The sequence below is a fragment of the Hyla sarda genome, chromosome 2, assembly GCF_029499605.1.
Source record: "Hyla sarda isolate aHylSar1 chromosome 2, aHylSar1.hap1, whole genome shotgun sequence".
NCBI classification, from domain to species: Eukaryota; Metazoa; Chordata; class Amphibia; order Anura; family Hylidae; genus Hyla; species Hyla sarda.
This window is the reverse complement of record NC_079190.1, coordinates 432,555,259-432,677,154: the sequence shown is the minus strand read 5'-3', so window position 1 is coordinate 432,677,154 and position 121,896 is coordinate 432,555,259. Positions and strand designations below refer to the sequence as shown.

The 121,896-nt window shown below is 43.8% G+C and overlaps 1 protein-coding gene and 1 long non-coding RNA gene across 2 annotated transcripts; one reads left to right on the top strand and one right to left on the bottom strand.

Moving 5' to 3' along the window:
• Positions 1-4,412: 4,412 nt before the first annotated feature.
• On the bottom strand, positions 4,413-57,446 carry SLC46A1 (solute carrier family 46 member 1). The gene is made up of 5 exons (XM_056559113.1): positions 57,106-57,446; positions 23,551-24,403; positions 20,073-20,156; positions 15,063-15,219; positions 4,413-7,814 (listed from the first exon to the last, which is right to left on the bottom strand). Exons 1-5 carry the CDS (start codon positions 57,352-57,354, stop codon positions 7,757-7,759), a joined length of 1,401 nt encoding a protein of 466 aa, XP_056415088.1. The 5' UTR covers positions 57,355-57,446; the 3' UTR covers positions 4,413-7,756.
• LOC130356933 (uncharacterized) lies at positions 57,200-88,950 on the top strand. The gene is made up of 3 exons (XR_008889038.1): positions 57,200-57,335; positions 84,264-84,298; positions 88,605-88,950. It is a non-coding gene; the product is annotated as an uncharacterized LOC130356933 (long non-coding RNA).
• Positions 88,951-121,896: the final 32,946 nt, after the last annotated feature.

Genomic DNA, 121,896 nt, shown 5'->3' with positions numbered 1-121,896 from the left:
CCTCTGGACAGGTTTTGATAAATCTCCCCTAATGGTTCCTTCCTTGCGTTCATCACTCAATCAGCAGCAATTTTCATGCAGGACAATGCCCCCTGTCACACAGCAAAACGGGTAAAGCAGTTCACTGAAACTGAAAATATTGAAACAATGAAATGGTCGCCAAGAGTCCTGATCTAAACCCAATAGAAAACCTCTGGAAAATTCTTGGTGACAAAGTTATGGCCAAGAAACTCACAACAGTCACAGAACTGTGGAAGAAGAGTGGAGCAAAATCCCACCAGAGCAGAGTGAGAGACTAGTGATGTCCTGTGGGGGGCGCAGATGTGCTGAAGTCATTCAAAGCAAAGGCCTGTACACTTCCTACTGATTGGTGACTGTTGGAACCTTCAGAACATTTACTTTACTGTACTACAGTCACTGCTGTTCTCTGATCATCATTTTTTTTTTTTTTTTAAATAAAGGTTTAATGTTGATATACTTTGGTTATTTTGTAAAACACTGTGCTAATGGCATAGTGTACCCCTTATTAAAAAAATCCTTCAAATGTTGATCAATGTAGATTACATTATTTCAGAAAAAATCATGTGTTCATAAATTGTTCTCTAATTTTGGTCTCCAGTGTGTGTGTGTGTATATATATATATATATATATATATATATTTTACACATATATATATATATATATATATATATATATATATATATATATATATATATATATATATATATATATATATATACATATACACACATATATACATACACACACACCGTATTTTTTGCCGTATAAGACGCACTTTTTCTTCCCCAAAACTGGGGGGGAAAAGATGGTGCGTCTTATACGGTGAATACACGCCTATCGCGGCGGTCCCTGCAGCCATCAACGGCCGGGACCCGCGGCTGATATAGGACATCACCGATCGCAGTGATGCCCTGTATTAACCCTTCAGACTTGGCGATCAAAGCTGACTGCCGTGTCTGAAGGGCAAGTGACACTAACCCGGCTGTTCGGTCGAGCTGTTCGGGACCGCCGCGATTTCACCACGGCGGTTCCGAACAGCCCGACTGAATAGCCGTGTTAGTGCTTACAGGACACCGGGGGGACCTTACCTGCCTCCTCGGTGTCTTCTCCGTTCAGGGATCCCCTGTATGGCCAGCGCTCTCCTTCCTCGTCATCACGCCGTCGCGTACGTAACGACGTGATGGCGGCGACGGAGAGCGAGGATACCCGGCCGGCAGCAGAGACGTTCCGGAGCGACGGGGACACGGCGACAGCGATGGAGCGACATCCAGGGCAGCGGTGACGGGTCCGGAGCGACGGGGACACGTGAGTATTACCTCCTATGCAGTGGTCTTCAATCTGCGGACCTCCAGATGTTGCAAAACTAAAACTCCCAGCATGCCAGGACAGCCAACGGCTGTCCGGGCATGCTGGGAGTTATAGTTTTGCAACATCTGGAGGTCCGCAGGTTGAAGACCACTATTGGGTTCAAAATCTTTATTTTTTTAGATTTTGCACCTATAAATTGGGTGCGTCTTATACGCCAGTGCGTCCTATAGGGCGAAAAATACGGTAATATATATACACACACATACACACACACAGCCATTAAAGGGGTACTCCAGGGAAGAGAACAGGATAGGGGATAAGTGTCTGATCACGGGGAACCCCTGCAATCTTTATGGGAGGCCCCATTCTGTTTAGCCATCCTCAGCCTGCTCTATCACCCACCTTTCTAGACTTAGGCAAGTGACGGCCCGCTCAGCCAATCATCGGCTAAGACGGGACAATGCTGCAGCCAGTCATTTGAGTCATAAATGAATCAAATAGTCCTTTTGTATGGATTTATTATTTATTTACATTTTAAACTAATGGATACACATTAATTATTGTATTATTTGCACCATGACAAAATCATTAAAAAAACTTCTCTTACAGGGACTACTTAGAGACAGTGCACATCTATAGACATCTTTATCTATACAGTTTACCTCTCTTCATAGGATCATTTTTGGCTCATTTATTACCTCATACCCGTAAGTCAGAGGGAGCGGCCAGCCGGGGAGTGAAGAGCATTTCTGTTCACTTCAAGGAGTTATAACTAGAAATTGTAGCAGGTCTCATGACTGAAACCCAGTGCGATCTAAAACTTCTGACATGTCTGGACAGCATGTAAAAAAAAAAATTCTAAATCACAACAACACTTTAAGGCAGTGTTTGCCAACCAGGGTGCCTCCAGATGTTGAAAAACTACAACTCCCAGCATGCCTGGACAGCCTTTGGCTGTCCAGGCATGCTGGGAGTTGTAGTTTTGCCACACCTGGAGGCACCCTAGTTGGGAAAAACTTCTTTAAGGGTAGGGTCACACATAATGGATCTGCAGCGTATCTCAAGCTGTGGATCCGCCGGTGACCTGACCCATTTTGTTCCTCCAGCTGTTGCCACCCACCCCTTCCCCTGGCCTGCTTGCAGCAGCAATCCGCCACTACGAGCAGCCACAAAGGGGGCCTGTGAGTCGCTGAGCCCACTCTGACATCCGGGATGTCAGAGTGGACTTGGCTACTCGGAGGCCCCCTGTGTGGCTGCTCGTAGTGGCAGAAGACGCGGGGGAAAGGGGGGATGGCAACAGCTGGAGGCACAAAATGGGTTAGGTCACTGGCGGATCCGCAGCATGAAATACGCTGCGGCTCAGTTATGTTTGACCCAACCCTAAAAGGGAATCTGTCAGCTCAGATTCATGTTTACAGCTCAAGTGTCAAAAAAGGCTGTGCTGAGTTACATCATGCATGCGTCCTCCCTCCCTGCCTTGAATGGAGTACAGATCTCTGCACAACATCAGTCAAGGCAGGGAGGGGTGGGGGAAGAGGACACATGCATGCAGTAACTCAGCACATCCTTTTCATACAAGCTGTAAGCATGATCTAGAGCAGGGGTCTCAAACTGTTGGCCCTCCAGATGTTGCAAAACTTCAACTTCCAGCATTCCCGACAGCCATTAGTTGCAGCAAATGCCTGTCTGGGCATGTCCAGGCATGCTGGGAGTTGAGGTTTTGCAACATCTGGAGGGCCGCCAGTTTGAGACCCCTGACCTGGAGCTAACAGAATCCCTTAGGGTGCCTTCTGGCTGGATTAAATAATAGTGTAACACAGAGCTTTCCAAACTGTGTGCTGCACCATATTAGTGTATCACTTGCGGTGGGTAGATGTGTCACACAAAAATTAGCAATGACAACTTGCATGTATTTGTATGGCTTTCCCTTTGGTTGTATTCATGTATGCACACTGTGGCCAAGGGATCATAGCCTTACACACACTGCATATGCGCAGGGTAAGTTTCCACTTTTTTTTTCTGGCAGTTTTTGGATATCGGCCACTGCAGTTTTTGAGCCAAAGCCAGAAATGTATTCAAAAGGAATAGGACATATAAAGGAAGGACTTACACTTCTCCTCCCTTATGGATCCACTTCTGACTTTGGCTCAAAAACTGCAGTGGCAGATATCCAAAAACTGCCAGAAAAAAAACCAAGTGGAAACTTAGCCTAACTGGGTTCAAACAGTGGAAGTGTTTCAATCACAGCAGGCGGTAGTATGTCGTAAGATGTCCTTACACAAGCTCCAAGGACTGAATTACTGTGTCGCAAAATGATGCATTTCTAAAAAGTGTGTCACCACCATGAAAATATCACAAAGCTCTATTGTAACAATACAACACATTATGGAAGAAAACAAAACAAAGGAGAGACAACTGAATAAAAATAAAGTGTATTGGGGAGAAAAAGACAGAGGACAAATACTTAACATAGTATCATTCAATATTATACAAAAAGAAGCAGTTTTAGTGCAAGTATCACATGTTGATGTTTGCTTGTATTGTACACACAGAAATAGGCGTTCACATTTGCTAAAATCTGTGGTGGAAAAACAGACATCTGTGAAAGAGGAAATGGTTAACTCTATAGAAGAATGTTCACTAATAAAAAGATGATCAGGCAAGTTAGTAAAAAATCAACGGTGTGCAAATGTCTTTTAAACTGGACACCTGAAATATGAAAAACTACAAATATTAATTGGTACAAATGTATCCTTCTAGTGAGCGGACTATTTTACTTATTATGGGTAGGGTCACGTGTCTTATTTTGCTGCTGCGTATTTTCCTACCCATTGAAGTCACCCTACCCTAAAGAGGTTACCTGACTTTTCAAAATGAATGACCGATCCTTAGACCCCTGGCACCCCCAGTGATTAACTGTTTGAAGCCGGTAACCTTTAAAACTGAGTTTTTTTTATGGCACCATTTTTTTTCCCCATTAACTTAAAGGAAAATTTGAAAAAAAAGTTGTTTTTGTATTTCAAGTTTATACAGTTTATACTGCGGTATAGATGACATAAAAGTATTCTTTGGGTCAGTATGATTATGGCAATACAGTATATTACAGTATAGAATATTTGTCATGCATTTCATTTCAAACAAAAAAAAAAATACTACATTGCAGGGATGCCTATGAGTGGCAGAGAGAACCATCCCACCTCTGAAACCCCTTAGATGCCGCATTTGCTACTGACCTCAGCATAAACATCAGAGCATAGGATAACAAGGCCCCTTTAGTGACTGCTGTAAAAGGTCCTTAAAGGTGTACTCCGTCCCTAGATATCTTATCCCTTATCCAAAGGCTAGGGGACAAGATGTCTGATCGCAGGAGTCCCACCGCAGGGGCCAGAGGATCGTGACGTCACACCCTGCCCCCTTAATGCAAGTCTATGGGAGGGGGTATGACATGCACAAGATGACTGGGATGCTGCAGTAGAGATCGCGGGGGTTCCTTTGGATAGGGGATAAGATGTCTAGGGGTGGAGTACCCTTTAAGGCTATGGTCACATTTCGTAATGTCCGAACAGAAAATCCCTGTGTGGACATCCCGTAGAATAATTATGCTGGTGCTAGGACCGAACAGGAATGCCCCATCTCATAGACTGCTATGCATTCCGTGCGGTGTCCGCAGAAATGATGAACAGGTTGATTCGTGGGCACGGAAAACTAAATTTACGCCATGTGCACAGAGCAGCAGAATCTCGTAGAATTCAAGGGGACTCTGCTGCAGCAGAACTTTCATGCTGACATTCCAAGCAGAATTACGCACGGAAATTCCGAGGTATAAACATAGCCTAAGGGGTTACAGACTCCTCCTCCATTACAGTCACATTGCCCATTCTTCAGGTGGGCACTGTAAGAAAAGGTGTCATTGTCACTGGGGTGGATCAGAACACTGAATCAGGCGAGGTGGGTACAGTATAGTTTGCCATTTGACACACAACAGCCTGGGCTTTTATTTATTAAAATAAAAAAAATCTGAATACCCCTTCAAGGTGTTGCCCAGTCTAATGGACCCCCAAGTGTTTAACAAGTACAAGTCATATCTATCACGTCATATAGTCTGTGCATATTTATCATTTAATGGAATGAGTTATTACATACAATGGATGGAATAAATCCATATTAAGGCTGTGTTCAGATCTCTTCTCTGTAGGGCACCAATGAAAAAGACAAAAAAAAAAAAATGTATATCGTACAATACATTTTTTGTCTAACAGAATACAGTTTTAGGGTGTATTCACACATATAGGAGCCTGCGTTTATTTGATGGGCAGGTTTTTATGCTGCAGAGTTCAATGTAAACTAAATGACTGAACACATCTGCAGCTTCAATAATCCTGTTCATTGAATATGTACAGGATACTATAAGTGTGAATACCCCCTTTTGGAATAGTCTTATGTACACTAAATATATTTATCTTTTGTATACTCATACTATTATGTATACTAGCCCAACTGAGGCCAGTAAGATTATCGTTTAGACTCCACCTGTTTAATGGAACCCTTTATACACAATAAGTGTGTACTTCGGGGAGCTCCTTCCACCATACATGCAAAGTGGAGATCAAAATATGATCTGAACACAGACTTAAAGGGGTACTCCGCTGCTCAGCATTTGGAACAAACTATTCCGAATGCTGGAGCCGGCGCTGGGAGCTCGTGACGTCATAGCCCCGCCTCCTCATGACATCATGCCCCATCTCCTTCAATGCAAGTCTATGGGAGGGGGGTGTGACGGTTGTCAAGCCCCCTCCCATAGACTTGCATTGAGGCGCAACTCTCACTAACAACATTTTGCTGCTTAATAGGTGGCTTTATGTGCTCACAAATCCCTTTTGTCTGAAGTGAGTACCAGTCAGAGAGGAGTGGCAGGGTCAACAATGCCCCACGACGCACCACCTCTCTTCAGCAACATCAGCATTTGGCCCGCTATGTGACTGACAGAGTGAGAAAGCTCTCTACCTCTATCGCTGTGCACATGCGCTGAGTTGGGAGAAATCGGCATTAGACATTTTGGGTGCGCTGTAGTAGAGGATGGACCTCACTTGCGTGGAGGCCCTGTGTGTCAATCACACAGCTGACCAAGCGCTAACATTGCCAGGGAGATGTGGTGCAGCCCTGGGGCCATGCGGACCCCTGGCCATCCCTCCCCGACTGTTACTGACTGCAGACAAAAGTAATTTTTAAACAATTAAAGCCACTAACTAAGCAGGCAAAGGTATAGCGGTATTACACAGTAACACAGCTTGGACACACCTTGCTTATTTATCGGGGGCATTTGTTTAACCTTATCTAAATCTATTCACTAATGCATTCACATCTTACTGTAGAAATGTGTCACCTTAATACACTGTGAGAGGAAGTGGCTGTTTCACACTGTATGACAGTATCTTGGCAGTATTAATAATAAGTAGCCATGCGGGGTAATAGATGTGTATAAAAGCAGACTGTATTAGCTTGCACAGTAGGCAATTTCAAAGTCAGCTATGTCTAATCTCTGCATTATTTTACAGAATCTGGCATCAGAGATAACATTAACTTAGAACAAACACGTAGAAATATAGGTATTAAAATTCAAAATCAAAAAGTGATTACTTTCAAAATACAGTAAAGCATGGTTTGTCATTTGGTACAGTGCTTTATGTTATTAGAATATTAATATGAGATGTGTCATAACACTGCAGATATACCTAGAGCGTTACCTTAATTTAAAGACTTACGATTCACAAGCAATGCGCTTCAATGACAAATTTAGCTCGGCTACATCTGTACGTTCACATATATGGAAGTCAATTCAATCTATAGAGTCACGTACGTAAAGTGTCTTAGCAGCAGTAGATTCATGCACATGGCTTGTCTGTAGATACTTAGGCAACAATACAAACACAGCTGTGCACTTCAGTACTATGAGGTGGGTTTGTGACAAATGGATGGGGGAGCTCAGTACAAAAGTCCTTCACTAAGCACAGTGAAGCCACTAAGTTAAGTTTTATCTACAACGCCCTGCATCTGCCAAGTGTCAGGCTGTTCCTGACAGATCTAGGACTACACAGGTTATTGCAGGACTGAACTACACCCAATTTCAAATACCAATTTGGGATTATGGACTGGTACTTTTACCTGATGTCTCACATTGACCATCTGGCCCACAGATGGTTAAATCTTTACACACAATAAATACAGAGTCAGCATCCTACATGTCAGCATAGACTGAACATGAGGTAAAGATTAATAGAAAGTGTTTAATGTGTAAGGTCTTCAGGCTCTGGTCCCTGGGGAGGATAAAGCCATCACTAGCGACATGTGGCCTCATACACTCCATAACCCAACTCCTTCACAGTGGATTCTTCATCTTCACTTCTGTAATATACTGCACTAAGGCAGTCAGGAAATTTCGGCAAACTGGCTGTACAGTGGTTTCTGGCCACAAATTTCAATTAACCTATAAAAAAAAAAAAGAAAAAAGTAAATAAGGGTTAATGACAATCCTGGTGAAGGGAGACTGAGTATATGTACCTTGTGCTGGAAAAAAAAAAAAAAAATGTAGGAGCCAGCTATGGCAATGTGGAAGGAAACGATAAGAAACCAGTAGCAGACAATCCAGGGCAGTGTTTTCCAACCAGGGTGCCTCCAGCTGGTGCAAAACTACAACTCCCAGCATGCCCGGACAGCCTTTGGCTGTCCGGGCATGCTGGGAGTTGTAGTTTTGCAACAGCTGGAGGCACCCTGGTGTGAAAACACTGATCCAGGGACATTTGCCTATATTACACGTGAAGCTATTACAGTGGGGCAAAAAAGTACTAATTGTGCAAGTTCTCCCACTTAAAATGATGAGAGAGGCCTGTAATTTTCATCATAGGTATACCTCAACTAGGAGAGAAAAAATCCATAAAATGACATGTCTGTTTTTTAAAGAATTAAAGATTTATTTGCAAATTATGGTGGAAAAGAAGTATTTGGTCATCTACAAACAAGAAAGATTTCTGGCTCTCACAGACCTGTAACAACTTCTTTAAGAGTCTCCTCTGTCCTCCTTCCATCAGCAAGGGCATTGAAGATGAAACATGGCTGGGTCTTTCAGCATGGCAATGATCTCAAACACACCGCCTGGGCAATGAAGGAGTGGCTTCATAAGAAGCATTTCAAGGTCCTGGAGTGGCCTAGCCAGTCTCCAGATCTCAACTCCATAGAAAACCTTTGGAGGGAGTTTAAAGTCCGTGTTGCCCAGCGACAGACCCAAACCATCACTGCTCTAGAAGAGATCTGAATGGAGGAATGGGCCAAAATACCAGCAACAGTGTGTGAAAAACTTGGAGACTTACAGAAAACATTTGACCTCTGTCATTGCCAACAAAGGGTATATAACAAAGTATTGAGATGAACTTTTGTTATTGACCAAATACTTATTTTCCACCATAATTTGCAAATAAATTCTTTAAAAATCAGACAATGTGATTTTATTTATCATTATGTCTCTCATAGTTGAGGTATACCTCAATACTTTTTTGCCCCACTGTACATACACATAAACTACTAAAGTATTTTAAGAATGTGGCTGTTTTTTCACTTCCTCCCCCACAGTCTATTATTACTGGAAGCAATAGTAGTCAATTAGGAAATGCCTGCTTCTCCCTGTTGATGGATAATATTAAAGTATGAAAGAAAACAAAACAAGTGCAATGGGTGAAACCTAACTAGGAAAGGGCACAGAGTAGGAGTAGAGAGAACCCACTCACTTAATAAGGTTGTGTGGATGCCAGGCACAACACTTATTAAAAGACTCCAGTGAAACACTACAGGCCCCCTTATTACAGTGATACACGAATGACCCTTGGCGTTGTCTGTGGTTCAGCAGCATTGAAGGGATATTCTGGCCAAATACATCTTATCCTCTATCCAAGGGATAGGGGATAAGATGCCTGATCAAGGATGGCCCGCCGCTGGGACCCCCCCCCTCCCAATCCCCAATCTCCTTGCATTCTATGCAGTGCTGCGTCTCCAGTCTCGGAAACCTCTCTGTTTCCGGGACCGGAGACGTGACATCATGTCCCCTCCCATAGACATAGATGGAGGGGGTGTGGCGTGACAAAGAGTTTTCCGAGACTGGAGACGCAGCCCTGTGTAGAATATGGGTGTTGCACGGAGATCGCGGGGGTCCCAGTGGCGGGCCCCCTGCAATCAGATATCTTATCCCCCATATGCTTTGGATAGGGGATGAGATGTATTTTGGCCGGAATACCCCTTTAAAGTGTAAGTCCAAAGCTGCTTTCCCGCCCATTCTGCAATGATCTGTGCAGGAAGACACAGCTGATGGTTGGCAGAAGAGCTGTATAGGCAACCTTACAATGGCCAGCAGATTGTGTGCACGTGTCCGGTTTAACAGAAGGGGGCTTGTGCACAGAACCTTGCTAGGAGTGGTATGATCACCTCCGCAACTGTACTGCTCAGCGTAAGCCATTTCTCTCCACACGATCTGTGAAGAACAGGTAGGAGAGCAACTATTGACTTACACTTTACGGAAGAGTTTACCAATGGTAGGTTTATGGTAAAACTGCCACTGCAATTTACTACAAAAAGCCAAAATGTTGGAATGTGAGTAGGGCAAAAAGAGTTGATAAGTATAGAACTAATTGCAACAAATTATATTATATAGATATATATATATATAATGCACTTTGGGTTTACACAAACCATACATAGTCCATAGAAGGTAGAAAACCATTCAAGTAAAATATATTACTACTTCTTATGTGTTTCACTTGGGAGTAAGATATCAAGCTCATCAGAGGAAAACAAAATGGAATCTAAATAGAGAGACTAGTACTCGTGAACAAGCGAAATACAGATATACAAGATATTCTATATGAAATCCACATAGGAGCGCATCAGAACAAACATGGATATTATATCTGATCAACAGAAAGCACCTGGTACTCAATGGGACAATGAATAATCACAATAACATGTAGTGATCCCACTTGAACTACATGTAGGAATAATCCAAGATATATCAAAAGACCGGTACAGATATCATACATATGGTAGATACAACAATGGTACAAAAAAAGTACAGAATGAAGATGCATACAAGATTATGCTGGGATGTTGTCTTTGGGCAGATCAACATCCCAGGCATACACCGAATAATCTCAATGCATACAGCTATGTGGCATATAGATATATTAATAACATTAAAAATATATAGGAACGGTCCAATCTTAGCAATGATATAGGTTAAAGCACAACTGTCACGAATTTGCAGCCCCATAAACTAATCCCAGGGTGACAAAGTTCTTTATAATAACTATTCAGGTATACTTTTATGCTTTGTTCAGGCTAAAAAATGCTTCATAAGCCGGTCCGCAACAGTCGGATAGGTGTGGATATGCCCCGTGGCCGCCACGCCTATCCACTGTATGTCACTGCTGGGACCGCTGTGTGATTGACACACAGGTCCTAGCGCATAAGCCCCTTCTTAGCCTTAACTGCGGTGGGGAACATGCAAATGTATAAAACCAGTGCCCGTTCAGCTTACAGTGCCAACACAGCGGGTTAGTTCTCCTAGCAAGCGCTCGCTAGAGGCAGAGCATTATGCCACGCACTGGTGCTGGGAGCGAGCGCTTGCTATGAAAACTAGGTGTCCGCAGCGCAGAATTATGGTATTGCAGCGTACTGGGGCCATGGGGAAGGAGCACTCGCAGGCCGCAGCGCTAGGAGAGTTTTCTTCACATCACCGGTGCTGCGCTGCAGACTAGGCTAGCTTTCATAGCAAGCGCTCGCTCCCAGCACCAGTGTGCGGCGTAATGCTCTGCCTCTTGCGAGCACTTGCTATGAGAACTAGCCCGCTGCGTCGGCAGTGTAAGCTGATAGGAGAACGGGCACTGGTTTTTCTCATACATTTGAATGTTATTTTTTAGCCTGATCAAAGCTGCTAGAAAGCTGCAAAAGGTATACATGAATAGTTATTATAAAGAACTTTGTCACCCTGGGATTAGTTTATGGGGCTACAAATTCATGACAGTTGTGCTTTAATAATGTCACTGCAAAATGTAACAACAATCAAGCCAGTCATACAGTCACACACAGTAATATGCAGAGCCTGTCAGGCTCGTGTGACAGGGTAAAGACAACTCTGTATAATCAAACAGTCCATCAGCTTCCACATACTGAATAACAATACAGATGCAGTGAGTGCCCTGAAGGAAGCAAGGATATAAAGTGATACTTAGCTGTGCCCGATAGGAACACCGTCAGGACCCCCCTCCCCATGATCACCGACTGCATGATAACAATCCAGCTTTATTGTTGTTACATATCATAGTGACATTATTAACATCTGTCATCCCTTAGATTGTGCCTATATCTAGGGAACATATCTTATATTTTCTATATGCCATATAACTGTATGCAATGAGATTATTTGGGGTGTGCCTGGGATGTAGACCTCCCCCAAGACTTAAATGGGCACTGTCATTAAAAACAGTTTTTTGCATATGAGACAGCAGGTAAAATAAATAAGATTTGTAATTTACTCCCTGTAAAAAAATTCTTTTAATGTCACTTTCATGGTAATTTTTATGTCACTTTGTGCTTTTGAGCTGACGGAATGTGGTCTGGACCCCCTTGTGGCCAGATTTATAAGGCCATGAAAGTGACATCGTTTTTTTTTTTTGTTTTTTTTTACAGGGAGTAAATTACAAATCTTATTTATTTTACCTGTTGTATCATATACAAAAAATAATTTTACAGGCAGTGGCCATTTAAGCATTATCCTGTATACATCTTCATTCTTGTACTTTTTGGTACCATTGTTGAATCTACCATATGTACGATATCTGTACCTGTGTATATCTTGGATTATTCCTACAAGTAGTTCAAGTGGGATCACTACATGTTATCGTGATCATTTACCTTCCCAAAGAAATACTGGTTGCTTTCTGGTCTTTCCTGACTAGATTACGTGTGGCATCCATGTTTGTTCTGATGCGCTCCTATGTGGATTTGAAAAAGAATATCTAGTATATCTGTATTGCTCTTGTTTACAAGTACTAGTCCCTATTTACATCCCAATAAAAAAAAATAAAAAGGGGGGGGGGGGGAATTGGTGCTCAAAGTTAACAGAAATAGGGACTCCGATAATAACAGTAAAATACTAATTTATAAAAATAAAATAAAAAATAATAGATAAAGTAAAATACATATAATAGCACACTCCTGATCAACTTCAGGTAGTGCTGCATATAATTTTAATAAGTACTCAATATAAAGCAATGACTCAATAAAACAATTATTTAAATAAAGTGGTCTGTGCAATAGTTTGTACAAGATCCGATAGACGTATAAACATATATACATCTCACAGACACTCCTTCAACCAGCTTCTGTTGGTATGGAAAGATTATATAGTCTGTTTATCAAGATAGCAACAGTAAGTCCGCACTTCTTTAACCCCTTAAGGACGCAGACCATTTTCACCTCTAGGATGAAGCCTTTTTTGCACATCTGACCACTGTCACTTTAAACATTAATGGAATGCTTTTACTTATCATTCTGATTACGAGACTGTTTTTTCGTGACATATTCTACTTTAACATAGTGGTAAATTTTTGTGGTATCTTGCATCCTTTCTTGGTGAAAAATCCCCAAATTTGATGAAAAAATTTAAAATTTTGCTTTTTTCTAACTTTGAAGCTCTCTGCTTGTAAGGAAAATGGATATTACGAATACATTTTTTTTGGTTCACATATACAATATGTCTTCTTTATGTTTGCATCATAAAATTGACGTTTTTTTTACTTTTGGAAGACACCAGAGGGCTTCAAAGTTCAGCAGCAATTTTCCAATTTTTCACAAAATTTTCAAACTCACTATTTTTCAGGGACCAGTTCAGGTTTGAAGTGGATTTGAAGGGTCTTCATATTAGAAATACCCCACAAATTACCCCATTATAAAAACTGCACCCCTCAAAGTATTCAAAATGACATTCAGTAAGTGTTTTAACCCTTTAGGTGTTTCACAGGAAAAGCAGCAAAGTGAAGGAGAAAATTCAAAATCTTAATTTTTTACACTCGCATGTTCTTGTAGACCCAATTTTTGAATTTTTACTAGGGGTAAAAGGAGAAAATGTATACTTATATTTGTAGCCCAATTTCTCTCGAGTAAGCACATACCTCATATGTCTATGTAAAGTGTTCGGCGGGCGCAGTAGAGGGATCAGAAGCAAAGGAGCGACAAGGGGATTTTGGAGAGTACGTTTTTCTGAAATGGTTTTGGGGGGCATGTCGCATTTAGGAAGCCCCTATGGTGCCAGAACAGCAAAAAAGTACTCTACTCTACTGGCCAGCGTTTGGAACTAAATGTTCCAAGAGCTGCTTTCGCGCTGCGGGGGTCGCCCATGCCCCTTGTGACCTCACGCCCAAGTTGAGGGGCGTGGCCGACCCCCGCAGCACGAAAACAGCGTTTGGAACATTTAGTTCCTAACGCTGGCCAGTGGAGTACCCCTTTAAGTATACAGGAGTCAGTGAGCCTTCCCCGTATATTCTATTTACATTCCATTTGTTTTTTCCCTGATGAGCTTGATATTTTCCTTCCAAGTGAAACACGTAGGAAATAGAGGGATCTAGTACTGTATGGTTGCCAACCTTATATGGACCATATGTGCATCATATATATTAGTTATGATTAGTTGCATACTTATCAAATCCCTTTTTGCCCTACTCACATTCCTACATTATGGCTTTCTGAAGTATATGCCACCATTGCATTTTTTAAAATTGTGTCTATCACCTCTTTTCTTATTTTCTCAATTTTTTCCCCAAACTGACTGTCAAGTAGAAATCCAGCCTAAGGATCACTGTTTTTTCAGGTTGAATAGCTGCTCCTTACTCTGCACATGGCTGATCAAATTGCACACCAAGTGTAGCAATTCCATTTACCACACAAACATTTATTAGGATAATACATTGAGACACTAATGATCTGTCAGGTCCAGGTTCAATATATACACTTTTGGAACTGAGGAAGAACAAACATTAAAGGGGTACCTTGCCCCTAAACATCTTATCCCCTATCCAAAGGATAGGGGATAAGATGTCTAATCGCAGGGGTCCCGCCGCTGGGGACCCCCGCGATCTCTCCTGCAGCACCCCCGTTTCTCAGCTGCACAGAGCTAGGATCGCTCTTTGGCTGATGGCGGGCGATGCAGGGGACGGAGTATAGTGATGTCACTGCTCCGACCCCTCCTGACATCACGCCCCGCCCCCTCAATGCAAGGCCACCAGGTCCCCTCCAGTAGACTTGCATTGATGGGGCGGAGCGTGACGTCACGATACTCCATCCCCTGCATCGCCCGTCATCAGCCACAGAGCTATCCTCGCTCTGTCCAGCTGAGAAATGGGAGTGCTGCAGAAGAGATTGCGGAGGTCCCCAGCGGCAGGATCCCAGCGATCAGACATCTTATCCCCTATCCTTTGGACAGGGGATAAGATGTCTAGGGGCAGAGTACCCCTTTAAGTATCACAATCATACAGTTAATTCTAAACACACTTCAATACATGGGAGTTATAGGGGATTAGAATAGGGATATTATAAACCTACTTATTTTCTTGCCTGCTGTGTCCTGAGGGCCAAAATTGGTTACACACATACATACATCCACACACAGTATATTAGTAAGAATCAGAAACATTACCCAATGATTCCTGCCGGGATCAGCAGCAAAACTCCTCCGAATAGGAAGGCGAACCCTTTCATGAAGTACAGTGTAGCTGGATACAAAGAATTAAAGATACTGGTGGCCAAGATGAATGAGACTCCTTCCACGCAAGCAACCACAGAAAATAATGCCCCTGAAGGTGAGAACATTGGAGACACCATTAGCATAGAAATTGCAATTTTGAAGATCATTTGAAAGATGCTCTGAAATGGTAATGTAATGACAGTAACAGTTTGTAACAGCCTGGAAATGATATCTAAGACAGACTTAAGGCAAAAAAAAACGAAAAAAAACTGTTATGTTACTCAGTACCTCATCCTGATCATGTACATGTCATTTTTATGTCTCTATCACCCATGTATTTTCCCTCTTGTCAAAGGGAGGGGGCGTGTCCCTCTTGCCTGCACTGTGATGACCCCTCCCCCACTCTGTTGACTCACTACTCTGGGGAGCCTGGCAGCCCTGCTCTGTAACCCTTTCTTCTCTGGATTTATGCTGTGTACACACACACACACACACACACACACAGATTATTGGAGATTGCCTGTATAACTTATATCTTCCTATGTCATTTATGTGTCATCCTTTAGGCAGTCCTGTAATGTAGTACAGTGTTTGGATAACTTTTTTACAGCTGTGTGCCTACAGCTTTTGAAAAACTACAACTTCCAGCATGCCCAGACATCCTTTGACTGTCCAGGCATGCTTGGAGTTGTAGTTTTGCAATAGCTGGAGGCACATGTTTGGTAAAACTGTGTTACAGCAGTGTTGCTGCAGGCTGTGTTCCTCCTGCAGCCTTGTCAATCAGCCATGACCATTGGACACACTCATGCTGCTGTGGGACTCATCAGTGTTTGAGATGTTTTTTGCAACTTTTTTGGTTGTATTTTCAGACATTTTAGGGTAACAGCAAAAGCTTAAAGTTAAACTGTCACCCTGATCACCCACACTAAATACACAGGGTTATAGTTTGGGTGACCAGGAGTGTAAAGAGGGGTCACTTACCAAATTCCATCCAGTGGCTCCTGTGATATTGCCCAACGAAAGACCCGTTAATTCGGTTACATGCACGCTGGAGGCGGGGCCCCGATGGCTGTCCGCCACTGCTTCTTCTTGCCTCCTGAAACAATCTTCCTCTTTTAGTATATTCAAATTCTGCACTGTGCTCTGAGGCGCAAGCACAGTTCGTTTACAAACAGCTCTCACATCCTAGTGACGTGAGAGCTCTTCTTGCCAGAGTGCCCTGCTACAGTGCCAGAATGCATGCGCTCCAGCCTCGGTGCACAGCGCTCATGGGACATGGGACTCAGGTCACTAGGATGTGAGAGCTGTTTGTAAACTAACTGTGCTTGCGCCTCAGAGCGCAGCGCAGAATTTGAATATGCTAAAAGAGGAAGATTGTTTCAGGAGGCAGAAAGAAACAGGGGGCAGACAGACATTGGGGCCCCGCCTCCTCAGCTCAGGTAACCGAATTGAGAACGGGTCTTTTGTTGGGCAATATCACAGGAGCCACTGGATGGAATTTGGTAAGTGACCCCTCTTTGCACTCCTGGTCACTTGCACTATAACCCTGTGCATTGGGTTTAGTGTGGGTGATCAGGATGACAGTTTTCCTTTATGCCACAAAAGATGGATCGATTTGGCCTTCACACAAAAAAAAAAAAAATAATAATATTTTGGCATGGAAAAAAAAACCAACAGAAGTTCCCTTAGGGTACGTTCCGTTCACACATACGCAGATTTGATGTACAGGATTTTCTGCTGCAGATTTTAATGTAAACTCAATGACTTAGCACGGCTTCCAATCTTCCAAAGTGTGTGGTAACTAAGATCCAATTTCCCATTTAATTATTTTCCTTCTGGAAACCGTTTGCCTTTGGGTCATTTCACATCACAAAAACTGTGTAAGAACATAGCCTGACACAAACACAGCTTTTTACAACAGTTGTGCATTTTACAAGTAAAGATTTTTTTTTCATGCATCAGGGTGTGAAAAGGACAATCGCAGGTAAATATGACAGTCACAGAAATTTCTGAGATAGATTTGCTGTGTGTATATATATATATACACCCTAGAGTGGTTTTCCTGCCGCTGAAATTTTGCTTGCGGACTCTCCGCTGCAGAATTCTGCAAGCAGAATTTCCACAGTTAAAAATCTGCAAGCCGATTATGTTGCTACCCATTGAAGTCAACAGGTTCTGCTTGTGGATTTTCTACTGTGAAGAGCCAAAGTGCCGCTCAGGAGATTGCAGGAGCTTCCAGGGGTCAGACATATATCCCCTATCCTGTGGACAGGGGCTAAGTGTTAAAGGGGTACTCCGGTGCTTACACATCTTATCCCCTATCCAAAAGGATAGGGGATAAGATGCCTGATCGCGGGAGTCCCGCAGCTGGGGACGCCCGGGATCATGCACGCGGCACCCCGTTTGTAATCAGTGCCCGGAGCGTGTTCGCTCCGGGTCTGATTACGGTCGACCGCAGGGTCGTCGGCGTGTGACGTCACGCCTCCGCCCCCGTGTGAAGTCATGCTCCGCCCCTCAATGCAAGCCTACGGGAGGGGGCGTGACAGATCAGAGCAGAAGACTCCAGGAAGACAGCGGAGGCAGGTGAGAGGACCTCCTGCTGCCGTGCAGGATGATCGTATCGCCGCGGCAACGATGCGGGCGATCCGATCATCCAATTATGTGACTGCGATGCTGCAGATGCCGTGATCGGTATTGATCACGGCATCTGTGGGGTTAATGGCGGACATCCGCGGGATCGCGGGTGTCCGCCATTACCGGCGGGTCCCTGGCTGCGATCAACAGCCGGGACCTGCCGTGCATGATCCGGGCATCGCTCCGATGCCCGCGGTTATGCTTAGGACGTAAATGTACGTCCTGGTGCATAAGTACCGCATCACCAGGACATACATTTACGTCCTTTGTCGTTAAGGGGTTAAAACGATGGAGTACACCTTTTAGTGAAGCTATGGTTAAACATTGTTTCCTCTACAATGATGACAGCTTATTTGGTTGCAGGTTCTGATTGTCGAGCTGTTTCTATTTAAAAAGGGGTTTTGGTCAGGTTGCATTTTTGGCATCCATTGCTCCATTCACCCAAAAAAACAGAGGTGTCAGCAGAGAGCACTGTGGTTAGACTGGAAAGAACTCCAAAAAGAAATACAACTTAATCTGGAGGATAAAGCAGCTAAGTACTAGAAGGATTAAGATTTTTAATAGAAGTTATTTACAAATCTGTTTAACTTTCTGGCACCAGTTGATTTAAAAATAAAAAAAATAAAAAAGTTTTCCACTGGAGTACCCTTTGCTGCATATTTTCTGCAGGTAATTTTACTTACCAATGACTTCAATGGGTAGGAAAATACTCAGCAGCAAATACGCAGCAAAATGCGGCACGTGTGACCCTACCCTTACAGTATTTTAAAACCACCTTCCTCTTAATTCCAGGGGATCTTACTGAGTGGTGCGAAGCTTCAGGTATGTTATAGCCTATGGCATTAGTCCCATACATAAGCCTAGTTTCAAAGATATCCTTTCCCCATATCACTTCCTGTTTCTGCTGCAGTTTGCTATGATGTAAATGGCTAGAAAAGAAAAGTGATAGCTGAGATTGCCAGGAATGAGAGACCTTTGTCCTCTGAGGAGTTACATATTACACCGTACAGATAAGTGGGGCCTTTTTCTAGTTAAACCAAAGAAAAATTCCCTAGAAGGGTCTCGCATAACGTGCCATAGAGGTATCAAGAATTGGTCAGTGAATCCCAATTTAATTGGAATTTACGGACATAGCGATGGGCTAATCCTCATTTAAAGGGGTTATCCAGGAAAAGACTTTTTTCATATATCAACTGGCTCCAGAAAGGTAAACAGATTTGTAAATGACCAAAAGTAGAATGAAGATGCACTCACCCCGTTATTTGCAAGCAGAGAGTTCATTTATTTTCTCGTGATGGAATACAGACAAGACCCTTGCAGCTCGTGTAGGTAGAGTGTGCATCTTCATTCTATTTTGGTATATTGTATGTGCTTTGTGCATTATTGGATAGCACCCCCCAGCACATATCAGCATGCACCGTGTTTAAGTCTGTTCACACTCAACTACCGACGAACTGTAACGTAATACCGCTGGTGCTCAGCAACACTATATCTGCTCTATACTTAGATTTGTAAATTACTTCTATTAAAAAATCTTAATCCTTTCAGTACTTATGAGCTGCTGAAGTTGAGTTGTTCTTTTCTGTCTAAGTGCTCTCTGATTACACCTGTCTCGGGAACTGTCCAGAGTAGAAGCAAATCCCCATAGCAAACCTCTTCTACTCTGTGATGTGTAATAAAAGAGTAAACGTCTGGCACCACCGATAACACAAAGGTACTGTGTGAATGGACGCGTAAACTGCCCAGGATCCGTTAATGCAGATAGGTGGAGCTCCGAGTGTATCAAGTCCAGGTAAGGCAATATGTACAAGAGAAAAGACTCGACAACTCACCATGGTGAGTCTTTCTCTTATACATATTGCCTCTTCTACTGTGCTTCTACTGCAGAGAGCACTGTTGCCAGACAGAAAAGAACAACTCAACTTCAGCAGCTGATACTTAATAGAAGGATTAAGATTTTTTTTTTTTATAGAAGTAATTTACAAATCTGTTTAACTTTCTGGCACCAGTTGAAATTAAAAAAATAAAATAAAATAAAAGTTTTTTCCTGGAATACCCTTTTAATTTCTAGAACAAAAGATTACCTCCCCCTATAGATAAACGGCGCTGGGTGGCCTGACTGCCATTATCTCTATGTCAGTGTTTTCCAAACAGTGTGCCTCTAGCTGTTGCAAAACTTCCACTCCCAGGATACTGAGAGTTGTAGTTTTGCAAAAGCTAGAGATACCCTGTTTGAAAACGCTGATCTATGTTTTGATATAACATATGCACCTTAATGCTGATCATTTTTTTTTAACAGGGGTTTTATACCATTAAATGAGTTCTTACCTTGCTCTCCCTCTTCCACCAGTTTAGACAGCTTGGATCTAATAACTGGAGTAGTTGCCATAGAGAAGAACCTTAAGCCGTACCCTACAAGACAAAGCATTGGAAACATAAAAAGAGGAGATCATTTTTGCTTTTTCTACATTTTATACTATTTATTAACACAATTGGTCCTTAAAGGAATACTGTGGTGCAGGAACACATATCAATAACAAAATCAATCAGTGTCTGATCTCTTGCAAAGCACCTTGGCTCTCCCCAGGAACGGAGCGTGTCAACCCCCACATGAAGCGGCTGCCAACACGTACCCTTAGTGTATCTCTAAGGGAGAGCTGAGTTATACTCGAACTCTGTATCTCAGGCCACCGCTTTGTGTAGGGGTCGACATGCTCTGTTCCTTGGTAGAGCCGGGGTGCTGTGCAAAAGAACGTGGGGGGTCCCAGTGGTCGGACCCCTGCGCAATCCGACACTTTGGGTAGGTTTTCCTGCAACACAGTACTCCTTAAAAGGGGGTCCCCCATGGGGGTTTGACCCATGAGACCCTGTTCGATTGTGATAACAGGGTGCTGGGTCTCTTTAAATGGTGCGACAGTGACGCATGCATAAAGCCGCTTCATTCACGGCCTACGGCATTGCAAAAAAAAAAGTCAAGCATTATACTTGACTATCTCCAGAAGCCCCCTTGAATAATGAATGGAAGGGCAGTGTGCACACATGACCACCGCTCCATAGTGACTCAGGAACCCCAATGGTAACCCCCTACCTATTATACTACAGTGGTACTCGACATAAAATGGCCCCGACATATGATCGTTTCAACATAAGATGGTCTCTCAGATGCTTCTGTGTGTTGTGGCCAACGCAAAAAATGGCTATCCGGCAGCGGTGACTGCTGCAGCTGCCGCCGGATAGCCGTTTAACGTGCCCCACTCAATGATACTTACATGTCCCTGCCGCTCCTCTGCCCTGCGCTGTAATCATGTCGCTGCTCGCACCTCCCCTGTCGTCCAATATGGGCGGCGTGAGCGGCGATGTAGTGACACGGCAGCAGAGGAGCAGCGAACTGAGGAGCCGGAGCAACCAACTGACGGGCTGGAGCTGCAGGAACATGTGAGTATCATTGAGAATCTTTCTGTATGTGCCTCCATGTATGTGTCTGTATGTGTTCCCTCAACATACGATGGTGCATCTGGAACCAATTACTATCGTATGTTGAGGGACCAGACCAGTGTGTGTGTGTGTGTGTGTGTGTGTGTGTGTGTGTGTGTGTGTGTGTATATATATGTATATATATATATATATATATATATATATATATATATTTATGTAAAGTGTAAAAGATGGGACAACCCTTTTAAGTAATATTTTTGGCAAATTGATATTTCAACTAGGGAAAGCCTAGAGCTTATGTATACATATTTATTGATTTCAATGGGAACAGCATAATATGTATGTACTTTGTGTGCCCTAGTTCACTCTATACACACTGCCCTATTAACTGTCTTTTCCATCTGCACTTGAAGAAGCGAGCCATTCATGTAAACAGGCTCGACAGGTTATGACGGAGCCTCATTTCCCACCAATCTACACAGTAAACAGCTCAGGGCTTCATGTTTGTGAGCAGCTTCATTGTAACACTATAGATACTGGAGCAGACACAGGAAGGAAAACGCCATTTTTGCATTCAGCAATTTTCACTACATCTGAAGTGCTTGTCAGCATATTATCGGGTCATGTCTCGACAGTCTATAAATGTACAACATAGATGAATACAGGCTACATGCACAACTAGACTGTTACAAAAGATTAAGCTGCCCTACTTAAAAAGGGCTTTACCTCCCCCACTGAGTTATGAATACTGCAGAGAGAATAAGAAATAGGAAACTGGAGGAGTTTGTATTGTTACACGGTCAATAGAGGGTTAAAAATAAATTAAAGAAAACAGAAAACTGGAGGTTTTCATTAACAGAAACCATTAAGATTGGGTCACCGTTACTTGTGGGGTGTCACAGTAGTGAGTGCTGGGGCTTATTCTATTTAAAATAATCACTAATAACCCCAAAAAATGGCTGAGGATGTCACATCACAATTTGTAGCAGAAGATAACGATTTATGAAGCTGAAATAAACGGCAATCATATCTGTGCCACAGAGGTATATATTGTGATGTCAACATGGCCTTACAGAATCACATTGGCATATCTGCAGACCATAGTAAACTATGCAACAATAACAAAAGATAATATATTATTTTAAAGAAAAAATGGTAAATAAAGATAAGCAAACTCACAAAATTCATGTTGGGCCTATTTGACCGAATCAGTAGGCGCAGTAGCAGGGACTCATGTCAAACGCAAAAGTCCCTGTTCCTGTAAACTGAGCGGCTATGCTTGCATCCCAGTTAACATTTGCTGGGCCGGTGAAGAGCGCTGATCCCACAAACGTAGAGTGTAAGCAGCTCTGCACCAGAACCAGCAAAGGTTATATGAGCAGCAAGACCTAGAGGGAATGTTTGCTACTAAGCGTGTATCAGCAGGGACTTTGACAGGAGTCTCTGCTCTTGTACATGATTTGCCCATAATTAATCCCAAATAATTCTGATCCAGACAAATATGAATTTTTTTCATCCAAAAGGGATATAAGTGTACAGCAAGAGCATAACTTTAGCATCTATTAATCCTTAGTTATTAAATCAAAGTTAGATTATAGCGTACATTGTTGGGAAACTTTGTAAGATAGAGTAAATGAGGGGATACAGAAGTGGGTGAGCAAAGTCATTATTTATGAAACCATATGTACTTTTCCAGAGATATATAATCTGAAGACGGGAAGTTATTTCCTCCCAAATTGACCCTAAACCAATATTTATAAAATTTGTGACAGCAAAAAAGACTTTATGTGCCAACATGCTAGATCCTGGGCCTGCAGAGCGTCTTACGCTCAGTATAGTTATGCTCGGTCCCTCCTTGCAGTAACACCTTATACAGACTTTACTTTCTTGAAAAACCTAAATCTAGAGTTGACAACGGGGCGGAATTATTCACAAAGTGTCAAAAGCAGAAGATGCACAACATTTATTAAAGTGGCGCTAAGATACGTTAAGTGAACCTCAGCATTTAAGCTACGTTCACTACGCCCCTCTAGTTGGTTAAATTCAGTTCCAGTATATTGCAACACAAAACTGACACATACTAATTTTCTTTTTTTTTTTTTTCAACATTACAAACTATATTTTTAGGTCTGGTGTATTTCAGGACTCTGCTTAGCCATGACTTTTTTAAGCATATGAAAATTGTTTTGTAAAGAGCAGAAATATTACATTTTTTTTTTTTTTGGCGTGTGTGTATATAGGGTTTTTAAATACATTATATATTATATAAAAATAGAGTATTTCTTTCAAATTTCCCCCCCCCCTTAGATTACAGGGGGAAAAAAGAAAGTCCTGGATTCTGATTTCGGTAAATTAAAAAATTGTACGTCACCTGTAAACATAACTTGAGTAGTTACAGCCAAGGAGAAGACCACCAGGCCCGAGATGTTTGACAAGAAACCCATCTCTGCCACCCAGCTCTCTGCTATGCACAGTTGGAAGAGTCGTAACCCTGCCAGGCTACTAAGGTATGTGAGATGTTCTGCTGCTGATCCATAACCAATCAGATCTGAATCCCAGCAGAGGGGAAAGCTGAGCTCATAGATCACCATCAAGTCCTTGACCCCCATGTGAACAGTCACCACCAGCAGGAGAGCCAAACAGTAGAGGAAAAGCTTGCTTCGACGGCCATTGTCTCCAGGCAAAGTAAAGAGGCGGAAAATTGTCTGATAATGTCTGACAGTAAACAGTTTGGACGGCTTTTTGTCCTTCACCGATTCCCTGACACAAAAATAAACATAAGCAGCTGTAAAAATGTTCACAGCGAAGGCTAGCCAAAAAGGGTTAATGTAGCCCTGCATCTTCCGCCAGTGTCCACCAATAATGCTGGCTATCATACCAGCAATTCCCAGGCAAGCTTCCAAGATGGCAACTCGGAATGTCCGTGATGGGCGATCCGTGATATCCGCTATGTAGGCAAAACAGCCAGCAAGGATCATGTTGAAATCCCCAGTGATGCCACCAATAATGCGTCCTAGCAATAAATAGCCAACGTGTAGTTCCTGGTACATGACCACAAGGTAGATGACAACTTGCAAGGCCAGTCCGATGAATGGAATGATGAGTACTGAGCGCCGGCCCACATGATCACTCCAGGGGCCGAGCAGCATCACCGAGAAGAGGCCAACAAGTAACCCGCTCAGGTTCAGGTAGAGACTCCAATGTGATGTAAGGGATTCCACTTCCTACAAACAGGACATATGTCAGGACACAATGTACCACAATTGGATAACAATGCATGAAATTGAAAGAAAATGCAAAAGTTTACAAAACTGCTAGAATATTGCTGACGTAGTTGCCCATTACCTGTAATCCTCGACCAAACCCTCCTTCGCACATTTTATGCAATATTTTCCCCTTGTAATAAACACTATGAATTTCACGCTTTTTTGTTGTTGATTTGAACACATGAGCGCCAATGACCCCCAAAAATGCCACCAAAATGCTTCAAAAGGAAAACACTCAGAAAATAAATAAAAACTGTCTAATTTTTGGACAGAGTAAACCTAGACTCGACCAGCGTTTCACAACCAGTGTGCCTTCAGATGCTGCAAAACAACAACTCCTAGGCATGCTGGGAGTTGTAGTTTTGCAACAGCTGAAGGCAGACTGGTTGGGAAACACTGGACTAGCCAGCCTAAGGCCATGTTCAGACAGCAGAAATTCTGTGTGCAATTCTGCAGAAAAATTCCACACAAACATTCGCTGCAGCAGAGCCCCATTTATTTCAATGGGATTCTGCTGCCCTGTTCACATGGCAGAATTTCCGTGCCAGAATCATGGATTCCGGCATCCACAGAAAGACTAGTCATGTCTATTCCGCAAGGAAATGCATTGCTGATTATGAGGCTGCGCCTTCATGCGCCAGCATGTTTTGCCCGCACTCCATTTCCAGTGGAATGTCCGTATGGACATTTCACCGCGTGAACATAGCCTAAGAATGTGCAAGACTTATCACAGCTGCTCAGACTGCTTGAAAATCTGTCTTTTTTAGACTGTTCAGTCTAACTTTGTACCAACTGCCTTACTTTTAGTCTATGTTCACGCGGCGGAATGTCCAAGCAGAATTCTGGGGAAATGTTCTGCTTGGAAATTCCCCTGCAGATTCCCATTGAATTCAATGGGATCCTACTGCACTATGCAGGTGCCAGAATTTCTACGGAGGGAACATCTGCTGCGGAAATCCTGATTCGGCATCCACAGAAACAATGAATATTGCTGTTTGTTTCTGCCAATTATGCTGGGAAATGCATTGCAGTCAATGAAGGTGGCACATTTCTGAGTGGTTCTAGCGCTTGGCAGAACATGAAATTTGTAGAATGTCTGTCCGTGCATTCCAGACAGACATTCCACAAATTTTCTGTAGTGTGAACATGGCCCTACAGAAAATGTGCACCAAAATGCGCTGCATTTAAACCACAACCTCTTTCCATTGAGATCACACCCATTTTCTACTCGCCCCTTCCTTGCCAAAGTGGCACTAAAAAGTGACTTAACATATTGAAATTAGTATTAAGTAATTTTATTTGGGTGCAAATTGCATCAGATTTTTGGCACAGTCAGCTTTGATTATTTCCACATTGTGTGTTCTGCATTTTTATACATCACTAAAGACTATCATGTTACATCTAACTGCAGAGTTTTTGGACAAGAATAAAAAAAATAACAGATTTCTACTGTATCCCGTGTCACCACCCAAAATATGTTGACTACATGTGTGTCACCATAGGTTTACTTTACAGATGATTTTACTACGTGCTAAAATAAATCTTCCCTCAGCATGACTATAAACAATCATACGGGGAGACTTATAAAGAAGAAGCTCTTACATCTATTATGGATGTTGTGCTATTATGTGATTCACAGCACACTTAGACTGACACACAAATTCATACTATATATATCTACACACATTAAATCAAATAAATAGGATTAGGGTATTTGGCTGCATATTTTCCACAGCAGATTCTGTTACCCAAAGTCAATGAGTAGCAAAATCAGCACCAGAAATTCAGCAGCTAAATACACGTGTGAATATACCCTTAAATGAGAGTATTAACAACCGGTAGAGAAAGATTAACGGTAGGGTAACACGTAGCACATCTGTAGCGTATATCACGCTGCAAATGCATCGACGCCTGTCACAAAAAAGTGTCTGCTCATAGAAGCGGATTTACCGCTGCAGATCTGCTACAAGCAAATAAACAGGGATACCCGGCTACAGCAGGGAGCTCGCTCTAGAGAATGGCATCAGCACATCCGCAGTGTGAAATATGCTGCGGATGTGCTATGTGTGACCCTGCCCTAAAGGGGTTTCTGGGCTTTTGCCAATTTGCCCTGATAAAGGAGTGGGAGGGTAAATTAAAAAAAAACCATCAACCTTCTGCTTTTTCCCCCGAACTCAGCCCCATTCCATCTGTTATTCTTGTGGAAGTGCCAAATCACGCACCATAGACTTACAACTACTGCAGTCAATAACTGGGGTATGCTCCAAGGAAAGTTTGTCAAAAGCCTGCTACTATAGTAGACAAGAATATTTTCTGTATAGTAAGCACATTACAACCTTCCCTCAGCATTTTCAGATATCAGTAACGGTGGCTCACAGGGTCACATGATGAAACACAAGCTTCTAGGACACAGGGCAGCGGCAGCTACATATAGAACTACAGAGGAGTGCATTTTAAATGATTTCCCAATCACCGGCCCTGACAAACATCCCAGCGATCAGCTGACAAATGAACAAGCTTCTCTGCTATTGATCCCATTTTTTTGAATCCCATCTTTTTAAATATTTTTTTCGGCATCACATCTCCCTGTCTAAACAGAGAAAGCTCTGGGGACAATGTATGAAAGGAGGGGTTTACAGGTACACAATGTTTGTTATATACCCCCATGATAATTGATAATGTCACAGATCGATGCTCTTTAAGGTCAGATCAGCTGCCAATGGAAAAGAACCCCAACATTTACTAATTTCAATCTGGCAACTCAAGGGGGGAGATCTATAAAAACCTGCCCAGAGGAAAAGTTGCTGAGTTGCCCATAGCAACCAATCAGATCGCTTCTTTTATTTTTCAGAAACAAAAGAAGCGATCTGATAGGTTGCTATGGGCAACTCAGCAACTTTCCCTCTGGACAGGTTTTGATAAATCTCCCCCCATGTACCCACCACAACTTTAGAGTCACCTAATTTGGGCAAAATAGTGTGCCATTTGCTCTACTGTAAATATACACAGTTCTGTTAAAAAAAAAAAAGGAAACAACTTTGTCTTTAGGCTTTGTTCACATCACGATTTGTGCTGGTTTCCCTATGTAAGTACAGAAAGGTCAGAATACTGTCCTAATGATATGTGAATATATTTGTGCTCAGATAGGTACAGGTCCATTCATTTCAAAAGGACTAAATAAGGTCAGCTAGACATTAATTTTGGCTTAGACTGAGAAGCATGATTTGCTAAACTTGTCATTCCGAGACAAAACGCAGATACGCTTAGAAAATAATCCGAACTCTGTCACTAGCTGACTATGCTCAGGCCATTAAAAAGAATGGAACCCATGATAATCAGAGCAGGTCAATCTGGGAGTTTCCTAATGTATCAGTGTCTTGGAGGCACAAATTGTAGCTTAAACCCTGCTTTATTTTCTATTTTTATGTATTTATCACTTTTCAGATCTGCAAACAAAAACATGATGTAAGACTAAATAGAAATATATAAAAAATACTGTTTGAAAACAATCATTTCATATACAGGATGATTCAAAAAGGATGGTGTAAAAATATAGCCTTGGTATTTATAACAGAAAGACCATAACACAAATGTGTTAAAGGGGTACTCCGTTGCTCAGCATTTGGAACAAACTCTTCCGAACGCTGGAGCCGGCGACGGGAGCTCATGATGTCATAGCCCCGCCATGATATCACACTCCGCCCCCTCAATGCAAGTCTATGGGAGCTCCCGGCGCCGGCTCCAGCGTTCAGAACAGTTTGTTCCAAACGCTGAGAAGCGGAGTACCCTTTTAACACTGATCGGACGGCAAGAAGGCAGGTAAGGCCCTCCCACGGTCCTCTCACCTCATCAGGACACCGCGGTAGTCCCAATCAGCTCCACTGAGTAGCTGGAATAAATGTTTTACTTACATTTTAGACCCAGCAATCAACTTTGATGGCAGCTTCTAAGGTGCCAATGCCAGGCACCACCCTGATTGGTGATGTCCAGCATTAGCCATGTGTCGGGGACCACCTTGCAATGACGCTCACTCAGCTCCTGCACACTTCATAGAAGGGGAGCAGACGCAGGGCACTGCTCATCAACTAATCGGTGAGCAATTAATCTATAACGGAAAACTTCAACGATTTTAATTTATCATCGATAATGTTAAATAATCATTGCAGTCCTAGTCTACAGTGGGGATCAAAAGTTTTGGCACCCCAGGTAAAAATTTGTATTCATGTGCATAAAGAAGCCAAGGAAAGATGGAAAAATCTCCAAAAGGCATCAAATTACAGATTAGACATTCTTATAATATGTCAACAAAAGTTAGATTTTATTTCCATCATTTACACTTTCAAAATAACAGAAAACAAAAAAAAAAATGGTGTCTGCAAAAGTTTGGGCACCCTGCAGAATGTATAGCATGCACTGCCCCCTTTGCAAAGCTGAGACCTGCCAGTGTCATGGATTGTTCTCACTCATCATCTGGGAAGACCAGGTGATGTCAATCTCAAAGGTTTTAAATGCCCAGACTCATCTGACCTTGCCCCAATAATCAGCACCATGGGTTCTTCTAAAGCAGTTGTCTAGAAATCTGAAATTGAAAATAGTTATCGCTCACAAAGCTGGAGAAGGCTATAAGAAGATAGCAAAACGTTTTCAGATGTCAATATCCTCTGTTCGGAATGTAATTAAGAAATGGCAGTCATCAGGAACAGTGGAAGTTAAAGCAAGATCTGGAAGACCAAGAAAAATCAGACAGAACAGTTCGCAGGATTGTGAGAAAAACAATTTAAAACCAACGCTTGACTGCACAATCCCTCCAAAAAGATTTGGCAGACACTGGAGTTGTGGTACTTTAAATAGATACTTGCACAAATATGGTCTTCATGGAAGAGAGTCATCAGAAGAAAGCCTCTTCTACGTCCTCACCACAAAAATCAGCGTTTGAACTTTGCAAATGAACATATAGACAAGCCTGATGCATTTTGGAAACAAGTTCTGTGGACCGATTAGGTTAAAATTGAACTTTTTGGCCGGAATGAGCAAAGGTACGTATGGAGAAGAAGGAGAACAGAATTTAATGAAAAGAACCTCAGTCCAACTGTTAAGCATGGAGGTGGATCAATAATTTTTTGGGGTTGCATTGCAGCCAGTGGCACAGGGAACATCTCACAAGTAGAAGGAAAAAAGGATTCAATAAAATTTCAACAAATTTTGGATGCAAACTTGATGCCATCTGTGAAAAAGCTGAAGTTAAAGAGAGGATGGCTTCTATAAATTGATAATGATCCTAAACACACCTCGAAATCCACGGGGGATTACATCAAGAGGCGTAAACTGAAGGTTTTGCCATGGCCTTCACAATCTCCTGACCTCAACATAGTTGAAAATCTATGGATAGACCTTAAGAGCAGTGCGTGACAGACAGCCCAGAAATCTCAAAGAACTGGAAGACTTTTGTAAGGAAGAATGGGCAAAGATACCTCAAACAAGAATTGAAAGACTCTTGACTGGCTACAAAAAGCGTTTAAAAGCTGTGATACTTGCCAAAGGGGGCAAACTTTTGCAGACGCCATTTTTTGTTTTCTGTTATTTTGAAAGTGTAAATGATGGAAATAAAATCTAACTTTTGTTGACATATTATAAGAATGTCTAATCTGTAATTTGATGCCTTTTGGAGATTTTTCCATCTTTCCTTGGCTTCTTTATGTTCATTAATAACATTTTTACCTGGGGTGCCCAAACTTTTGATCCCCACTGTAGTTATATCCAGATATTTGCCAGCATATCCTCGGATATGAACTCCACTGTTTCAGTAAACCTCATTGCACAGAACATATTTACTTTGGGAGAGATCCTTGTGTACTCGATGATAAGGGCTCATGCTTTTTCTGAGACCCAAATTCTAACATTGTGGTGACTGATCTTCTCACTAAGCTGAATGGCGGCTTCATTGCTAATCACAGGCCTGTCAGCGATTCAGTTCTCTTTCAATTGACACTAAGTCAATACAAAAGTCACATATTTGTTGTCTTGTTTCTTCTCCTGAATTAGATGTAATCTGTATGGCAATGCACACGTTTTTGTAAGGTACACCATACCATACCATGGTTGTGACATCTGTAGTTTCCTATTTCAGTCTGGTCAACTTTCCAGGACTAGGCTCATACACAGCTCAAATCCTTTTCACTTTCTCTTCTAAAGTATTTGGGACTTTTGTCATGACTAACACCTAGTGGTTTTGAACTGCTTCACCTGATATGAAATGCAGTTTCTATGTGGAGGGCATTTATCAAATACATTCCAAATATCGCTGTACTATCACAACAGACCATAATTCAGCAAATTCTAACACGTAAAACGTTTTGCTTCGAAGTCACCATCCTATGTCACACTGTGTAAGCACATTTTGGATACGACACTTGAAAATAAAAGCTGTGCTGTGATTGGTTCGTATGGGAAACGAAACCAGTTTTTCTTATTTTTGGTCACTAGCCAATTACTCCTGATGTTACTTCTGTACCATCCTTTTTGACTCATCCTATTTTAACGTAACAATACATGGGGTTGCAGTGTAGGCGAACTGGATTAAAATGAGGTATAACATACTAAGCTCCGCGGTTCAGTTATGGCGATAGACCCGCTATTAAACTCCATTGCTAATATTTGAGACTTGCCAGCAATAGAGGAAGAACCCGCATACTCAGCATCTACGCCTCGATCGCCTCAGCACCAATATGCTGCCCACTTTATGAATATTTATATGGACCTTTCACTCATGTGAGCGCTCTGTGGGAGAACATTTGGGAGCAAAGGTGATGGAAGCAGTGATGCTGGGTATGTAGGTCCTGCCCCTATCGCACAAAGTAGATGATTAACGTATTAGCATTGCTGGCTACTAACAAGTATCTCCAGAACCAGATCCAGGCAAGTCATACATCATTTTAATCCGGTTCACCTGCGCCAAAACCCTGTGTATTGGGTTTGAAACGGGTGAACCGGCTGTCAGTTTCCCTTTTAAAGGCTTATTCATATGGGTGGATTTAGTTGCCAACTCGAAGTGTGTTTCCCCGATGCGAGTTTAAATGGGGGACCGGCTCTGTGCGGCACAAAAAACGCTGCAGATCCCACAGAAAACAATAGGGTATGCGGTGGATTTTCCACAACGATAATTCTGCTGCGGACAGCCCTCGGAGAATTCCAATTCAAACTTGCAGTGGGAAGCACGATGTGAGTTCACAAACAAATCTGCTCATGTGAACATACAATAAATATATATATATTTTTTTTTTTTTTTTTAATAAAGAACTTTTCAATACTTCGAAGAGTTGACAAACTACCAAAACTATCTAAAAAGATCAGGAAAAAACTCAAAGATGTTCAAGGAAGTGCAGGCTTTACTTACCTTCTATAGCTTCTATAGAGTCAGCATTCATGACTCCACCACTACTTGGAGGCCAAGTAAAAATGGTTTGAGTGAACCTAGGAAACGACATTTACAGACAGAGAAAGACTCATTTCACAATTGCTGCAACACCTTGATCTGTCAGGACTTCATGGCTAATGGGAGGAATTCAAATGTAGCGGTGATTTGGATGTGTGAGGGACAAATTCATCTATTGTCAAATTATGCTGCCAGTTTAGACTAACTACTACCAGCCCAACAAAAACATCTGAGCTTGTGTGTAAAAATTTGCGACTCTTTGCAGTTGCACTTGATAAATCACTAACCACTACAAAAACATTTCTAAAGCAGTCCACAACGTGGTCACAATTTTGAAAAAACAAAAAACAAAAAAAAAAAACAGGGTAAACAGTTTGAATGAATTCCCCCCAATGTTCTTTAAACTGAGCCCAGTCCATGATGTAAAGCTTAAAGAAGTCCCATGCCTAGAAGTACAGAAAAAACAGGTAGGGGGTACAAAAAAAAAAAAAAAAAAAAAAAAAAAAAAAAAAAAAATAACAGGATAGGGGATAAGTTTTAGATTGCGGGGGGTACGACCATTGTAGCCCCCTGCGAAATCCTGTACGGAGACACTGCTCTTCCAAGGGGGGCACGTCATGACCCCCGCCCCCTCCATCTCTCTCTATGGGAGAGGCGTTTGGCTATCCTTAGCTCTCCCAAAGAGATATATGGAGGGGGTGTGGCGGCCTCCACTTCGGGCAGGGGTCATGACGCACCACTCTGGGAGAGAGCCGGGGCTCCATACAGGAGATCGCAGGGGGCCACACCGGTCGCAATTGAGTCATATGCAACAAGATTGATCAAAAGCACAAAACAAGCCCTCAAGGTTGTTCAGCGAAAATTTTATTATCCCCTATTCACAGGAGAGGGCATAAGTATGTGATCATGTTGGGTCTTGACCACTGGGGCCTGGCTCTCACAGAGATTGTGCACTGTATATGGCACATGCTACATTCATTTGTATGGGATTTCTAAAGATACCACAGTACAGTACACATTGGCCCTCATTTACTATTCTAAACCTGACTTGTTTTGTCGTTTTTTTTTGGCGCATCTTTGTCTGCGACATGTCGCAGACATCGTGCGCCATTCTGCGACATGATGCAACATTTTTTCCCGATGGACCCAATGTGGATTCTCCCAAACCCGAAAAAGGGGCGTAACCCGACATTTCTGAGCTCTCTCACGTATTTATAAAGGTTTTCAACCCGAATTTGTTGAATTGTTGTGGATTTTTTCCCGACAACTCAGAGGAGTTGGAAACCAAAACCAACAAAACCGGATGCGACATAATAATAAATACCAGGGGAAAAAAGCAGTCGGGTAAGAAAGCAAGATAGACTTACAACCCGATTTTCTAAGTAAATGAGGGCCAATGTCTTGAGCCAGGGCCCTATTTTGGAGATTGCGGGGGTCCCCAACAAGCAGATACTTATCGCTTATCCTGTGGATAGGTGATAAGATCATTTTTTGCTGGACAACCCCTTTAAGGCTGGTGTGACACAGTTTGTCGCTGAGTTTTTAAGCCAAAAGCCAGGAGTGGATGCAAAATTAATGGGAATATAAAAGGTTCTTTTGAATGCATATGCAAAGTTTTCTTAATCTAGATGTAATGAGCAAAACATTTTTAATTCTACTTGCCATCAGTATAATAAATGACTCATGCTGGGTTCTGGTGATAACTCCCCACTGAATTTATTATCCAGTTATAAAAGTCCAACGATCAAAATAGAAAAACGTAGGCGAGATATGGTTTAACTATTCTGTCGGGCTGCACAGTGCTTTATCAGCATTGGGCTCAGTGCTGGATAAGCCTGATCTAGCACACAATGCAACAAAAATATTTATGGGGTTATAACCAATGCTGTAAACAATCTACATTGCAAAAAAAAAAAAAAAAAATGTAATAATATTATTAATATATATATATACATACATACACACACACACACAAACTGTTTTTGTTAAATATTAAGGGTATGTTCACAATGAAGACACAGAAGCTCACAGAATTACAATCAGGAATTTGGCTGTCCAGGCATGCTGGGAACTGTAGTTTTGCAACAGATGGAGGCACCCTGTTTGGAAAATATTGCTGCTACTATAAATGCTGTGGATTTCGGTGGGCAGTTCCACCAGGTGTCTGTGTTCTTACCATCACATCGCCCCCTTCAAATACTAATAGAATAGTATTTAATTAGGGAACTGCTTGGCATGTTCTTACCTAATATTACATTTTAACCCCTTAACGACGCAGGACGTATATTTACGTCCTGCGCAGGCTCCCGCGATATGAAGCGGGATCGCGCCGCGATCCCGCATCATATCGCGTCGGTCCCGTCGCTCATCAACGGCCGGGACCCGCGGGTAAAACCACACATCGCCACAGGACTACTGGCTGGAAAGCCAACAGTCTACTGTATTGAACAGTTTGTGTGCTGATCTGCTGCTGAAGATAGGGCAGTGGGAGGATCCAGGAAGGGGCATTTATGATAAAACATGATTTCCCTAGTAGAATCCCATAGTCATGTTTAAAGTTTAAAGGGGTACTCCGCCCCTAGACATCTTATCCCCTATCCAAAGATGTCTAGGGGCGGAGTACCGCTTTAAGCTAACAATTGAGTTTACAAGTTTTTATAGCCTTAGCTGAATGGCAGCAGTTTTTCCAATGGTTTACAGCTTCCGTCTTGAACTATTGACCCTCCATTCCCTTCACTTATACAAGTGTCTCTAGTCCTGCAAAAAAAACATATTTACTTAATCCCTTATCAGTCAGAGACTAGGTTACCCATGGGTTCCCTGTAACAGAACACAACACTATGGAAAGTATAAGTATTGACGCTCCTAATTGTGCGTTGTGTGCCATATAGTAAAGCATGCTTCTTCACGGTCACTTAACGTGTTCGTTTTGCGGTTACGTGAGGCACTGCTTGCATTGGTCTTTATTCTTACAGTAGAGAAGTCATTAATTATAACTTTTTGTGAATTGGGACATTTAACCCTTTTTTTTTTATTCAAATCTAAATTTAGTAGGAGTCTGAGTCAGTGCATTGTTTGCCAACTCCGACTCCAGGTACCCAAAATTTTGTCCCACTCCTCGACTCCACAGCCCTGCATGGTCCTATAGCATGTTATACAATAAAAAAAATATATAACCATATGCATCTCACAACAATGCAGTCAGCAGCACTTAACCATGCAGACAGCAACATAAACCCTGAAAACAATCATCATACTTTGTGATTTATGACCCAACACGCGGCTCATATATTGTATCCTGCTGCCAATGTTATGTTCAGATCTACAGAGCCTATTCTATTACCATGGGCAGGCAGCACATTGGAGGAACGCAGCCCACCATGTGCTTTGGATGTGCTCAGTCATTCTATTGCATGCCATATAGTTGGTTTATTAAAATTGCCTTTACATGAAGAACATGACAGTCCTCTCCAAAGCAACCAGTGAGTTATCAGCTTTTATCCCTCTAAGACTATGTACACAATGGGAGCACATGTGTAATGGTGCTGTACACAAGTCATAGCATTAGTGCCATGTAAAGCTGGTAACTGGAGGCTATGCACTTGTACTGTAAGGTTTACTTTTTTGGATTGTGCCATTCCATACAGCCAAAAAACACAAAATGGCAAACATTTGGCCTAATATGGGACTATGGATACATTTACTATACAAGCCAGGAGCCTTTCCAATGCAGACAGGAAACACAGCATACACACTAATAATATTGTGTATAGTGCAAGGTTGGAGGTATACACGATTGGCGTCCTTATGACTTATACCTTTGATGAGGGCTTTAACCCCTTAAGGACCAAGCCCATTTTGGCCTTAAGGACTAGAGCGTTTTTTGCACATCTGACCACTGTCACTTTAAACATTAATAACTCTGGAATGCTTTTAGTTATTCTGATTCAGAGATTGTTTTTCCGTGACATATTCTACTTTAACATAGTAGTAATTTTTTGTGGTAACTTGCATCCTTTCTTGGAGAAAAATCCCAAAATTTTATGAAAAATATGAAAATTTTGCATTTTTCTAACTTTGAAGCTCTCTGCTTGTAAGGAAAATGTAAATTACAAAAAAAATTTTTTTTTGATTCACATATACAATATGTCTACTTTATGTTTGCATCATAAAATTGATGAGTTTTCACTTTTGGGAGACATCAGAGGGTTTCAAAATACAGCAGCAATTTTCCAATTTTTCACAAAATTTTCAAACTCGATATTTTTCAGGGACCAGTTCAGTTTTGAAGTGGATTTGAAGGGTCTTAATATTAGAAATACCCCACAAATGACCCCATTATAAAAACTACACCCCCAAAGTATTCAAAATTATTCATTCAGTCAGTGTTTTAATCCCTTAGGTGTTTCACAGGAATAGCAGCAAAGTGAATGAGAAAATTCTAAATCTTCATTTTTTACACTCACATGTTCTTGTAGACCCCATGTTTGAATTTTTGCAAGTGGTAAAAGGAGAAAATTTTTACTTGTATTTGTAGCCCAATTTCTCTCGAGTAAGCACATACCTCATATGTCTATGTAAAGTGTTCGGCGGGCGCAGTAGAGGGCTCAGAAGGGAAGGAGCGACAAGGGGATTTTGGAGAGAACATTTTTCTGAAATGGTTTTTGGGGGCATGTCACCTTTAGGAAGCCCCTAGGGTGTCAAAACTGCAAAAAATAAAAATAAAAAATAAAACACACACATGGCATACCATTTTGGAAACTAGACCCCTCAAGGAATGTAACATGGGATAAAGTGAGCCTTAATACCCCACAGGTGTTTCATGACTTTTGCAAATGTAAAAAAAATAAAAATAAAAAAATAAAAATATACAAAAAAAATTAATAAATAAATAAATAAATATTGAACTAAAATGCTTGATTTCCCAAAAATGTTACATTTTAAAAAGGGTAATAGCAGAAAATACCCCCCAAAATTTGAATCCCAATTTCTCCCGATTCAGAAAAAACCCATATGGGGGTGAAAAGTGCTGTGCTGGCGCACTACAGGTCTCGGAAGAGGAGTAGTCACATTTGGCTTTTTGGAAGCAAATTTTGCTCTGTGGGCATGCTGCATTTAGGAAGCCCCTATGGTACCAGGACAGCAAAAAAAAAAAAAAAAAAACACATGGGATACCATTTTGGAAACTAGACCCCTTGGGGAACGTAACAAGGGGTTAAGTGAACCTTAATACCTCACAGGTGTTTCACGACTTTCGCATATGTAAAAAAAAAAATTTTTTTTTTACCTAAAATGCTTATTTTCCCCAAAATTTTACATTTTTAGAAAGGGTAAAAGCAGAAAATACCCCCCAAAATTTGTAACACAATTTCTACCGAGTACGGCGATACCCCATATGTGACCCTAATCTGTTGCCTTGAAATACGACAGGGCCCCAAAGTGAGAGCGCCATGCCCATTTGAGGCCTAAATTAGGGACTTGCATAGGGGTGGACATAGGGGTATTGTACGTCAGTGATTCCCAAACAGGGTGCCTCCAGCTGTTGTAAAACTCCCAGCATGCCTGGACAGTCAGTGGCTGTCTGGTAATACTGGGAGTAGTTTTGCAACAGCTGGAGGCTCTGTTTTGGAAACAGTGGCGTACCAGACGTTTTTCATTTTTATTGGGGAGGGGGGCTGTGTAAGGGTGTGTGTATATGTAGTGTTTTTTACTTTTTATTTTATTTTACGTTAGTGTAGTGTAGTGTTTTTAGGGTACAGTCGCACGGGCGGGGGTTCACAGTAGTTTCTCGCTGGCAGTTTGAGCTGCGGCAGAAAATTTGCCGCAGCTCAAACTTGCAGCCGGATACTTACTGTAAACCTCCGCCCATGTGAGTGTACCCTGTACGTTCACATTGGGGGGGGGGGACATCCAGCTGTTGCAAAACTACAACTCCCAGCATGCGCAGACAGACTGCACATGCTGAGAGTTTTAGTTTTGCAACAGCTGTAGGCACACTGGTTATGTATCACTGAGTTGGTGACCTAACTCAGTGTTTCACAACCAGTGTCCCTCCAGCTGTTGCAAAACTACAACTCCCAGCATGTACGGTGCATGCTGGGAGTTGTAGTTTGCAATAGCTGGAGGCACACCGGTCGTGAAATACTGAGTTAAGTAAAAAAAAAAAAAATGAGTTTCACAACCAGTGTGCATTCAGCTATTGCAAAACTACAACTCTCAGCAGTCACCCACAGCCAACGGGCATGCTGGGAGTTGTAGTTATGCAACCAGCAGATGCCCCACTACAACTCCCAGCATGCACTTTAGCTGTTTGTGCAAGCTGGGAGTTGCAGTTATACAACAGGTGAAGGTACACTTTTCCATAGAAAAAAATGTGCCTCCAGCTGTTGCAAAACTATAAGTCCCAGCATGCCCATAAGGGAATGCTGGGAGTTGTGGTGGTCTGCCTCCTGCTGTTGAATAACTACAGCTCCCAGCATGCCCTTTTTGCATGCTGGGAGCTGTTGCTAAGCAACAGCAGGAGGCTGTCACTCATCTCCTACTGCTGCAAGCCGCCGCATACAGTCAGTCCCTCGCCACCGCCGCTACTGGGGCCCTGATCCCAACAGGGACACCGGGGATCGGGGTCCACGTCCCGCACCCGCTCACGTCCTCCGGAAGAGGGGCGGAGCGGGTTGCGGGAATGACACCCGCAGAAGGTGCCCTGATTGGTCGGCCTGTAAACCGGCCGATGAATCAGGGCAATCGTGAGGTGGCACCAGTGCCACCTCACCGCTGCTGGCTATGGCTGTTCGGGGCCGTCAGAGACCCGGTATCGCCGCTGAATTGGGCTGAATTGTCCAGCGATCTGTGGCCAACGCCGACATGGGGGGACATAGTGACCCCCCTGGGCGATATGCCGCGATGCCAGCTGAACCGCTAGGCGGTTGGGGACCGGATTTCCCACGGGCATATGGATACGCCTTGTGTCCTTAAGGACTCGGAATGCAGGGCGGATCTATACGCCCTGTGTCCTGAAGAGGTTAAATGGGAGCGCCGGTGGAAAACAATTTATTTTAAATCAATTGGTGCCAGAAAGTAAACACAGATTTTTAATGTACTTCTATTAAAAAAAAAATTGTAATCCTTCCAGTACTTAACAGCTGCTGTTTAATACAGAGAAGATTCTTTTCTTTTTGAATTTATTTTCTGTCTAACCACAGTGCTCTCTGCTGACACCTCTGTCCATGTCAGGAACTGTCCAGAGCAGGAGCAAATCCCCATAGCAAACCTATCCTGCTCTGAACAGTTCCTGACACGGACAGAGGTGTCAGCAGAGAGCACTGTGGTCAAAAAGAAAGGAAATTCAAAAAGGAAAATAACTTTCTCTGTAGTAAACAGCAGCTAATAAGTACTGGAAGGATTTTATAGAAGTAATTTACAAATCGGTAAAACTTTCTGGCACCAGTTGATTTAAAATAAATAGTTTTCCACTGGAGCACCCCTTTAATAAATGATGTGAACATAACCATATGTTACAGTCCTTGAGATATGCTTTAGGTACTGAAATGTTATAGAAAACAGAATAATCTGTGAGCAGCTAAGATATGGTTATATGGTTAACACTAAGATACCACATCCTAGATCTGAATGAATGAACTAATCATATTAAATACTTTCGTCTTTACATAGTTGAATGTGCTGACAAAATCACACAACAAATATCAATACTAATCAAATTTATCAACCCATGGAGGTCTGGATATGGAGTCACACTCATAATCAAAGTGGAAAACCACACTACAGGCTGATCCAACTTTGATGTAATGTCCTTAAAACAAGTCAAAATGAGGCTCAGTAGTGTGTGTGGCCTCCACGTGTCTGTATGACCTCCCTACAATGCCTGGGCATGCTCCTGATGAGGTGGCGGATGGTCTCCTGAGGGATGTCCTCCCAGACATGGACTAAAGCATCTGCCAACTCCTGGACAGTCTGTGGTACAACGTGTTGTTGGTGGATGGAGAGAGATGTGATGTCCCAGATGTGCTCAATCGGATTCAGGTCTGGGGAACGGGCGGGCCAGTCCATAGCATCAATGCCTTCCTCTTGCAGGAACTGCTGACACATTCCAGCCACATGAGGTCTAGCATTGTCTTGCATTAGGAGGAACCCAGGGCCAACCACACCAGTATATGGTCTTACAAGGGGTCTGAGGATCTCATCTCAGTCCCTAATGGCAGTCAGGCTACCTCTGGCAAGCACATGGAGGGCTGTGCGGCCCCCAAAGAAATGTCACCCCACACCATTACTGACCCACCGCCAAATTGGTCATGCTGGAGGATGTTGCAGGCAGCAGAACGTTCTCCACGGCATCTCCAGACTGTCACATGTGCTCAGTGTAAACCTGCTTTCATCTGCACAGGGTGCCAGTGGTGTTCTCTGGCAAATGCCAAATGTCCTGCACGGTGTTGGGCTGTAAGCACAACCCCCACCTGTGGATGTCAGGCCCTCATACCAACCTCATGGAGTTCTGACCGTTTGAGTGGACACATGCACATTTGTGGCCGGCTCAAGGTCATTTTGCAGGGCTCTGGCAGTGCTCCTCCTTGCACAATGGCGGAGGTAGCGGTCCTGCTGCTGGGCTGTTGCCTTCCTACGGCCTCCTCCACTTCTCTTGATGTTCTGGCCTGTCTCCTGGTAGTGCCTCCATGCTCTGGACACTACGCTGACCGACACAGCAAACCTTCTTTCCACAGCTCACATTGATGTGCCATCCTGGATGAGATGCACTACCTGACCCACTTGTGTGGGTTGTAAATTTTGTCTCATGCTACCACTAGAGTGAAAGCACCGCCAGCATTAAAAAGGGACTAAAACATCAGCCAGGAAGCATATTAACTGAGAAGTGGTCTGTAGTCACCACCTGCAGAACCACTCCTTCATTGGGGTTTCTTGGTAATTGCCTATAATTTCCACCTGTTGTCTGTTCCATTTGCACAACAGCATGTGAAATTGATTGTCAATGTTGCTTCCTGAGTGGACAGTGTGATGTCACAGAAGTGTGATTGACTTGGAGTTACATTGTGTTGTTCAAGTGTTCTCTTTATTTTTTTGAACAGTGTTTATCCAGGATCTTTAAAGAGCTTAGACTACTTGATACCATGGATTTGGCAGTCCCTGCAGTACAAACATCCAGAGCTGGCAGTGCGCTGGTATGCCATGAGAGAAGATCTGGGCGTGTCGGCCTTATTGGGGTTTATGGCTTATTGTATACACCATTATACTAATGCTTTGTTGTGCAGGTTTCGTCACGTGAACACAATTATATTCTTGGGAGATAGTAAGTATGATAGAAGCATGAGCGCAGTAGAAAAGCCTCAGGAAAGTCATTCCATCACAGTACATTTATATAACTCATTGTGTAGGTGTCATTGTGTAGTAACAAGCTCAGAAACAAAAGCTGATAGGCCTAGGATGCACAATTGAAGTGGTAAATGTTTGCCGCCAGAAAAGCATTTTACAAGTTACTTTGAAACGTTGTGGTGTCTGACAGCTTGACTATCCTGGCATTAGATACAGAGATGATGCCAAATTGTATAATGTGGAGGATAACTAGAATTTTTACAGCTGGAACTGACTATCTCCCCCATCTCAGTTACTTCCTACACAGTCAGGCTAATCTTCCATTTAATTTACATTATAGGCTAAAAACCTTATAGGGGTACTCTGCTACTTTACTTCTGGAGTCTGGCTCTGGAACCCCCCACACAATCTTCTATATGGCCGTGTCTCTCCTTGTGCATTGAGTAAAGCACTCATGTATCTCCGGCTCTCCCCTAGAGATGCGTAGAGCGGTCTTATAGACTCCTGCTCCATGCGTGAGCATAGGGGATAAGAAATAGAGTTCTCCTTTAAAAGGGGTACTCCGCTGCTCAGTGTTTGGAACAAACTGTCCTGAACGCTGGAGTCGGGAGAACGTGAATTATAGCCCCGACCCCTCATGAAGTCATGCCCCGCCCCCACGATGCAAGTCTATGGGGTGGGGCTATTGCGTCACGAGCTCCCGGCGCTGGCCCTAGTGTTCAGACCAGTTTGTTCCAAATGCTGAGCAGCCGAGTACCCCTTTAACCCCTTAAGGACCAGGCCATTTTATACCTTAAGGACCGGAGCGTTTTTTGCAATTCTGACCACTGTCACTTTAAACATTAATAACTCTGGAATGCTTTTTGTTATCATTCTGATTCCGAGAATGTTTTTTCGTGACATATTCCACTTTAACTTAGTGGTAAAATTTTATGGTAACTTGCATCCTTTCTTGGTGAAAAATCCCAAAATTTGATGAAAAAAATGAAAATTTTGCATTTTTCTAACTTTGAAGCTCTATGCTTGTAAGGAAAATGGATATTCAAAATAATTGTTTTTTGGGTTCACATATACAATACGTCTACTTTATGTTTGCATCATAAAATTTATGAGTTTTTACTTTTGGAAGACACTAGAGGGCTTCAAAGATCAGCAGCAATTTTGAAATTTTTCACAAAATTTTCAAACTCACTATTTTTCAGGGACCAGTTCAGTTTTGAAGTGGATTTGAAGGGTCTTTATATTAGAAATACCCCATAAAAGACCCCATTATAAAAACTACACCCCCCCAAAGTATTCAAAATGACATTCAGTAAGTGTATTAACCCTTTAGGTGTTTCACAGGAATAGCAGCAAAGTGAAGGAGAAAATTCAAAATCTTCATTTTTACACTCGCATGTTCTTGTAGACCCAATTTTTGAATTTTTGCAAGGGGTAAAAAGGAGAAAATTTTTACTTGTATTTGAAACCCAATTTCTCTCGAGTAAGGACATACCTCATATGTCTATGTTAATTGTTCGGCGGGCGCAGTAGAGGGCTCAGAAGGGAAGGAGCGACAAATGGTTTTTGGGGGGCATGCCGCATTTAGGAAGCCCCTATGGTGCCAGGACAGCAAAAAAAAAAAAAAACACATGGCATACCATTTTGGAAACTAGACCCCTCGGGGAACATAACAAGGGGTAATGTGAACCTTAATACCCCACAGGTGATTCACGACTTTTGCATATGTAAAAAAATATATATATATTTTTTACCAAAAATGGTTGGTTTCCCAAAAATTTTACATTTTTAAAAAGGGTAATAGCGGAAAATACCCCCCAAAATTTGAAGCCCAATTTCTCCCGATTCAGAAAACACCCCATATGGGGGGTGAAAAGTGCTCTGCTGGCGCACTACAGGTCTCAGAAGAGAAGGAGTCACATTTGGCTTTTTGAAAGCAAATTTGGCTCTGGGGGCATGCCGCATTTAGGAAGCCCCTATGGTGCCAGGACAGCAAAAAAAAAAAAAAAAAAAAACACATGGCATACCATTTTGGAAACTAGACCCCTCGGGGAACGTAACAAGGGGTAATTTGAACCTTAATACCTCACAGGTGTTTCACGACTTTTGCATATGTAAAAAAATATATATTTTTTTTTTACCTAAAATGCTTGTTTTCCCAAAAATGTTACATTTTTTAAAAGGGTAATAGCAGAAAATACCCCCCAAAATTTGTTAGGCAATTTCTCCCGAGTACGGCGATACCCCATATGTGACCCTAAACTGCTGCCTTGAAATACGACAGGGCTCCAAAGTGAGAGCGCCATGCGCATTTGAGGCCTAAATTAGGGATTGCATAGGGGTGGACATTGGGAATCACTGGCGTAGAATTCCCCTAACAGGGTGCCTCCAGCTGTTGTAAAACTCCCAGCATGCCTAGACAGTCAACGGCTATCTGGCAATACTGGGAGTAGTTGTTTTGCAACAGCTGGAGGCTCCGTTTTGGAAACAGTGGCGTACCAGACGTTTTTCATTTTTATTGGGGAGGGGAGGGGGGGCTGTGTAGGGGTATGTGTACATACGTAGTGTTTTTTACTTTTTATTTTATGTTAGTGTAGTGTTTTTAGGGTACAGTCGCACGGGCGGGGGTTCACAGTAGTTTCTTGCTGGCAGTTTGAGCTGCGGCAGAAATTTTGCCGCACCTCAAACTTGCAGCCGGATACTTACTGTAATCCTCCGCCCATGTGAGTGTACCCTGTACCCCTGGGGGGGACATCCAGCTGTTGCAAAACTACAACTCCCAGCATGTACGGTCTATTAGTGCATGCTGGGAGTTGTAGTTTTGCAACAGCTGGAGGCACACTGGTTGTGAAACACCGAGTTTGGTAACAAACTCAGTGTTTTGCAACCAGTGTGCCTTCAGCTGTTAAAAAGCTACAACCCCCAGCATGTACGGACAGTGGAAGGGCATGCTGGGTGTTGTAGTTATGCAACAGCTGGAGGCATACTATTTTGGCTGGGGATGCTGGGGATTGTAGTTATGCAACAGCTGGAGACACACTGGTTTGCTACTTAACTCAGTGTGCCTTCAGCTGTTGCAAAACTACAACTCTCAGCAGTCACCGACAGCCAACGGGCATGCTGGGAGTTGTAGTTATGCAACCACCAGATGCACCACTACAACTCCCAGCATGCACTTTAGCTGTTGGTGCAAGCTGGGAGTTGTAGTTATACAACAGCTGAAGGTACACTTTTCCATAGAAAGAATGTGCCTCCTGCTGTTGCATAACTACAGCTCCCAGCATGCCCTTTTTGCATGCTGGGAGCTGTTGCTAAGCAACAGCAGGAGGCTGTCACTCGCCTCCAACGATCCTCGCTGCACCAGGTCAGTCCCTCGTCGTCGCCACCGCCGCTGCTCCTGGGGCCCCGATCCCAACAGGGGCGCCGGGGATCGGGGTCCCCAGCACCCGGGGTGCACGTCCCGCACCCGCTCACGTCCTCCGGAAGAGGGGCGGAGCGGGTTGCGGGAGTGCCACCCGCAGCAGGCGCCCTGATTGGTCGGCCGGTAATCCGGCCGACGAATCAGGGCGATCGTGAGGTGGCACCAGTGCCACCTCACCCCTGCTGGCTATGGCTGTTCGGGGCCGTCTCTGACGGCCCCGATCAGCCAGTAATTCCGGGTCATCGGGTCACTGGAGACCCGATTGACCCGGAATCCGCCGCAGATCGCTAGACTGAATTGTCCAGCGATCTGCGGCCATCGCAGACATGGGGGTTATAATGACCCCCCTGGGCGATATGCCCCGATGCCTGCTGAACGATTTCAGCAGGCATCGGGCACCGGCTCCGCTCCAGATGGTTGCGGGGGGCCGGTAAAACACATGACGTTCTCATACGTCATGTGTCCTTAAGGACTCAGAAATGGAGACGTATGAGAACGTCATGTGTCCTTAAGGGGTTAAGGAATTAGGGAGGGTCCATTGCCTGAAGAACTTTGATTCCAAAGGCTGGGTCATACATAAAATTAAGTTTGTAAGTCTTGATCAAGGTATGGGCTGAGCTCCAGGGGGCTGCCCTACAGAAGCATTAGTCCTTTCTGCCCAGGTGGTAGAGACTGAGGAGAGACAGAAAGTGTGGTCTGGAGAGGATGGTCTGCCATTCCAGTTCTTTAGAATTTCTATCTGGAGGTGACTTGACTTGATCTGTGCCCAATTTACACCTAGAATAAAGGTGGTTAATAGCCGCAATTTTGACACTGTTGCCCTGATAACTCTGGGAAGCCTGGGAAAACAGACAGGTGACCTCTGACAGGACCATTACTGCTGGTTTTTCATGCTATGGGTGTCAATAGTTGGGATTAAAGATGAAACTTTTTTTTTTTTTTTTATTTTAGGGGAACTTAAACTTTTTATTTTCTTGGGAACCCTGTCACCATCACCAAGGTAACCTGTTCTTTTAAAAAGAGCAGCTACATTTAGGCTAAACAGGGAAATCCTTTTTGTTATCAGACGCCCTCACCAACAGACAAAGACTGGGCCAAAAAAACAGATTTCCTTTACATGGGATTGTGCACTTAGAAGAGTGGTCTCCATTTAAAGACCTCAACCAGTGTTCTTTTGACAGAATTAGCAAGAGATGCTGCTCTGGCTGTAAGGGTGCATTCACACCACGTTACAGAGATCCGTCTGGTCACTGTCATATCCCAACCAGACTGGTGCCGAATCTCATTAATTTAAATGTAACAGCAGCGACATTTAAATTTGCACTGTCATATTCAAAAACTTTTTAAATGTTGTACATATTGGCAAAACATTAACCATTCTAATATATTTCATAAGAAAGATTTATTTCCTTTTTATATAAATCATGGCTAATAAAAATCATGGCTTTGTCCAAGCTGAAGCATAGGCATGGACAGTCCAGTAAGTGAGGGTAGGTTAGCACTCCTCTGTGCTCTCTCCTGTCTGATTGTGCTCTCTTATGTCCTATCAAACGGGATAGAGGCAGGAGAGAGCGCAGAGGAGTGCCACCAGGCAGGAGAGAGCGCAGAGGAGTGCCACCAGGCAGGAGAGAGCGCAGAGGAGTGCCACCAGGCAGGAGAGAGCGCAGAGCGCCCACCCTCACTTGCTGGACTTTGTCCATGCTTGGGCTTTAGCCTGGAAAAAGCCCTGATTTTTACAAGCCTTGCTTTCTATAAAAAGAAAAATCTTTCTTATGAAGTATATTAGAAAGGTTAAAGTTTTGCAATGATGCACAACATCTAAAAAGTTTAGTGCCCATCACAGTGCCTATTTAAATGTCGCTGCTGTCACCTTTTTGGCGTAAAGGAGTAGTGCAGTGAAACATAACTTATACCCTATCCAAAGGATAGGGGATAAGTTATAGATTGCAGGGGGTCCAACCGCTAGGACCCCTTCGCAGTCTGAAGTCTACAGGATACATGGAGGGTGAGTGCAGGCAGCCACTCTGTGCGGGGGGGGGGGGGGGGGGGGGTCAGGCTGGTCTCACCTCCTGCTGTATCCCCTGCCGCCTCCAGACCTGCCGCTGACATCATTGACCCCGCCGCTGGTAAGGTGACACCTGTTGTCTTGGACAGCACCAATCACCCTTTTTATTTTCCGGGTCACCAGAGACCCGATTGGTCCTGCGAATCACCAATATGGGGGGCCCCTCCAGGCATTGTCACGGGATGCCTGCTGAACGATTTTAGCAGGTCTCATGTTCCGCTCACTGCTTGGTTACCGGAAACGCTGAGGGCGGACAGGTATGCCCTCGGTCTGAAAACAGAAAAATGCTCAGTCCTTAAAGGGTTTAGTCCCAGGATGCAAGAGTGTACCTGTACGCCCTTCATCTTGGAGGAGTTAAAAGGTCTCATTGGGTCTGAGAGAGAACAAACCTTCTCAAAAGGAAGGATTGCCTACTTATTTTGAAAACACAGCATCTTCATTAGGGGCTATACCCCACCATATAGAGCACTCCTTCTCAAAGGGATACATTCTACTTAAGGCCTTAGAAACAAAGAATTCGCTATCAGGAACCTTCCATTCTTTAAACGGATTTATATTTTTATGGCCAGGCAAAGTACGAGAATGTCTGGGACTCAACTCAAATCTGCAAAGGGAGAGTTCTTTTCATTTTAGGTTTATACAATAAAAAGAAGAAAAAAAACTCCAATTGGGAAAACCCCTGTACTTTGGCACGTGGAGTAATTTTGACCAGAGAGAGGGGCAGTATCTACACAGAGGTTTCAAAAACAGCCCAACCCTGTCCACAGGTCACGTGTGGTACTGTGGCTCATACCTATTCCCTTCAGTGGACATGAGCTGCAATACCAGACACAACCCGTGGACAAGTGTTAGTTTGAAGAAATTAGCCATGTTTTGTAATCCTGTACAAGCCCTTCCAGTATACCCTGACAGTACAGTAATGTGCAATATACAGGGTAGGTTTACACTAGAAAAATAGTATGATAAAGCACACAGCATTACACCGCCATGACGTGTTTAAAAAGGAAGATTACAGGATGCTGACTAATGTATTCAGTCACCTCCAGATAGTATATACTAAGCATAGTCATAAGTCCATATTAATGTGCATATATCCAGTGTGCTGTACATGTGCACCAAACTGCTTGGGACCACTCAGGGGGAGATTTACCAAAAACTGTACAGAGAAAATGTTGCCCAGTTACCCATAGCAACCAATCAGTTCGCTTCTTTCATTTTGCAGAGGCCTTGTTAAAAATGAAAGAAGTGAGCTGATTGTTGCTATGGGCAACTGGGAAGCTATCCCTTTGCACAGATTTTGATAAGTCTCCCTCTTAGGACCGGTTCACACTGCTCCACCAGGAGGTATTCCGGGCAGAGATTATGTCAGCAGCTGATGCCACCAAAATCATTGGTGGTAGGATGGCACAGGAGCGACACTAACTGCTTAACCCCTTAAGGACGCAGGACGTAAATGTACGTCCTGGTGAGGTGGTACTTAACGCACCAGAACGTACATTTACGTCCTGTGCATAACCGCGGGCATCGGAGCGATGCCCGTGTCATGCGCGGCTGATCCCGGCTGCTGATCGCAGCCAGGGACCCGCCGGCAATGGCCGACGCCCGCGATCTCGCGGGCGTCTGCCATTAACCCCTCAGGTGCCGGGATCAATACAGATCCCGGCATCTGCGGCAGTGCGCGATTTGAATGAATGATCGGATCGCCCGCAGCGCTGCTGCGGGGATCCGATCATTCAGAACGCCGCACGGAGGTCCCCTCTCCTTCCGGCTCCCGGCGTCTCCTGCTCTGGTCTGTGATCGAGCAGATCAGAGCAGAAGATGACCGAAAACACTGATCTGTTCTATGTCCTATACATAGAACAGATCAGTATTAGCAATCATGGTATTGCTATGAATAGTCCCCTATGGGGACTATTCAAGTGTAAAAAAAAAAATTTAAAAAAATGTAAAAGTAAAAAAAAAAAGTGAAAAATCCCCTCCCCCAATAAAAAGTAAAACGTCAGTTTTTTCCTATTTTACCCCCAAAAAGCGTAAAAGTGCGTAAATGTCCGAACTATTAAAATAAAATGTTAATGATCCCGTACGGTGAACGGCGTGAACGAAAAAAAAAAAAAAAAAAAGTCCACAATTCCTACTTTTTTAATTCATTTTATTAAAAAAAAATTATAAAAAATGTATTAAAAGTTTTTTATATGCAAATGTGGTATCAAAAAAAGTACAGATAACGGCGCAAAAAATGAGCCCCCATACCGCCGCTTATACGGAAAAATAAAAAAGTTAGAGGTCATCAAAATAAAGGGATTATAAACGTACTAATTTGGTTAAAAAGTTTGTGATTTTTTTAAGCGCAACAATAATATAAAAGTATGTAATAATAGGTATCATTTTAATCGTATTGACCCTCAGAATAAAGAACACACGTCATTTTTACCATAAATTGTACGGCGTGAAAACGAAACCTTCCAAAATTAGCAAAATTGCGATTTTCGTTTTAATTTCCCCACAAAAATAGTGTTTTTTGGTTGCGCCATACATTTTATGATATAATGACTTATGTCATTACAAAGGACAACTGGTCGCGCAAAAAACAAGCCCTCATACTAGTCTGTGGATGAAAATATAAAAGAGTTATGATTTTTAGAAGGCGAGGAGGAAAAAATGAAAATGTAAAAATTTAATTGTCTGAGTGCTTAAGGCCAAAATGGGCTGAGTCCTTAAGGGGTTAAAGGGGTACTCCGTCCCTAGACATCTTATCCCTTAAGATGTCTGATTGCGATGTCTGAGCGAACTTCGCTCTGTGCTGGATGACTGGCGATGCCGGGCAGAGGGTCGAAATGTCACGGCCACACCCTGCTCGTGACATCACAGCCACGCCCCCTCAATGCAAGTGTATGGGATGGGGCGTGTAACGTCCCCTCCCATAGAGTTGTATTGAGAAGGCGTGGCTGTGACATCACAAGCCTCCGTACGCCGGGTGCAGCAGGGAGATCGCGGGAGCCCCGGGATCAGACATCTTATCCCCTATCCTTTGGATAGGAGATAAGATGTCTTCAGGCCGGAGTACCCCTTCAAAACAGACCACCTAAAATTCTGCCAAAAGACTGAACATGTTAATTCTTTTGGCGGGTTCATAGTCTTACATTTTCCACCACAGATATTACAAAATTTAAATGGTGCAGCAGATTTCTGTGGGTCTATCCTTCAGTGGACAACCCCCCCCCCCCCCCCCCCCCCCAATGATAAGCTTGCTGACGGGGCCTGTGACACCAGGTATAGAACTGTAAAGTGATCCCTCAACTCAAGTTCAAATATTTTCAACAAAGATCTTTTATGGACCATTGTAACTTGAAACCAGACTCAACAAACAATCCTACAGACAGTCCAGATCTGCAAAACATGTCAATGACTGGAAGAACTGACCAATCAGAATGGACATTCAATGGTAAAACTCTTGTATTACTGAAGTGCATGCACTGAATTCCTGTCTGGTAGCGCCCCCTACAGTACAGGGAGGTACACATGTTCTGTACTCTTTACCTGGGCCAGAGTTAGCTGCTCCTTTGGACACCAGTTGAGGGCAGCTTCATGTAACTTTTTTTTTTTTTTTTTTTTTTTTTTAGGACATTGCATGTACTGTACAGGACCCTGAAGAAGCTCCTGTCCTCTACATAGACAGTGATTTACAGCTCCCAGCAGATCTTTCTTACTATTATTTGTAAGGATTTGCTTTATCTGAATTGGCGATTTACTTATTACTCTTTAATCCTTACTTTTTCCTATTTTTGGATGACATTTTGGGGCTTCAGATGCAATTACCAGGTTTCCATAGAGTTATGGTCCCAACATGCAATGGTCATCCTGGAACCCAAGTACATTTGAGGGACCACTGTACATTTTTGTGATGTACAGTAACGTGTACACCGGGTACACAATGAAGCTGATGCAGAGCTTGCCGGACACCTCCTGATGAATATGGTGCTAGAGGCAGGACCCCTTTTAATCTGAAACTGATGTCCTATCCCTAATGGACCATCTCAATCAAAAGCCTGAAAAAGAAAAAAGCATTTACCCTAAGGGCTTCCAGGGGACAAGAGAATAAATCCACTTTATGAATCCATGAAGAATCTGCATGGGCTGCAAATTTCTCCCCTTCATATAAAATGGGTAAAATTCACAGGTCAATTTCCGTGCAGAAGAAAATTCCCCAATAGGGAGATGACATTTGTATAATCCCATCTACCATGTGTGAATTTACTGTTAGGATATACAAGTAAATTGAAAGTGTCAGACATGCAGGACACTTTTCCAGCATGTAAAAAGTTGCACTCAATGTACAATACCAATTTTTTTTATAGCACTATTATTTACAGCAGTTGGCTGTCCGGGCATGTTGGGAATTGTAGTTTTGCAACATCTGGAGGGCCACAGTTTGGAGACCAATGCACTAAACCATAAAACAAAGAATATGACTGGTGACAGGTCACTCACTATTCATTGCTCCCACTAGTGAACACCCAATAGTACTGTATATGTGGCTTCATCTGGATCATGAATACCTCAATATAAAAGAAAACAAAAACATCTCCATATCTAAACAGAAACCTACAGATGATATAATGCCACTGTAATGGCACTCAGCAAGATAAAGGGCACATGTTCTGGACTTAACATGGTACTATGCTTGTGACATCAGTGTATACTATTCAGATAACATCATTTATCTATGAGGCTGGAATTCCACCGAGGATATTCATGCAAAAACGCCGTAAAAAACGCCCATTTTTTCTGCATCCAGATGTTAGCTGTTGGTCAATAGTAAACTGCAAAATGCCAGATCCACTTGGCGTTTTTCAGTTTGGTGTTTTTTTTTTATCCTTTCCAGCTATTTTGGGCGCAGAGGCTGGTTTTCAAAAACACCCTCCAAATCAGAGTTTGGTGTTTTTTTGGGAAAATCATGGCGTTTTCCTCCCATAGAAGTCTATGGCAGTGAAAAAGCGCCAAGAAAAATGCCATGTGGGTTATAACTTTGCCGGCGGTTTTTATTCTTTTTTTGGACTTTAGCGATCCAAAAAAGTAATGGAGATACCATTTTTAATAAAATTTCGTAGGGCACCATTAAAAAAAAAAATGATGAAGATACGGTGATGATGGAAAAATCCAGTGTGCAGTAGTGTAGTAGTACCTGCAGTTAAGGACAGATAACAGCAGGTATCACTCTTGACACCCGATGGGATCGTCCTATCTATTGCAGAGATGTGTAGTGGCTCTATACAGCGCTCGCATCTCTGCACTATACTCCAGCCAGTGATATGAATAAGAACATCACTCATTCATATTTCTCGCTGAGAGCTGTGATTGGCTGCAACCATCCGGCCAATCCCCACTCTGGGCGGAAAATATGAATGAGTGATGTTCTATTCACATCACTGGCCGGAGTACAGAGCAGAGATGTGAGCGAGCGCTGTATAGAGCCGCTCCGCATCTCTGCTATATTATGGACGATCGCATCGGGTGTCAGGAGTGACACCCGGGCCATATGTCTATTGGTACAGGTACTACTACTCCCAGCATGGAACAGTCTGTTCCATGCTGGGAGTAATAGTACTACCTATAAATTAAAAAAATAAAAGTGAAACACACACTATTAATAAAAATTTTGTTATAAAAAATAAATATTTTCATTAAATACATTTTTTTTCCTATCCCTACTGCATCTTTTTTTTTTTTTCTGGTACCCACCAAATTTTGGAAAAAACGCCAGAGGCCAAAAAAAAGGCAAATTCCACACAAAGGTAAAAACGCCAGAAAAAATATGACAAAAACGCAAGGAAAAACAGTGGCAGTTTTTCTGGCGTTTTTAAGCCCTAAAAAACGCAATGCAAAAACCTCAGGGGAATCCAAGCCTAAGTGTATGTTCACACTGTGGAACCTCCAGAGGTATTCTGGGTTGGAGATTCTTTCTGAACAGTCACTACTGAAATCCTACAATGCTAGGACCGCACAGAGCTGCGCTGTCACCGTCGACAGCAATGTAGTCTGCGCATAATATAGCCGAAAGAACAAGCATGTTCATTAATTTGGCGTGTACATTTTTGCTGCTGAACTTTCCGCTGCTGAAATTTCGTAGTGTGAATGTGTTTGCAGAAGAACCATTCACACCAATGCTAGATTAGTGAGGCAGAATCTCCTGATCGAAATTCCTGAACAAACCCTAATATACAGAAGTAACGGGAGGCACTCACGTGTGGGTCAGGTTCACGGCTCTAGTTTATTCCATCTTGTGCAAAAACAACATTACCAGCAGGGTGCCGGACAAGATGAAATAAAGTAGAGCCGTGAACCTGACCCACACGCGAGTGCCTTCTTTTACTTGTGTATTTTGGATTGTTCGTATCTACTGTGTAGCATTGAGCACCTAAAGGATGAGGCGTGGGCTCCTGTGCAAGTCTTGCTGCTGTTGTGATTATTGACAGCTTGGGGAGTGGCAGGGAAAATAATCAGGGCCAATGACTGTCTTACTTTCATTGAACAAACCCTAAGGCTATGTTCAGACGGGAGGGGGAACGTCCGCAAAGAAATGCGCCATCTCATAAAAAGAAATGCATTTTCGTGCCGAGTCTGCAAAAAAAATAGACATGTCTATTCTTTCTGTGACAATTTCCAATAACCCTTTGGAGGGTCCCCCTCTGGGGAAAGAAACCTGTTATTTAGGGCCTCACTTAAAATTTCACTTTTATTGGTATACGTTAAAATAATACACATTACATATGGACGGTTAAAACTATCAGTAGACTATCCTTGGCTGGCCAAGTTGCCAAACTTGTTTCCCAGTTCTATGGGATATGTTCTTAGTGGACCATGAGCTCTGCATTGGAGGTCTCACACACCTTCCTTACATACTGTATATGTATGATGCTCTCTCACTGTATCACCTGTAATGTTAGAGTGCTATGTCCACTCTGACTATCCTATGTATTTACCATTAGTTTGCCGCCATGTATAGAGGTCCTGTCTAAAAAGCAGTCACCAGCCTCCCCATGTGACAGCTTTTTAGACAGTGACCTCTATTATTGGAAATTGTATAATTACCCTGGGACTCATAGGGGATGATTTGAGATTAATAATCTTTCTGTGGACTACGACCAGAATTTGAATGTCCACGCCAGGTGTGGTGGGGTGGTGATGTAGAAGTTGGACCTGCATCATGAGATTGAGGAATCCCCTACTCCCGTCTGGCCTGCTTTGGGCAGCCAGAGGTTGTTGGGAAACTTTAAACAGCCAATCGGGCCGTTTTACACAGTATCAATCCCAAAGAGGTTAATGAGAGTTGGAAAAATAGTGTCACACCACGAGCTACACTGTTTTTTTGTGGTACACTGGTTAGGTAACTCCCTCTAAAGTCAATAGGAGCTGTAAAAAAACTATAAAAACAATCTGTTTTGGATTCCAAACCACCTCCAGTTGACAGGATGGGACCACATCAATAAGACATGACATCCAGTGGATGTGCTATAAATGCCTGAGAGCTCAGGTGTGTTTTTATGCCTAAAACACACCAAGCCCTACTCACAGTGTAAGGGCTCGTTCACACTACGTATTTTTAGAACAGAATTTTGCTTGGAAAATTTGGTGCAGCAGCCTTCTATTGTTCTCAATGGTATTCTGCTGCACCATTCACAGTACAGAATGTCAACGGTGAACGTTCCGCCGCAGAAAGTTCTGTACCTTAGACTTTGCTTGCAGTTGGAAATGCATTGTCGTCTATTGAGACGGCACATTTCCAGCGGGTCCAAAAGACGGCTTTTTTTGCTGGTGTACGCTCTAGACGGGCGGAGATTTTCCCACGTTTATATGAGTGGTGGGTTTGACTAGCGTGCTTCTTATTTATCAAGAAGGTACAGCAGGATGATGAATTCTGCGCAGCTCTGCTGTGTTAGGAAAAGCTCTATCACATACACTTTTTCTAGACGCTTGTGAGGGAGGGAAGTAGACACTTTCCCGGGTCCTGAATTTGGCAGGTTAGGTGTTTTTACTTACTTTCACAGAGCTGCCGGGACATTTTTACTTGCATTTTAGATGCTACAATCAAATTTGGTTGCGGTGTCTAAGGGGTTAAAGCCGGGCATCACTATGATCGGTGATGTCTGGCATTAGAGATGGGTCCTGGTGGCAGATAGCTGCCAGGACCACCCAGCTATGACCCGCGCTCAGCTCCTGCGCATGTCATAGAAGGGGAGTGGGACGCTGTCGTCCACAAGAGGTCAGAGGTTGAATTGCGGAAGGTAGAAGTGATTCTGGTACTGGTAGGTGGTGTAGCTTTGCGCCTAAAAAAGTACCTTTGCGCATAAAATAGCGACAAAAGTCGCAAATGATAAATTCGTGACCACTGCATGGTCAAAGAGAAAGTTCTACGGGTTGGCTAAAATAGTGAAATTGTCTATATCAAAAGGCACATAGTCTCAAAATATGCTGCTTGCGTCTGAACTGTGCCAAAACAGACAAAAAAAATGCTCTAAAAGCAGTGATAAATCTCCCTCTTAGGGTGCATGCACACCATGTTTTTGCAATACAGTTCCCGTACACGTTTTGAATGTGAAAACCGTACGGAACCGTATTGAAATCCGTATGCATTGACTCTCCATTGAAAACCGTATGCCAAAAGATGCATCCGTTTTGAGTCTTGTACGGTTTTGTCCCTTTTATTCCCGTACCCAAAACTGTAGCCTACCACGGTTTTTGGTCCGGGTGAAAAACCGTATACGTTTTTTTTTTTTTTTTTTAACATGGGAGTCAATGGGAACCGTACAGAACTGTATGTGCATACGGTTCCAACCGGTTTTCCCCATACGGTTTTTGACTTTGCACAGTTTTTTTTCTTGGAATTTCAATCAAACAAGTTAAACTTTATTCATGATGGAGAGAAAAAAGTTAAAAATGCATACTTTTTTTTTCTTAAAAAACAGATGCAACCAGACATCATTTTTCAAACCATATATGGTATTTAACCGTATACGGGTTAAAATTTGCACACACGATTTGATACAGTTTAGTTCCGGTTTTGAGGAATCCGTTTTTCATCAAAAACCTGATACAGGAACTGAATTCCAAAAGCATGGTGTGCATGCACCCTTATTGTAGTCTGTTCCAGAGTTCCATAAACATAGTAGATCTCGGTTCTATGCCATTTTTGTATCGCCTAATACATATCAGCTGATTCGGCCATTTTGGCCACCCTACAGGCTGGAGATGGGTGCGCGGCCATGTTTTCCATTTGTGAGCACATCCCTTTAAAGAGGTTCTGGTGGTATTATAGCACATATAATATTACTAGTGAATACAACAGCCCTAAACGCCAGATGGGGACAGCAGGACGACAGCGACCTACGTAAAACATTAAGTGCCTATCGCCGACTGGCAGAAATCGCAACGCCAGCTGTCAGTTCGGGGCTGGTGTCTGTAATATGGGCACAATGGGGGGGATTTATCAAAACTTGTCTAGAGGAAAAGTTGACTAGTTGCCCATAGCAACCAATCAGATCACTTCTTTTATTTTGCAGAGGCCTTGTTAAGAATGAAAGAAGCGATCTGATTGGTTGCTATGGGCAACTGGTCAACTTTCCCTCTGCACAGGTTTTGATAAATCTCCCCCAATATGCTTGTGCGAAACCATCCTCGCGGTGCAGAAATTACCTGCGGACTTATTCTAAGCTTCCATTCACACCCGAAGGATTTTAGCACGGGTGACACACCAAAATCCACAAGGATATTTACCGAAAGGGTCTAAAATAAAACGTGTCCTTGTTGCCTATAGCAACCAATCACAGCAACGCTTATAGTCCTCTAGAGCAGAATTCAAAATGAAAGCGGAGCTATGACCAGTTGCTATAGACAACAAGAAGGGTTTTTCTTTTAGTTGTCCAAACTGCGGCCCTCCAGGCATTGCAAAACTACAACTCCCAGCATGCCCGGACAGCCAACGGCTGTCCAGGCATGCTGGGAGGTGTAGTTTGGCAAAGTCTGGTCGGACACAGTTTGGAAATCATCATTTTAGACTGTTTCACGCACTATATGCATTTAGATTTTACCAAAACGGTGTCCTATTCATAGCAAAAATGCGCAATCACGGTAAAATAGCACAATTTTTTGCACAAAAAAACAAAACAAAAACACAGCATCAAAACTGCAGTGTGTACACAGTCCAGAGATGACCTGACACCACCTGACAGCCACTTGTACCCCATTGTGGGCCCCCCATCCGGGCAAGGCTTCTTAGTGTCTTCACACGAAGTGCAGCAGAGAAGCCGTTGCCCTTAGCAACCAGATGCCCCTGTAGGAAACGACCTGACCTGATTGGTTGCTATGGGTAACCGCTCAGCCTTTGTGCCAATGACAGGTCTCACCTTTTCCATGGGGTTGGTGCTGTTCGTGCAGCCCTCCGTCTTGCTCCCGTTGTAGCCGAGGTCGGCACTCAGCCGCTCCCACAGATACTGGGTGGTGAGCGGGCCCTGAAGCGCCATTGAAAACATGGCCAAGAACAGCACCGGCTCCACCGTCACCCGGCCGGTATAGCAGCGCCGAAGCCTCGGCTTATCCGAGTGGTCGGCGCCCATGTCCGGGCACACCACGTCAGGTAGGTCGCTCTCAGACATAACGCTGAGGAGAATGCATACGGAGGACGGCTGACTCCGCAGTGCAGCCACCGACTGGACGGGGCGGGGCTCAACGAGGCTCCCCCTACAGCTCATGCTACGTCACGCCCACTCATCCTATCCTCCTGACTCATCAGTGTGCTGCAATAAATTCTTTTACATAAGGGTTTCCCAACCGGGGCGCCTCCAGCTGTTGCAAAACTACAACTCCCAGCATGCTGCCCTGGTTAGGAAACACTGTTCTATGAAGAGGACACCCTCTGCTATTACCCTGTTATCCGTTATCAGCCATATCTGAGGAAAAAAAGGAAAGGAATTTTTCAGGAATTCATGTAATTTTTAAATACGCACATAGTAAGGCTTCGTTCACACTAATGGCGTTTTCCGCTAAATGGAGCTTCGTTGCTCAGTCCCATTGGAAGGATGAGAGAAATGTTTGTTTTCTTAGTTTTTTCATATTACAAAAATGTTGTGTAACATCATATACATTTATTAATGTGTAAAATCCTAATAAAAATACTGTTGAAGGGCCTCCGACTCGTTTATGGTCCGTTCTGCGCAAAAAATAAAATAAAAATAATAATAGCTGAACAGTCCTTGAACTGGTCAGAGCACAATGGCCGTGTAAATGTAGCCTAAGGCTCTGGTCACACAGTGGGGAGCTCACTGCTGCTTTCCGTTTTAAAATGGCCTCTGAGAAATAAGAGAAGCAATCTGATTGGTTGCTATGGGTAACTGGTCAACTTTTTCTCTGCACAGGTTTTGAAAAATCTCCCCCAGTGTGTTCTGAGGCAACAATTTTACAAACAAAACAAACCCTAATATTTCAAGTGTTATTTTTTGTGTGGTATCGGGGTGTGATGAGGGCAGATGTTGTTACCCTAGGGGCAAAAGGCAATAACCCCTTGTATTCGTGACGCCAGGGCGTGGTTTAGCCTATAACCGTGGGTATACTGCTGGATCCTGGGCTAGGCACAGGGGCAAAAAAGACTCCGACGCCAAGTTACGGACAACAGTAGCTTTACTGAGGGTAGACAGATGGTAAAGTCTATACAGTTCATCCAGGGCCCAAGGAGGTGACCAGTGATGCAGAGACCTTAAAGGGGTTCTCCGGTGCTTAGAAATCTCATCCCCTATCCAAAAGATAGGGGATAAGATGCCTGATCGCGGGAGTCCGGCCGCTGGGGACCCCTGTGATCTTGCACGCGGCACCCCGTTTATAATCAGTCCCCGGACATCTTATCCCCTATCCGAAGCGTGTTCGCTCCGTGTCTGATTACCGGCGACCACAGGACCGACGGCGTGTGACGTCACGCCTCCGCCCCCGTGTGACGTCACGCTCCGTCCCTTAATGCAAGCCTATGGTAGGGCGGCGTGATAGCTGTCACGTCCCCTCCCATAGGCTTGCATTGAGGGGTGGAGCGTGACGTCACACGGGGGCGGAGGCGTGACGTCACACGCCAGCGGCCCTGTGGTCGCCGGTAATCAGACCCGAAGCGAACACGCTTCGGATAGGGGATAAGATGTCTAAGCACCGGAGAACCCCTTTAAGGGCTTGCTGGGACTTGTAGTAGGACTAGGCAATTTAGTGCAGGCCACGTTGCTTAATAATTTGACAGAGACTGACTGGACTTGACTGATGACGGAAAAAGCTGCAGGTTTAGCTTACTTGCACTTGACTGTGGCTGCAGGACTTGAGTTGAGGTCTCCAATACTCTGGAAACACACACTAGGCACGACTGACCTCAGCAAAGACTTGATGCAAAAGAGAGAGAGCTAGCTCCACCCAGGGCTTATTTGGGAGAGACTAGCAGGGAGCCCATAGGTCACCCCTGGGATCACCTGGTCACTGGTACCTCCTGGGTAACAATTACATGGTATATCACATGGTATAACTCTTAAAGTGATAACACATTTTATACAGTACAGGATATTTCCAATGGGGTAACTAATGCAGGGGGCCCTGGGGACACTGAAGGAGACTGTCTGACAGGACAGCAGGAGTACAGGGTAACACCTCCCGTACTGGGCCAACAGAATGTTGTAATACCAAACACAACCTGAGGACAGTGGTGGTGCCATTCATAGAAGAAATCAGCTATGTTTTTCTATTCCTGGATAATCGCTTTATTAACCCCTTGGGGACAGAGCCCATTATAACCCTAAGGACGGGAGCATTTTTTGCAAATCTGATCTCTATCACTTTAAGCATTAATAACTCTGGGATGCTTTTAATTATAAATTTGATTCCGAGATAGTTTTTTACATATTCTACTTTATGTTAGTGGTACATTTACGTCGATACTTGCATAATTTCTTGGTGAAAAATTCCAAAATTTCAGGAAAAATTTGAGATTTTTTTGAAGCTCTCTGCTTGTAAGGAAAAGGGACATGTCAAATAAATTACATATTGATTCACATATACAATATGTCTACTTTATGTTGGCATCATAAAGTTGACATGTTTTTACTTTTTGAAGACATCAGAGGGCTTCAAAGTATAACAGCAATTTTCCAATTTTTCCTGTGAATTTCAAAAATCAGAATTTTTCAGGGACCAGTTAAGTTTAGAAGTGAATTTGAGGGTCTTTATGTTGGAAATCCCCTATAATGGGCCCCATTATGAAAACTGCACCCCTCAAAGTATTCAAAATGACATTCAAAAAGTAGCCCCATTTTTTTTTTTCATTTTTACAAGGGGTAAAAGGTAAAAAGGAAATACCTCATATGTGGATGTAAAGTGCTCTGTGGGTGCACTAGAGTGCTCAGAAGGGAAGGAGCGACAATGGCATTTTGGAGAGCAAATTTTGCTGAAATGGTTTTTGGGAGGCATGTCCCATTTAGGAAGCCCCCATGATACCAGAACAGTAAAAAACAAAACAAAAAAAAAACACATGGCATACTATTTTGGAAACTACACCCCTCAAGGAACATAACAAGGGGTACAGTGAGCCTTAACACCCCACAGGTGATTTACGAACTTTCGTTAAAGTGGGACGTGAAAATAAAAAATGTAATTTTTTAACACTAAAATGCTGGTGTTACCCCAAACTTTTCATTTTCACAAGGAGTAATAGGAGAGAACGCCCCCCAAAATGTATAACCCCATTTCTCTTGAGTAAGGAAATACCTCATATGTGGATGTATAGTGTTCTGTGGGTGCACTAGAGGGCTCAGAAGGGAAGGAGCGAGATTCGGCTTTTGGAGAGCGAATTTTGCTGAAATGGTTTTTGGGGGGCATGTCGCATTTAGGAAGCCCCATAATGCCAGAACAGTAAAAGATTAAAAAAAACATGACATACTATTTTGGAAACTACACCCCTCAAGGAACATAACAAGGGGTACAGTGAGCCTTAACACCCCACAGGTGATTGGCGAATTTTTGTTAAATTGGGATGTAAAAAATAAAATAAAAAATTTAAAATAAAATGCTGGTGTTACCCCAAATTTTTCATTTTAACAAGGGGTAATAGGAGAAAAAGCCCCCAAAATTTGTAACCCCATTTCTTCTGAGTATAGAAATACCCCATATGTGAATGTAAAGTGCACTGCGGGCAAACTACAATGCTCAGAAGAGAAGGAGCGCCATTGGGCTTTTGGAGAGAGAATTTGGTTGGAATGGAAGTCGGGGGCCATGTGCGTTTACAAAGCCCCTATGGTGCCTGAACAGTTGATCCCCCCCCCCTACCCCCCCCCCCCCCCACACACATGTGACCCCATTTTGGAAACTACACCCCTCACAGAATTTAATAAGGGGTGCAGTAACCATTTACACCCCACTGGTGTTTGACAGATCTTTGGAACAGTAGGCTGTGCAAATGAAAAACTAAATTGTTCAAAAAAATCTGTCAGACACCTGTGAGGTGTAAATGCTCACTGTACCCCTTATTACATTCTGTGAGGAGTGTAGTTTCCAAAATGGGGTCACATGTGGGGGGTCCACTGTTCAGGCACCATGGGGGGCTTTGTAAAGGCACATGGCCTTCAATTCCAGCCTAATTCTCTCTTCAAAAGCCCAATGGCACTCCTCCTCTGCTGAGCATTGTTGTTCGCCCACAGAGCACATTACATACACATATGGGGTATTTCCATACTCAGAAAAAATGGTGTTACAAATTTTGGGAGGCTTTTTTACTATTACCCCTTGTGAAAATGAAAATTATGGGGCAACACCAGCGTGTTAGTGTAAAATTTTTTTTTTTTACACTAACATACTGGTGTAGCCCCCAACTTTACCTTTTCATAAGGTGTAAAAGGAGAAAAATCCCCCCAAAATTTGTAATGCAATTTCTCCCGAGTATGGAAATACCCCATACGTGCCACTAAACTGTTGCCTCGAAATACGACAGGGCTCTGGAGTGAAAGAGCGCCATGCGCATTTGAGGCCTAAATGAGGAATTTGCAATAGGGGTAGACCCTACAGCAGTGTTTCCCAAACAGGGTGCCTCTAGCAGTTGCAAGACTCCCAGCCTGCCAGGACAGTCAATAGCTATCCGGCAATACAGCTATCCGCAGCTGGAGGCTCCGTTTAGGAAACAGTGCCTTGGGAGACGTTTTTCATTTTTATTGGGGGGGGGGACGTATAAGGGGGTGTACATGTAGTGTTTTACTTTTTATTTTGTGTTAGTGTAGTGTAGTGTAGTGTTTTTAGGGTACATTCACACTGGCGGGGGTTCACAGTGAGTTTTCCGCTGGGAGTTTGAGCTGCGGCCGCAGCTCAAACTTGTAGAAGGAAGCCCACTGTAAACCCGTCCGTGTGAATGTACCCTGTACATTCACATGGTGGAGGAGTTCTCCAAACCTTCAGCTGTTGCAAAACTACAACTCCCAGAATGCGCTGAAAGACCATACATGCTGGGAGTTGTAGTTTTGCAACAGCTGTAGGCACACTGGCGGGGAACCACTGAGTTAGAAAAAAGACTCTAGCTCAGTGATTCCAACCCGTGTGCCTCCAGCTGTGGCAAAATTACAACTCCCAGAATGTACGGTCTGTGAGTGCATTCTGGGAGTTATGGTTTTGCAACAGCTGAAGGCACGCGGGTTGGAATCACTGAGATAGGAAACAGACTCTAGCCGAGTGTTTCCCAACCAGTGTGCCTACAGCTGTTGCAAAACTACAATTCTCAGCATGCCCAGACAGTCAGGGATGCTGGGTGGTGTAGTTCTGCTATATCTGGCCCTTCAGATGTTGCAGAACTACTACTCCCAGCATGCCTGGACAGTCTGGGCATGCTAGGAGTTGTAGTTATGCAACATCTGAGGAAGAACAGTTTGGAGACCGCTAAGTAGTAGTCTCCAAACTGTAGCCCTCCAGCCTGGGAGTTGTAGTTCTGCAACATATGAAGGGCAGGATATTGCAGAACTACACGCCCAGCATCCCTGACTGTCTGGGCATGCTGGGAATTGTAGTTTTGCAACATCTGGAGGGCTACAGTTTGGAGACCACCGTATGGTGGTCTCCAAACTGTGCCACTCTAGATGTTGTAAAACTACAACTCCCAGCATGCCCAGACAGTCAGTGCATGCTACAAATTGTAGTTTTGCAACATCTGGAGGCATTCTTTGGCTGTCTGGGTATGCTGGGAGTTGTAGATTTGCAACTTTTAGAAGGCCACAGTGAAGATCACTTACCGGCGATCTTCGCTGCAGCCTCCTCCACCGCCGCACTTTCCGGCCGCTGCTCCGATGACGCCACCGCCGCCACTACTGCTCCAATGCTGCCGCCGCCGGTCCCGTGAGTTGGCCATGCTCTCCCCCCCCTTGCCGCACGTGTTCCCCCCGGTCTGCCCAGACTTCGATCGGTGGGCAGAGCGGGGGAAATGAACTTTAACACCCCCTGCCCCTAACTGCCATTGGTCGGTCGTACTGAGCGACCAATGGCAGGGGATAGAAGGAGGTGGCAGCACTGCCACCTCGCTCCTATCCTTAAGGATGGTCGCAGCTCTGATCATTCTTATTTTCCGGGCGATCGGGTCACCAGTGAGCCGATTGGCCCGGAATCGCCGCAAATTGCCGGTCTGAATTAACTGGCGATTTTCGGCGATCGCCAACACATGGGGGGGGGGGGGACCAAAATTCCCACGGGCGCCCTCCTTCCTTAAGTACCAGGACGCGAGGGCATACCTGTGCGCCCTCCGTCCCTAACAAGTTAAGTGGTTGGCAGTTTCTGCACTCTGCTTTATGTCTCTCTAAGCATCAGGGTCACTAGACTCCCACTTTCTGTCACCCAGTTACTATCACCCAGCTCTCACTACACAGCTTTTGCACTGTAGCCCTGCAGGAGGTTCTCCTCTCACAAACTAGAAAGGGAACACCCTCTCCTCCTCAGTGAACTGCATTCAGTGTGAGTAACATAAACAAAGGAATTATTAGGCATAAAAGCATGAAAACCACAATTTAAGCACACAGACAGGATCAGCACCAGTTAAAGTTAAGCCTACAGTTTTTTTTTTTATCAGGTCCATGCCAAGTACTGGGTTTCAAATCCCACCAGATAGGCAGTAGGAGAATATTTGCTGATCGCAAAGTGAATTTTTGTTACCGTCTGTCAAAGAGTCAAACTGGGGGTGCTGAGTTGCAGCAACATGTTCTCCCTCCCACATCCTGCCCTGCATGATTTATTTACAGGGCTAGGCTTCCAGCCCTGTATGTTAATCAGCCAAAGCAGGGAGGGAGGGTTAGATGAAGCTGCTGCAGCTCAGCACCACCAGTTTGACTCTTCAGCTACTAACATAGAGTCATATTGCAATCAGCAAAACTACAGGTATGGTTAAATGGGCACTGTCATTAAACATGATTTTTAATATTTGATTACTTATGTCAAATAAATACCTTTTGTAATTGGCTTCCATAAAAAAAACAAAAAACTTTTTATGTTAGTTTTTCTGCTGTATATTTCTGGCCACCAGGGGTCTCCCTTCTTGGCCAGAACAAGTTCTGTCTGGTCAAAATCTCAGATTTTGGTCCCCTGCTTGTAACTCAGGAAGTGTTTCTCTGTACTGAGCTTGATTGACAGCTGAAAAGAGCCTCACTGACAGCTGCACAGACTGAAAGCTGAACAGAGCCTCACTGAAAGAAACACAGACTGAAAGCTGCTGAAGGACAAGAAGATGGAGGCAGATACCTGCAGGAGAAGATGCCTGGAGATCCCCGGTCGTCGCTGGAGACTGCTGGATCCTGGGTCAGGTAGGGAAACTACAGTAGGGGGGGGGGGGTGTGGAATTGAAAGTGAAAGTAAAGAGATCTTTACTGTGGCAACCAGTAGGAAGGCCAAACTGCAACTCCCAGCATTGCCCAGACAGCCAAAGGCTGTCTGGGCATGCTGGGAGTTGTAGTTTTGCAACATCTGGAGGGTCACAGTTTGGAGACCACTGTTACAGTGGTGTCCAAACGGTAGCCCCCCAGATGTTGCCAAACTACAACTCTCAGCATGCCTGGACTGCCCAGGCATGCTGGGAGTTGTAGTTCTGTAACATCTGTCCCTTCAGATTTAGCAATTTTCATGAATTTTTTTTAAATTGCTGCTCTACTTTGAAGCCCTCTAATTTTTTCAAAAAGCAAAAATATGTCCATTTTATGAAGCCAACATAAAGTGGACATATTGTATTTGTGAATAAAAATAAAATGTATTGTGAATATTCATTTTCCTTACAAGTAGAGAGCTTCAAAGTTAGAAAAATGCTAAATTTTCAAAATTTTCAGGAAATTTGGGGATTTTTCACCAAAAAAGCATGCAAGTAACGCCGACAATTTACCACCAAAATGAACTAGAATATGTCACGAAAAAAACAATCTCAGAATCAGAATATTCGGTAAAAGCGTTTTTGGCGTTATTAATTCGTAAAGCGACGGTGGTCAGAATTGCGAAAAAGGGCCCAGTCCTTAAGGTGAAAAAGGGCTGCGTCCTTAAGGGGTTAAGGACCTGGTCCCGCTCCCCTGCTATGATGCGTGGTCACGGCTGACCCCGCGTCATAGCCGGGGACAGCCGCGTCATAGCCGGTTGATCGCTGTTTCTATTACAAAAGTAAACGGTTTCCGGCAGCTCAGTCGGACTGTTCGGGACCATCTCGAACAGCTGAAAGGATGGGGAAGGGTCCCTAACTGCCTCCATCTCCGTCCGATCGGCGATCTGCGACTCCATGCCTGCTCAGCAGGCTGGAGCAGCAGAGTGTCGATAACACTGATCAATGCTATGCTATGTGTAAAAAGCTATGCTGTGTAAAAAAAATAAAAACTTAATAAATGTGAATTTGCCCCTTCCCTAATAAAAGTTTTAATCACCCCCCTTATCCCATAAAAAAAAACATTAACATTTGTGGTATTGCCACGTACGTAAATGTCCAAACTATATAAATATAATGTTAATTAAACCGCACCGTCAATGGTGTATACATTAAAAAATTTCAAAGTACAAAATTGCATTTTGTATACCCTAAAAAACGAATAAAAAGTGATCAAAAAGTCCTATCAAAGCAAAAATGGTACCGATAAAAGCTTCAGATCACGGTGCAAAAAATGAGCCCTCATACATCCCTGTATGCGGAAAAATAAAAAAAGTTATGAGGGGCAGAATATGATAATTTTAAACATACTAATTTGGCTGCATGTAGTTGTAATTTTTTTAAGTAGTAAAATAAAATAAAACCTATATTAACCCCTTAAGGACACAGCCCTTTTTCACCTTAAGGATTGAGCCATTTTCGCAATTCTGACCACCGTCACTTTACGAATTAATAACGTTAAAACGCTTTTACCGAATATTCTGATTCTGAGATTGTTTTTTCGTGACATATTCTACTTTATTTTGGTGGTAAATTTTCAGCGTTAATTGCATCCTTTTTTGGTGAAAAATCCCCAAATTTCATGAAAATTTTGAAAATGTAGCATTTTTCTAATTTGAAGCTCTCTAATTCTAAGGAAAATGGATATTCCAAATAAATTAAATTTTTCTTCACAAATACAATATGTCCACTTTATGTTGGCATCATAAAATGGACATACTTTTGCTTTTTGAAAAAATTAGAGGGCTTCAAAGTAGAGCAGCAATTTTCAAAAATGTCATGAAAATTGCTAAATCTGAAGGGACAGATGTTACAGAACTACAACTCCCAGCATGCCTGGGCAGTTGAGGCATGCTGAGAGTTGTAGTTTGGCAACATCTGGGGGGCTACCGTTTGGGCACCACTGTAACAGTCTCCAAACTGTTACCCTCCAGATGTTGCAAAACTACAACTCCCAGCATGCCCAGACAGCCTTTGGCTGTCTGGGCATGCTGGGAGTTGCAGTTTGGCCCCCCTAGTGGTTGCCACAGTAAAGATCGATTTACTTTCACTTTCAATTCCCCCCCCCCCCCCCCACTGTCGATTCCCTACCTGAGCAAAGATCCAGCAGTCTCCAGCGAAGATCCCAGGTCCCCAGGCATCTTCTCCTGCAGGTATGGCCTCCATCTTCTTCCCAGAGCCCCTCAACATCCAGGGGCGGGCAGAACGGGGGTTGCCATGGCAACCCCCTGATCTGCGCTGCCATTGGTCAGAACTCCGTTCTGAGTAATGGCAGGGGATAGGAGGAGATCGCAGCTTTGCGACCTCACTCCTATCCTTTAGGCTGATCGGGGCTGTTGCTGACAGCTCCGATCAGCCCTATTTTCCGGGTGATCGGGTCACCAGAGACCCGATCAGCCCAGAATTGGAGAAAATTGCATGTCTGAATTGACATGCGATTTTCTCCGATCGCCGACATGGGGGGGGGGGGGGGGTCTCAGGACCCCCCTGGGTGATGTGCCAGGGTGCCTGCTGAATGATTTCAGCAGGCATCCGGCTCCGGTCCCCAACAGGCTAGCGGTGGGGACCGGATTTCCCACGGGCGTATGGATATGCCCTTGGTCCTTAAGGACTCGGAATGCAGGGCATATCCATACGCCCTGTGTCCTGAAGAGGTTAATTAGGTATCCTTGTAACCGTATGGACCTACAGAATAAAAATAAGGTGTCATTTTTACCGAAAAGGGCACTGTGTAGAATCGGAAGCCCCCAAAAGTTAGAAAATTGTGTTGTTTTTTTTCAATTTTGCCCCACAAATATTATTTTTTTCTGGTTTCGCCATAGATTTTGTGGTGAAATTATTCATGTAATTACAAAGTAAAATTGGTGGCTTAAAAAAAAACTGTAGGTTGAAAATTGAAAGTGTTATGATTTTTAGAAGGTGAGGAGGAAAAAACGAAAGTGCAAAAATGAAAAAGGGGTTAATGTTATTCCCATAGCACCTTGTATCTGGGGTAACGCTCACGTTTCTGAAGACAGGAACTCAGGTGTATGTGGATCCGCTGGACCTGTGTGGCAGATGACTCGGACCGTACCAGGGAGCGGAGTCTAAGGTGCAGCTGTTGTTCACCAGAGCCCGCTGCAAAGCAGGATGGGCTTGCAGCTGCAGGCGACACCCAGGTCGCTACCCCTGGCATGGCTTGACCACACAAGCGGCTGAGGAGATGCGAGGCACAGGAGGGATGAAGCAACTTGTAGTCAGGATAACAGTAGGTCAAGGCAGGCGGCACAGTAGCGTAGTCGGGACGTAGCAGGAGTTCAGTAGGCAGGCGGCAAAGGAGCAAGGTCAAGACACAAGAGAAGGAGATCTGGTACACAGCAAGGCAATACTAAGGAACGCTTTCACTTGGGCACAAAGCAACACACAAGCAAAGATCCGGCAGAGAACTAAGCAGGGTGGAGGAATTTAAAAACAAGCCACAGATGGTTACACTAATGAGCGTACTGGCCCTTTAAATCTTAAAGCTCCGGCGCACGCACGTCCTAAGGGATGGGGACACGTGTGCCGGAGCAGAGAGGTGGAGGCAGAGGCAGGAGAAACACCCAGAGAGTGACGGACTGAGGCTCGCATGCGAGCGCGTCCCGGGATGCGAGTCCCAGCCCCGTCAGCAGCAGAAGGTAAGGGGACCATGCAATCACGGCCAGTGTGTGAGGCCGGAGAGCATAGTGTAACACTTGGTATGCAGCTGACAGATTCCCTTTAACCTGTTGGGGACGATGGGTTTACATGTTCGCCCTGCATTCCCAGTCCTTAAGGACGCAGGGCATACCTGTACCCACTGGCCCTGTTTAGCGGGTTTAAACCGTTCTCACCAGCAGAGAACGGGTTAAACCCGGTGGGTCCCGGTTGCTACGAACAGCCAGAACCCATGGCTAATTCCGGGCACAGCTGATTGGGCCGATGCCTGGCATTAACCCTTTAGAAAGTTGATCAAAGTTGATTGCAGCGTCTAAAGCGAAAGTAAAAGAATCCCAGCAGCTCAGCGGAGCTGATCGGGACTATTGCGACAAAATTGCGATGTCCCGATCAGCTTTCCGGACGACAGGAGGATACTTACCTGCCTCTCTGTCGTCCGTTCGGTGATCTACTGCTCCACGCCTGGTAACACTGATCAATGCCATGCTATGGCATAGCATTGATCAGTGTAAACGATCAGAAGAATGCATGTTGTAGCCCCCTATGGGGGCTAAAAAAAAAAAGTAAACAGTAAAAATAAATGGAATAAAAGTTCATTAACCCCTTTCCTATTAAAAGTGTAAATGGGAACAGTCACCAACCTACTTATGTACTACAACATATCTCTAACATAGTTTCATATTTATTTATTTTTTGTATTAACATGGTGTATTTTACATTTGAAAACTGGAACCTAGGGTACTTCCTCGTAGTGGCCGGTCCTAATTCATTCAGGCTGCGCTCGCTCCCTGCCTGTCAATCAGGCAGGTAGGAGCGAGAACTGCGAACACTGGGGCTGCGCTCATTGGCTGCCTGGCCTCGCAGCTGCCTCATTGACTGGCTGTCCCCGGCATGTACAGTCTGGAGGCAGCACGGCACTGAATCTCAGTGCTGAGCTGATGCTCCAGGACTGTACATGTCCTGTTCGAGTAAGTGAGATCTTATTTCACTTACCCATACTTTGTTTTGTTTCAGGGTCTCGGCGGTGAGCTCGGCAGGTGAGCGATGCTCCTATAATCCTCCTCCCTGGATAACACTACATTGCTAAACAGGGAGGAGGAGACCCCAGAGCAGCCTGCCGTGCAATTCGCTGATCATCTATGCGCGCTCCCAATAGGAGCGCAGCATAGATGAAGTGAGGGCGGAAGTCGGCGCCCAGCAGGTGTCAGTGACGTCGCGCCTGCTGGGGAAGTCGGCTTCCGGCAGAGCTAGGGAGAAGAGCAGAATATCAGCTATTTATAAGGTAGCAAAAAATGTTTAAAAGGCAGGGAGGGGTTTAGGGATAGTTTAGCAATAGGTAGGGACAGAAAAAAAATACAGATGGTGGGAGCTACTCTTTAAATCACCCCCCTTTTCCCATTTTTTTAAAATAAAATAATGTTATAAAAAATTTAAATAATCATATGTGGTACCGCTGCTTGCGTAAATGCCCAAACTATTATTAAAATAAAGTATTAAAATAAAGTAAAACCCACATAAATTTGGTATCCCTGTAACCGTATGGGCCTACAGAATAAAGATAAGGTGTCATTTTTACCGAAAAGTGCACTGCATAGAAATGGCTTTTTTATTTTTTTATTTCACCCCACAAATATTTTTTTTTTGTTTCGTCACAGGTTATATTATAAAATAAGTGATGTCATTACAAAGTACAATTAGTGGGGCAAAAATTAAGCCCTTATATGGATCTGTAGGTGAAAAATTGAAAGCTTTATGATTTTTCGAAGGGATGGAGGAAAAAATAAAAAATTGCTGAGTCCTTAACCCCTTAAGGACCAGGCCATTTTACACCTTAGGACCAGAGCGTTTTTTGAACATCTGACCACTGTCACTTTAAACATTAATAACTCTGGAATGCTTTTAGTTATCATTCTGATTCCGAGATTCTTTTTTCGTGACATATTCTACTTTAACATAGTGGTAAAATTTTGTGGTAACTTGCATCCTTTCTTGGTGAAAAATCCCAAAATTTTATGAAAAAATTGAAAATGTTGCCTTTTTCTAACTTTGAAGCTCTCTGCTTGTAAGGAAAATTGATATTTCAAATAAAACATTTTTATTCACATATACAATATGTCTACTTTATGTTTGCATCATAAAATTGACATGTTTTTACTTTTGGAAGACACCAGAGGGCTTCAAAGTTCAGCAGCAATTTTCCACTAAATTTTCAAGCTCACTATTTTTCAGGGACCAGTTCAGTTTTGAAGTGGAGTTGAAGGGTCTTCATATTAGAAATACCCCATAAAAGACTCCATTATAAAAACTGCACCCCCAAAGTATTCAAAATGACATTCAGTAAGTGTTTTAACCCTTTAAGTGTTTCACAGGAATAGCAGCAAAGTGAAGGAGAGAATTCACAATCTTAATTTTTTTACACTTGCATGTTCTTGTAGACCCAATTTTTGAATTTTTACAGTTTGCAGACCACTAATACAGTGGTTCCCAATCTGTGCCCTTCCAGATGTTGCAAAACTACAACTCCCAGTATGCCAAAACTGTCCAGGCATGCTGGGAGTTGTAGTTCTGCAACATCTGAAGGGCCAGATGTTACAGAACTACAACTCCCAGCATGCCTGGACAGTAAGGGCATGCTGAGAATATGTAGTTTTGCAACATCTGGAAGGGCACAGTGGTCTCCAAACTGTGGACCTCCAGATGTTGCCAAACTGCAACTCCCAGCAGGCTCAGACGCCAAGGGCTGTCTGGGCATGCTGGGAGTTGTAGTGTAAGGGGACCAGATGGAGCAGTCCAGATCACTTTACGGCGGTCTGGACTGCTGCAAAGGTCCCGCAACGCCGCCGAAGATCCACTCACCTGTCGCCACCGCTGCCGTCTCTGCCGCCGGGATCCGGGTCTTCAGGGATGAGGTAAGTACCGGGGCTGGGCCCCAGCGTTCCCCCGTTCCCCGCCGCATCGTCCGGTCTTCCTCCCATTCTCTCCGAACTTCCAGTGGCCGGGCAGGGCGGGAGGAAGTAACCGCCTCCCCCCCTGCGATTGGTCGGTTAGCTAACCGAGGAATTGCAGGGGATAGGAGGAGCTGGCAGGCTTGCCACCTCGCTCCTACACTTCAGCATGGTCCTGGCTGTCTGTGAAACCGGGATCATGCAAAATTACCGGGCGGTCGGGTCCCAGAGACCCGATCAGCCCGGTAACGCCACAGATCGCAGGGGCGATTTCCCCCGCTATTTGCGACGATCGCCGACATGGGGGGCCGACATGGCTCCCCTCGGCGTTTGCCTTAGATGTCTGCTGAAGCATTTCAGCAGGCATCCGCTTCCGATCTCTGGCCGGCGTGCGGCAGGGACCAGAAAACGCCAGGACGTACGGGGACATCCTGGGTCCTTAAAGCCCAGGGTGCGGGGACGTCCCCGTACGTCCTGGGTCCTTAAGGGGTTAATGTCATCCCGTCATAAAAAGAACTTGTTGATATCTGAGGAAATAGTTGGACTCAGATGTGAATTGTATTGATTGGCTGTGTCTACAATTCACCAGGTCATAATTTTGATATTTTTAATAATTTTGATAATTATTTTTATGACCATAATTCGTAATTCATAATTGAGTTATTACCGCACGACAATAGTGTCTGAATGGCACAGACTGGAGTTGGCAGCAGCATTAGTAGACACTAGGGCTTCACAACCCCTAAAAACTCAAGATTTAGGGTAGCTAGTGCTACCATAACAGACCGAGGCCCAGCAGCATCAGTAAACCATATATTGTCTGAATGCCACAGCCTGGAGTTGGCTGAAGCATGAGGAGACCATATAGTGGCTGAATGGCACAGCCTGGAGTTGGCTGAAGCATGAGGAGACCATATAGTGTCTGAATGGCACAGCCTGGAGTTGGCAGAAGCATGAGGAGACCATTGAAATTTAAAGGGGTACTCCGGTGCTTACACATCTTATCCCCTATCCAAAGGATAGGGGATAAGATGCCTGATCACGGGAGTCCAGCCGCTGGGGACCCCCGGGATCTTGCACGCGGCACCCCGTTTGTAATCAGTCCCCGGAGCGTGTTCGCTCTGGGTCTGATTACCGGCAACCACACGGCCGGCGGCGTGTGACGTCACGCCTCCGCCCCCGTGTGACATCATGCTCCGCCCCTCAATGCAAGCGAACATGCTCCGGGGACTGATTACAAACGGGGTGCCGCGTGCAAGATCCCGGGGGTCCCAGTGGCAGGACTCCTGCGATCAGGCATCTTATCCCCTATCCTTTGGATAGAGGATAAGATGTGTAAGCACCGGAGTACCCCTTTAAGAATTTTAAATAGAAATGTAAGATTTTGAAATTGAAATTGAGCATTTTGAAATTGAACTTTTAACTCCCAAGTTTTAGTGTCCCGGCCCCGGCGTGTGGGTATAAAGAACAATATCTAACAAGGAGTCACATTGCAGCACAATGACAGAGCCTGGAGGTGGCATCAGTAGGAGGAGACCATATAGTGGCTGAATGGCACAGCCTGGAGTTGGCTGAAGCATGAGAAGAGACCATATAGTGGCTGAATGAGACAGCCTGGAGGTGGCATCAGTATGAGGAGACCATATAATGGCTGAATGACTGCCTGGAGTTTGTGGCAGCATGGGGAGACCATATATGTGGCTGAATGGCACAGCCTGGAGTTGGCTGAAGCATGAGGAGACCATATAGTGGCTGAATGGCACAGCCTGGAGTTTGTGGCAGCGTGAAGAGACCATAAAGTGGCTGAATGGCACAGCCTGGAGGTGGCTGATGCATGAGGAGACCATATATTGGCTGAATGAAACAGCATGGAGGTGGCATCAGTATAAGGAGACCATATAGTGGCTGAATGGCACAGCCTGGATTTGGCTGAAGCATGAGGAGACCATATAGTGGCTGAATAGCACAGCCTGGATTTGGCTGAAGCATGAGGAGACCATATAGTGGCCTGGAGGTGGCTGACGCAAGTTTTAGTGTCCCGGACCCCGGTGTGGGAGTACAAAGGACCATTCTAACAAGGATTCACATGGCAGCACAATGACAGCCTGGAGGTGGCATCAGTAGGAGGAGACCATATAGTGGCTGAATGGCACTGTCTGGAGGTGGCTGAAGCATGAGAAGACAACATAGCGGCTGAATGGCACAGCCTGGAGGTGGCTGAAGCATGAGGAGACCATATAGTGGCTGAATGGCACAGCCTGGAGTTTGTGGCAGCATGAAGAGACCATATAGTAGCTGAATGGCACAGCCTGGAGGTGGCTGATGCATGAGGAGACCATATAGTGGCTGAATGGCACCGTCCGGAGTTGGCTGAAGCATGAGAAGAGACCATATACCGTATATACTCGAGTATAAGCCGACCCGAGTATAAGCCGAGACCCCTAATTTCAACCCAAAATCCCAGGAAAAGTTATTGACTCGAGTATAAGCCTAGGGTGGGAAATACCTCATCCCCCCCTGTCATCATCCAGACCCGTCATTAACATCCTCATCATCCCCTTGTCATCATCCCACACATCCCCCCTTCATCATCCCCTTGTCATCATCCCACACATCCCCTTATCATCCCACACATCCCCCCTTCATCATCCCCTTGTCATCATCCCACACATCCCCTTATCATCCCACACATCCCCCCTTCATCATCCCCTTGTCATCATCCCACACATCCCCCCTTCATCATCCCCTTGTCATCATCCCACACATCCCCTTATCCCACACATCCCCCCTTCATCATCCCCTTGTCATCATCCCACACATCCCCTTATCCCACACATCCCCCCTTCATCATCCCCTTGTCATCATCCCACACATCCCCTTATCATCCCACACATCCCCCCTTCATCATCCCCTTGTAATCATCCCACAACCCCCCCCTTCATCATCCCCCCCCCCTTCATCATCCCCACCCCCCCCCCCCCCCCTTCATCATCCTCTTCTCATCATTCGCCCTCAGTGGTCTTCAACCTGCGGACCTCCAGAGGTTTCAAAACTACAACTCCCAGCAAGCCCGGGCAGCCATCGGCTGTCCGGGCTTGCTGGGAGTTGTAGTTTTGAAACCTCCGGAGGTCCGCAGGTTGAAGACCACTGCGGCCTTCAACATCATCCAGCCCCCTCTCACCCCCTTTAGTTCTGAGTACTCACCTCCGCTCGGCGCTGGTCCGGTCCTGCAGGGCTGTCCGGTAAGGAGGTGGTCCGGTGAGGAGGTGGTCCGGGCTGCTATCTTCACCGGGGGCGCCTCTTCTCCGCGCTTCCGGCCCGGAATAGAGCCGTTGCCTTGACAACGACGTATCTGCGTCGTTGTCAAGGCAACGTGACTATACTGAGGCCGGGCCCGAAGCGCTTAGAAGAGGCCTCCCCGGTGAAGATAGCAGCCCGGAACCACTATCCCACCGGACCACCTCCTTACCGGACAGCCCTGCAGGACCGGACCAGCGCCGAGCGGAGGTGAGTACTCAGAACTAAAGGGGGTGAGAGGGGGCTGGATGATGTTGAAGGCCGCAGTGGTCTTCAACCTGCGGACCTCCGGAGGTTTCAAAACTACAACTCCCAGCAAGCCCGGACAGCCGATGGCTGCCCTGGCTTGCTGGGAGTTGTAGTTTTGAAACCTCTGGAAGTCCGCAGGTTGAAGACCACTGCGGGTGGGGGAGTTCACTCGAGTATAAGCCGAGGGGGGTGTTTTCAGCACGAAAAATCGTGCTGAAAAACTCGGCTTATACTCGAGTATATACGGTAGTGGCTTAATGAGACAGCCTGAAGGTGGCATCAGTATGAGGAGACCATATAGTGGCTGAATGGCACAGCCTGGAGTTTGTGGCAGCATAAGGAGACCATATAGTGTCTGAATGGCACAACCTGGATTTGGCTGAAGCATGAGGAGACCATATAGTGGCTGAATGGCACATCCTGGAGGTGGCTAAAGCATGAGGAGTCCATAAAGTGGCTGAATGGCACAGCCTGGAGGTGGCTGAAGCATGAGGAGACCATATAGTGGCTGAATGGCACAGCCTGGAGTTTGTGGCAGCATGAAGAGACCATATAGTGGCTGAATGGCACAGCCTGGAGGTTGCTGACACAGGAGGAGACCATATAGTGGCTGAATGGCACAGCCTGTAGTTGGCTGAAGCATAAGAAGAGACCATTTAGTGGCTGAATGAGACAGCCTGGAGGTGGCAGCAGCAGCATCAGGAGTCCTGAAAGTGACCCGGTGACAGAGTGGTGTGGTGGGTGGCAATACCAGTGACGAAGGTGGGTGAAAAAAGGTCTGATGCGGAGGAATGTTTGTAACTGGGGACAGTGCCTTATATCTGTTTGGCACCAGGGCTGCCATCAGAAATTTCGGGGCCCCTCACACAGCTCAATGCATGGGCCATGCCCCCCACTTCCCCCTCCCCCCCCCCATGGCCTGCCACCAATATTATTTTATTTTCTAATTATATATTTTTAATTAGATTAGAGCAGAGTGCGGTGTTGTATAACACTGTGCTATTAAAGGAGTTGTCCGGTAAAAAATAACTTATCCCCTATCCCCTAGGGGATAAGTTATAGATAGCGGGGGGTCTGAGAATTGGGCCCCCACTATCTCCTGCACGGCTGCAAGGGGGGCATGCCGTACAAGAGATACATGGAGGGGGTGTGCCGGCCACGGCTTCCTGCGGGGTACAGATGTCAGCTTCCAGCAAACTGCCAGGGCCCCGCAAGGGGGGTCCCAGCACTTGCACCCCCCCCCCAGTATTTAAAATACTGCCACACACTGTACCCTGAATATAATACTGTCCCACACTGTACCCTGAATATAATACTGCTATACTTTGTACTCACTAAATATAATCCTGCCAAACACTGTACCCTGAATATAATACTGCCATACACTGTACCCACTAAATATAATACTGCCACACACTGTGTCCACTGAATAGAATACTGCTATACACTGTACCCACTAAATATAATACCGCCACACACTTTATCCACAGAATCTAATGCTGCCACACACTGTATCCACTAAATATAATACTACCACACACTATACCCACTAAATATAATACTGCCATACACTGTACCCACTAAATATAATACTGCCACACACTGTACCCTGAATATAACGCTGCCCCACAACGTAACCACTGAATATAATACTACCCCACACTGTATCCACTGAATAAAATACTGCTATCCACTGTACCCACTAAATATAATCCTGCCACACACTGTACCCTGAATATAATGCTGCTCCACACTATATCCACTGAATATAATACTGCCACACATGCATACACATCATATATACCAGGGGGAGTTATGGGGGGTGATGAGTAGTGTTGCTCGCGAATATTCGCAATTCGAATATTATTCGCGAATATCGCATATTCGCGAATTCGCGAATTTCGCGAATATAGCGCTATATATTCGTAATTACGAATATTCGTTTTTTTTTTCTTTTTTCTTTTTTTCTTCACAGTACACATCACAGTGATCATTCCTCTCTGCTTCCAGCTTGTGTGATGTAAAGAAGGCTGTAATACTACTGTGTGAGACTGGCGTGCGAAAATTCGCATATGCGTAAATTCGCATATGCGAATTTTCGCATATGCTAATTTTATATATGCTAATATTCACATATGCTAATTTTCGCATATGCGAAAATTCGCATGTGCGAAAATAGAACGAGAATATAATGAATATGCGAATATTCGCGAATATATGACGAATATTCGTCCATATATTCGCGAATATTTGCGAATTCGAATATGGCCTATGCTGCTCAACACTAGTGATGAGGAGAGGTGCGGGGGGCACCTCTCTTCATCACCCTCCATAACCCCCCCTGCACCTCACATCACCCCCATAACCCCCTGTACCTCTCATCACCCCCCTGCAGCTCTCCTCATCACCCCATAACCACCCTGCACCTCTTATCATCCCCATAACCCCCCTGCACCTCTCATCACCCCCCCCCCCAACTCCCGCACGGCGCCTCTCATCACACCCCCCCCAGCACCTCTCATCATCCCCATACCCCTGCACCTCTCATCACCCCCTGCACCTCTCCTCATCACCCCATAACCCCCGCGCACCTCTCATCACCCCTCCTGCAGCTCTCCTCATCACCCCCATAACCCCCCACACCTCTTATCACCCCCATAACCCCCTGTACCTCTCATCACCCCCCAACCCCCCACGGCACCTCTCATCACCCCCCAGCACCTCTCATCATCCCCATAACCCCCTGCACCTCTTATAACCCCCTAACACCCTCCCTGCATCTCTTATCACCCCCATAACCCCCCCTGCACCTCTTATCACCCCATAACACCCCCCTGCACTTCTTATCATCCCATAACACCCCCTGTACCTCTTATCCCTCCATAACACCCCCTTGCACCTCTTATCACCCCCCATAACAACCCCCTGCACCTCTTATCATCCCATAACACCCCCTGCACCTCTTATCACCCCCATAACAACCCCTGCACCTCTTATCACCCCCAGAACAACCCCCTGCACCTCTTATCACCCCATAACACCCCCTGCACCTCTTATCACCCCCATAACACCCCCTGCACCTCTTATCACCCCCATAACACCCCTCCCCTGTACCTCTCATCACCTCCATAATACCCCCCACCTCTCATCACCCACATAACATTGTACCCATTGTAGTCCCCTAACCACCATACGCCCCCCTCCCCGCCCCTGGGCCCCCCGCGCCAGTTTACTTACCCTGCCGGGGATCGATGCAATGGCGTGAGGCTGCTGCTCCTAGTCCTGTCACTGGATGCTGGAGATCGCGTGGGGACGTAGGCAGGGACAGGTCAGGTGATTGGAGTAGACGTGCGTGCCTATGCGGAGCACATGACGTCTCTACTCCCATCAGCCCCTGACCTGTCCGGCCCTGCTATGTTTCTTAAGGGGCCCATGCCCTACAAAAAGGGACGTCCGGGCCTCCTGAAGCTCCAGGCCTCATACAGGTGTATGGGTTGTACCCCCCTGATGACGGCCCTCTTTGGCACTATCCATATTTGTGAAGTTTTGGTGTTGTGTCACCATGGTCAATCTACTCTGATGCATCAGGCATTCATCTTCACAAAGGTCAGTCTCTCCACATTTTTTGTGGACAGACGAGTTCTCCTTTGGGTGACTTTAGCCCCACCGCACTAAACACCCGCTCTGATGACACACTACTGGCCGGGCAGGACAGCTTTTCGAGGGCAAACTCTGCTAGTTGCGGCCACAAATCAAGTTTGGCTGCCCAGAAGTCCAGTGGATCTTCAAGGTGTATTGGCATGGGCATGTCAAGGTATGCCACCACCTGCTGGTTCAGGTCTTGCTCCAGGTGTACCTGCTGCTGATGAGTTGCTTCACTATGCTGGTGAAGAAAGCTACCCATCAAAGACTGTAGACTCAGGCTGCTGCTGATGGAGCAGGTACTGATCCTGCCACCCTCCCCCTCCCCAGCAGCCATGGCTGTGGAAGGTGAGTGCATGGGGCCCCCCGATTCAGACCTGCGAGAGGACGGACGATGGCACCGCTAGGCATCGACCAACTGACTACATAGGATGCCTCTGTGGTAGGTCAGTCTGTCCTCCCTCTCAGTGGGTGTAAAAAAGGCCCCTATTTTGTGGCAGTATCGAGGGTCCAATAAGGTGGAGATCCAGAAGTCATCCGGCTGCCATCGTGCCATTTGTGAAAGTGACTCGGAGAGACTCCCTGCCTTCTTCTCGACTGCATACTGTCACAGTATGTCTGGATCCTCTGTCTCGCCTTCCTCATAACCCTCTAGCTCCTCTGGGTGCTCCTGCTCCTCCACTCCTGTCAGATTACTAGAAAAACCACCCATTTCGTGAAGCGTAAACTGTGCTCCACTGTGCCCTTACCCCTCCTCCTCCAGTTCAGCCCCCACAGGGCTCATGTGGCCGTGAGATGTAGGCGCCACGTCTCCATTGCCCTGACCAGCCATTGTTTCCAACATGTGTTGTCATAAATGAAGCAGTGGAATGAAGTAGTTCATCCCGTAATCCTGGCGACTTACTAATAATGTGTCTTCCTCAAAGGGCCTGAGCAAACGGCAGGTGTCACGTATGAGCTGCCACTGGATTACTTTGAAGTTACACAGGGGAGTATCCCTATCCACTTGGATTATCAAGAAATTGGTGATGGCTTTTCTCTGTTCGTACAGTCAGTCCAACATATGGAGGGTGGAATTCCAACGTGTGCTACATCACAAATCAAACTGTGTTGGGGGATACCGTTCAGGCAATGCAGTTCAAAGAGGGTGTGCTTTGCGGTGTACGAGTGGCTGAAGTGCATGCAAAGTTTCCTTCCCATTGTTAGGATGTCTTGCGAATGAGAATAACACTTCAGGAACTGCTTCACAACCAGATTGAACACATGTGCCATGCTGGGCGCATGGCTCAGCCTTCCCAGTCGCAGCGCATGCAAGATGTTCTTCCCGCTGTCATTCACCATGGTTCCCATTTCCAGTTTTCGTGGAGTAAGCCATGCTTTGATTTCTTCATGAATGACTTTTAGCAGTGCTTCCCCTGTGTGACTTTTTTCTCCAAGGCAAACCATGGGAAGAACAGTGTTACACCGCCGTGCCCTGCACACATGGTATGCTGAAGGGCCACTGAGACTTGTCTGGGCAGTGGAGGCTGAGGACGCGGTGGAGGATGAGGAGGCGCAGTCGCACACTGTCACAGGACCAATGGCCTGAGAGCTTGGAGGAGGAAGCAGCGTGACCTGTCCAAGATGGTGTTGTGGCTGTGCAGGAACCACATTCACCCAGTGAGCTGTAAAGGACATGTATTGTCCCTGACCATAGTTACAGCTCCAGACGTCGGCGCTGTCGTGCACTTTGTTACACACCGACATGCTCAAGGACTGGCCCACTTTGTCTTCCACAAAATTTTGCAGGGCTGGTCCTGCCTTCTTCGCAAAGGAATGACGACTTGGCACAAGCCATCAGTTCTCTGAAAAGTGCAGAGTCCACCACTTGAAAAGGGAGGGACTGCAGCACCTGCAACTTGGACAGGAGCACATTCAGCTTCTGCGCCGTTAGTGGGTGCATACTGTTGTCTCTTGGACATAGCTTCGCCCATGGATTGTTATTGGAATGGCTGACTAAAAGTAGGAGGAGCAGGACCATATGGAGCAACAGAAGGAGGGTATGACACACAGCTCCCTCCGGCTGAGGTGGTGGAGCCTTGGCTGGCTGGAAGAGGGAGCGGCGTACCACTGGGTGATGCAGCAGGCTGGACCACTACATTGGAGCCACGGTTCTCCCAGGCCGCTTTATGGTGGCGAAACATATGTTGACGCAGGGCCATGGTGCCAAAATGGGGACCCTGGCAGTGCTTTACCTTCTGCCAACATATCTTGCATGTGGCTATGTGAAACTCCTCCGGATGCATGATGAAAAACTGCCACACTGCAGAGTGGCTGATTTTCCACCAACAGTCCGTACTAATTGACTGCTACTGCCGCCGTCTCCAGGAACCACTGTTCCATTACCTCCCGGGAAGATAGGCTGGCCGTAAAGGAGGTGGTCTCCCCCGGATACGTTTGGTTCCAGAATTTCCACTTCTGCCACCATGCTGACTGCCAACCATGCTACCACCTTACTGGCTCAGCTGCGGCCTCACGGGCAGCCTGCAACTCTCTTCTCCTGATGATTATGAAGCCCCTTCTGCACCCGGCTCCCAATTGCGATCGGCTTCATCATCATCAACAAGTGTCTGCAGGTCACTGATGTCCTCCTCAGGTTCCTCAACAGTGTCTGCTTCAGGACCCTGAACCCTGGCAACACCACCTCCCACGTCACTTTCCTCATCACTACTTGCCCGCCTAGCAGAGGAAGTAACGGTTGTCTCCTCCACTTGTTGGCTGGCCAGTAGCTGCTGAGTGTCCTCTATTCGATTGTCCTCAGTGAATAGTGGAGCTGAACCCACAGCATAAGATACTTCTGTAGGGAAGGGAACAGCATAGGACAGAGGCATTGGGAGGACAGGGACTGCTCCCGGGCAATACCAACTGAGGGTTGTGTCTGAGGAACCCTCCGACTGTTTACTGGGGGTGTCAGATGTCACTTGTGATGAAGCGGATGACCATGTTAACCAATCGATGACAACAGATGGGTTGCTGGTCGAGACACGACCGCTAGCTGATACCGGGAGCTCAGGCCTCTCACTGCGACTCCTGCTGCCACTCGCCCCAAGTCTGCTGCGACCTCTGCCTGATGAATTTAGGCCTCTGCCACTCCTCTGTGCACGTCCTGGCACTTCTCTGCGTGACATACTTAGTGCGTATATGAGGGGAGTACAATATGCTTCACTATGCTTAAAACAGTATTTGTCTAGAACAGCAGCAGGTGTGTACTTTTGCCTGGACTTTCACAGTATCTAGGCCCTTGGCAGATTAACAGGTACAAAATAGTACAATACTTAGATGTAAGTATAGATGTAAGTATGTGGTATGCACTTATGAGGGCAGAAAAATGCACTACTATACACTTAAAAAAGTATCTGAGTAAAACACAAGCTGGTGAGTAGTTTTGCCTGGACTTTCACAGTATCTAGTCCCTTGACAGATTAACAGGTTTGAAGTAGTACACTGCTTAGATGTAGGTAAGCGGTATGCACTTATGAGGGCAGAAAAATGCACTACACTACTCAAAGTATTTGAGTACAACACTAGCCGGTGAGTACTTTTGCCTGGACTTTCACAGTATATAGGCCCTTGACAGATTAACAAGTTTAAAATAGTACATTACTTAGATGTAGGTATGTGGCATGTACTTATGAGGGCAGAAAATGCGCTACAGTACACTTAAAAAAGTATTTGAGTACAACACCAGCCGGTGAGTACTTTTGCCTGGACTTTCACAGTATCTAGGCCCTTGACAGACTAACAGGTACAAAATTGTACACTACTTAGATGTAGGTATGTGGTATGCACTTATGAGGGCAGAAAAATGCACTACTGTATGCTTAATTAACGTATTGGAGTAAAACAACAGCCGGTGATTAGTTTTGGCTGTCCTTTCACAGTATGTAGGCCCTTGACAGATTAACAGGCACAAAATAGTACACCACTTAGATGTAGATATGTGGTAAGCACTTATGAGGGCAGAAATATGTGGCACAATACGCTAAAAAAAACGTATTTTTGTAAAATACCAGCTAGTATTTACTTTGGCCTGGACTTTCACAGTATCTAGGCCCTTGACAGATTAACAGGTACAAAATTGTACACTACTTAGATGTAGGTATGTGGTATGCACTTAAGAGTGCAGAAAAATGCGCTACTGTACACTTAATAAACGTATTGGAGTAAAACACCAGCCGGTGATTACTTTTGGCTGTCCTTTCACAGTATGTAGGCCCTTGACAGATTAACAGGTGCAAAATAGTACACCACTTAGATGTAGGTATGTGGTATGCACTTATGAGGGCAGAAAAAGTTTGGTACAGTACGCTTAAAAAAAACATATTTTAGTAAAACACCAGCTGGTGATTACTTTGGCCTGGACTTTCACAGTATCTAGGCCCTTGACAGATTAACAGGTACAAAATGGTACACTACTTACATGTACGTATGCGGTATGCACTGATGAGGGCAGAAAAATGCGCTACTGTTCGCTTAATATACGTATTGGAGTAAAACACCAGCCGGTGATGACTTTTGGCTGTCCTTTCACAGTATGTAGGCCCTTGACAAATTAACAAAAAACCACCAGAAAGGTCCCCTGGGGGTCCTAGGGCAATATATATATATATATATATATATATATATATATATATATATAATCACTAAACTCCTTGGGGAAGTTGCTCCTCTCAGGGATAAACCTGACTAAAGACTCCCACTAAATTAAAACTTAACTTTTATTTCTTTAAATAAAATTTGTGAATTTGTTCTCAGTGGCCACTAGGTGGCAGTGGTGTATTAAAATTACAGCACTGTGTACATTCACGTTTTCATAAATGAATTTCTTTTTGTGTCCAACACTCATGAATGGACTGCTGGGTGTATGATTATACTGTCAGCTGACTAGTATCACCAGCAGCAGCAGTCCATGTGCTGAGCTAAAATGCGAAGCCTCCTTCCTGACATTTCGCCATTAGATGGCTTTTTTAAAGGGCATGAGGCTGTCAGGGATTCCGGCTTCCTGTTATTTATAGACAAGCTGATTGTATTCCTAATTGTTTGGCGTTCTAATTGTCCAATCAGCGTTCCTAGTGGTACTTCTATATCATCTCCTGTACTATCATTCGTTCACATGATCACTCTATGCGCCTATTAGGTTCTTGTTGCGGCAGATGTCAGTGAACTTTACTATCACAGGATTCTTCGGGTAAGGCATGCGCATGAGCGCCGTAATTTACGCATGTCAGGTAACTTTAGATTAAGATTATTTTAGTCTTTTCACGCATTCTGCGCATGATCTCCCAATAAACGCACATGTCTTTGGACTTAATCTTTTTTGCTTTTTCCTATGTGCTCCAGTTCTGCGCATGTTTCTGAACTTTGTAACTTTTCTTCTTGACAATTGCGCATGGCTTCCAAGTTTATTTTTCACCTATTCACTCACAAGTTCATGTATGTAGCAATCTTTACTTGCTTTTATTGTTGGCCTCCATTTTTTATTAGTAAGGATACAGTTAGATTTTTCAGTCGTATTGGGGACAATAACTGTTTACAAACTTATGATTTTAATACCTATATGATCAGTCCTTAAATTAGAGCAAATTTTTCATCATGAATTGTGCAGTTTGTCTACCTCTTATATATTGGACAGACAGATTGGACAAATTTAGACTAGGCCATACTTATTATCCTTCAATCTACCTTTATTATTTTGTAAAATTTTTATTTTATATTCAATATTCTTTATTATTTTGTGTAATTTTTATTTTATGTTCATTATTCTTTCTTTATTTTCTTATAGGTGTTCTATCTTGCCATTTCCCAGAATGCTCCTTGGTGAGTACTGACATTTTCTAATCTTCATATTTTTGTATATATTTCTTTTATGAATTATATTTTTACTCTATACTAATTACTGTATAGTGACACCGGTTTATCCACTGGCAATGTTTACCACTGCCTACATTCTATTAGATATAGGTCTTTCCTTATTCTAAGAATGCTGAATATGCAAACCCTTCATTTAATCACTTTGGATTTTGACTATATAGCCAATATATCCAGCGGGTCTCTTCCTTTAGCAATATTTTATCAACATCTCCTTTTCTTTCGCCAATCTTTATATCCCTTAGACCCCAGAATTTAATGGAATATTTTTCTTTGGCATGTACTTTGTTCATGTGATTCACCAGGAGTGTGTCTGCTCCTGTGCGGATTGTGCTTACATGTTTGCTCACTCTTTTCCGGAGCGCCTGAATTGTTTTTCCGATATATAATTTCGGACAGGGGCACTGTGCCACGTATATCACATTTTGGGTCCCACAGTTCACGAAATCCCAAATTACATATTTTCTGACGTCTATTGGATTAGTGAACTCTTTTGTTTTTATAAATACCTACAATTTGTACAGTGTCCGCAGGGATAAGACCCCTGTGATTGTGCTGGTAACCACATCATTGGATTCCTCTCTTCAGATTTATAATGACTATGAACTAAAAGATCTCGTAAATTTTGTCCTCTCCGATAGGTCAGACTTGGTTTTGGGCCTACCTTACTCTTCAGGTCTGAGTCTGATGTAAGAATATGCCAGTCTGTTTTTAGAATCTCATAGATTTTTTCTGAATAGGTATCTAATTAAATTCCCCTTCCCCTTCCTTCCTTTGACTGTCCAGTAGTTCCACACGATTTGTCCTCCTTGCTCTATTTAATGGTTGACATATATGCTTAGCAGGATATCCTCTCTGCTTCAAGTTGTTACTCTCAGTTATAAAGGCTGTTTCCTCAGAGCAGTTTCTTCTTGCCCTAAGGTATTGCCATACAGGGATATTCCTTCTAAGGGATGCTGGATGCCAGCTTTCCCAGTGTAAAAAGTTTGTGGCTGTCGGTTTACGATAGATGTTTGTTTGATTTTTATTGTTCTCGTCTATGTATATGGTGATATCCAAAAAATTTAAGCTTGTTCCGCCAATTTCTGATGTAAATTTCATGTCTACAATAATATGATTAAGTCTTTTAACAAATTCAGAAAACAATGAAAGTTACCCATCCCAGACAATTAAAATATCATCTATGTACCTTCCCCAAAATAAAATGTGCTTTGTGAACAAACTCAAATTCTCACCAAAAACAATAGTGCTCTCCCACCACCCTAAAAAAAAGGTTTGCATATGTGGGTGCACAAATCATGCCCATGGCGGTTCCTTTCACCTGATGGTAAAAGGAACCGTCAAGTGTCCAGATTTACCGACACAAACATAAATTCATTTATGAAAACGTAAATGTACACAGTGCTCTAATTTTAATACACCACTGCCACCTAGTGGCCACTGAGCACAAATTCACAAATTTAGGTATGTGGTATTCACTTATGAGGGCAGAAAAATTAGATACAGAACGCTTAAGAAAACTTATTTTATTAAAACACCAGCTGGTAGTTACTTTGGCTTGGACTTTCACAATATCTAGACCCTTGACAGATTAACAGGTACAAAATAGAACACTACTTAGATGTATGTATGTGGTATGCACTTATGAGGGCAGAAACATGCGCTACTGTACACTTAATAAACGTATTGGAGTAAAACACCAGCCGGTGATTACTTTTGGCTGTCCTTTAACAGTATGTATGCCTTTGACAGATTAACAGGCACAAAATAGTACACTACTTAGATGTAGGTATGTGGTATGCACTTATGAGGGCAGAAACATGTGGTACAGGACGGAGCCCTGAGGACAGGAGCAATTTTTTCCTATCTGACCTCTATCACTTTATGCATTAAAAACTCTGGGATGCTTTTACTTATAAATTTGATTCCGAGACAGTTTTTTCGTGACATATTCTACTTTATGTTAGTGATAAATTTTTGTCGATACTTGCATCATTTCTTGGTGAAAAATCCGAAAATTTCAGGAAAAATTAAAAAATTTTGCATTTTTCTAACTTTGAAGCTCTCTGCTTGTTAGGAAAAGGGGCATTTAAAATAAATTACTCATTGATTCACATATACAATATGTCTACTTTATGTAGGCATCATAAAGTTGACATGTTTTTACTTTTTCAAGACATCAGAGGGCTTCAAAGTATAGCAGCAATTTTCCAATTTTTCACAAAAATTTCAAAATCTGAATTTTTCAGGGACCAGTTAAGTTTTGAAGTGAATATGAGGATCTTTATGTTGGAAATCCCTTATAATGGACCCCAAAATGAAAACTGCACCTCTCAAAGTACTCAAACTGTCATTTTGAAGTTTGCTAACCCTTTAGTGTTTCACAGGAATATCAGCAAAAAGGAGGAGAAAAATCCAAATCTAATTTTTTTTACACTATCATGTTATCGTATTTTTACAAGGGGGGAAAGGTAAAAAGGCCCCCCCCAAACATTTCATTTGAGTAAGGAAATACCTCATATGTGGAGCACTAGAGTGCTCAGAAGGGAAGGAGCGACAATGGCATTTTGGAGAGCGAATTTTGCTGAAATGGTTCTTGGGGGGCATATCACATTTAGGAAGCCAGATGATGCATGATGCCAGAACAGTAAAAAAAATTGAGTCTTTATACCCCACAGGTGATTGACAAACTTTTGTTAAAGTGGGAAGTGAAAATGAAAAATTAGATTTTTGACACTAAAATGCTGGTGTTTCCCCAAACTTTTCATTTTCCCAAGGATTAATAGGAGAAAATACCCCCCAAAATATGTAACCCCATTTCTCTTGAGGAAATACTTCATATGTGGATGTAAAATGCTCCGTGGGTGCACTAGAGGGCTCACAAGGGAAGGAGCGACATTGGGCTTTTGGAGAGAGAGAATTGTGCTGAAATGGTTTTTGGGCAGCATGTCGCATTTAAGAAGCCCCCATGATGCCAGAACAGTAAAAAAAAAAAAACCACATGGCACACTATTTTTTAAACTACTCCCTTCAAGGAACATAACAAGGGGTACAGTGAGCCTTAACACCCCACAGATGATTGACGAACTTTAAAATGAACATAACAAAAAAATAAAATAATTATATATATATATATATATATTTTTTTTTTATTTTTTTATTTTTTTTTTTTTTTATAAAATGCTGTGGTTACCCCAAATTTTTCATTTTCATGAGGGGTAATAGGAAAAAAAAGCCCCCAAAAAATTGTATTTCCATCTCTTCTGCAATGAGTATGGAAATACCTCATATGTGGATATAAAGTGCTCTGCGGGCGAACTACAATGCTCAGAAGAGAAGGGGTAAAAGGAGAAAAATCCCTCCAAAATTTGTAGCAGAATTTCTGCCGAGTACGTAAATACCCTATATGTGGCCCTAAACTGTTGCCTTTAACTACGACAGGGATCTTAAGTGAGAGAGTGCAATGCACATTTGAGGCCTAAACTAGGGATTTGCAATAGGGTACAAGGAGCTGGTGCAAAAGTCTAAGCCTGCCAGGACAATCAATGGCTGTCCGGCAGTACTGGGAGTTGTTGTTTTGCAACAGCTGGAGGCTCCCTTTAGGAAACACTGCCTTTTGAGACGTTTTTCATTTTAATTGGGGTGGGAGGGGGGAATGTGTAAGGGTGTGTATGTAGTTTTGCTTTTTATTTTGTGTTAGTGTAGTGTTTTTAGGGTACATTCACACTGGCGGGGGTTTACAGTGAGTTTTCCGCTGGGAGTTTGAGCTGCGGCAGAAAATTTGCCATAGCTCAAACTTGTAGAAGGAAACTCACTGTAAACCCACCCAGTTGAATGTTCCCTGTACATTCACATGGGGGCACCCCAAACCTTCAGCTGTTGCGGAACTACAACTCCCAGAATGCACTGACAGACCGTACATGCTGGGAGTTGTAGTTTTGCAATAGCTGGAGGCACACGGGTTGGAATTACTGAGTTAGGAAACAGACTCTAGCTCCTTGTTTCCCAACCAGTGTGCCAACAGCTGTTGCAAAACTACAACTCCCAGCATGCACTGACAGCCAAAAAGGCATGCTAGGAGTTGTAGTTAGGGAGCATCAGTGTCAGCGCGAACTATCTGTCGACATTTAATGAATGTATTGAGAATACATCTGTATACTGTTCCTAGATTGCATTTGTAGAAGAAAAAAACTTTTTTGTTCTACTTTTACTGTTAATTACCGTAGGATTTTAACTATATTATTCTCGTTCTTAGAAATGAGGTCTCGTGAGATTGTTTTTCATATTTAATGTGGTGAAGGGAGCACGATAGGGATACTTGAAAAAGGAGGCGTGTCCTCTGAAACGTCGTCAGTGTCAATGCAAGCTCCACTCTGTTCCCCTTCGTGAGAGGAAGGATCTTTGGCCAGAGGAAGCCTTGAGCATGGGCTGAAAAAATTCCAGCTATAAGAAGAGTGTCTAGCATAGAAGGTGTACCTTGGGTGATTTTGTACTATCTATGAAATTAGAACTGTGGATTTAAAATTATTCACTAAAGCAAGCTAAAAAAAAACCTGTGAATTGTGTGTGGCGTTTAGTTCTTTTTTTTCAGAATAAACATTTATTGTATTTTCACTCAGACAAGTGTGGAGCAAAACATTGCAATGAAAATTCAATAGTACACAAGAGTGGTAATACAATGACAAAGGCAACAAGTGTCGGATCAACAGGCAATAATACATATTTCTATTGATATAAGTAATCTGAGCCGCCAAGTATTCACTCGGAAGGGAGGGGGAGGGAGGTAAAAAGTTGGAGAGGGAGGTAAAAAGTTGGGGAGGGAGGGTGGGGGGGAGAGGGAAGGGGGGGGAGTTGGGGGGAAAAGGGTATGAGAGGGAAAAGGGTAAAGAGAGAAGGGAAGAAAAGAAGCAGGGAAAGGGAGGAAGAGAGAGAGAAGAGAAGAAAGGGAAGGAAAGAAGTAATGGGTATAGAAGTACAGGAAGAAAAAGAGAAGCATCCACAGCACAAGCACAAATGGAATTTAAAGAGCAACTTACCATCCCCAGGCGGTCGCAGCAGCAAGCTCACCCAGTGTGTCACCCAGGCAGGTCAGCCACATGAGACAGCGAGGGGGATGGGCGTAGAGGTTGGGCTTAAGGTGCAATAGCGGGAGGTTGCATGTGCATGGTCATGAATTCGGGCGAGGCGAGCAATGCTAACCATGGGGACCAAATTGCAGTATATTTGCGGAAAGAACAATGGGAGTCAGCAAGAGGCTCCTCCATCCTATGCAAGTAAGCTACTTCCCAAAGCCAAGACGAAAGGGTCGGTGGGATAGAGGACCTCCAGAGTCGGGGGATAACCGTTCGGGCCACCAAAAGCAGGAAACCCAGAAGGGGTCGAACACCTCTAGATACTGAACTCGGCAGTATCGAGAGGAGGAGGGTGGTCGGGTCAAGGCTCAAGCGGACCTGAGTCATACCGTGGATAGTGTCTAGCACCTGGGACCAGTAAGTGGAAAGGGAAGGGCAATGAATCCAAATGTGTGTGATAGTCCCTCACGGGGCCCCACATCTCCAGCACACGTTGGGCACCAATGGATAGAAGCGGGAGAGGAGATCCGGCACCCTATACCATCTTGTAAGGAGCTTATAATTAGTTTCTTGCGCCTTACAGGATGTAGAGGTTGCATGGCACCACTTCACTGCAGTCGCCCACTCCTCGTCCGTTAGCGAGCATCCTATGGCCGTCTCCCAAGTGCGTCGAAAAGGTAGTTGAGCATTCCTGAGTGAGTCTAAATGAAGCCCATAGAATACTTTGATCTTATGGCAAATGGGGGATGTAGAGACACATAGCCGCTCGAAAGGGGTCAGCGGGCGATGCAGCTGCAGAGACTCCCTGGAAGCCTTACAAAAATGGTGCAACTGCACGTATTGGAAACTATCTGCAGGGGAAGGGTCGACACCATCCAGGATCGCAGCCAGCAGTTTTAAGTCAGAGGCATCCAAGAAGTCTCTGAACAGCACACCCGACATCCTTCTTCTGCCTAGGAATGACTTAGCTGAGATGACTGGGGAGAAGGCCACATTAACAAATACAGGAGATAGGGGGCCATTAGATGACACTATGGGGGACCGTCGAAGGTACAATCATCACATCAGTGCAATTGAGGCCATGACCGGGGGCATGGAGTTCAGGGTCGCCCTAGAGATAGCATGTTCAGGAAGCCAAAGAAGGGCTCCGGGGTCTATCAGGGTCTCGGATGATTCTAGGGCAATCCATAGTTTCCAGTCTCTGTTATGAAAGCTGTCAAGAACTCTCGCAAGGACCGCAGAAAGATAATAGTGCTGAAAATCTGGGAGGGCCAGGCCGCCATCTGACTTCCTGCGAGTCAAAATTGACTGGGCGATACGTGGGTGTTTGTTAGCGCAGACAAAAAAGAAGGAGCGAGGCAAGTGGGTCGGGATGCAGGAGAATTAATATAAGAGCCGAGGGAGAAAATTCATCTTCAGAATGTTGATCCTTCCCAGCCAAGAGAAATCTTTAAGCTCCCATCTGGCTAGGTCTGAGCCAAGCAAGGTAAGGAGGGGAGGGAAGTTGAGTTTGTAGGCATCGGAGAGGGTAGAGGGCACCTGGATGCCCAAGTATTTAATGGATTTAGAACGCCACATGAAAAGGTAGGAGTCTCGCAGCTGGTTAACCTCCTGAGGGAGTAGGGAGAAGTTAAGGGCCTCACATTTAGACAAATTCAGTTTATAATTACTATATGCAGAATATCTGTTAAGGGAGGCCATCAGTGAGGGGAGAGAGGTTAGGGGGCAGGATAAAAACAGGAGAAGGTCACCCGCGAAGGCAGAACACTTGTGATGGCACGAGGGAGTGGACAGTCCTTTAATATCAGGGTTCTGGCGGATGTCGTTCAAGAGGGTTTCCATACATAGAACATAAAGTAAAGGGGACAGTGGGCAGCCTTGCCTCGTGCCATTACAAATGTCAAATGGGCTGGACAGTAGACCATTTACTCGCACTTGGCCTTGGGATGAGAGTACAGAATCATTATTTGTGCCTTCATCAAGGGGCCCAGTCCTATTTAAGATAGGGTAGCCTCCAGGAAGCCCCAGTCCTCCCTGTCAAAAGCTTTCTCCGCATCTAGGGCAAGGAGAAAGAGAGGTGTCTGTGTCTTAAGGGCACTGTGTATCACAGAGAACACTCTCAGAGTATTATCTCTGGCTTCGCGATTGCGTACAAATCCCACTTGGTCAGGGTGGATCAGGGCCTCCAAGTGGCTGGTTAGTCTTTTAGCTATTAGTTTAGCATAGATTTTTGCGTCTGTGTTGAGTAGGGAGATCGATCGATAACTGGAGCAAAGGGTTCCTGTCTTTCGGGATCACCGTGACAAAGGCACGAAGAAATGACTGGGGAGGGGGGGAGGAGGAGGAGACTTTATTGAGGGCCAAAAGGAGGGGACCTGAGAGTTCGCGGCTTAGAGTTTTATAAAATTTGGCAGTATATCCGTCCGGACCAGGACTTTTACCGGCTGGCAGGGCCGATACAACGGAGGCTAAATCTTCTTGTGTAAACGGGGCCTCTAGGGTCCTAACATGGCGTTTAGTTCTTTATTTGCATGATTGTATGATGATACATTTATCTCAGTGTATAATGATACATTTATCTCAGTCCATTTGTATAGCATTCCTTGCCAAACACATTTTTATCCACCTATGTGGCAAGAGAAAAAAAAAAAGAAAAACATATTGGCCCAGATTTATCAAACTGTGTGGGAGAAAAAATAGACTGATTTTCCCACAACAACCAATCACAGCTCAGCTTACAAGCTCTGGTAAAGTGAAAACTGAGCTGTTATTGGTTGTTGTGGGAAAATCACTCCATTTTTTTCTCTCTCACAGTTTGATAAATCTGGGCCATATATATACATGGCCGTAAATGTTTGCACCCCTGAAATTTTTCAAGAAAATTAAGTATTTCTCACATAAAAGGATTGTAGTAACACATGTTTTGCTATACACATGTTTATTCCCTTTGTGTGTATTGGAACTAAGCCAAAAAAAGGAGGACAAAAAGCAAATTGGACATAATGTTACACAAAACTCCAAAAATGGGCTGGACAAAATTATTGGCATCCTTATCTTAATATATGGTTGCACACCCTTTGGAATAAATAACTGAAATCAGTTGCTTCCTATAACCATCAATTAGCTTCTTACACCTCTCAGTCGGAATGTTGGACCACTCTTCCTTTGCAAACTGCTCCAGGTCTCTTATTGGAAGGGCGGCTTTTCCCAACAGCAATTTTAAGACCTATTTACAGGAGTTCAATCAGATTTAGATCTGGACTTATTGCTGGCCACTTCAGAACTCTCCAGCGCTTTGTTGTTATCCATTTATCCATTCCATTGTCCTGCTGGAAGACCCAAGATCTTGGACACAAACCCAGCTTTCTGACACTGGGCTGTACAGTGCGACCCAAAATCCGTTGGTAATCCTCAGATTTCATGATGGCTTGCACACATTCAAGGCACCCAGTGCCAGAGGCAGCAAAACAACCCCAAATCATCCTTGAACCTCCACCATATTTCACTGTAGGTACTGTGTTTTTTTCTTTGTAGGCCTCATTCTGTTTTTGGTAAACAGTAGAATTATGTGCTTTACCAAAAAGCTTTATCTTGGTCTCATCTGTCCACAAGATGTTTTCCCAGAAAGATTTTAGCTTACTCAAGTTAATTTTGGCAAAATATAGTCTTGCTTTTTTATGTCTCTGTATCAGCAGTTGGGTCCTCCTGGGTCTCCTGCCATAGCGTTTCATTTCATTTAAATGTCAACGGATAGTTTGCGTTGACACTGATGCTCCCTGAGCCTGCAGGACAGCTCAAACATCTTTGGAACTTGTTTGGGGCTGCTTATCCATTATCTGGACTATACTGCGTTAACACCTTTGATCAATTTTTCTCTTCCGTCCATGCCCAGGGAGATTAGCTACAGTGCCATGAGTTGCAAACTTCTTGATAATGTTGCCCACTGTGGACAAAGGCAAATCTATATCTCTGGAGATGGACTTGTAACCTTGAGATTGTTGATATTTTTCCACAATTTTGGTTCTCAATTCCTCAGACAGTTCTCTTCTCCTCTTTCTGTTGTCCAAGCTTAGTGTGGGACACGCAGACACACAATGCAAATACTAAGTGAACTTCTCTCCTTTTTATCTGCTTTCAGGTGTGATTTTTATATTGTCCACGCCTGTTACTTGCCCGAGGTGACTTTAAAGGAGCATCACATGCTTGAAACAATCTTATTTTTCCACAATTTTTAAAGGGTGCCAATAATTTTGTCCAGACCATTTTTGGAGTTTGGTGTGACATTATGTACAATTAGCTTTTTTTCCTCCCTTTTTTTGGTTTAGTTCCAATACACACAAAGGGAATAAACATGTGTATAGCAAAACATGTGTTCCTGCAATCCTTTCTGTGAGAAATACTTCATTTTCTTGAAAAATTTCAGGGGTGCCAACATTTACGGCCATATGTCAGAGAACAGCGAATGTGCAGTACTTTCAAATGTGCGGAATGTTCGCCCGTGTTTTCCAAGTGGACATTCCGCACATTTTCCTACCGTATGAACATACCCCAATACTTACTTTAGTGATACATTCTCTGTCTGAAATTTGTCCTTCACTTGCAGAATAAGCAGCATGCAAACGTATGTAAGCATCCCCGGACAGACTAATCTTTTAATGATGTATTAAATAAAGCTCCACCCTTGGAGCCACCGTATCATCTGTATTAACATTGCATCATGGACAATTGCCAAAGATCCTACATTAAAATTATTGCAGACTGTATGGTTTAAGTTAAAATGTAAACGCAAATATGTATTTTTCTCAATAAACCATAATAAAGCATTATCTTCTTTTTGTGCTCCTTTTGTTTTTTCATGTCTATGTGCTCCTTTTATTTTTTCCCAACCAGTGACTAAATGTAGTACATATGCTGCCTGCTCCTCTGCTCTGTAAATGCACCCCATTGGCCCTCATTTACTAAGAAAATCGGGTTGTAAGTCTATGTTGCTTTCTTACCCGACTGCTTTTTTCCCCTGATATTTATTATTATGTCGCATCCTGTTTGTCGCACGTGGGTTTTGTAGGTTTTGGTTTCCAACTCCTCTGAGCTGTCAGGAAAAAATCCACAACAATTCAACAAATTCGGGTTGGAAACCTTAATAAATACGTGGGAAAGCTCAGAAATGTCGGGTTACGCCCCTTTTTCAGGTTTGGGAGAATCCACATCGGGTCCGTCGGGAAAAAATTTCGCATAGTGTCGCAGACTGGCGCACGATGTCTGCGACATGGCGCAGACAAAGATGCGCCAAAAAAACCCGACAAAAGAGGTCGGGTTTAGAATAGTAAATGAGGGCCATTGTGTTCTTATAACCAAAGGCTTTTGTCTTACCTATTTTTTGTAGGCAGGGTAACATCTTGTTATGGATTATATAGAACTTTGCCATTACAGGCATTGGGCAAACTACAAGGGGTATACTGTGGTCTTTGTAGCTACTATGTGATAGGTCAGGCATAGGCAACCTTCGGCACTGCAGATATGGACTACATCTCCCATGGTTTGGCATTATTTTGGCTTTTTTTTTCTCCTGGTTTCATAACTTACTATGAACGCATACCTGAGCTCCATTTTTATTGCATCTGGTTACCACTGTTCATATACATTTCTTTCTACAATAAAGTTTTCAGTTTCGCTTGTAATCCGGTCAAACTACCAATCAATATACTAATATACGGTCAATATACCAGTTTTTGAAAAAATGTTTTGGAATTGTGCATTAACACTAAGGCTAAGTTTACAATGTAAAAAAATATTCAGGCTGAAGAGTCTAAGGGTGCCCTGTGCAGACTAAACCAGTCAACGCTAGGACCACACGAATATTGCTGTCCCCACATTCTGAGCGGATTCCGCTGAAAGAATGGGCAAAAGCTCTGTTGCTGAAATTCTGAAGTGTTGGCTATGTAGCACAATCCCAATGACAGCAATTGGATTCACTGGACTGCTGCACTGGAATTTCCAAGCCTAATTTCTAGGTGGAATCCATTCAGAAACTCCTCAGTATTAACCCCTTCTAAGACTGGGTTCTTACTCACGAAAAGGGTTAAAAATGTATACCTTAAACAGATTATAAAAACAGATTCTGCTGTATGCCATACAGCAGAATGAGTTTTACAATTAACAATGTATAATTTGTTTTGATGTTCACAATAGCACAGATTACTATATACCACACAACAAAAAATGTATAAAAATAAATAAATCATGCAATGGGAACCAGTAAGGCTGTATTCACAGTACGTTTGCAGCCTACGGCTGCCGGGAAATTTCGAAACCGGGCGCTCCCGTATCGCAGCCGGACCCACGCAGCTTCTTATTCACTTTAATGAGCCGACCGGAGTCAGACAATGACTCTGGTCAGCTAATTTTTGCCCTGTATCCGGTTTTGTGACAGGACCTAAAATCATGGTATACTATAGTTTTATGTACGGTCACAAAACTGGATACGGGCAAAAGTGAGGTTGGCTTATTAAAGTGAATGGGTTCCGGTTCAGGTCCGGCTGGAATATGGGAGCTCCCGGTTTTGAAATTTCCCATCCGGCTGTTTGCAGCCACCGGTTGAAAAGTCAAAAGCAGCTGTGTTGCTTTCTTACATATTTGCGTAACCCACGTTGACATTAGAAGTTGCATAAAAGCCGAGCTGTTTTTGACTTCCCAATAATTTCTGGCGACTGGAAACAGGCTGGAGTTGCTCAGGGAGCTATTTTTTTCTCCAATTTTTTTCTCCAATCTTTTGTTCACATACAACTTTTACTGATGCCTAGGAGTCACATTCACCATGTGGAGAAGCAAAAAATCAAGAAATTCCAAATGTTTGCTGGTAAATGTGTGTGTGTGTGGGGGGGGGGGGGGGGGGAGGTAGTACTGGTTGTAGAGAAAGTGAGAATAATTACCTAATAGAGTACAACAGTTCTGTTAGTCCTATGCACTTAAAATGCCATTTGTGATTTAAAAGAAACTCAAAAGTCAGCATGTGCTTGATATTTTATAACTGCTTTCCAAACAAATAAATATACAAATAAATTCATTAGAAATGCTTAAACGTTATAATAGAAAAATCAATGCAGCAAAATGCACAAAAGCAAATGGCACCAAGGTGTGGTAAGTTTAGGAGAGTTTAATTTCTTATTACGAACAATTAATAATACATGGTCTCGGTGCAGTTCAGATAAGACTGTTCACACTAATTTCTATAATAGTTATTAAAGTTGTGTCCAGTTTACCCCTGACCTGTATGATGAAGCAGAAATTATCCTAATGAATGTTACACTGTGATTATCAGCTGCCTCCCTGTTGACAAGGTTTTTAATTGCTGTTATTTTTACTTTATGAACTATATTAAAGGGGTTGTTCAGCCTTTTTTAAGGGTTCAGACTGGGTTGAAAAAAAAATCCATAACCATTACTCACTTGTCTGACACTTGTGGCTACCATTTAGATACTCATGTATTCCCACTGCTCAGCAGGGCTGCCATCAGAAATTTTGGGGCCCCTTGCACAGCTTGTAGTCTGGGCCCCCACTCCTCGCAATCCCTCCTAAAATCCAGTGTGTGCCACAGTGAGGGGAGCTCACTGTGGCACACACTGGATTTTATCTCAGCATCGGGCTTAGAAACATAAAATAATATCACCACTCCATATTAGTTCTAAAGTGACTAAATAATACCACCATACTGTAAGGAAATAAAAGCCACTATACACAGACCAGTATCACTAATAACCATGACCACTACCATTACCACTGACTAACACTGATATATTGTTACTGAATAAAAACCACTATAGAAAAGATCAATAACCCCTATCTAGAGGTAGATTTGAGCTGTACACAGATGCTGTAGACCATATAAGTCATTACAGGTACATACTCACAGGGGCGTCTCATATCGGAGTCGTTCACTTTTCTCTTTCTTCTCCATCTGTCCTGGGTCATCATGAAGATTTCTCCCGATCACAACTCGACTCCACTGAATCTGCCAGACAAAATTTTAGGCTTCTCGCTACAGCAAAGTCCTCAACTCTATACAAACTCCCTATATGTATTACACTGCCCCATATAGTATTAGATCCCTCTGTGCCGCTGTATAGTATTAGGTCCCAACATTGTCCCTATAGATTAGCAGGCCCAAACATTGCCGCAATAGGTTATTATGCCCTTCACATTACCCCATAGTATATTATGCTCTTTACATTACCCCATAGTATATTATGCCCCTCACATTGCCCTCCATTTTATATTATCCCCCTCATATTGCCGCCATCGTATATTATCACCTCATAGCATGAAAAAAAAAATCACTCACATCTCCTTCGTTCCCCTGCAGCTGCTGTCGCTCCTCTTCTCTCTGCTTCCTATGCGGACAGCCTCTTGATAAGCCGCTGCCACACAGGAAGCCTGGGCTGGAGTGACAGGATGAAGCTGCTGGCTCCTTCCTGTCACTCCATATTGAATGTTGTGTGCGTCTTAATGGCGCACACAGTGCTGCCGTGCAGGAGCAGTGAGGAAAGAAGCGCCGTGTGAACTGCTCTTTTTCTTTTTTTCTTTTGAAAGCAGCATTAGGGCGGGGGGAGGGGGGGAGGGGTGATGGACCAGCCTGGCAGGGGGAGAGATTTCTTTCAGGGGATGGAGCTGCACCCCTATATAGAGGGATGCTGGGGCAGACATGGACAGCAGAGGGACCCTTTGCAAAGAATGTGCCTGGGCCCCAACTCCCCCCCCCCCCCCAAAAAAAAAGTACTATGCCATAAAATTGCACTGCAACTCACATTAATCTGCACCAGTTCCCCCACATTAGGTAGCACAGCATAGTTTCCCTACATTAGGTAGCATAGTTTCCCCAAATTAGGTAATGTAGCATAAATTCCCCACATTAGGTAGCGTAGCATAAATTCCCCACATTAGTTAGCATAGCATAAATTCCCCACATTAGGTAGCGTAGCATAAATTCCCCACATTAGATAGCGTAGCATAAATTCCCCACATTAGGTAGCGTAGCATAAATTTCCCACATTAGGTAGCGTAGCATAAATTCCCCACATTAGGTAGCGTAGCATAAATTCCCTACATTAGGTGTAGCGTAGCATAAATTCCCCATATTAGGTGTGGTGTAGCATAAATTCCCCACATTAGGTGTAGCGTAGCATAAATTCCCCACATTAGGTAGCGTAGCATAAATTCCCCACATTAGGTTGCGTTGCATAAATTCCCCACATTAGGTGTAGCGTAACATAAATTCACCACATTAGGTAGTGTAGCATAAATTCCCCACATTTGGTAGTGTTGCATAAATTCCCCACATTAGGTAGTGTAGCATAAATTCCCCACATTAGGTAGTGTTGCATAAATTCCCCACATGAGGTAGTGTATATAAATCCCCCACATTAGGTAGTGTAGCATAAATTCCCCACATTAGGTAGTGTAGCATAAATTCCCCACATTAGGAAGCACCCCCCCAAAACACACACACGCACACACTCACACAGCCTGCGCTACTGACATCACTCACACACACACACACTCACTCACACGGCCAGCGCTACACACACACACTCATTCACTCACACGGCCAGCGCTACTTACATCTGCCTTGGGGACTTGCTGGCGGAGGTGCGTGCTATAAGTGACGTCATTGCACACACCGTGCAGGATGTCAGCGTCCCGGCGCAGAGCTTGCGATGACGTCACTCATTGCGTGCACCTCCGCCAGCAAGTCCCCCAGGCAGATGTAAGTACCAGTTTAGTGACGGGGGCAAGTCTGGTTGCCCCGCTATATGTCCCCGTAGGGCCAGCCCTGTAGGGCCAGTCAGGATTCTGACTGTATTTTGTCAATCAGTCAGCGAGCAGTGTACAGTGGCGGGCCCCCAGTGGTCAGTGAGTGACAGACACAGTCACTTACTGACAAGAAGAAAAAAAAAAGGACAGGGTCGGCCGGGCTACCCTCAAGCTCCGGGCCCCTTACAGATGTATGGGTTGTACCCCCCTGATGGCGGCCCTGCTGCTCAGCACACCCTGGTATTAATTTTAACAGAAAATGCCTACTTAACCACTCAATAACTACACTGGTGACCCACTTCGGTCAAGGATTGTCTGAGTGGGACAAGCATGTGGTGATCAGCAGGGACCCAGTAAGTGCAGAAACAGTATCATAGCAGTGGATCTTTGCATAAGTTATGACTCTAAGAGTATGATCACATCTTTGGCCATTTGTCTCTACCTCTCAACTTTTTGCTATGACTTTAGAGACCCTTGCTGTATGTAAGCTGTTGCTGTTAGAGACTATTATTAGTCCTGGACTGGTTAAATCTCTCTAAAATTGATGATGAGTGTGTTCTAGGGTGAAAACTGGATAATACCATTTCACTGTCCAGGTTTAAAGAAAATTCAATGGTAAAGTAACTGGTCTACTTTGTGCATGAAAGATAATGGTAATGTTCTGGCCAATGACAGCTGTCACTAGATGCTTACAGAAGAAATGCATGGCGGCTGTGTGCTTCCAGCTCGCTTTAATCTTTGTCCAGTTGCGCAAGATGGCTCCATTATTAGGCCCATCAAGTGCAAATGTTAGGGGATCGCAGTGAGTGGGAAGGTAAAGGGCACAGCAGCTTTATTTTCTCCCCATTTGTGATGATCGGTGGGGGCCTGAACACTCACCCATAGGCAGAGGCGGCTCTAGACTTTGTGAGGCCTGAGGCGAAACTCAATCATACTGTTATTATATTAAAAAAAACACTATATAGAGACCAATAACACCGCTATACAAGGGACAAATAAATGTAACACACAATAACCATTACCATTACCACATATAGTAACTGGATAATATTACCATACTGATATTGAAAAAAAATACTATACACAGACCAGTATCACCAATAGCTTCACTATACACAGACCAGTATTGCCAATAAAACCATTATACAAAGGACAAATAATACTGCCACCGCATTACCACTACCATTTAGTAACAGTATAATACCACCATACTGATACTGAATAAAACCACTGTACACAGACCAGTATCACCAATAACACCATTATACAGAGACCAGTATTACCAATAACACCACTATAAAAGGCACATATAATACTGCCACACCATGACTACATATTACCATCACATAGTGACTGGATAATACCACTATACTAATGCTGAATAAAAACCTTTATATGCAGACAGTGGTGGCACTGGCTCTACACAGGCTCTACAGAGCATATAAGTGATTACATAGTTACATCAGGTGATGTCTTCTCTAATTGGAGTCAATCACTTTCCTTTTTCTTCTCCATCCGGCCTTCATGACGATTTCTTCCAGCCAAAACTTGTCTCCACAGAACCTGCCAAACAAACATTTTAGGCTGCACACTTTTCCAGCACCTATATCGCTCTATACAGTATTAATAATCCCCCCCCCCCCCTTAATGTCTCACATAGTAGAGTGGATGGATAAGTGGGTTGGGGAAGAGTAGGTAGGGCCCCCACATTAATAGTTAGGTTGCATTAGTAGGGAGCCATGTCACTTCCCTTTGTTTCCCCCATAACACAGGTGCCCCGAGTAGGTAGGTGCCACCTGTAGACAGGTCCTCCTGTAAATAGCTGCAGCCTTCCATATATATTGGTAACAGCAGCCCCCTATAAGTAGTAGTAGAAGCAGCCCACTTTAGATAGTAAAAGCAGCCTCCTTTAGGTAGTAATAGCTGCCTTCTTAAGGTGGTAGTAACAGTAGCCCCCTTTAGGTGGTAGTATTAGTAGCCCCCTTTAGAGGGTAGTAATAGGAACCATCTTTTAGATGGTAGTAATAGGAAACCCCTTTAAGTGGTAGTAAAAGCCCCCTTTAGGTAGTAATAGTAGCCCCCTAAAGGTAGTAAAAACAGCAGCAGCCCCCTTTGGGTAGTAAAAACAGCAGCCCCCTTTAGGTGGTGAAACAGCAGCAACCCCCTGTAGTTAATAATAATAATAATAATAATAATTTTAAAAAAAGATACTCACCTGGCTCCTGTAGTCTGTAGTGTGGCCTCTTCCGTCTTCTCCTCTGGTCTGTGCTTCGGCGCATGATGACATTACTCATGCGTCGGAGCGCAGAGGAAGGATGTTCGGACTCTCTTGTTGATGCTTGCATGATGCGGGCAGCCGGAAGAGAGATTGACAGAGGGAAGCCAATGGCTCTTCTCTCTGTCAAACAGCAGAGTGCTGCATTTAGCTATAGACGGGTCTGTAAGACACGCCTATACTTAAATGTGTCCAGGACCCGGCACTGCAGAGTGGCGATGTGTACATTGTACAAAATTGTACAAAATTACAGATATTTTAACAAAGACAACCACATGTGCTCCCTTCAGTGTGCCTGTATATAAGTGTGTACAGTGCCTACATGTAAGCAGTATGGGCTCCACCACATGTGACTACACCAGCTGTCCCTGCAGCTGACACTGCAGGCGTACAGACATCCTTCCTGCATGGACACACGTAGCCGCTCACCTTGTGGAGCAGATCCTTGGCACGTAACAACTCCACACTGTCCTCCTCCCCAGGCTCTGCCGCTAGCTTCATAGCTGTTGCAGGAGAAAAGCCGACCGGCTTGAATCTACGAAACCCCGGCTCTTCCCATCATGGGGGAGAGCTGCAAGGCCCCCTCGAGTGCGAGGCCTTAGGCGGCCGCCTAACTCGCCTAATTAGAGAGCCGCCTCTGCCCCTAGGAATCAAAACATTTGACATTTCTCTGTTAAATGACAGGGACACCTTAAGATAAAATTTTTTGCATCATCATATCTTGACTCCCATGACATTTTCTTTTTTTATATAGAGCTGTGTAAGTGCTGATTGTTTGATGGCATGGTGGGAGTTGTAGTTTTACAAAAGCTGGAGGCACTCTGGTCAGGAAACTTTGAGAAATTGCCCATTTACAATCCCCTACCCCCCCCTCAAAATGTTACCTATTGGACGGCCTCAGCAGTTGGCAGGGGAAGTCTTTCTGTTCCCTGCAGTGTGGGCGGGTGTCGGATTCCATAGTAGAGCAAAAGGCAAAGCACCCTCCTTCTCCACCAATAGGACTGCAGCCTGCATGCATAGAAGCGTAGGGGAAGTGGGAAGAGCGTCCCTCTCTGCTCTCCTCCCAGAGAGGCATTGCTGCTGCGGCCCCTGCACTGTCATTAAAATACCGCAGGTTGAGTAAAAATAAAACAGTGCTGCAGCAGCGGGCCCCCTTGCGGGCTCAAGTGTCCCACTGTTAGTGCAATGGCCTTCTGTGATGCGACCGACTGCAGGGGGTACAGCCAGGGCCCGAGCCCCTTACTCTCTCTGGCTGAACCCCCTTGATGGCAGCCCTTACTCAAGTATAAGCCGTGGGGGACTTTTTCAACACAAAAAATGTGCTTAAAAAAATGTGCTTATACTCGAGTATATATACGGTATATATATATATATATATATATATATATATATATATATATATATATATATATATGTTTATTTCTTTTTTAATTATCATTATTATTTAAAAAAAATTACGCTATTTTCTTAGGGACTTATTTTCTTAGGAACTGTTTTAATCTACTTAATTAAAAGTGAAGTTTTTTGGTTACACTGTAGGACAGGGTTTTTGTGTGGTGTTGGGCTAATGGCGTGTATGTAGACTGTTGGGTTATAGAAACATAGAATGTGTCGGCAGATAAGAACCATTTGGCCCATCTAGTCTGCCCAATAATCGGAATCCTATCAATAGTCCCTGGCCCTATTATATATGAAGGATAGCCTTATGCTTATCCCATTCATGTTTAAACTCCTTCACTGTATTTGCAGTGACCACTTCTGCAGGAAGGCTATTCCATGCATCCACTACTCTCTCAGTAAAGTAATACTTCCTGATATTGCTGCATAAACCTTTGCCCCTCTAATATAAAATGATTTCCTCTTGTGGTAGTTTTTCTTCTTTTGAATATGCTCTCCTCCTTTACTGTGTTGATTACCTTTATGTAGTTAAAAGTTTCTATCATATCCGTCTGTCTCTTCTTTCTTCCAAGCTATACATGTTAAGGTCCTTTAATCTTTCCTGGTAAGTTTTATCCTGCAATCCATGTACTAGTTTAGTAGATCTTCTAGGCAGATACCATCACCCCCATCCTCGGCGCAAACCTGGTACTATGGTGTCGTTACATCCACAACATTATTTTAATTTGGAGGGGTCCCAGGGTGGGTCTCGAATCTCTCATTGATGATCTCAACAGCAACAATTGTAATCTTAAATTTACATCCACCATTAGTCAAGAAAAAAATAGAATTTTTGGAAAAGAATTACCCTAGGATAGAAATACAGAAATCCCTAAGTAAAGTAAATAAACTTGAAAGAACCTCTTTTTTTGAACCCTGCATAACCCCCGATCTACAGACTGAACAACAAACTATATAAAGATCATACTAATTTCCAATAAGGATTATAAACGGATTAAACATTTTTTAAAAGACACTGGCATCTAATTAGACAGCACAAGGTAATAGGAGACCTCCTTCCCACCAAACCCAAGGTGGTATACACTAAGGCCCCGAATTTGGCCATTTCTGTTGCACCTTCAGTAAAAAAAAAAAAAGTGATACAAATCCACATTATTGGCTAACCACAAAAGGTTTTTTCAGATGTGGAGCCTGTTCTAGTTGTAACATCACTAAGGGACCAAGGAAAGTATCAGAAGTTAAGTCTACAGCCAATTCCTTCTCATGGAAGATTAGTGACCTGATCACATGCAACACCAAAGGGGTGATTTGTATTTTGCAGTGTAGTTGCAATAAACAATATGTAGGCAGGACGAAACGCCCCCTAAAAGTCAAAATACATGAACATATCAGTAACATAAAAAAGGGAAATATGAAACATCCTCTATCTTTACATTTTTCAAAAATACACAATAAGGACCCTGCCCAGCTCAGTTTTCTCAGGATTCAGGTTGTAAAAAAAGACTGCAAGGGTGGTAGCTTCATGTTGAAGATGTCCAAGATTGAAACACAAAGAATTTATGAGTTTGAGAGTTTAGAACCAAAGGGTTTGAATGCCAGCATAGAAATCTTTGGTTTCCTAGAGGGTGATCTCGTTCTGGTGGTATGGCCCTGTTGTTTTATACCCGGGACCTTCCCCCATAAAGATCATCACCATTCCAAACCTCTGCCAAGCAACTTTCTCCTACAAGTTAGCAATATTTTTTCACTGTTTTCATCAATATTATTTTTATTAATTTATACACTATTACTCACCCACAATATTTTATTATCATCCTTTTTGCATTTACACACCCAATCACTTTTATATTCCAATTTTCTTTATTATATCATCTTCTTCACATTCATTCTTTTTATTTATTTGCACTACTGTAATAGTATTATTACTGTGATGGAATTTTCTTTGTTTGCATAACATATATTTATACTGTATATATCTTGTATGATACCTATGAAGGGTCCAATGTAGAACTCTCTGTAGACAATGTAGACACATTCGTTCTGCATGCTTTTTCCTTTCCTGCTTCATTTTTAACCCACACCAGTTTTTACTTATGGCTCATTGATCTGCTATGTGATTGGTCCAGTGAGATATATAATGGCACCAAGTCAGTCTAACACTCATAAACAACTGAGGAAGGTGTTTGGACACTTCCTACAATACCCCGAAACGCATTTGGTGAAGATTCTATGCCCGGACGCAATACTGCTTTAACTATCGCTATTGCCAGACCCACATTCACATTGAGCGCTACTCCGCCTGACTTTAAATTCATCATTGCCGGCATACAAAAACACTGCCGAGCATTTGATTGCAAATTTAATGCATACAAATAACATTCTATTGCATACTTTTTAATTGTGCATTTTTTGGTCATCATTTGTGGGTTTATTATTGAGTCCAGATACTAGACATCCGGATGAAGGGCCCTGCGGAGCATTTTTTAATGTGTTCGTGTTTGTTATTTGTGCCATTTTATGTCATTCCATATATGTTACCTATGTGAATGAATTAAAATCTTTATCTACTTCCGAAGTCCATCATATAGTCTGTGGGTAGGACACTGAGGACTGTGGTTACCAGTTTTTTGGGTATTTACTTTGGCCTGGACTTTCACAGTATCTAGGCCCTTGACAGATTAACAGGTACAAAATAGTACACTACTTAGAGGTAGGTATGTGGTATTCACTTATGAGGGCAGAAAAATGTGCTACTGTACGCTAAATAAACGTATTGGAGTAAAACACCAGCCGGTGATTACTTTTGGCTGTTCTTTAACAGTATGTAGGCCCTTGACAGATTAACAGGCACAAAATAGTACACCACTTAGATGTAGGTATGTGGTATGAACTTATGAGGGCAGAAAAATGCAATACAGTACCCTTAAAAAAACATATTTTATTAAAACACCAGCTGGTGATTACTTTGGCCTGGACTTTCACAGTATGTAGGCCCTTGACAGATTAACCCCTTAAGGACACAGCCCATTTTCACCTCTAGGACGCAGCCCTTTTTTGCACATCTGACCACTGTCACTTTAAACATTAATAACTCTGGAATGCTTTTACTTATCAATCTGATTCCGAGATTGTTTTTTCGTGACATATTCTACTTTAACATAGTGGTAAATTTTTGTGGTAACTTGCATCCTTTCTTGGTGAAAAATCCCCAAATTTGATGAAAAAATTGAAAATTTTGCATTTTTCTAATTTTGAAGCTCTCTGCTTGTAAGGAAAATGGATATTCCAAATATTTTTTTTTGGGATTCACATATACAATATGTCTACTTTATATTTTCATCATAAGGGTACATTCCCACACGGCGTATTTGCTGCGTATTTGCTGCTGCGTATTTTATATTCTCTGTTGAAGTCAATGGGTAGGAAAATACGCAGCACCAAATACGCAGCAAATACGCAGCAAATACGCAGCAAAATAAGCCGTGTGGGAACGTACCCTAAAATTGACAAGCGTTTACTTTTGGAAGACACCAGAGGGCTTCAAAGTTCAGCAGCAATTTTACAATTTTTCACAAAATTTTCAAACTCGCTATTTTTCATGGACCAGTTCAGGTTTGAAGTAGATTTGAAGGGTCTTCATATTAGAAATACCCCATAAATGACCCCATTACAAAAACTGCACCCCCCAAAGTATTCAAAATGACATTCAGTAAGTGTTTTAACCCTTTAGGTGTTTCACAGGAAAAGCAGCAAAGTGAAGGAGAAAATTCAAAATCTTCATTTTTTACACTTGCATGTTCTTGTAGACCCAATTTTTGAATTTTTACAAGGGGTAAAAGGATAAAATTTATACTTGAATTTGTAGCCCAATTTCTCTCGAGTAAGCACATACCTCATATGTCTATGTAAATTGTTCGGCGGGCGCAGTAGAGGGCTCATAAGCGAAGGAGCGACAAGGGGATTTTGGAGAGTACGTTTTTCTGAAATGGTTTTTTGGGGGCATGTTGCATTTAGGAAGCCCCTATGGTGCCAAAACAGCAAAAAAAAAAAAACATGGCATACCATTTTGGAAACTAGACCCCTTGAGGAACGTAACAAGGAATTAAGTGAGCCTTAATACCCCACAGATGTTTCATGACTTTTGCATATGTAAAAAAAAAAAAATTTGTGTTTCCCCCCAAATTTCACATTTTTGCAAGGGTTTATAGCAGAAAATACCCCCCAAAATTTGTAACCCCATCTCTTCTGAGTATGGAGGTACCCCATAAGTTGACCTGAAGTGCATTACGGGCGAACTACAATGCTCAGAAGAGAAGGAGTCATATTTGGCTTTTTGAGAGCAAATTTTGCTCGGGGGGCATGTCGCATTTAGGAATCCCCTATGGTGCCAGGACAGCAAAAAAAAACGACATGGCATACCATTTTGGAAACTAGACCCCTTGAGGAACGCAACAAGGGATAAAGTGAACCTTAATACACTACAGGTGTTTCACGACTTTTGCATATGTAAAAAATTTATTTATTTTTTTACCAAAAATGCTTGGTTTAGCAAAAATTTTACATTTTTAAAAAAGGTAATAGCAGAAAATACCCCCCAAAATTTGAAGCCCAATTTCTCCCGATTCAGAAAACACCCAATATGGGGATGAAAAGTGCTCTGCTGGCGCACTACAGGTCTCAGAAGAGAAGGAGTCACATTTGGCTTTTTGGAAGCAAATTTTGCTCTGGGGGCATGCCGCATTTAGGAAGCACCTATGGTGCCAGGACAGAAAAAAAAACCACATGGCATACCATAGCAGAAAATACCCCCCAAAATTTGTAACCCCATCTCTTCTGAGTATGGAAATACCCAATAAGTGGACGTGAAGTGCACTGGGGGCGAACTACAATGCTCAGAAGAGAAGGAGCATCATTGAGCTTTTGGAGAGAGAATTTGGCCATGTGCATTTCCAAAGCCCCCCCCCGTGGTGCCAGAACAGTGGACCCCCCACATGTGACCCCATTTTTAAAACTACACCCCTCACGGAAGGTAATACGGGGTGCAGGGAGAATTTACACCCCACTGGCATTTGACGGATCTTTGGAACAGTGGGCTGTGCAAATTAAAAATTTTATTTTTTATTTTCACAGACCCCTGTTTCAAAGATCTGTCAGACACCTGTGGGGTGTAAATGCTCACTGTACCCCTTGTTACATTCCGTGAGGGGTGTAGTTTCCAAAATGGGGTCAAATGTGGGTATTTATTGTTTTGCACTTATGTCAGAACCGCTGTAAAATCAGCCACCCCTGTGCAAATCACCAATTTAGACCTCAAATTTACATGGTGCACTCTCCCTTCTGAGCCTTGTTGTGCGTCCCCAGAACACTTTGCGCCCACATATGGGGTATCTTTGTCCTCAGGAGAAATTGCGTTACAAATTTTGGAGGCTTTTTTTTCTTTTACCGCTTGTGAAATTTTAAAGTATGGGGCAACACCAGTATGTTAGTGTACAATTTTTTTTTTTACACTAACATGCTGGTGTAGACCCCAACTTTACCTTTTCATAAGGGGTAAAAGGAGAAAAAGCCCCCCAAAATTTGTTAGGCAATTTCTCCCGAGTACGGCGATACCCCGTATGTGTCCCTAAACTGTTGCCTTGAAATACGACAGGGCTCCAAAGTGAGAGCGCCATGCGCATTTGAGGCCTAAATTAGGGATTTGCATAGGGGTGGACATAGGGGTATTCTACACCAGTGATTCTCAAACAGGGTGCCTCCAGCTGTTGCTAAACTCCCAGCATGCTTGGACAGTGGCTGTGACAATGGCTGTCCGGAAATGCTGGGAGTTTTTGTTTTGCAACAGCTGAAGGCTCCGTTTTGGAAACACTGCTGTAGGATATGTTTTTCATTTTTATTTGGGGGGGGAAGGGGGGGTGGTGGGGGGGGGCAGTGTACGTGTGTATATGTAGTGTTTTACTCTTTATTTTATGTTAGTGTAGTGTAGTGTTTTTAGGTTACATTCACACTGACGGCAGATTACGCTGAGTCTCCCGCTAGGAGTTTGAGCTGCGGCTGCTGCAGCTCAAACTTGAAGCAGGGAACTCACTGTAATCCGCCGCCAGTGTGAATGTAACCTGTACATTCACATGGGGGGGGGGGGGCAAAACTACAACTCCCAGCATGCACTGACAGAACGTGCATGCTGGGAGTTGTAGTTTTGCAACAGCTGGAGGCACACTGGTTGGAAAATACTGAGTTAGGTAATAGAACCTATTACCTAACTCGGTATTTCCCAACCAGTGTGCCTCCAGCTGTTGCAGAACTACAACTCTCAGCATGTACTGATTGCCAAAGGGAATGCTAGGAGATGTAGTTATGCAACAGCTGGAGGCACGCAAATACAACTCCCAGCATGCCGAGACAGCCATTTGCTGTTCCTGAATGCTGGGAGTTGTAGTTTTGCAAGATTTAGAGGGGTTCAGGCTGGAGATCACTGACAGTGGTCTCTAAACTGTGGCCCTCCAGATGTTGCAAAACTACAAATCTCAGCATGCTAAGACAGCAAACTGCTGTCTGGGCATGCTGGGAGTTGTAGTTTTGTAATATCTGGAGGGCTACAGTTTAGAGACCACTGTCAGTGATCTCTAGCCTGAACCCCTCTAAATCTTGCAAAACTACAACTCCCAGCATGCCAACACAGCAAACAGCTGTCAAGGCATGGTGGGAGTTGTAGTTTTGCAACATCTGGAGGGCGACAGTTTAGAGACCACTCTCTAAACTGTCGCCCTGCAGATGTTGCTAGGCAACAGAGTCCCGGACACGCGGCGCCATACTCACCTCCACCGCCGCAGTGATCACAGCCTCCGCCGGGTAAGTGACCGCCGCTGCCGCCGCTATTACACAGTTCCCCCCGCTGTGCCCGGACACCGATGGGTGGGCATAGCGGGGGGAACCGAACTTTAACCCCCCGCCCCCAGTCTGCTATTGGTCGGTCGCTCGGCCGATCAATAGCAGGGATAGGAAGGGTGGCAACCCTGCCACCTCACTCCTATCTCTTCAAGGGGATCGATCCCCCTTATTTTATCGCGGAGCCGCCGTTTATGGGCAGGGGGAGAGCGCTCCCCCTGCAAACACCATAGATGCCGTGATCAGAACTGATCACGGCATCTATGGGGTTAATGCTGCCGGGACCGGCGCGATCGCGGACCCGGCAGCTGCGGTGGGACTCCGGCTGTGATTGACAGCTGAGTCCCACCCGCGATCTCCTGCGCTGCCCGCGGCAGAGCAGGAGATCGCTTGGACGTATGCATACGTCCATTTGCGCGAACGTGTAATTCGCCTGGACGTATGCATACGTCCAATAGCGGGAAGGGGTTAACAGGTACAAAATAGTACACTACTTAGATGTATGTATGTGATATGCACTTATGAGGGCAGAAAAATGCGCTACTGTATGCTTAATAAACTTATTGGAGTAAAACTCCAGCCGGTGATTACTTTTGGCTGTCCTTTCACAGTATGTAGACCCTTGACAGATTAACAAAAAAACACCAGAAAGGTCCCCTGGGGGTCCTAGGGCAACATATATATCACTAAACTCCTTGGGGAAATTAGTCCCCTCAGGGATAAACCTGACTAAAGACTCCCACTAAATTAAAACTTAAAGGGGTTATCCAGCATAAGGTGATTTTAGTACGTACCTGGCAGACAGTAATGGACATGCTTAGGAAGGATCTGCGCTTGTCTTGGGCTTAATGGCTATGCTGTGAGATTACCATAACACTGTGGCTAGCTTTCTTACTTACTTGTATTTCCTGTTTTCTGTTTTCTTGTTTTCTTGTTTGCCTACAAATCTAATGATACCATTTTCCTCCCTCCCTCAGCTACCCCACCCATTGAAACATAAGTGAGCTGCCGACCTGTGGTTTTCAATCAGGGTGCCTCCAGCTGTTGCATTAGTTGCAGATTGATCCCTCTACCCATTGAAGCAGCAGGCTCGCTGTCATCAGCTGACTAGTGAGTCAGGTCTCGACCGCATTGCAAGCTGGGAAAAATCCGAGACAGCAGTCATATTATATGCTGATAAAAATAAATATTGGGATGAAAATCATATAAGAATTGTGAGAAAACCGTCACATACAGGTACAGACACTATATTATGAACTACACTAACTTTACAGCCCCTGTAGCATAGTCAAAAAAAAAAAATCCTGGAATACCCCTTTAACTTTTATTTCTTGAAATAAAATTTGTGAGTTTATTCTCAGTGGCCAATAGGTGGCAGTGGTGTATTACAATTGCAGCACTGTGTACATTCACGTTTTTATAAATTAATTTCTTTTTACGTCAGTAAATCTGGACACTCATGAATGGACTGCTGGGTGTACGTTTATACTGCCTGCTGACTAGTATCACCAGCAGTCCATGTATTTTCAAATTAACTTATGTCACAGTGCTGAGCTAAAATGTGAATCCTCCTCCCTAACGTTTCGCCATTAGATGGCTTTTTTAAAGGGCATGAGCCTGTCAGGGATTCCACCTACCTGTTATTTATAAATAAGCTGATTGTATTCCTAATTGTTCGGCGTTCTAATTGTCCAATCAGCGTTCCTAGCGGTACTTCTACGTCATCTCCTGTACTATCATTCGTTCACATGATCACTCTATGCGCCTATTAGGTTCTTGTAGCGGCAGATGTCAGTGAACTTTACTATCACAGGATTCTTCAGGTAAGGTATGCGCATGAGCGCTGTAACTTACGCATGTCAGGTAACTTAGATTATTTTAATTTTGTTCTCACATTCTGTGCATGATCTCCCAGTATATGCGCATGTCTTTGGACTTAATCTTTTTTGTTTTTTCCTATGCGCTCCAGTTCTGCGCATGTTTCTGGACTTTGTAACTTTTCTTCTTGACAATTGCGCATGGCTTCCAAGTTTATTCTTCACCTATTCACTCACAAGTTCATGTATGTAGCATTCTTTACTTGCTTTTATTGTTGGCCTCCATTTTTTATTAGTAAGGATACAGTTAGATTTTTCAGTCCTATTGGGGACAATAACTGTTTACAAACTTATGATTTTAATACCTATATCTTCAGTCCTTAACTTAGATCTAATTTTTCATCATGAATTGTGCAGTCTGTCCACCTCTTATATATTGGACGGACAGATTGGCCAAATTTAGACTGGGCCATACTTATTATCCTTCAATCTACCTTTGTTATTTTGTGCAATATTTATTTAATATTTAATATTCATTCTTATTTTGTGTAATTTTTATTTTATGTTCATTATTATTTCTTTATTTTCTTATGGGTGTTCTATCCTGCCATTTCCTAGAATGCTCCTTGGTGAGTACTAACATTTTCTAATCTTCATATTTTTGTATATATTTCTTTCATGAATTATATTTTTACTCTAGACTAATTACTGTATAGTGACACTGGTTTATCCACTGACAATGTTTACCACTGCCTACATTCTATTAGATATAGGTCTTACCTTATTCTAAGAATGCTGAATAAGCAAACTCTTCATTTAATCCCTTCGGATTTCGGCTATCTAGCCGATATATCCAGCGGGTCTCTTCCTTTAGCAATATTTTATCAACATCTCCTTTTCTTTCACCAATCTTTATCTTCCTTAGACCCCAGAATTTAATGGAATATTTTTCTTTGGCATGTACTCTGTTCATGTGATTCACCAGGAGTGTGTCTGCTCCTGTGCGGATTGTGCTTACATGTTTGCTCACTCTCTTCCGGAGCTCCTGAATCATTTTTTCCTATATATAATTTTGGACAGGGGCACTGTGCCACGTATATCACATTTTGGGCCCCACAGTTCACAAAATCCCAAATTACATATTTTCTGGCGTCTACGGGATTAGTGAACTCTTTTGTTTTTGTAAATACCTACAATTTGTACAGTGTGCGCACGGATAAGATCCCTGTGGTTGTGCTGGTAACCACATCATTGGATTCCTCTCTTCAGATTTATAATGACTTTGAACTAAAAGATCTCATAAATTTTGTCCTTTCCGATAGGTCAGGCTTGGTTTTGGGCCTACCTTACTATTCAGGTCTGAGTCTGATGTAAGAATATGCCAGTGTGTTTTTAGAATCTCATCGATTTTTTCTAAATAGGCATCAAAGATCCCTATGCATCTAAATAAATTGCCCTCTTCTTCCACTTCCTTCCTTTTACTGTCCTGTAGTTCCACAGGATTTGTCCTCCTTGCTCTATTTAATGGTTGACGCATATGCTTAGCAGGATATCCTCTCTGCTTGAATTTTTTCATCAAGTTGTTACTCTCAGTTATAAAGGCTGTTTCCTCAGAGCAGTTTCTTCTTGCCCTGAGGTATTGCCATACAGGGATATTCCTTCTACGGGATGGTGGATGCCAGCTTTCCCAGAGTAAAAAGTTGTCTGTGTTCTTGTCTATGTATATGGTGATATCCAAAAAATGTAAGCTTCTTCCGCCAATTTCTTATGTAAATTCCATGCCTTCTGTATAATAATTAAATCTTTTAACAAATTCAGAAAACAATGAAGGTGACCCATGCCAAACAATTAAAATATCATCTATGTATCTTCCCCAAAATAAAAAGTGCTTTGTGAACAAACTTAAATCCTCACCAAAAACAATAGTGCTCTCCCACCACCCTAAAAAAATGTTTGCATACGTGAGTGCACAAATCATGCCCATGGCGGTTCCTTTCACCTGATGGTAAAAAGAACGGTCAAGTGTCCAGATTTACGGACAAAAAGAGTAATTCATTTATGAAAACCTGAATATACATAGTGCTCTAATTTTAATACACCACTGCCACCTAGTGGCCACTGAACAAAAATTCACAAATTTTATTTAAAGAAATAAAAGTTAAGTTTTAATTCAGTAGGAGTCTTTAGTCAGGGTTATCCCTGAGGGGAGCAACATCCCCCAAGGAGTTTAGATTAACAGGCACAAAATAGTACACAACTTAGATGTAGGCATGTGGTATTCATCTATGAGGGCAGAAAAATTTGGTACAGTACACTTAAAAAAAAATATTTTATTGAAACAACAGCTGAAATTTGTAACCTCATTTCTCTCGAGTGAGGAAATACTTCATATGTGGATGTAAAGTGCTCTGTGGGTGCACTAGAGGGCTCACAAGGGAAGGAGCCACATTGGGCTTTTGGAGAGCGAATTTTGCTGAAATGGTTTTTGGGCTGCATGTCCCATTTAAGAAGCCCCCATGATGCCAGAACAGTAAAAAAAATAAAAAATAAAAAAACACGTGGCACACTATTTTGGAAACTACACCCTTCAAGGAATGTAACAAGGGGTACATTGAGCCTTAACACTCCACAGGTGATTGACGAACTTTCGTTAAAGTGGGACGTAAAAATAAATAAAATGCTGGTGTTACCCCTAATTTTTCTTTTTCATGGGGAGTAATAGGAAAAAAAAAAACCAAAATTGTGTAACCCCATTTTCTTCTGAGTATGGAAATACCTCATATGTGGACATAAAGTGCTCTGCTGGCGAACTACAATGCTCAAAAGAGAAGGAGCGCCATTGGGCTTTAGGAGAGAGAATTTGAATGGATTAGAAGTTGGGGGGCCATGTGCGTTTACACAGCCCCCCATGTGCCAGAACAGTGGACCCCCCCCCCCCCACACATGTGACCCCATTTTGGAAAATACACCCCTCACAGAATTGAATAAGGGGTGCAGTGAGCATTTACACCCCACTGGCGTTTGACATATGGAACAGTGGGCTTTGCAAATAAAAAATTCACTGAAAACCCGCTCCAAGCTGACAGACCGTACATGCTGGGAGTTGTAGTTTTGCAATAGCTGGAGGCACTCGGGTTGGAATCACTGAGTTGGGAAACAGACTCTAGCTCCGTGTTTACCAACCAGTGTGCCTATAGCTGTTGCAAAACTACAACTCCCAGCATGCACTGACAGCCGAAAGGCATGCTAGTAGTTGTAGTTAGGGAGCATCAGTGACAGTGCTAACTATCCGTCGACATTTAAATTAATGTATTGTTTGAATACATCTGTATACTGTTCCTAGATTGTATTTGTAGAAGAAAAAAAACTTTTTTGTTCTACTTTTATTGTTAATTACCGTAGGATTTTAACTATATTATTCTCATTCTTAGAAATGAGGTCACGCGAGATAGTTTTTTTCATATTTAATGTGGGGATGGGAGCACGGTAGGGATACTTGAAAAAGGAGATGTTTCCTCTGAAATGCAAGCTCCATTCTGTTCCCCTTCGTGAGAGGAAGGATCTTCGGCCGGAGGAAGCCCTGAGCATGGGCTGAAAAAATTCCTACTATAAGAAGAGTGTCTAGCATGTCCGTGAAGGTTCACCTTGGGTGATATATATTTTTTTATATGTAATTTTTTTTGTACTATCTATGAAAATGGAACTGTGGATTTCAAATTATTCACTAATGCAAGCTAAGAAAAAGCAGTGAATTGTGTGTGGCGTTTAATTGGCACCCTTATCTTAATATTTGGTTGCACACCCATTGGAAAAAATAACGAAAATCAGTCGCTTCCAATAACCATCAATAAGCTTCTTACACCTCTCAGCCGGAATGTTGGACCACTCTTCTTTTGCAAACTGCTCCAGGTCTCTCTTATTGAAAGGGCGGCTTTTCCCAACAGCAATTTTAAGATCTCTTCACAGGAGTTCAATGGGATTTAGATCTGGACTCTCCAGCGCTTTGTTGTCATCCATTTCCATTTGGGGTCATTGTCCTGCTGTTAGACAGGGCTCTACAGTGCAATCCAAAATCCGTTGGTAATCTCCGATTTCATGATGCCTTGCACACATTCAAGGCACCCAGTGCCAGAGGCAGCAAAACAACCCCAAAACATCCTTGAACCTTGTAACGCCGAGCGCTCCGGGTCCCCGCTCCTCCCCGGAGCGCTCACAGCGTTCTCCCGTTCGCAGCGCCCCGGTCAGACCTGCTGACCGGGTGCGCAGCGATAATGTCCCCAGCCGGGATGCCATTCGCGATGCGGGACGCGCCCGCTCGCGATGCGCATCCCAACCCGCTTACCAGACTCGTTCCCCGTCTGTGCTGTCCCGGCGCGCGTGGCCCCGCTCCCTAGGGCGCGCGCGCGCCGGATCTTTGCGATTTAAAGGGCCGGTGCGCCACTGATTGGCGCATGGGTTTTAATCAGTATCTTCACCTGTGCACTTCCCTATAATACCTCTCTTCCCCTGCACTTCCTTGCCGGATCTTGTTGCCATTGTGCCAGTGAAAGCGTTGCTTGTGTGTTCCTAGCCTGTGTTCCAGACCTCTTGCCGTTTCCCCTGACTACGATCCTTGCTGCCTGCCCTGACCTTCTGCTACGTCCGACTCTGCTCTTGTCTACTCCCTTGTACCGCGCCTATCTCAGCAGTCAGAGAGGTGGAGCCGTTGCCAGTGGATACGACCTGGTTGCTACCGCCGCTCCAAGTCCATCCCGCTTTGCGGCGGGCTCTGGTGAAAACCAGTAGCAACTTAGAACCGGTCCACCGACACGGTCCACGCCAATCCCTCTCTGACACAGAGGATCCACCTCCAGCCTGCCAAATCCTGACAAACCTCCACCATATTTCACTGTAGGTACTGTGTTCTTTTCTTTGTAGACCTCATTCCGTTTTCGGTAAACAGTAGAATGATGTGCTTTACCAAAAAGCTCTATCTTCGCCTCATCTGTCCACAAGACGTTTTCCCAGAAGGATTTTGGCTTACTCAAGTTCATTTTGGCAAAATGTAGTCTTGCTTTTTTATGTCTCTGTGTCAGCAGGACAGCTTGGATATCTTTGGAACTTGTTTGGGGCTGCTTATCCACCATTCTTTCATCAATTTTTTGCTTCCGTCCACGCCCAGGGAGATTAGCTACAGTGCCATGGGTTGCAAACTTATTGATATTGCGCACTGTGGACAAAGGCAAATCTCTATCTCTGGAGATGGACTTAATTTTCTTGAAAAATTTCAGGGGTGCCAACATTTATGGCCATATGTCAGAGAACAGCTGATTCAAATGTGCAGAACTTTCAAATGTGTGGAATGTTCGCCCGTGTTTTCGTAGTGGACATTCCGCACATTTTCCTACCGTATGAACATACCCCAATGCTTACTTTAGTGATACATTCTCTCTCTGAAATTTGTCCTTCACTTGCAGAATAAGCAGCATGCAAATGTATGTAAGCATCCCCGGGCAGACTAATCTTTTAATGATGTATTAAATAAAGCTCCACCCTTGGAGCCACCGTAACGTCTGTATTAGCATTGCATCATGGGCAATTGCCAAAGATCCTACATTAACCCCTTAAGGACCTAGGGCATATGGATACACCCTGGCTTTCGGGTATTTAAGGACCCAGGATGTATCCATACGGGAATTTCTGTCCCCGCTGTGCTATCGATCAGCAGGCACCCCGCGCAAATGCCCAGGGGGGTCATCAGACCCCCCCATGTCAGCGATCGGCGCAAATCGCAAGTGAATTCACACTTGCGATTTGCGCCGATTCGGGTCTATGGTGACCCGATGACCCGGAATAGAAGGGGGATCGCGGGTGTCCATGACACCCACGATCCCCCTGAAGCGATAGGAGTGAGGTGACAGGGGTGCCACCCCTCCTATCCCTGCTATTGGTCATCAAGATGCGATGACCAATAGCAGATCGGGGACGGGGGGCTTTACTTTCGGTTTCCCCGTCCTGCCCACCCACAATAGGTGGGGCAGGATGGGGAAACGACACAGGACCGTCGCCGAAGATCCACTCACCCATCGGCGACGGCAGCGGGCGGCGATCGACGGCGGCAGCAGGCGACGATCGACGGAAGAAGAGGACGGCGAAGCAGCTCTGTGGATCCTACGGAAGCCGGTGAGTTGCTTAGCAACATCTGGAGGGCTACAGTCTGAGACCACTATAGAGTGGTCTCTAAACTGTAGTCCTCCAGATGTTGAAAAACTACAACTCCCAGCATGCCCAGAGAGCTGGTTAGGCATTCTGGGATTTGTAGTTTTGCAACAGTTGGAGAGCTACAGTTGGAGACCACTGCACAATGATCTCTATACTGTTGCTCTCCAGATGTTGCAAAACTACAACTCCCAGCATGCCCACATCGCAGTTTGCTGTCTGAGCATGCTGGGATTTGTAGTTTTGCAACATCTGGAGGTCCACAGTTTGGAGATCACTGTGCAGTGGTCTCTAAACTATAGCTCTCCAGATGTTGCAAAACTGCAAATCCCAGCATGCTCAGACAGCAAACTGCTATGTGGGCATGCTGGGAGTTGTAGTTGTGTACCTCAATCTGTTGCATAACTACATCTCCCAGCACGCCCTTCGGCAATCAGTACATGCTGGGAGTTGTAGTTTTGCAAAAGCTGGAGGCACACTGGTTGGAAAATACTGAGTTAGGTAACTGAAGGTTTTCCAGCCAGTGTGCCTCCAGCTGTTTCAAAAGTACAACTCCCAGCATGCACGGTCTGTCAGTACATGCTGGGAGTTGTAGTTTTGAAACAGCTGGAGGTTTGTCCCTCCCATGTGAATGTACAGGGTACATTCACACAGGCAGGTTTACAGTTAGTTTTCTGCTTCAAGTTTGGGCTGCGGCAAATTTTTCGCCGCAGCACAAACTCCTAGTGGTAAACTCACTGTAAATGCCCGCCAGTGTGAACGGACCCTAAAAACACTATACTACACTACACTAACACATAATAAAGGGTAAAACACTACATATACACCCCCTTACACTGTTCCCCCCCAATAAAAATGAAAAACTTATTGTACGGCAGTGTTTCCAAAACGGAGCCTCCAGCTGTTGCAAATCACCAACTCCCAGCATTTCCGGGCAGACACTGACTGTCCAGGCATGCTGGGAGTTTAGCAACAGCTGGAGGCACCCTGTTTGGGAATCACTGGCGTAGAATACCCCTATGTCCACCCCTATGCAATCCCTAATTTAGTCCTCAAATGCGCATGGTGCTCTCTCACTTCAGAGCCCTGTCGTATTTCAAGGAAACAGTTTAGGGTCACATATGGGGTATCGCCGTACTTGGGAGAAATTGCACTACAAATTTGGGGAGCTTTTTTTCCTTTTACCCATTATGAAAAGGAAAAGTTGGGGTCTACACCAGCCTGTTAGTGTAAATTTTTTTTATTTTTTAAACTAACATGCTGGTGTTACCCCATACTTTTTATTTTCACAAGCGGTAAAAGCAAAAAAAGACCCCCAAAATTTGTAATGCAATTTCTCCTGAGTACGGAAATACCCCAGATGTGGGCGTAAAATGTTCTGCGGACACACAACAAGGCTCAGGAGTGAGAGCGCACTGTGTACATTTGAGGCCTAAATTTGTGATTTGCACAGGGGTGGCTGATTTTACAGCGGTTCTGACATAAACACAAAAAAAAAATACCCACAAGTGACCCCATTTTGGAAACTACACCCCTCACTGAACGTAACAAGGGGTATAGTGCGCCTTAACACCCCACAGGTGTTTGACAAAATAGTTGGATGGGAAAATGAGAAAAACATTTTTTTTCGATAAAATGCTGGTGTTGCCATACATTTTTCATTTTCACAAGGTAAAATAGGAAAAAAGCCCACCAAAATTTGTACCCTATTTCTTCTGAGTAAGAACATACCCCATGTGTGCATGTAAAGTGCTCTACGGGTAAACTACAATGCTCAGAAGAGAGGGAGCGCCATTGGGATTTTGAAGAGAAAATTTGTCCGGAATTGAAGACCACATGTGTTTACAAAGTGCCAGAACAATGTGACCCCCCCCCACATGTGACCCCATTTTAGAAACTACATCCCTCACGTAATGTAATAAGGGGTACAGTGAGCATTTATGCCCCACAGGTGTCTGACAGATTTTTGGAACAGTGATCCGTGAAAATGAAAAATTACATTTTTTATTTGCACAGCCCACTGTTCCAAAGATCTGTCAAATGCCAGTGGGGTGTAAATACTCACTGCCCCACTTATTAAATTCTGTGAGGGGTGTAGTTTCCAAAATGGGGTCACATGTGCGGGGGTCGACTGTTCTGGCCCCACGGGGGGCTTTGTAAATGCACATGCCCCCCGACTTCCATTCCAAACAAATTCTCTTTCAAAAAGCTCAATGGCGCTCCTCCTCTTCTGAGCATTGTATTGTGCCAGCAGAGCACTTGACGTCCAAACATGGGGTATTTCCATACTCAGAAGAAATGGGGTTACAAATTTTGGTGGTCATTTTCTCCTATTACCCCTTGTAAAAATGTAAAATTTGGGGAAAACACAGCATTTTAGTGAAAAAATTATATTTTTTCATTTACACATCAAACTTTCACAAAAAGTCGTGAAATACCTGTGAGGTGTTAAGGCTCACTGTACCCCTTGTTACGTTCCTTGAGGGGTGTAGTTTCCAAAAGGGTATGCCATGTGTTTTTTTTTGCTGTTCTGGCACCCTAGGTGCTTCCTAAATGCGACATGCCCCCCAAACACCATTTCAGCAAAATTTTCTTTCCAAAAGCTAAATGTGACTCCTTCTCTTCTGAGCATTGTAGTTCGCTCACAGAGCATTTTAAGTCCTAACATGGGGTATTTATATACTCAGAAGAGATGTTACAAATTTGGGGGGGCATTTCCTCCCATTACCCTTTGTAAAAATGATAAATTTGGGGAAAAAACTGCACTTTAGAAAAAAAATATTTTTTTCATTTACACATCCGACTTTAATGAAAAGTCGTCAAACGCCTGTGGGGTGTTAAGGCTCACTGGACCCCTTGTTACGTACCTTGAGGGGTGTAGTTTCCAAAATGGCATGCCATGTGGGGGTTTTCTGCTGTTCTGGCACCATAGGGGCTTCCTAAATGTGACATGCCCCCCAAAAACCATTTCAGCAAAATTCACTCTCCAAAATGCTATTGTCGCTCCTTCCCTTCTGAGCCCTCTACTGCGCCCGCCGAACACTTGACATGCACATATGAGATATTTCCTTACTCAAGAGAAATTGGGTTACAAATTTTGGGGGGATTTTTCATCTATTACCCCTTGTAAAATTCTAAAACTGGGTCTACAAGAACATGTGAGTGTAAAAAATGAAGATTTTGAATTTTCTCCTTCACTTTGCTGCTATTCCTGTGAAACAGCTAAAGGGTTAAAAAACTTTCTGAATGTCATTTTGAATACTTTGAGGGGTGCAGTTTTTATAATGGGTCATTTATGGGTTATTTTTAATAAGAAAGCCCTTGAAATCTACTTCAAAACTGAAGTGGTCCCTGAAAAATTCAGATTTTGAAAATTTTGTGAAAAATTGGAAAATTGCTGCTATATTTTGAAGCCCTCTGGTGTCTTCCAAAAGTAAAAACATGTCAACTTTATGATGGAAACATAAAGTAGACATATTGTATATGTGAATCAATATATAATTTATTTGGAATATCCATTTTCCTTATAAGCAGAGAGCTTCAAATAAAAAAAAAAAATGCAAATTTTTCAATTTTTTCATCAAATTTTGGAATTTTTTACCAAGAAATGATGCAAGTATCAACAAAATTTTACCACTAACATAAACTAGAATATGTCACGAAAAAACAATTTCGAAATCAGAATGAAAGGTAAAAGCATCCCAGAGTTATTAATGCTTAAAGTGACAGTGGTCAGATGTTCAAAAAATGTCCGGGTCCTTAAGGTATATTTAGGCTGGGTCCTAAAGGGGTTAAAATTATTGCAGACTGTATGGTTTAAGTTAAAATGTAAAAGCCAATATGTATTTTTCTCAATAAACCATAATAAAGCATTATCTTCTTTTTGTGCTCCTTTTGTTTTTTCATGTCTATGTGCTCCTTTTGTTTTCTCCCAACCAGTGACTAAATGTAGTACATATGCTGCCTGCTCCTCTGCTCTGTAAATGCACCCCATTGTGTTCTTATAACCAAAGGCTTTTTTCTTACCTATTTTTTGTAGGCAGGGTAACATCTTGTTATGAATTACATAGGACTTTGCCATTACAGGCATCGGGC

Coding starts and splice junctions, on each gene's coding strand:
- SLC46A1 (XM_056559113.1), bottom strand. CDS start 57,354: ATGTCTGAGAGCGACCTACCTGACGTGGTGTGCCCGGACATGGGCGCC. Junction 24,404..57,105: donor GCACCAACCCCATGGAAAAG/GTGAGACCTGTC, acceptor TCCTGTTTGTAG/GAAGTGGAATCCCTTACATC. Junction 15,220..20,072: donor GGTGGAAGAGGGAGAGCAAG/GTAAGAACTCAT, acceptor TCTCACCTTCAG/GGGCATTATTTTCTGTGGTT.